Genomic DNA, 144,179 nt, shown 5'->3' with positions numbered 1-144,179 from the left:
CTTTGGATTTGGATTCTTCGCCTTAAAGTCACTGTCACATTTAAAAAAATTAAAATAAAAACCGAGTGCAAGCTCTCCTCCCCGGTGTCTGTCTGGCTGCAGCGGTGGCGTCGCTTTGACTCTGAAATCACTGTCGATGTAGATAGCATGAGCAGCTGAGCTCAGTGACTGGCTGCAGCGCTGTCGACAGGAGGTCACCGCTGCAACCAGAGAATCCTGCAGCATCGGAGACAAAGCGGGTGATCTGTAAAAGCATGAAGGGTAACAAAGGAGAAAAAAAAAAAAAAAGAGGACAAACTCTTTAAAGGGACTCTGTCACCTGAATTTGGAGGGAACAATCTTCAGCCATGGAGGCGGGGTTTTCGGGTGTTTGATTCACCCTTTCCTTACCCGCTGGCTGCAATATTGGATTGAAGTCCATTCTCTGTCCTCCGTAGTACATGCCTGCACAAGGCAAGATTGCCTGTACAACGCTATGTTTCCGCACTGTATTTTCCGCAGCATGTGCACTGCAGATTTGGTTTTCCATAGGTTTATATGGTACTGTAAACAGCATGGAAAACAGATCCGCAGCCAAATACGCAATGTGTGCACATAGCCTCAAAATGGGCTACTGTGATAAATCTAGGATTGGGTCCCAGAAGTGCATCTTTTGGCAAATGGCCTCATTGTAGGCCTAGTCCCAAAATAAGCCCACAAGTACCAAACAGAACCAAACTTAGTGGAGGCACACAGTGTCCTGCAGGGAGAAGAGGAGCGGTAGCCGGATGGCCGGGACCCAGGATACAGCAGATCATACAGAACTATGTTAGCAAGTTATGGAAATTCCTATATAACGCCCATTTACTTGTATCTTTGTTTGGCTGCAAAATCTCTTAACCCTTTAAGAATTCAGGCTTTTTTTTTTTTTTTTGTGCGTTCGCTATTTCCTTCCTAAGAGCCATAACATTTTAATTTTTCTATCAAAACAACCATATGAGGGCCTGTTTTTTTTTTTTGTTTTTTTTTTTATTGGGGGTGGGGGGGAGGGGGAGATTTATAGTCATGCTCGACACCATTCATTTTAAAGTAATGAGAAAAAAAAAATAAACATTTCAAGTGGGAAAAAAAATCCACTCTATTTACAATATTTATTATGCAGTAGAAATGACTTTGCGATATTATTCAGGTCAGTAGAATATATGGCAATATCAAACTCAGGTTCTATTTTTATATATAGATTTAAAAACCTGAACCTTGTATTGTTCTACTACTGATGGACCTGTACGGAGCCCTAGAATATAATCATACCATGTTGATGATTTTTAATGTAAGGGGGGGTTTAGATAAGTGAACAACCAAATAAAACATCAAAAATCTTTTTTCCTTCTTTTTTTCCCAGCGCTTATTAGTGCAGATCATAGAATTTCATATATTAATAGATCTGACTTTTTCAGACAAAGAAGTGGCCAAATGAGCTTATTTTTTCACATTTTAATGTTTCAGCTGAATAAAAGGAAGGGGGAAAGGTTAAACAGTATAATATATATTTTATTTATTTTTCTGCAAGTCTTCTTAGAGAACGCAGGCCTGCAGGAGTCTGCAGCTCATACTATATACTGCTATACTAGTGCAGGGTTCTCTTAGGACGGCCAGCCTCGGGATGAGCTCCACAGGACTAATAACAGCCTTCGGCTGCCCCTCCACTGCCGTAGTAACCCATCATCTCCCTGCGATCACATCACGAGGGGCCGATGAGATCCGGCGTGTCAGCACGCGGGACGCCACAGCTCGGAGACAGAATGGTGCCAAGGGTTTCTCTTATTGGGCCACTTTAGAAGCGGCTGGGAAGTAGTGGAAAGTAGAAGTTATGGATCCCACACGGGCAGCAACTGAAGCCAAAAGTTTTCAATTTATACCGTTTTGGTTTTTTCAGAAAAGTTACAAAAATTGAGACTTTGGCCCTGATTCTTGATGGTTGTTTCTGCACTTTAAGAATAAAGTGCACTTGAAAAAATTTATTATTTTATGCGTTTGCGCCACTTTTTTTTTTGTTTTTTTGTTTTTTTTTCCCTCGTGACCGAGATGTGCGAGACAGATTCATGACGTACAATTTTTACCAAATGTCCTTTTCTGGGGGGTTGGGGGGGGGCAAGTCTCGCCCCAGTTCCTCCTGAGTTTGCAGTCTGGAGGACTTTTGTGTCTTTTTAACAGGGAATCTTGTCACAGGGTTTTTGCCCCCTAATCTGAGAGCAGCACAGTGTAGGGGCGGAGACCCTGATTCTAGCCGCTTGCTGTACTTTTGAGAATACCAGAGACTAGTAATCCTCCATATTCAGGAGATCTGTATAGCCCCACTCCCATCACTGGCAGCTGTGTACACTGTGCATAGGCAGAAAGCAGCCAATCAGATGTAGGGTCGCTACAGGTGACTGTAGCAAGGAGCCCCATAGGTGACATCGCTGGAATCAGGGTCGCTGCCCCTTTATCATGATGAGCTCATGTAATGGAATCAGACACCCGGCCATGTCCTGTACCGGCCCGGATATACCGCCACCAGTGTGAACACTGCTGTATGTGACAGGATAAGCACTCCGGGGCCCTGCGGGTACAATTCACTGTGATGGTCCCCGCTGTAACCATTCCTGCCATCCGAGCAAGTCGCCAGCCCCCGCACAGGATGCCCGGACTTTCCTCTGTGCACAGGGGACCCCGTCCCGCCTCACACTGCTCTGCTCATGGCGACGGACACCCATCATATAACCAGCCGCAGACACAAGTGGAGCAACCAATCAGATCAAGTTTTCTATCAGCAAACCCGCTACGGAAATATGGAAGCCGCGACCTGATTGGTCAATACGATCAACCGCTGCAAAGTGAGCGCAGGCCGCGCATATGACGGCCTACAGTAAAGCGAGGCGTCCGGGGATTCCCGGGCTGTCCCCTCCGCCCCAGGAGCCGCGCACACAGCCGGCGATCAGCAGCTTCCCTCCCGCCGTGTCCCATCCGGCCCTCCCCACACTCTCACGTTGCTCGGCCAGGCCGCCCGGATATCTCCCTCCCACCTAAATCTCCTCTCCGTCCAGAATCCAGTCCCCTCCCGTCCGCAGCGAACATCGGAGCCCGAAACTGCAACTTACAAGTCGTTTTTTCCGGATTTTTCCCAATTCTTTATCCAATCAGCAGGTAGCACTGCCGCCGCCATCTTCCCTCTCTAGTACAGATAGCCCGGATGTTTAGCACATCAGCAGAGGTCAAAGGGGAGGTGGGAGGAGCGGTGCATGCCGGGAGGCGGCCTCCCTGCAGAGGGGCAGCCAGTACTGTGCGTGGGGACAGCACGCAATGTCGTGTCTGGGAGATATCGCGATAACGGCACTAGACGACACAGAGTAACAACAGGACGTGTGCGGGGTCTCTGCTCAGGGGCTGTTCTGCTGGGGTCAGGGAACGATATTCCATACAACTCCCAGCCCCCAGCAGTCATCGCTGGATGGTCAGTGGGGTCCTCCGCTCTGGGGTCAGTGGGGTCCTCCGCTCTGGGGTCAGTGGGGTCCTCCGCTCTGGGGTCAGTGGGGTCCTCCGACCTGCAGTCATTGGGGTCCTCCGCTCTGGGGTCAGTGGGGTCCTCCGCTCTGGGGTCAGTGGGGTCCTCCGCTCTGGGGTCAGTGGGGTCCTCCGCTCTGGGGTCAGTGGGGTCCTCCGACCTGCAGTCATTGGGGTCCTCCGCTCTGGGGTCAGTGGGGTCCTCCGCTCTGGGGTCAGTGGGGTCCTCCGTTCTGGGGTCAGTGGGGTCCTCCGACCTGCGATCATTGGGGTCCTCCGCTCTGGGGTCAGTGGGGTCCTCCGCTCTGGGGTCAGTGGGGTCCTCCGCTCTGGGGTCAGTGGGGTCCTCCGCTCTGGGGTCAGTGGGGTCCTCCGCTCTGGGGTCAGTGGGGTCCTCCGCTCTGGGGTCAGTGGGGTCCTCCGTTCTGGGGTCAGTGGGGTCCTCCGCTCTGGGGTCAGTGGGGTCCTCCGCTCTGGGGTCAGTGGGGTCCTCCGCTCGGGTCAGTGGGGTCCTCCGCTCTGGGGTCAGTGGGGTCCTCCGCTCTGGGGTCAGTGGGGTCCTCCGCTCTGGGGTCAGTGGGGGTCCTCCGCTCTGGGGTCAGTGGGGTCCTCCGTTCTGGGGTCAGTGGGGTCCTCCGCTCTGGGGTCAGTGGGGTCCTCCGACCTGCGATCATTGGTGTCCTCCGCACTGGGGTCAGTGGGGTCCTCCGCTCTGGGGTCAGTTGGGTCCTCCGCTCTGGGGTCAGTGGGGTCCTCCGCTCTGGGGTCAGTGGGGTCCTCCGCTCTGGGGTCAGTGGGGTCTTCCGCTCGGGTGTCAGTGGGGTCCTCCGCTCTGGGGTCAGTGGGGTCCTCCGTTCTGGGGTCAGTGGGGTCCTCCGTTCTGGGGTCAGTGGGGTCTTCCTCTTGGGGGATAGTAGGGTCCTCCACTCATTGGTTAGAGGATGTCATCTCAGTGGTCAGTGCGAGTTTTCCCCTCGGTTCCTGTGGGTTGATCCTCCACTCAGTGGTCACTTTTAAGCTTGGGCTACATAGCTGGTGACATTAACCCCTTCATGCCGCAGCCCATTTTCGTTTTTGCATTTGTTTTTTGCTTCCCAGAGCCATAACTTTTTTATTTTTCCATCAATATGGTCATGTGAGGGCTTGTTTTTTGCAGGATGAGTTGTACTTTTGAATTCCACCATTGGTTTTACCATATTTTGTACTGGAAAACAGGAGAAAAAAAATTCCAAGTGCGGTGAAGTTGCAAAAAAAGCACAATTCCACAACTGTTATTTTGTTATTTTTTTTACCATGTTCACAAAATGCTAAAACTGACCTATCACTATGATTCTTCAACTCATTGCAAGTTTGGAGATACCAAACATGTCTAGATTCTTTTAAGTGGTGAAAAAAAACAAAGTTAAAACAAATTGATATCATGATTAAGGGTGCTTGATCGCCAGAAACGCGTTGATATCACATTATATCCTTTGTAATCGCTGATGTTTTTATCCTCCACTGAACATATTTTCAAGTGAATAAAGAAAAAGGTTTTTTTCACTACCTCATTGAGCTGGATTCCTCATTTCTTCTTTAACCCTGCTGTTCTGTTGGTCAAAAATGACCGACTTTGAACTTCAATATTCTTTAAAATATTCAAGATGCGGCTCTGAAACCCGTGGCCGACCGACCCATCCTCATTTAAGTCAATCAACCACAAGTTTCAGAACCGCATCTTGAACACCCCAAAAAATACCAAAGTTCAAAATAGGTCTCCCCAGACCGAACAGAACAGCAGGGTTAATAATAATAATAATAATAATAATAATATTATTAGTATTATTACCTCATTGAGCTGGATTCCTCATTTCTTCTTTAAAACAAATTGTGCAATCTTCTGATACCCGTAGCGTCTCCATTTTTCGTGATCTGGGAGAGGGCTTATTTTTTTGCTTGCCAAGCTGACCTTTTTATTGATACCATTTTAGTGCAGATATGATCTTTTGATGGTCCGTTATTGCATTTAATGCAATGTTGCTGCAACCAAAAAAACATAATTCTGGCGTTTTGACTTTTGCTACGCCGTTTACCGATCAGATTAATTCTTTTTATATCTTGATAGATCGGGCAATTCTGAACTCGGCAATAACAAATATGTCTTTATTTTTGTTGTTTTATTTTGAACTAGCTGAAGAGCCCGGCGTTGCCTGGGCATAGTAAATATCTGTGGTTACTTATAGCACCTCACTTCTCTTAATTTCTGATCACGCCTCTCATTTTCCCCATCACATCTTTCATTTTCCCTCTCACACCTCTCATTTTCTCCCTCATTCCCCCCTAAGGCTGGGTTCCCATTGCGTTATGGGACCGCGTTTAACGGACAGCGTTGCACGGCGAAATTAACGCCGTGCAACGCGTCCGTTAACGCGCCCATTGAAGGCAATGGGAACGCGCTTCACTAGCGCGTGCCATGTTCGGCACGCGCTAGCGACGCGCCGGTGTTTCCTGGCGCGCCGCGGACGCTGCAAGCAGCGTCCGAGGCGCGCCCGCGGTCCGTTCCCCGCTCTCGCAGATCGGGGATCTGCGAGAGCGGGGACGTTACCGCGACCCCGACCGCAGCCCCATAGAAAACATTGCGTTAGCGCAATCCGCTAGCGCTAAACGGATTGCACTAACGCAATGTGACCCTAGCCTAACACTTGTCATTTTGACCTCACATCTGTCATTTTCCGATCACTCCACTATTTTCCCTCACTCCTCTCATTTTGCACACACACCTTTTCATTTTCACCTCACACCCCTCATTTTCACCTCAGTATATACATGTTTGTCATCTCCCTTATATATAGTATACACCTGTATGTCATCTCCTGTATATAGTATATACCTGTATGTCATCTCCTATATATAGCATATACCTGTATGTCATCTCCTCCTGTATATAGTATATACCTGTAGGTCATATGCTCCTGTATATAGTATATACCTGTGTGTCATCTCCTCCTGTATATAGTATATACCTGTGTGTCATCTCTCCTGTATATAGTATATATCTGTGTGTCATCTCCCCTGTATATAGTATATACCTGTGTGTCATCTCCTCCTGAATTAGACCTCGTTCACACGTTATTTGGTCAGTATTTTTACCTCAGTATTTGTAAGCTAAATTGGCAGCCTGATAAATCCCCAGCCAACAGGAAGCCCTCCCCCTGGCAGTATATATTAGCTCACACATACACCTAATAGACAGGTCATGTGACTGACAGCTGCCGTATTTCCTATATGGTAATTTGTTGCTCTTGTAGTTTGCTTATTAATCAGATTTTTATTTTTGAAGGATAATACCAGACTTGTGTGTGTTTTAGGGCGAGTTTCGTGTGTCAAGTTGTGTGTGCTGAGTTTTGTGTGGCGACATGCGTGTAGCAACTTTTTGTGTGTCGAGTTGCATGTGACAGGTTAGTGTAGCAAGTTTTGCGCATGGCGAGTTTTGCGTGTGGCGAGTTTTATGTGTGATGCCTTTTGAGTATGTGCAAGTTTTGTGTGAGGCAACTTTTGCATGTGTTGCAACTTTTGTGCATGTAGCAATTTTTCCGCAGGTGCAAGTTTTGCGTGTGGTGAGTTTTGCACGTGTGGCGAGTTTTGCGTGAGCCTAGTTTTGCATGTGGCGAGTTTTGCGCGTGGCGAGTTTTGAGCGGCGACTTTTGTGTTTCGACTTTTATGTGGCACGGTTGGTGTATGTGTGGTGAAATGTGTGCTGAGGGTGGTATATGTGTTCAAGCACGTGGTAGTGTGTGGCGCATTTTGTGTGCGTGTTCATATCCCCGTGTGTGGTGAGCATCCCATGTCGGGGCCCCACCTTAGCAACTGTACGGTATATACTCTTTGGCGCCATCGCTCTCATTCTTTAAGTCCCCCTTGTTCACATCTGGCAGCTGTCAATTTGCCTCCAACACTTTTCCTTTCACTTTTTTCCCCATTATGTAGGTAGGGGCAAATTTGTTTGGTGAATTGGAAAGCGTGGGGTTAAAATTTCACCTCACAACATAGCCTATGACGCTCTCGGGTCCAGACGTGTGACTGTGCAAAATTTTGTGGCTGTAGCTGCGACGCCTCCAACACTTTTCCTTTCACTTTTTCCCCATTATGTAGATAGGGGCAAAATTGTTTGGTGAATTGGAAAGCGCGGGGTTAAAATTTCACCTCACAACATAGCCTATGACGCTCTTGGGGTCCAGACGTGTGACTGTGCAAAATTTTGTGGCTGTAGCTGCGACGGTTCAGATGCCAATCCCGGACATACATACATACATACACACACACATTCAGCTTTATATATTACGGTATATGGGGGGTGATTTGAACTTTTATATATTTTTAAATATTTTTAAAAACATTTTTTTCACTAGCTTCAATATGTGTGTAGCAGAAATGCTCATTTGCTATGAGTGCCAACCGCTTCCGGCACGATCACATTAAGGCTGCTTTCACACATCAGGTTTTTTGTTTCAGGCGAATTCTGGCTCTTCCGCCAAAAAACGGAGAAACCGGATCCAGCTTTTCCCCCGTTGAATATTATTGGCGCCGGATGGCCCAGCGTTCCTTCCGGTCTGATGCCGGATCCGGCGTTGAGTTGATTCCGGCATCTGGAAAAAACGTCTACTGTAACGTTTTTTGTCTCCGCCGGAAAGGCCGGATCCGTCCTTTCCGGCTTTTTGCAACAATGCATGTCTATGGGCGCCGGATTCAGAAAAAGTCGGATCCGGCGGCCGTATCCGTCTTTTTACACTGAGCATGCTCAAAAACCTATGGTCAGCCCCCTGGACTATATATAAATAATCTTTATTTTTAATAATCTTTATTTTTATATAGCGCTAACATATTCCGCAGCGCTTTACAGTTTGCACACATTATCATCACTGTCCCCGATTGGGCTCACAATCTAGAATTCCTATCAGTATGTCTTTGGAATGTGGGAGGAAACCGGAGTGCCCGGAGGAAACCCACGCAAACACGGAGAGAACATACAAACTCTTTGCAGATGTTGTCCTGGGTGGGATTAGAACCCAGGACCCCAGCGCTGCAAGGCTGTAGTGCTAACCACTGCGCCACCGTGCTGCCCTATATAAAGCAGGGCCATGAGGCCTTCATCCATTTCCAGCCCAAAAGCAGAAGAGCCAACACCCTGCCAAGACGGAAGGAGCCAGAAACCTGCCAGAGAGCTTGTGCCAGAGAGCCAGCCACAGAGCCGAGAGCCTGCCAGGGAGCCGAGAGCCAGCCACAGAGCAGAGAGCCGAGAGCCAGCCACAGAGCCGAGAGCCTGCCACAGAGCCAAGAGCCTGCCAGAGAGCCGAGAGCCAGCCACAGAGCAGAGAGCCTGCCAGAGAGCCAGCCACAGAGCCGAGAGCCTGCCACAGAGCCGAGAGCCAGCCACAGAGCTGAGAGCCAGCCACAGAGCCGAGAGCCAAGAGCCTGCCACAGAGCCGAGAGCCTGTCAGAGAGCCAAGAGCCTGCAGCCATGTCTTCGGGGAGCCCTCCTCCTCGTCAACGCACCGAGGTAAATATGAACCTAAGGTGTGTGTGTGAGTGTATCTATAATGTATTTTTTTATCTTTCATCGTAGGAAGCTGATGAGGCTGATGCCCCAGTAGAAGAGGTGCTCCCCAAAGAAGAGGGAAGGGGTGGAGAAACACACGGAGAGGGCTCACAACTGGTATGTATCTGTCATGTATTGCGGCAACACACCCTACACTACACACAAAACATAACACTAGATCCTTACAACAAAACACATACAGTGGGGCAAAAAAGTATTTAGTCAGTCATCAATAGTGCAAGTTCCACCACTTAAAAAGATGAGAGGCGTCTGTAATTTACATCATAGGTAGACCTCAACTATGGGAGACAAACTGAGAAAAAAAAATCCAGAAAATCACATTGTCTGTTTTTTTAACATTTTATTTGCATATTATGGTGGAAAATAAGTATTTGGTCAGAAACAAACAATCAAGATTTCTGGCTCTCACAGACCTGTAACTTCTTCTTTAAGAGTCTCCTCTTTCCTCCACTCATTACCTGTAGTAATGGCACCTGTTTAAACTTGTTATCAGTATAAAAAGACACCTGTGCACACCCTCAAACAGTCTGACTCCAAACTCCACTATGGTGAAGACCAAAGAGCTGTCAAAGGACACCAGAAACAAAATTGTAGCCCTGCACCAGGCTGGGAAGACTGAATCTGCAATAGCCAACCAGCTTGGAGTGAAAAAAATCAACAGTGGGAGCAATAATTAGAAAATGGAAGACATACAAGACCACTGATAATCTCCCTCGATCTGGGGCTCCACGTAAAATCCCACCCCGTGGGGTCAGAATGATCACAAGAACGGTGATCAAAAATCCCAGAACCACGCGGGGGGACCTAGTGAATGAACTGCAGAGAGCTGGGACCAATGTAACAAGGCCTACCATAAGTAACACACTACGCCACCATGGACTCAGATCCTGCAGTGCCAGACGTGTCCCACTGCTTAAGCCAGTACATGTCCGGGCCCGTCTGAAGTTTGCTAGAGAGCATTTGGATGATCCAGAGGAGTTTTGGGAGAATGTCCTATGGTCTGATGAAACCAAACTGGAACTGTTTGGTAGAAACACAACTTGTCGTGTTTGGAGGAAAAAGAATACTGAGTTGCATCCTTCAAACACCATACCTACTGTAAAGCATGGTGGTGGAAACATCATGCTTTGGGGCTGTTTCTCTGCAAAGGGGCCAGGACGACTGATCCGGGTACATGAAAGAATGAATGGGGCCATGTATCGTGAGATTTTGAGTGCAAACCTCCTTCCATCAGCAAGGGTATTGAAGATGAAACGTGGCTGGGTCTTTCAACCTGACAATGATCCAAAGCACACCGCCAGGGCAACGAAGGAGTGGCTTCGTAAGAAGCATTTCAAGGTCCTGGAGTGGCCTAGCCAGTCTCCAGATCTCAACCCTATAGAAAACCTTTGGAGGGAGTTGAAAGTCCGTGTTGCCAAGCAAAAAGCCAAAAACATCACTGCTCTAGAGGAGATCTGCATGGAGGAATGGGCCAACATACCAACAACAGTGTGTGGCAACCTTGTGAAGACTTAGAGAAAACGTTTGACCTCTGTCATTGCCAACAAAGGATATATTGCAAAGTATTGAGATGAAATTTTGTTTCTGACCAAATACTTATTTTCCACCATAATATGCAAATAAAATGTTAAAAAAACAGACAATGTGATTTTCTGGATTTTTTTTTTCTCAGTTTGTCTACCATAGTTGAGGTCTACCTATGATGTAAATTACAGACGCCTCTCATCTTTTTAAGTGGTGGAATTTGCACTATTGCTGACTGACTAAATACTTTTTTGCCCCACTGTAGAAACTGATACTTTCAAACCTCACACAACACATACAAAACATATATATCACATGGCACACAACACATAGAATGGCTACCAACAAGCACATAATTTTTTTTTTTCATTTTTCTTCTAGAGTTCGGAATCTGGTGCCCAAGCAAGAGGTCCTTCCAGTGGCTCCCAGGGTCGTCGGCGTGATTCACGTGGCGGCCGTCGTCGTGTAGGTTTTTTGTTATTTTTTTGGTGGAGGTTAGCAATGTTTCAAATGTGGTGTTAATTTTTTTACCCCTTTTCAAACAGGTTTCACAGTGTGATCTAGATTCGGATGGTGAGGAGGTCGGCCTTGATATTGACCTCCTCATCGATCTTGTCAGAGACAGGGAGCCGTTGTGGAATATGGGTGACCACCGCCATGCTGATCTCTCAGTGACCCGTTGACTCTGGGAGCAAATCTGCTGTGAACTGATACCGAGGTTCGAGGACCTTGATGTTCAGGCCCAGATTCAAGAACGTAAGTATCCTCAGTTTAGTTTTGGTGATGCATTTAAAAATGCTGTTTCTAACCAAGTTGTCTTTCTCCTTTTTTAACAGGTGAGCGGATTGTGAAAAGGTGGCGGTCGATCAGGGATCGCTTTAAGAAGGAGTTCAACAAAGAGATGCGGGCCCCGAGTGGATCTGGAGGACGCAGGAGCACGTACAAATACGCAAGGGCCCTGTCGTTCCTCAGGTCAACGATGGTCACCCGAAGGTAAATATTACCCACCACATGCACTAATGTTTTACATGTCTAACCTCTTTTGCTCTTTCAGCCAGGGCCAGGCAATGTCAGTATATTAATTGTTTGTTTCTCTCTTTTTCCACAGTACCGTTGGAAGCACTCGGGAGCCTGCAGCACAATTGAACCCTTCTGGGGCGATCCCTCAGGAGGCCGCCACTGAGGGACATTTTGACAGTGAGGACACCTCTGCACCTTCCCACTCTGCACCTTCCCACTCTGCACCTTCCCACTCTACTGATCCCTCATCCACGAGCGCTGGAGCATCCTGGCCGGTTCCATTGCATGTAGCTGCTGGTGAGGACATAGTGTTTCCTGTACCCCACCCCTCTGCTGCAGCCACCTCTAGTACACCTGTAGCATCGGGTCGGTTTCGCCAGAGGGGTCAGGTACATAGTTATGCTCCCGAGTTCTTGCACCTGAACGCATCGTTCCAGAACTGTCTGAAAGTTTTGTCCGAGCAAATGGCTGCAGGATTCAATTTCATAAATAAAAGTATGCTCGAGATGCATACACTTCTGGTAACGATGCGTTCAGAGGCAAAACAGTCACCGAACAACACTTTTTTTCAGTCGGTGCTTGAGCAAATGGAGACACTATCTACTTCTCAGCAGATGTAAGTAATGGAATCCTGCCAGTCTACTCTATCGCTCATTGCCTCTAGAGCAGATAGTCTTTCCAACCATCCTCCAACTGCCCCCCCTTCCTCCACTGTCCATCACTACAGCCAGTACCATCCTCCTGACCCGTATCGTCAAACTGACCGTGCCCCATCCCGCCCACCTCACCATCATCCACATCGTGCCCCGTCCCAACAGCCACAACACTTTCAGCGTTCCCGTGCCCCTTCCCACCAGCCACACTACCAGCCCCGTGCCCCTTCCCACCATCCACACTACCAGCCTCCCGCACGTGACCCTTCCCACCAGCCACACTACCAGCCTCCCGCCCGTGCCCCTTCCCACCCATATGATGATCCCGACCCATACAACTTCCCATCTACTTCATCCTCGCCTCCTCTCCCTGCCCACTTCCAACAGCCTCTATCACCCTCTTCCCAAACATCTTCTACACACATCACTCCTTCTGCCTCCCAATCCTCACAAAACATTACCTACACCCCTCCATCCTACCAAATTTCTAACCCCAATCCCACTTTCTTGTCCACCCGCTCAATAGCTTTCTCCACTCCTTCACCCCTAACCATAGAACATTCTCCACCACCAACACATTCCTCTCTCCACACTCCCACTGTCGAAGTGTCCCTATCCGACAGTCCCTCCGACAGTATCTCCACCCCGACGTATGAAAACCTTTAGTTACTTTTTTGTTGTTGTTTAATTATGTTAATAAAGCTTTTTGGTTGAAAACTCTCTTGTATTTATTCATTAGGGACAAATAACACTTTTGTTAAACAAGGTTTATTGGTAACAGCAGTACTTTGGGTACAACCCAAACAGATGCACATCTTGGTTCAAAAATAAAATCAAACAGGTACCCAACATTGCTAAAAGGTAAACCCAAACAGGTACGCAACATGGGTAAAAGGTAAAAACCAAACAGGCACACAACATGGGTAAAAGGTAAAAACCAAACTGGTACACAACATGGGTAAAAGGTAAAAACCAAACAGGTACACGACATGGGTAAAAGGTAAAAACCAAACTGGTACACAGCATGGGTAAAGGTAAAAACCAAACTGGTACACAACATGTGTAAAAGGTAAAAACAACAGGTACACAACATGGGTAAAGGTTACAGTTATTACTAGGTACATACAAAATGTTTAAACTCTCTCATCCTGCCAGTGTATTCTTCCTTGGGGTGAAATAAAATATTCTGCAAAGTGATCCCGTATTCTGGAAACTGTGGCAGAACTTCTGTATGTCTGGTTGCTATAATCCGTCAAGGTGGTTTCGGCAGAGTGGTCCTCAATGGAAAGCTGTTCCTTGGATATAACATAATTGTGTAGGACAACACACGCTTTCACGACTTCATCCACAGTGTCTGTCTTCAAGTTAATGGATGTCAAGAGAACTCTCCATTTGGCGGTTAGGATCCCAAACGCACACTCCACCATTCTCCTTGCACGTGTGAGTCTGTAGTTGAAAATTCTTTTAGTATTGGTTAAACCACGGCTGGAGTAGGGTTTCAAAAGATGCTCAGAAAGCTGAAACGCTTCATCCCTAACACATACAAATGGCATTGGTGGCTCAGAGGTTTGAGGCAGTGGTCTTGGGGGGGGAATTGAAAGGTTTGTCCATATAAATGCCGCCCCATAGAAGACCGTTTGAAAACTTGCGAATTATTAGAACAGCCATACGCCCCAATGTCCACCGCTACAAATTTGTAATCCGCATCGGCGATGGCCATCAGCACGATGGAAAAGTACTTCTTGTAGTTGAAATACTGAGATTCAGAACCAGCAGGTTTCACGATATGGATGTGTTTCCTGTCCACCGCACCCAAGCAATTGGGAAACTGGCACACTTCCATGACTGCATTGTGGGATGTGGAATGTATTCTTCATGCAGAGAGTCCCACAGTGCACGGCAAGTGTGCCTCACTATTCCTGATATGGTTGAAATGCCCAGTCTGAATTAAAAATGTAGTGAAGACAGGGATTCTCCAGTTGCTAGGAATCTGTGAAGAAAAGGAAGGCAGAAATTACTGCAAATTCAAAATATCAAAGTGCCCTACAAGAGTTGATTCAAAAAGAATGCTTACCGAAGAGTGACCATCAGACGCTCAGCCGGGGTAATGGAGAATCGGCAATAGGTATCACTCCTTCTTATCAGATGTTCAACCCACTCCACCAATATATCAAAGTTCTCCGCTTTCATCCGAACATAGCTGAAAAACTTGTCAGGGTCACCTCGAAGCTCCATATACAAAGTGGAAAAGACTCCCCGGGTCATTCTCTGTGCCGTGATGGGGTGGATCCACAAACGGCGTCGTCGCAGACGCATGACACGCTGTCTCTCTTCCTCTTTCTCAATAACAATTGCTTTCAATCGATTCGCCTCTGTGATGAAATCCACGTTGTTCTGCAGAATCTTTGCAATAATGCCGTCCATCTTGCTCCTCTCCAAACCATCACAGATGTTAAGAGCTTTACTGTATATATAGTTTTCAGCCGGCCAATCACCTTTTTAGCCTTTCAGGGGCATTTTTTAAAGCCAGATCCGTAAAAAAACGGAAAGAAAACCGGATGGCAACCGGATGAACCGGATCCGGTTTTATCGCCTGATCCGGCTCATCCGGTTGTCATCCGGTTTCTTTAACCCCTTCCCGACCTTTGACGCCACGTAGGCGTCATGAAAGTCGGTGCCGATCGCGTCCCTGCAGATCGGGTGAAAGGGTTAACTCCCATTTCACCCGATCTGCAGGGACAGGGGGAGTGGTAGTTTAGCCCAGGGGTGGTGGCTTCACCCGCCCCCCCCCCCCCCCCCCCGTGGCTACGATCGCTCTGATTGGCTGTTGACAGTGAAACTGCCAATCAGCGATTTGTAATATTTCACCTTTTAAAACTGGTGAAATATTACAATCCAGCCATGGCCGATGCTGCAATATCATCAGCCATGGCTGGAAACACCAATATGCCCCCACCCCACCGATCGCCCCCCCAAGCCACCAATCTGTCCGGTACACTGCTCCGGCTCCCCTCTGTCCTGTGCTCCGCTCCCCCCGTGCTCTTGTCTGCTCCCCCCGTGCTCCAATCACCCCCCCGTGCTCTGATCCAACCCCCCGCGCTCCGATCCACCCCCGTGCTCCGATCCACCCCCAAGTGCTGCGATCCACCCCCCGTGCTCCGATCCACCCCCCGCGCTCCGATCCACCCCCCATGCTCCGATCACCCCCGTGCTCCCTCCCCCCACCCCATCATACTTACCGATCCTCCCGGGGTCTGTCCGTCTTCTCCCTGGGCGCCGCCACCTTCCAAAATGGCGGGCGCATGCGCAGTGCGCCCGCCGAATCTGCCGGACGGCAGATTCGTTCCAAAGTGCATTTTGATCACTGAGATATAACCTATCACAGTGATCAAAATAAAAAAAAATAGTAAATGACCCCCCCCCCATTTGTCACCACCATAGGTAGGGACAATAAAAAAATAAAGAATTTTTTTTTTTCCACTAAGGTTAGAATAGGGTTAGGGTTTCGATATGTGCACACGTATTCTGGTCCTCTGCGGATTTTTCCACTGTGGATTTCATAAATCCGCAGTGCTAAACCGCTGTGGATTTATGGCGGATTTACCACGGTTTTTCTGCACATTTCACTGCAGTTTTACAACTGCGATTTTCTATTGGAGCAGTTGTAAAACCGCTGCGGAATCTGCAGAAAGAAGTGACATGCTGCGGAATGTAAACCGCTGCGTTTCCGTGCAGTTTTTCTGCAGCATGTGTACAGCGATTTTTGTTTCCCATAGGTTTACATTGAACTGTAAACTCATGGGAAACTGCTGCGGATCCGCAGCGTTTTCCGCAGCGTGTGCACATACCTTTAGAATTAGGCTATGTGCACACGGTGCGGATTTGGCTGCGGATTCGCAGCAGTGTTCCATCAAGTTTACAGTACCATGTAAACCTATGGAAAACAAAATCCGCTGTGCCCATGGTGCGGAAAATACAGCGCGGAAACGCTGCGTTGTATTTTCCGCAGCATGTAAATTCTTTGTGCGGATTCCGCAGCGTTTTACACCTGTTCCTCAATAGGAATCTGCAGGTGAAATCCGCACAAAAAACACTGGAAATCCACGGTAAATCCGCAGGTAAAACGCAGTGCCTTTTACCCGCGGATTTTTCAAAAATGATGCTGAAAAATCTCACACGAATCCGCAACGTGGGCACATAGCCTTAGGGTTAGGGTTGGAATTAGGGTTGTGGTTAGGGTTAGGGGTGTGTTGGGGTTAGGGTTGTGGTTAGGGGTGTGTTGCAGTTAGGGTTGTGATTAGGGTTATGGCTACAGTTGGGATTAGAGTTAGGGGTATGTTGGGGTTAGTGTTGGAGGTAGAATTGAGGGGTTTCCACTGTTTAGGCACATCAGGGGTCTCCAAACGCAACCATTGATTCCAGCCAATCTTGTATTCAAAAAGTCAAATGGTGCTCCCTCACTTCCGAGCCCCGACGTGCGCCCAAACAGTGGTTTACCCCCACATATGGGGTACCAGCATACTCAGGACAAACTGCGCAACAATTATTGGGGTCCAATTTGTCCTGTTACCCTTGTGAAAATAAAATTTGCTTGCTAAAACATCATTTTTGAGGAAAGAAAACGTATTTATTATTTTCACGGCTCTGCATTATAAACTTCTGTGAAGCACTTGGGGGTTCAAAGTGCTCACCACACATCTAGATAAGTTCCTTTCGGGGTCTAGTTTCCAAAATGGGGTCACTTGTGGGGCGTTTCTACTGTTTAGCCGCATCAGGGGCTCTGCAAACGCAATGTGACGCCCGCAGAGCATTCCATCAAAGTCTGCATTTCAAAACATCACTACCTCACTTCCGAGCCCCGACATGTGCCCAAACAGTGGTTTACCCCCACATATGGGGTATCAGCGTACTCAGAACAAACTGGACAACAACATTTGAGGTCCAATTTCTCCTAATACCCTTGGCAAAATAGGAAATTCCAGTCTAAAAAATCATTTTTGAGGAAAGAAAAATTATTTTTTATTTTCATGGCTCTGCGTTATAAACTTCTGTGAAGCACCTGGGGGTTTAAAGTGCTCAATATGCATCTAGATAAGTTTCTTGGGGGGTCTAGTTTCCAAAATGGGGTCACTTGTGGGGGAGCTCCAATGTTTAGGCACACAGGGGCTCTCCAAACGCGACATGGTGTCCGCTAACAATTGGAGCTAATTTTCCATTCAAAAAGTCAAATGGCGCGCCTTCCCTTCCGAGCCCTGTCGCGTGCCCAAACAGTGGTTTACCCCCACATATGAGGTATCGGCGTTACTCGGGAGAAATTGCCCAACAAATTTTAGGATCTATTTTATCCTATTGCCCATGTGAAAATTAAAAAATTGAGGCGAAATGAATTTTTTTGTGAAAAAAAAGTACTTTTTCATTTTTACAGATCAATTTGTGAAGCACCTGAGGATTTAACGTGCTCATTAGGCATCTAGATAAGTTCCTTTGGGGGTCTAGTTTCCAAAATGGGGTCACTTGTGGGGGAGCTCCAATGTTTAGGCACACAGGGGCTCTCCAAACGCAACATGGTGTCCGCTAATGATGGAGATAATTTTTCATTCAAAAAGTCAAATGGCGCTCCTTCCCTTTTGAGCCTTACCATGTGCCCAAACAGTGGTTTACCCCCACATGTGAGGTATCGGTGTACTCAGGAGAAATTGCCCAACAAATTTTAGGATCCATTTTATCCTGTTGCCCATGTGAAAATGAAAAAATTGAGGCTAAAAGAATTTTTTTGTGAAAAAAAAGTACTTTTTCATTTTTACAGATCAATTTGTGAAGCAAAGCAAAAAGCAAAGCAAAGTGCTCACTATGCATCTAGATAAGTTCCTTGGGGCGTCTAGTTTCCAAAATGGGGTCACTTGGGGGGGAGCTCCAATTTTTAGGCACACGGGGGCTCTCCAAACGTGACATGGTGTCCGCTAAAGAGTGGAGCCAATTTTTCATTCAAAAAGTCAAATGGCGCTCCTTCCCTTCCAAGCCCTGCCGTGCGCCCAAACAGTGGTTTACCCCCACATATGAGGTATCAGCGTACTCAGGACAAATTGGACAACAACTTACGTGGTTCAGTTTCTCCTTTTACCATTGGGAAAATAAAAAAATTGTTGCTAAAAGATAATTTTTGTGACTAAAAAGTTAAATGTTCATTTTTTCCTTCCATGTTGCTTCTGCTGCTGTGAAGCACCTGAAGGGTTAATAAACTTCTTGAATGTGGTTTTGAGTACCTTGAGGGGTGCATTTTTTAGAATGCTGTCACTTTTGGGTATTTTCAGCCATATAGACCCCTCAAGCTGACTTGAGAAAAAGTGAGAAATCGCTGGTCAAATTTTAACCCTTATAACTTCCTAGCAAAAAAAAATTTTGTTTCCAAAATTGTGCTGATGTAAAGTATACATGTGGGAAATGTTATTTATTAACTATTTTGTGTCACATAACTCTCTGGTTTAACAGAATAAAAATTCAAAATGTGAAAATTGCGAAATTTTCAAAATTTTCGCCAAATTTCCATTTTTATCACAAATAAATGCAGAATTTATTTTACCACTAACATGAAGACCAATATGTCACGAAAAAACAATCTCAGAACCGCTAGGATCCGTTGAAGTGTTCCTGAGTTTTAACCTCATAAAGGGACACTGGTCAGAATTGCAAAAAACGGCCAGGTCATTAAGGTCAAAATAGGCTGGGTCATGAAGGGGTTAAAAAAAACAGATCCGGTGATGCGGCGCGACGCCGGTACCGGCATCCGGCGAAAAACCTGATGTGTGAAAGCAGCCTGAATGCCGCTGTCGGAGACTGACCAGCATTTAACAGGTTAACAGCCACAGGTGGATCGCGATTCCACCCGCGGCTGTTAGGGGCACATGTCATCTGTTCAAAACATCAAGTGCCGGGAAAGATGTGAGCTCAGCGCCGGAGCCCACATCAAAGGGAGAGTCACGACATGCGCCGTATATGTACGGCGCATGTCATGAAGGGTTTAAACAATTTCAACTCGGTAGGTATTTCCCAGCCATGCAATACCCTGTTCCCACAGGTGGACCGCTCTTCAGGTGCGCACTGATCTGTCACACATCGTTCAGTGCACATACACTGCCTTTATTCTCGGCAGCACAGCTCCTGCTTACAGACTCCCAAAAATGTGCAGTCCAGAAGATCGTCACCCAACAAATTGGTGTTTTCCTCATTTGTTGGGTAATTGACAACCTGTGATTACACGATTGTTGGGAAATGTGTGTTCACTGGAAGCCTTGTTTCCCGATAATCTTGCAGTGTACATGAACCATCAGAATGGCAAACTGGACGTACAAATGCTAAAAACACAGATTGCAATCAAGTATTAGTCCTAAGTGACTTGCATCAAGGTTTATGGTCGCTTGTGTCCTGTGTTTAACCCTTTAGTGACAGCCAATTTGGTACTTAATGACCGAGCCAATTTTTACAATTCTGACCACTGTCACTTTATGAGGTTATAACTCTGGAATGCTTCAAAATATTCCGCTGATTCTGAGATTGTTTTTTTCGTGACATATTGTACTTCATGTAAGTGGTGACATTTCTTTGATATTACTTGTGATTACTTCTGAAAAAAACGGAAATATGGCAAATTTTAAAAATTTGGCAATTTTCAAACTTTGAATTTTTATGCCTTTAAATCAGAGAGATATGTCACACAAAATAGTTAATAACTAACATTTCCCACATGTCTACTTTACATCAGCACAATTTTGGAAACAAATTTTTTTTTTTGTTAGGACGTTATAATGGTTAAAAGTTGACCAGCGATTTCTCATTTTTACAACAAAAAATTTAGGGACCATCTCACATTTAAAGTCACTTTGAGGGGTGTACATGACAGAAAATACCAAGACTTGACACCATTCTAAAAACTGCACCCCTCAAAGTGCTCAAAACCACATTCAAGAAGTTTATTAACCCTTGACGTGTTTCACAGCAACTGAAACAATGGGAAAAGAAAAAATTTAACTTTTTTTTGCAAACATTTTACTTCAGAACCAATTTTTTTGTTTTCACAAGTGTAAAAATAGAAAATGAACCACAACCTTTGTTGTGCAATTTCTCCTGAATACGCCGATACCCTATATGTGGGGGTAAACCACTGTTTGGGCGCACGGCAGAGCTTGGAAGAGAAGGAGCGCCGTTTGACTCTTTCAATGGAGAATTGGCTGGAATTGAGATCGGACGCCATGTTGCGTTTGGAGAGCCACTGATGTGCCTTAACAGTGGAAACCCCCCATAAGTGACACCATTTTGGAAACTAGACCCCTTAAGGAACTTATCTAGATGTGTGGTGAGCACTTTGAACCCCCAGGTGCTTCACAGAAGTTTATAACGTAGAGCCGTGAAAATAAAATCAAATTTTTTACACAAAAAAGATCTTTTCGCCCACAAATTTTTATTTTTACAAGGATAACAGGAGAAATTAGACCATGAAGGTTGTTGAGCAATTTCTCCTGAGTATGTTGATACCCCATATGTGGGGGTAAACCGCTGTCTGGGCGCACCGCAGAGCTTGGAAGAGAAGGAGTTCTGTGTGACTTTTTCAATGCAGAATTGGCTGGAATTGAGATTGGGCGCCATGTCACGTTTGGAGAACCCCTGATGTGCCTAAACAGTGGAAACCCCCCACAAGTGACCCCATTTTGGAAACTAAACCTGTTCTGTCCTCACTAGCTGAGGCAGGCTCATACATAGCTATACAGTCAGCTAAACCGCTATACCGGGGTCCAATAAGGAGACTGTGGTTGAGTCTGTGCTTTATTAAACGTAGTTGTATATTGATGCGGTGAAACTGTAAACAATGATATACATAGAATCAGTGCATGGTATAGAACAGATACATAATACACATGATATACATTATGCATAACATTTAGAAGGCTAGAAACTGAACGTGGCTGCCCATCCCGGATCACTTTATTAAATCCAGGCACACTATAGCGCAACTAAAGTATCAGATCATTGAACAGGTACCCAGACCCAGGAGAGGCGGGGATCACATCAAATTGCTCAAAATTAGGGAAACTTACTGGATCCACAAACTAGAGACGTTAGCCCCCAAGGGTCTTAATAGGGAGATCAACTGGTTGTTATAATGCCGCCCTAATCATTTCGGTTTTCTTTCCAGATCCGTTGAGTCCACACTCCACTAGGTGAGTTTCTTTTTATTACCTTCTACACACCATAGCCTCCCACCTAGATTCTCTAGCCTTCCATAACTCTGTCCCAGCCTGCCCTCCTCCGTCCTCTGCCCTATTGATATCTATATATGTCTGCTCAATTAAATTCCAGTGCCCTGTGCAAATTATCCCTGTGAGTCCCAACCCCTTCTCATATCCCACCACGGTACCATAGACCATTCTGTGCTCTCCTGTAGCGCCGCCTATTCATCTACGTGTCCTGAGAGTCCTACCCTCATTGAGCTGTGCTCTCCTCTGCGCACGCGCATACACATAGTCCTCCCCTGTTTACATTATGACAGTGTGTTTCCTGGCGCGCCGCGGACGCTGCTTGCAGCGTCCGAGGCGCGCCCGCGGTCCGTTCCCCGCTCTCGCAGATCGGGGATCTGCGAGAGCGGGGACGTTACCGCGACCCCGGGACGCGGCCACATTAAAAACATTGCGTTAGCGCAACCCGCTAGCGCTAAACAGGTTGCACTAACGCAATGTGACCCTAGCCTTAGGTTCATTCCCTTTGGTCATCCTTAGCTCAACTTTGCGGACGTTGCCGTCCTTGCTTGGGAACGTTGCGGTAACTAGACCAAGTGGCCACTGGTTCCGATGAATTTGACAGTCTTTCACAAGAACAAGGTCACCTATGTTCAGATTAGGTTTAGTAGATTGCCACTTCGTCCGTGGCTGCAGGGTAGACAAATATTGTTTGCGCCACCTGTCCCAGAAAGTATTTGCAAGACTTTGTACCTGTCTCCATTGGCGCTTGTAGAGGTCCTTCACGTCGAATCCTCCTGGAGGGGCACTGGACAGTCCTGTTTTCTGGGTAAGTAAAGTAGCTGGAGTCAATAACAAAGGCTCCTCAGGGTCGTTAGGAACTGGAACCAGGGGTCTTGCATTGATTATAGCTGCAGCTTCAGCCATGAAGGTGATTAGGCTTTCGTGGGCAAGCCTCGCTGCTCCTTTACATTTTTCCATGTCACGAGTTCTGGTGGTCCTGAATGAGCGAGCTATATGAGTCAGGCAGGTAATGGCTCGAGTAAGTGACTTCCAACTTGAGAATCTGTCGAACCTGCAATATCCAAGCTGGATAACAGAGGTCATTGTATGTAGTGTAGACACCTGAGGGCGGATTTCAGCATCTGAGTCCTCTCCTACTAGTTCAAAGGTGTCTGGAAAACATTCCTCAATGTACAATAGTTTTGGTCCAGAGAGCCACGTTGTGTTTCCTAGTCGACTTGCGTCAACTGCTCTAGTTGCAAGATCCGCGGGATTCTGATCTGTGAGTATGTAATGCCACTGCTTTGGATGAACTGATCTCCTGATTCGGAACACTCTGTTATTGACATAAACGTAGAATCGCCTGGTTTCGTTGTGGATATATCCCAGGACTACTTTGCTGTCTGAGTAGAACTTGGCCTGTGTCAGGTCGATATCCATTTCGGATGCGATGAACTCTGCTAACTCAATGGCTAAGACTGCGGCACAAAGCTCTAACCTAGGTATAGTGTGCTCTGGTTGTGGTGCGAGTTTGGCCTTTCCCATGACGAAACCAATGTGGCACTGACATTTAGAGTTTACAGTTTTGAGGTAGGCAACAGCGGCAATTGCTTTGACAGAAGCATCTGCAAATACGTACTGTGACAAAACACTCTGGGATCGCCTTTGCTGGGGTCAAAGGACACGTGGTTTGTGCATTGAATCTGAGGCGTACAGCAGGTTTCTGAGCAGGCTGACCTCAGGTCAGATTTATTAACGTGAAAGCAACACAAAAAACAAAACATAAAAATAAATCCTAGCCTGTCCGGCACTAACTAAACAAATACGTTGCTATCTCAACAACTGGGGGGCGTCTCCCACCCAGCTAACATCACACAGATCTTTGAGCAGAGCTCTTCACTCACGTTTGTCTCACACAGGCAGGCAATCTGTGTGCCCCAGGCAGACACAGGAAACACCCAGCTGGTCATCTTTTATTCCTGCAATCATTAACCCATTAGCACCCTGAAGATACTGAGTGGCCTAATTCACATAGGACAAACACCTGGGCGAGATATACCTGCCTCCATCTACCACACCAGCATGAGTCTTACATATCCCCCCCCCCCCTTGCTCAGACCACTCCGGTCGAGCAAGAACACTTTTGAAACAGTGCACTCGGGATAGGGCATCGGCGTTCCCCATCTGCACCCCAGGTCGGTGCTCCACCGTAAAAGAGTAAGCCTGCAGGGCAAGGAACCACCGGGTTACCCGACTATTACGGTCCTTGTGGAGGTGCATCCACTTGAGAGGGGCATGGTCGGTGACCAGCCTAAACTTCCTACCAGCCAGGTAATACTTGAGGGAGTCGAGAGCCCATTTAATGGCTAGGCACTCTTTTTCAACCACCGCATATCTCTGCTCATGTACATTCAGTTTCCGACTGAGATAGAGGACCGGGTGTTCGACTCCGTCCCTCACCTGGGAAAGTACAGCTCCGACACCAGTATCAGAGGCATCAGTTTGTACCACAAACTCGCTGCTGAAATCAGGAGTCACTAGTACGGGCTGAGAGCACAAAGCCCGTTTCAGGCTGTGGAAGGCCTCTTCAGCAGCTGAGGTCCATTTTACCATGACGGAACCCTTCCCCTTGGTAAGATCCGTCAAGGGAGTAGCCATGGCTGCAAAATTGGGTATGAACCGGCGATAATAGCCGGCAATCCCCAGGAAAGCCTGCACTTGTTTCTTGTTCACTGGTTGTGGCCAGCCCTGAATTGCCTGTATTTTGTCGATCTGGGGTTTAACCACTCCTCGGCCAATCACGTAGCCCAAGTATCGGGCTTCTTCAAGCCCGATGTGGCATTTCTTGGGGTTTGCCGTTAAACCTGCATCTCGCAGGTCATCAATCACCGCTTGTACCTTCTGGAGATGAGTTTCCCAGTCCATGCTGTAAATTACGATGTCATCCAGGTAGGCAGAAGCGTACTGTCTGTGAGGCCTCAAGACTCGATCCATCAATCTCTGGAACGTTGCGGGAGCTCCGTGAAGTCCAAACGGCATATAGACATACTGGAACAGACCTTCCGGTGTAGCAAATGCCGTCTTCTCTCTGGCCGCCTCGGCCAGAGGAATCTGCCAGTACCCCTTTGTTAAATCCAGGGTCGTAATGTATCGGGCTTTACCAAGCCGGTCGATCAACTCATCGACCCGGGGCATAGGGTACGCATCAAATTTAGAAACTGCATTCAGTTTCCTAAAGTCATTACAAAACCGGATGGAGCCATCCGGTTTAGGTATCAACACAATTGGACTGGACCAGGCGCTGTGTGACTCCTCAATGACTCCTAAGTCCAACATTGCCATCACTTCCCGGGAGACGGCTTCACGGCGGGCTTCCGGAATCCGGTAGGGCTTCACATGAACAGTGACGCCAGGCTCTGTGACAATCTCATGTTTCACCAACTTAGTCCGGCCAGGTTTTTCGGAGAAAAACTGTCGGTTCTGTAACAAAAATTGCTTAACCTCAGATTTTTGTCGTTCTGAGAGAGTCTCAGCAACCTGCACCTCTGGTACAGTAGGTGAACAAACCGGACGGGGCAGATCCGCCGTTAGGGCAGAGCGGTCTTTCCAGGATTTTATCAGATTCACATGATAAATCTGTTCCGGTTTTCTCTTACCCGGCTGGTACACTTTATAGTTCACTTCACCAACTCTTTCTCGGACCTCAAATGGGCCCTGCCATTTCGCCAGGAATTTACTATCCACCGTAGGGATTAGGACCAACACCCTATCGCCGGGTGCAAATGTACGGACCTTAGCGCCTCTATCATAACTTTGCCTCTGGGCTCCCTGGGCCTGTAACATATGGTCCCTAACAATGGGCATGACAGCGGCAATACGATCCTGCATTTGTGTTACATGGTCGATCACCGTTTTAAAGGGAGTGACTTGACCTTCCCAGGTTTCTTTTGCGACGTCCAGCAGTCCCCGGGGACGACGGGCGTACAACAGTTCGAAAGGCGAAAACCCTGTGGAAGACTGGGGAACTTCCCTAATGGCAAACAGCAAATAGGGTAACAAGTAATCCCAGTTCTTCCCATCTTTGTCTATCGCCTTCCGGAGCATCTGTTTTAAGGTTTTGTTGAAGCGCTCAACCAGGCCATCTGTTTGAGGGTGATAGACAGACGTACGCAACGGGTCTATTTGTAAGAGCCTGCAGAGCTCCTTCATTACCCTCGACATAAAGGGAGTCCCCTGGTCGGTGAGTATCTGTTTTGGAATTCCCACCCGACTAAACACTTGTACCAATTCCTTGGCGATCGTCTTGGTAGCTGTGTTACGCAAAGGGACGGCTTCCGGGTAACGAGTGGCATAGTCCACGATGACGAGGATATGTTGGTGCCCACGTGCGGATCGGGGAAGGGGCCCAACCAAATCCATCCCAATTCTCTCAAAAGGGACCCCGATGATAGGAAGGGGTACCAAAGGGCTACGGAACTGAGATTTAGGGGCCGCGATTTGGCACTCTGGACAGGACTCACAATAGTTACGCACATCACAATGTATTCCAGGCCACACAAAACAATGCAATATCCTTTCTGTGGTTTTCTGTACCCCCAGATGTCCCCCCATTATATGTCCGTGGGCCAAATCCAGTACCTTCCGCCGATAAGGTTTGGGTACCACTAACCGTTGCACTGTGTCTTCCCCTTTTTTTTCTACCTGGTAGAGCAAATCATTTTCAAGAACCATATATGGGTACGCTAGCCTAGTGTCAGGTTCTACGGGTACCCCATCTATCATTTTTACATTTTTCCTAGCCGGAGTCAGGGTAGGATCTTTCATTTGCTCGCTGTGGAAGTCATCCACCTGGACTCCCAAATCTGGCAGGCAGGGTGCCGGATGGCTGTCTGCCTCCGCCTCTCGCTGAAGTTCCTCAGTTTCCTCTGTTTCCCCCGCCATGACGGAGAAGGGGTACTGAAGGTTAGATTCACTAACCTCCCCAGCAACATCTTCCTGTGGGGTCTCCTCTAGGGACTCGGGACCTCCAGATGGCATGGGAGAAGATTCACGGGTACAGCTACCGTGAAGGAGCAACTGATTCTCCCACAACTGCCAGAAATAGGGAAAATCCCTGCCCAGGATTACATCATGTAACAATGCGGGAACGAGTCCCACTTTGTGCTGCACTGACCCATAGGGAGTAGAAACCCATATGACCGCTGTTAAGTACGAGCGGGTGTCACCATGCACACACGTCACAGAAAACTTGTCAGACGGACCAGACGGAAGTGCCACTAGACTAGCTTTCACCAGAGTCACCACACTTCCAGAGTCTAGTAATGCCACAACATTTTTCCCATCAACAGATAATTCACACAGGTGTTTCACTGTATCATTTTGACCCGCATTCACACTCACTAGCTGTGTAACCAAAGACATGCGTTTTCTAGAGTCTATAACGTCGCACTGCATGGGTTCAGCGGTAACAGGACAGTTCGCAGAAACATGACCCTTCTCATGGCAGCGGAAACACCTAACAGGTCCCCTACTGAGACCACCGTCCAATACTCTTGGTCTCGGAGTGCGAGCAGTCCCGGGCTCCTCCCCCACAGTTTTAAGCGATTTTCCTTCACCCGTGGTCCCTGGAACAGTCTTACCGGTTCCACGAGGAGGAGGCACAGACCGGGGTTTGGCGGTGTCGTCGGGAAGTCCTTCTGCCACGGAATAACGCTCGACCAACTCCACAAGTTGATCCGCTGTCGTGGGATTTCCTTGGCTTACCCACCTTTTCAGCGCTGGGGGTAGTACTCTCAGGTACTTGTCCAGGACAACCCGCTGGATTATTTCGGGTATTGTCAGTACCTCGGGTTGCAGCCATTTCTTTGTCAGGTAGATCAGGTCGAACATCTGAGACCGCGCTGGTTTATCTTGCTGGTATGTCCACTGATGTACCCTCTGTGCACGGACAGCCGTCGTCACACCCAGCCGGGCCAGGATCTCAGCTTTCAGTTTCTCAAAGTCCTGAGCGACCTCCGGGTCCAAATCATGGTAAGCTTTTTGGGCCTCGCCGGAGAGAAACGGGGCAATCAAATCGGCCCATCGTGCCTTCGGCCACTTCTCTCTCAATGCCGTCCGCTCAAACGTTGTCAGGTATGCCTCGACGTCATCTTCTGCAGTCAGCTTTTGCCAGTATCGACTCACATGGATCCTTCTGGACTCTGCTTCCGGGTCAGCGTCAGGCATGCTCACCAGGCGCTGCGCCACCTGTTGGAGAAGTTGGCGGTCTGCAACCGTCATGTCCACTAACTCCTTCAGCTGTGCGGCCATCAAGCGATTAGCTTCGTGCTGTGCGGCAGTGGCCTGCTGCTGTACGGCAGTGGACTGTACTAAGGCTTTCACCACGTCTTCCATGCTGTCGCCTGTGCCACGGTATGCCCGCGTTCTCCACCACAATGTGACAAAACACTCTGGGATCGCCTTTGCTGGGGTCAAAGGACACGTGGTTTGTGCATTGAATCTGAGGCGTACAGCAGGTTTCTGAGCAGGCTGACCTCAGGTCAGATTTATTAACGTGAAAGCAACACAAAAAACAAAACATAAAAATAAATCCTAGCCTGTCCGGCACTAACTAAACAAATACGTTGCTATCTCAACAACTGGGGGGCTTCTCCCACCCAGCTAACATCACACAGATCTTTGAGCAGAGCTCTTCACTCACGTTTGTCTCACACAGGCAGGCAATCTGTGTGCCCCAGGCAGACACTGGAAACACCCAGCTGGTCATCTTTTATTCCTGCAATCATTAACCCATTAGCACCCTGAAGATACTGAGTGGCCTAATTCACATAGGACAAACACCTGGGCGAGATATACCTGCCTCCATCTACCACACCAGCATGAGTCTTACAGTACAGTCTTTGGCTCTGTATCTCAGTAGATGGCACAGGGGTGTACGGTCTTGGCACATGCAGGTTGGAGAGTGCCGCTAACGAGTTCTTCCACTCTTCCCACTGGATCCTCTTATCAGATGGCAGAGGTGCATCCCAGTCAGATGTTTCCCTAGTTAAGTCTCTTAGTAGGGCCTTGCCTTGTATACAGGTCCTTCTCAAAAAATTAGCATATAGTGTTAAATTTCATTATTTACCATAATGTAATGATTACAATTAAACTTTCATATACAGGTCCTTCTCAAAAAATTAGCATATAGTGTTAAATTTCATTATTTACCATAATGTAATGATTACAATTAAACTTTCATATATTATAGATTCATTATCCACCAACTGAAATTTGTCAGGTCTTTTATTGTTTTAATACTGATGATTTTGGCATACAACTCCTGATAACCCAAAAACCTGTCTCAATAAATTAGCATATTTCACCCATCCAATCAAATAAAAGTGTTTTTTAATAACAAACAAAAAAACCAACAAATAATGATGTTCAGTTATGCACTCAATACTTGGTCGGGAATCCTTTGGCAGAAATGACTGCTTCAATGCGGCGTGGCATGGAGGCAATCAGCCTGTGACACTGCTGAGATGTTATGGAGGCCCAGGATGCTTCAATAGCGGCCTTAAGCTCATCCAGAGTGTTGGGTCTTGCGTCTCTCAACTTTCTCTTCACAATATCCCACAGATTCTCTATGGGGTTCAGGTCAGGAGAGTTGGCAGGCCAAATGAGCACAGTAATACCATGGTCAGTAAACCATTTACCAGTGGTTTTGGCACTGTGAGCAGGTGCCAGGTCGTGCTGAAAAATGAAATCTTCATCTCCATAAAGCATTTCAGCCGATGGAAGCATGAAGTGCTCCAAAATCTCCTGATAGCTAGCTGCATTGACCCTGCCCTTGATGAAACACAGTGGACCAACACCAGCAGCTGACATGGCACCCCACACCATCACTGACTGTGGGTACTTGACACTGGACTTCAGGCATTTTGGCATTTCCTTCTCCCCAGTCTTCCTCCAGACTCTGGCACCTTGATTTCCGAATGACATGCAAAATTTGCTTTCATCAGAAAAAAGTACTTGGGACCACTTAGCAACAGTCCAGTGCTGCTTCTCTGTAGCTCAAAAGTGGCTTTACCTGGGGAATGCGGCACCTGTAGCCCATTTCCTGCACACGCCTGTGCACGGTGGCTCTGGATGTTTCCACACCAGACTCAGTCCACTGCTTCCTCAGGTTCCCCAAGGTCTGGAATCGGTCCTTCTCCACAATCTTCCTCAGGGTCCGGTCTCCTCTTCTCGTTGTACAGTGTTTTCTGCCACATTGTTTCCTTCCAACAGACTTACCATTGAGGTGCCTTGATACAGCACTCTGGGAACAGCCTATTTGTTGAGAAATTTCTTTCTGGGTCTTACCCTCTTGCTTGAGGGTGTCAATGATGGCCTTCTTGACATCTGTCAGGTCGCTAGTCTTACCCATGATGGGGGTTTTGAGTAATGAACCAGGCAGGGAGTTTATAAAAGCCTCAGGTATCTTTTGCATGTGTTTAGAGTTAATTAGTTGATTCAGAAGATTAGGGTAATAGGTCGTTTAGAGAACCTTTTCTTGATATGCTAATTTATTGAGACAGGTTTTTTGGGTTATCAGGAGTTGTATGCCAAAATCATCAGTATTAAAACAATAAAAGACCTGACAAATTTCAGTTGGTGGATAATGAATCTATAATATATGAAAGTTTAATTGTAATCATTACATTATGGTAAATAATGAAATTTAACACTATATGCTAATTTTTTGAGAAGGACCTGTATTATAGATTTATTATCCACCAACTGAAATTTGTCAGGTCTTTTATTGTTTTAATACTGATGATTTTGGCATACAACTCCTGATAACCCAAAAAACCTGTCTCAATAAATTAGCATATCAAGAAAAGGTTCTCTAAACGACCTATTACCCTAATCTTCTGAATCAACTAATTAACTCTAAACACATGCAAAAGATACCTGAGGCTTTTATAAACTCCCTGCCTGGTTCATTACTCAAAACCCCCATCATGGGTAAGACTAGCGACCTGACAGATGTCAAGAAGGCCATCATTGACACCCTCAAGCAAGAGGGTAAGACCCAGAAAGAAATTTCTCAACACATAGGCTGTTCCCAGAGTGCTGTATCAAGGCACCTCAATGGTAAGTCTGTTGGAAGGAAACAATGTGGAAGAAAACGCTGTACAACGAGAAGAGGAGACCGGACCCTGAGGAAGATTGTGGAGAAGGACCGATTCCAGACCTTGGGGAACCTGAGGAAGCAGTGGACTGAGTCTGGTGTGGAAACATCCAGAGCCACCGTGCACAGGCGTGTGCAGGAAATGGGCTACAGAGAAGCAGCACTGGACTGTTGCTAAGTGGTCCCAAGTACTTTTTTCTGATGAAAGCAAATTTTGCATGTCATTCGGAAATCAAGGTGCCAGAGTCTGGAGGAAGACTGGGGAGAAGGAAATGCCAAAATGCCTGAAGTCCAGTGTCAAGTACCCACAGTCAGTGATGGTGTGGGGTGCCATGTCAGCTGCTGGTGTTGGTCCACTGTGTTTCATCAAGGGCAGGGTCAATGCAGCTAGCTATCAGGAGATTTTGGAGCACTTCATGCTTCCATCGGCTGAAATGCTTTATGGAGATGAAGATTTCATTTTTCAGCACGACCTGGCACCTGCTCACAGTGCCAAAACCACTGGTAAATGGTTTACTGACCATGGTATTACTGTGCTCAATTGGCCTGCCAACTCTCCTGACCTGAACCCCATAGAGAATCTGTGGGATATTGTGAAGAGAAAGTTGAGAGACGCAAGACCCAACACTCTGGATGAGCTTAAGGCCGCTATTGAAGCATCCTGGGCCTCCATAACATCTCAGCAGTGTCACAGGCTGATTGCCTCCATGCCACGCCGCATTGAAGCAGTCATTTCTGCCAAAGGATTCCTGACCAAGTATTGAGTGCATAACTGAACATTATTATTTGATGGTTTTTTTGTTTGTTATTAAAAAACACTTTTATTTGATTGGATGGGTGAAATATGCTAATTTATTGAGACAGGTTTTTTGGGTTATCAGGAGTTGTATGCCAAAATCATCAGTATTAAAACAATAAAAGACCTGACAAATTTCAGTTGGTGGATAATGAATCTATAATATATGAAAGTTTAATTGTAATCATTACATTATGGTAAATAATGAAATTTAACACTATATGCTAATTTTTTGAGAAGGACCTGTAGTAACAGGAGCTGCGAAACCCGAAGGGTCGTACAGACTGTTGATGGTACACAGGACGCCTCTACGTGTGAAAGGCCTTTCTTCCTGGCTGACATGAAAGGTGAAAGTGTCTGATTGTAGATTCCAGAGAAGCCCGAGGCTGCGTTGCATTGGGGCGGGGTCTGACCCCAGGTCCAGGTCTCTGAGACCATTACATAGGTCCTGAGATGGGAACGCTTGCATGAGTTCTTGGCTGTTTGAGGCTATTTTATGAAGCCTAAGGTTCGAGCAGGCAAGCATGTCCTGAGCTCTCCTGAGAAGACTGATGGCAGTCTCATTTGAAGGCATGGCTTTTAGACAGTCGTCGACATAAAAGTCCTTTTCTATGAATTGTCTGACATCTGCTCCGTATTCTGCTTCTCCTTCCTGAGCCGACCTTTTAAGTCCATAAATGGCGACTGCAGGTGAAGGACTGTTGCCAAAGATGTGCACTCTCATGCAATACTCTGTGACTTCTTTGGTAGGATCATTGTCTCTGTACCAGAAGAATCTTAGGAAGTTCCTGTCTCTCTCTCACAAGAAAACAATTGAACATTTGCTGGATGTCAGCGATAAAGGCAATGGAATCCTTACGGAAGCGCATAAGTACACCCAGTAGTTTGTTATTGAGGTCTGGTCCTGTCAGCAGAACGTCATTCAGGGAGACATCATTAAATTTAGCACTGGAATCAAACACGACTCTGATCTGGCCTGGTTTTTTAGGGTGGTATACTCCGAACATGGGTAGGAACCAGCATTCTTCAGAGTCTTTGAGAGTGGGAGCTAGTTCTGCGTGACGGTTTTCAAAAATCTTTGACATGAAGGGGAAAAGGTGATCTTTCATCTCTGGTTTCTTTTGCAGATTACGTTTGAGAGAGGAGAAACGTTGTAATGCCTGATTTCTGTTGTTCGGTAGACGTGGTCTGTGGGTTTTGAAGGGAAGAGGTGCGACCCAGCTGTTGGTCTCATCTTTAACGAGTCCCTTGTCCATTACCTCTAAGAACAACTTGTCCTCTACCGACATTGCCACTTGGTTGTCCTGCTTAGTTCTCTGGAAGACTGTGCAGCCTAACTGCTCCTCATAGCTTCCCGACACTATATTGCTGTCGTGAGTAAAGTCTATTAGATGGTTGGGCAGTTGGATGCTGTGTGGCAGTTCCCTGACATGGAACTCATTGTTACAAGGTTGAAACAGAAGGCCAGAAGATGGGCCTTGCATGCGTCCCAAACATACGTTGCCAATTATGACCCATCCTAGGTCTAGCCTTTGGGCATAGGGAGCATTGTGGAGTCCATTGATATGAAGTCTCACTTTATGAACCTGCAGGATATCTCTCCCCAACAGCAGAATTATCTGGGCCTGATGGTCGAGTTCTGGTATAAGGTGTGCTATTCGTTTTAAGTGAGCGTGATGGATTGCTACATCTGGTGTAGGGATTTCAGATCTATTGTCTGGGATCTGGTTACATTCGATGATTGTAGGTAGTGGTAGGCAGAATTGTCCGTCTAAAGACTCGATCTGGTAGTCAGTAGCTTTCCTGCCTGCTGTTGTCACAGTACCTGCACACGTCTTTAAGGAGTAGGGAGTGCTTGGCCCTTTGATGTTGAATAGGTCAAAGAACGTTGATCTAGCCAAGGATCGATTACTTTGATCATCCAAGATAGCATACAGTCTTACAGCTTGGTCTCTATGGCCCTTCGGGTATACTTTGACGAGGCATATTTTTGAACAGGACCTACTGTCTATTGTCCCTTTGCAGACCTCGGTACATTGTGAAGTGATCTCTGGCGTAGCTGTATCAGTGTTCCTTTCCTCCCCGCCATGCTCACTGTCAGCAGGCGTGTTTTGTGTACTCCATGGAGCTGGGCCAGGGTGTAGAGCGGTGTTATGGTCTGTGGTGCCACATTCTGTGCATTTTACACTGACCTTGCAGGCCTTGGCGAGATGAGCTGTGGACGAGCAGCACTTGTAGCAGATACCGTTTTCTTTCAGGAAGCTTCTGCGATCTGGCATAGATTTTCATCTGAAGGCTTTGCATTTCAGGAAAGGATGAGGCTTCTGATGAAGTGGGCACTGCTTGTCAGGGTCCTGCACCTTTGTCTCTGATTGGGAGCAGCCAGCAGACCTGTAATTAGAACCTGAAGAAGAAACATAAGTCTTGTGTACTGCCACAGATGTTCTGCGTGGATTTTCAGGTGGTGACGGTGTGGCATATGGTATTGCAAAGTCAAAGCTGGGATCGTTTCTAATTCTCGCTTGTTGGTGTATGAAGTCTACAAAAACAGAGAAGGGAGGGAATGGAACGCTGTGTTTGTATTTGTACGTGGAACCATGTGTAAGCCACCTCTCCTGTAGATTGTAGGGCAACTTCTGGACTATAGGGTTAACACCTCTGGCTGTGTCGAGAAATGCAAGTCCCTGTAGGTCGTCCTCATATTTGGCAACTTGGACTTCCTTTAGCAAGTCGCTTAGCTCTCTAAGTTTCTGGAGACCTTTGTTAGATATTTTAGGAAAGTCATCGATTCTTTTGAACAAGGCTCTTTCTATTACTTCTGCTGAGCCGTAACACTCATCCAGCCTTTTCCAGATCTCTTTGAGGCCAGTCTCAGGGCGGTTTATATTAATGTCTCTGATCCTTACTGCATGTTTGACTGACTCTTCTCCCAGGTATTTGACTAACAGGTCTATCTCTTCCCTGTGTTGTAGCCCCAAGTCTCTAATGACATTTTGGAAAGAAGCTTTCCAAGCTCTGTAGCCTTCAGCTCGGTCAGTGAATTTCATGAGTCCCTTGGCAACCAGTTCACGTCGTGTGAAGAACTTGGCAAATTCTGTCGTGAACCGGTTGTCAGCAGAGTATACTGGTGATGGGTCGCCCTGATAGTGATGTGAGGTGCGTTCATACCTGTTAGGGTGATCCACGTTGGTTACCTGATGAGGGGCAAGGTAGTCATTAGCAGAGTTGTTTTGCCTCACATTTTCAAGTTTGTTTCTGTCCTGAGCCTCGTGACGACTCTCGCTCACTTCGCTGGAGGTGTCATATTCTGGTTTTGGTACTGGTTCAGGGTTAAAGTTTGGATCAGGAAGGTCATTAACATACTGAGATGTGCGTTGTGGTGAGTCTTGCAGTGGAAACTCCAGACTCGACGTACTGCTTTGGCTATGCAGCTTGGGGTTTTGCGCGGCTTCTAGCGATTCTGCTTCGGCGAGGGCTGCGGCAGCTTCCCTTTTTGCTGCTAGGCTTTCTAAGGCGGCATCCACACGTGCCTTCTCTAACTGCGTCCTTCTCTCTTGGTCGGCTCTCTCATGATCTATGCGTGCTTTCTCTAACTGCGACCTTCTCTCTTCGTCATCTAGGCGTGCTTTTTCTAATTTAAGTTGCATCTCTTGGTCAGCAAAGCTCGCTCGTATTTTGGCGGCTTCAGCATTTGCGCGGGCAATGGCGACCGCGCTGCTGATGGATGTTGTCTTTGAGGAGACGGAAGTAACAGATCTTGTCCTATGCGATTTGTGAGACATGGTGTCTTAGGAAAGTGCTGGGTTGTGCAGAGATTACTGTAGCTGTATTTAGGCTCTGAGTAGCCGGTGACTTGAATCCCACTAGTCGGATGGCTGCCGTTTCACTGTTCTGTCCTCACTATCTGAGGCAGGCTCATACGTAGCTATACAGTCAGTTAAACCGCTGTACCGGGGTCCAATAAGGAGACTGTGGTTGAGTCTGTGCTTTATTAAACGTAGTGGTATATTGATGCGGTGAAACTGTGAACAATGATATACATAGTATCAGTGCATGGTATAGAACAGATACATAATGCACATGATATACATTATGCATAACATTTAGAAGGCTAGAAACTGAACTGGGAGTACAACTGGCTAGGCTAGGCTAATATGGAGCAGAAATATCTATAGGAAGCATAAAGACATACCGGCAATGCAATCGCAAGGGGGATGAAGTGAAGCGTCTTTCCTTGAAGGCAGACTGAGGAAAGTGAAAGGAAAAAATGGAGGCTGAGCTACCATAATGCATTGCAAAGGAGGAGGAGAATGAGACATGGATAATACAAACACAGAAGATTGAACTGCCAACATAACTCTGGCCGCTAGAGGGAGCCAAAGCATCACAAACAAATAAAGGTATGAATATCCATACTGAGAAACCTGCAATTATGCAAACAGATAATAAGGGTAACAATATTAGATGGCGGAGGCAGAACAAAACCCATTAAGGAACTTATCTAGATGTGTGGTGAGCACTTTGAACCCCCAAGTGCTTCACAGAAATTTATAATGTAGAGGTGTGAAAATTAATCCTTTTTTTTCCTCAAAAATGATTTTTTAGCTCGCAATTTTTTATTTTTTTAAGGGTAACAGGAGAAATTGGACCCCAAAATTTGTTGTCCCGTTTGTCCTGAGTACGCTGATACCCCATATGTGGGGGGGGCACTGTTTGGATACCCATCAGGGCTCGGAAGGGAAGTAGTGACGTTTTAAAATGCAGACTTTAATGGAATGGTCTGCGGGCGTCATGTTGCATTTGAAGAGCTCCTGATGTACATAAACAGTAGAAACCCCCCACAAGTGACCTCATTTTTGAAACTAGACCCCTCCCCAAGGAACTTATCTAGATGTGTGGTGAGCACTATGAACCCCCAACTACTTCACAGAAATTTACAACGTAGAGCCATGAAAAAAAAAATCGTATTTTTTCAACAAAAATGATCTCTTCTCCCCCAGATTTTTACTTTGACAAGGGTAACAGGAAAAATTGGACCCCAAAATTTATTGTGCAATTTATGCTGAGTACGCTGATGCCCCATATGTGGTGGGGGGGCACTGTTTGGGCACATGGCAGAGCTCGGAAAGGAAGGTGCCCCGTTTTGGAATGCAGACTTTGATAGAATGGTCTGCGGGCGTTATGTTGCATTTGCAAAGCCCCTGATGTACCTAAACAGTAGAAACCCCCCACAAGTGACCCCATTTTGGAAACTAGACCCCCCAAGGAACTTATCTAGATGTATGGTGAGCACTTTGATCACCCTAGTGCTTCACAGAAGTTTATAGTGCAGAGTCGTGAAAATTATTTATATTTTTTTTCCACAAAAAATGATTTTTTTAGCCCCCAATTTTTTATTTTCCCAAGGGTAACAGGAGAAATTGGACCCCAAAATTTGTTGTCCAATTTGTTCTGAGTACGCTGATGCCCCATATGTGGGGGGGGGGGGCACCACTGTTTGGGCACACATCAGGGCTCGGAAGGGAAGTAGTGACGTTTTAAAATGCAGACTTTGATGGATGGTCTGCGGGTGTTATGTTGCATTTTCAGAGCCCCTGATGTAACAGTAGAAACCCCCCACAAGTGACCCTATTTTGGAAACTAGACCCCCCAAGGAACTTATCTAGATATGTGGTGAGCATTTTGAACGCCCAAGTGCTTCACAGAAGTTTTACGCAGAGCCATGAAAATAAAAAATCATTTTTTCCACACAAAAATGATTTTTTAGCCCTCAATTTTTTTATTTTCGCAAGGGTAACAGGAGAAACTGGACCCCAAAAGTTGTCCAATCAGTCCTGAGTACGCTGATACCCCATATGTGGGGGTAAACCACTGTTTGGGCGCACGGCAGAGCTCAGAAGAGAGGGAGCACCAATTGACTTTTTGAATGCAACATTGGCTGTTGTGTTTGGAGACCCCCTCATCTACCTAAACAGTGGAAACCCCCCAATTCTATCTCCAACCGTAACCCCAACACACCCCTAACGCTAATCCCAACCCAATCCATAACCCTAATCAAAACCCTAACCCCAAAACACCCCTAATCCCAACCCTAACACCAAAACACCCCTAATCCCAAACCTAACCCTAATCAAATCCCTAAACCCAACACACCCATAATCATAATCTCAACCCTAACCTCAAACCTAACCCCAACCCTAACCTTAACCCTAATCCCAAACGTAACCCTAATGCCAACCTTAACCCTAATACCAACCCTATTCCCAACTCTAACCCTAACCTTAGCCCCAACCCTAACTTTAGCACCAACCCTAACTTTAGCCCTAACCCTAATTGGAAAATAGAAATACATTTTTTTTAATTTTATCATTTTTTCCTAACTAAGGGGAGGGGGGGTTATTTACAATTTTTTTTTTATTTCGATCACTGTGATAGGATCTCACAGTGACCAAAATAAAACAAGAGAAAGAATCTTCCTCTGCCGGCCGACACATCACGGTGGGCGCACTGCGCATGTGCCCGCCATTTTCCCGGAGAAAGAAGCCGGCGGCCAGAAGGAGACGCAGGAGGACCCATGGACACCGATAAGTAATAAGTACCCTTAACTGCCACCGTTAAAAGGCGTATCGGCGGTCGTTAAGGGGTTAAAATTCTGCCCATTTGGATTTTTTTGTACTCTGCCTTGTCACAGCATCACCTGTTGTGAGTTCTGTTGTCGGGCTCCCTCCTGTGGTCATGAATGGTACTTCGGCTGGTTCTGTCCATGGACTTTCTCTGGTGGCTGTGGGTGTTTCTGAGTTTCCTTCCTCAGGTGACGAGGTTAATTCGTTAGCTGGCTGCTCTATTTAACTCCACTTAGATCTTTGCTCCAGGCCACCTGTGTTGTGAATTCTGTGGCAGAGCTCCCTCCTGTGGTCACAAGTGGTACTTCGGCTGATTCTCTCTGTGAGCTTCTGTTGGTGGAGGGAAGTGGTACTGCGGCTTCTGAGTTTCATCCCTCAGGTGATCTGGTGAGGTCGTTAGGTGCTTCTCTACTTAACTCCACCTAATGCTTTGATCCTGGCTTCCTGTCAATGTTCCAGTGTTGGACTTGCTTTTCCCTGGATAATTCCTGTGGCCTGCTGCTCTGCATAGCTAAGTTCTTCTTTGCTATTTGTTTGCTATTTTTTCTGTCCAGCTTGTCTAATTTGTTGCTGGAAGCTCTGGGACGCAAAGGGTGTACCTCCGTGCCGTTAGTTCGGTACGGAGGGTCTTTTTGCCCCCTTTGCGTGGTTTTCTTTAGGGTTTTGTGTAGACCGCAAAGTTATCTTTCCTATCCTCGCTCTGTTAAGTTAGTCGGGCCTCACTTTGCTGAATCTATTTCATCTCTACGTTTGTCTTTTCATCTTAACTCACAGTCATTATATGTGGGGGGCTGCCTTTTCCTTTGGGGTATTTCTCTGAGGCAAGGTAGGCTTATTTTCTATCTTCAGGCTAGTTAGTTTCTCAGGCTGTGCTGAGTTGCATAGGCAGAGTTAGGCGCAATCCACGGCTGCCTCTAGTGTTGTTTGGAGAGGATTAGGGATTGCGGTCTGCAGAGTTCCCACGTCTCAGAGCTCGTTCTATGATTTTGAGTTATTGTCAGATCACTGTATGTGCTCTGACCGCTATGTCCATTGTGGTACTGAATTGCCTTTCATAACACACCTGTCAATGTTCCAGTATTGGTCTAGTTCTCTCCTGGATCGTTCTTGTGACCAGTCTTCCCAGCAGAAGCTAAGTGACTGCTTGTTTTTCTCTGGTTTGCTATTTTTCTGTCCAGCTTGCTATTTCGATTGTTCTTGCTTGCTGGAAGCTCTGGGACGCAGAGGGAGCGCCTCCGCACCGTGAGTCGGTGCGGAGGGTCTTTTTGCGCCCTCTGCGTGGTCTTTTTGTAGGTTTTTGTGCTGACCGCAAAGTAACCTTTCCTATCCTCGGTCTGTTCAGTAAGTCGGGCCTCACTTTGCTAAATCTATTTCATCTCTGTGTTTGTATTTTCATCTTTACTCACAGTCATTATATGTGGGGGGCTGCCTTTTCCTTTGGGGAATTTCTCTGAGGCAAGGTAGGCTTTATTTTTCTATCTTCAGGGCTAGCTAGTTTCTTAGGCTGTGCCGAGTTGCATAGGGAGCGTTAGGCGCAATCCACGGCTATTTCTAGTGTGGTTGATAGGATTAGGGATTGCGGTCAGCAGAGTTCCCACGTCCCAGAGCTCGTCCTATATTATCAGTAACTATCAGGTAATTCCGTGTGCTCTTATCCACCAGGTCCATTATTGTCCTGACCACCAGGTCATAACAATCACCATTATTAGAGGTTACCCGCCCAATGTTGCTGTGTAGCCCTAGATGCGGTGGTAGTTATACTCCACACTACTCATGGGGTTAAGCGTCACCTATCGGACTTGGCTGTGTCAGCCTCACTGCAGAGTGCCACTGGTGATGGCGGTACATGTACAGTACTGAGCTGGGACCATCTCCTGCCCGTGCAGTACATTGCACCATATATGTATGATACACAGTGGTAAAGTCATCTGCTCAGCTTCTGATGGAGGTTTGACTGGCACTGTGCAGAAGCTACACTGTATGGATAATAGTATTGGGACGTACTTCTTAATTGCTGAATTTCCAATTTTTACTAAGTCCCATTGCCACAAGTGTATAAAATCCAGCTCCTCGCCGCGCAGTCTGCCTTTACTAATGTTTGTGAAAGAATGGGTTACTGTACAGAGCTCACTGATGGCAGCGCTGTCCTGTTATAGGAAATCTCAATGATTCTGCAATCCATAACATTTTGGACGATTGTAGCTTCCAACTTTATTGGAACAGTGCACAAAGAAAGGTCCATAAATTCATATTTGGGGGAGTTGGGAAGAACTTGACCTCAACCGCATCCAACACCTTTTTGCAGTCTTGAATGGTACTTTTAATTTATATAATGTCCTGAAAAAAATTCTAAGTGGTGTGAAAATGGTAAAAAAAACATAATTGTCACTATTCATTTTGGATTTGTGGCAGCTCTGGCTCTGCTATAATTTAAAGGGAATCTGTCACCTACTTTTTCATATATAAGCTTCGGCCACCGCCATCAGGGGCTCATCTACAGCATCCTGTAATGCTATAGATAAGCCCCGATATAACCTGAAAGATAAGAAAAACAAGTTAGATTATACTCACCTGGGGGGTGGTCTAGTCCGATGGGCGTCGCGGTCCGGGTCCGGCGCCTCCCATCTTCATATGATGACGTCCTCTTCCTTGCTTCCTGTCGCGGCTCCTGCGCAGGTGTACTGATTTGCTCTGTTGAGGGCAGCGCAAAGTTCTGCAGTGCGCAGGCGCTGGGCTTCTCTGACCTTTCCTGGCACCTGCGCACTGCAGTACTTTACCCTGCCCTCAATAGAGCAAATGAGTACGCCAGCGCAGGAGCTGCGACAGGAAGCAAGGAAGAGGACATCATCGTATGAAGATAAGAGGCGCAGGACCGCCATGCCCATCGGACCGGACCGCCCCCCTCCCCCCCAAGGTGAGTATAATCTAACTTGTTTTTCTTATCTTTCAGGTTACATCGGGGGCTTATCTACAGCAATGCAGAATGCTGTAGATAAGCCCCTAAAGGCTGTGGCCGCAGCTTATATATGAAAAAGTAGGTGACATATTCCCTTTTAATGTAGCTTTTTTTCCTTTCAGGCCAGCAAGTGTTAATGTCAGTTTCCTTGCTGGCAGCTGCTTTGTTGCTAGTCAGCTGATGTGAGTGGCGACCACTCCCACCATCCTTTAAAAAGTCACATGACCCATCAGCTGTCTATCAGTGATATAGTAATCTATGTTGACGAAGCCTAGAGTAAAGAGCTCTGGTTGCAGTGGTGCCTCTGCTGTGTTCCTGGAGTTCCTCAGCTGTGTGGTGCTTTTCAGCGGGGTCAGTGTTATGTTCTATTTTCCCTTTTTCTGTCTGGTTGTTGTCCCTCTTCCTTTGTTCTTCACTATCTGCAGTGGTGAGGCTAGTGTCCTAGCCGGCCAGTGCACTAGCCAGGGAATAATGAGGAGGCAAACATGGTTTAGGCACGTGATTTGAGGACCCACTAAGGGCGTTAGGGAAGTTTAGGGACAGGCACAGGTTGGAGCTCAGGAGGTGCCCCATCCCTTGTTCCCTACTGTGACGGCCTTCCTCTCCCCATTCCATCCTGTTGGTGTAAGTTGATGTCCGCTGGACTTGACCGTATTGGTTTGTGACAATAATTCTGTCATTATTTGTTTTATTTTTTTACAGCTTAGATTTTGTGGTAAAAATTACCTAGAAGTATGATTCTCCAGGTCAGTTCAATTACAGTGATTTATATTACAGGAAAGAAATATATCTTGGTATCGTGTTAGCCAGTAGGTTTAAGTAGGTTGTAAGTGATTTATATTGTCCTTTTTAGATTGTAGTGGTTAAAAAAAATTAACTTGGTGAAAAAAAAAATCATTTTCTAAGACCCAGAACTTTTATTTTTCTGTCTTTTGAGAGCTTGTTTCTATGAGGAGATGCAATTTTTTGTGCCACATACAACATTTTAGTTGCTTTTTACTGTATTTTTTAGTGGTGGTAACAAAAACAATAACAATTCTAGGGTTTTGGTTTTTTTTTTATCCCTGGAAAGGGCTGAGGGTCATATGTATGACTGGGGAGGGCTGAGGGTCATATACAGTGGGGCAAAAAAGTATTTAGTCAGTCAGCAATAGTGCAAGTTCCACCACTTAAAAAGATGAGAGGCGTCTGTAATTTACATCATAGGTAGACCTCAACTATGGGAGACAAACTGAGAAAAAAAAATCCAGAAAATCACATTGTCTGTTTTTTTAACATTTTATTTGCATATTATGGTGGAAAATAAGTATTTGGTCAGAAACAAACAATCAAGATTTCTGGCTCTCACAGACCTGTAACTTCGTCTTTAAGAGTCTTCTCTTTCCTCCACTCATTACCTGTAGTAATGGCACCTGTTTAAACTTGTTATCAGTATAAAAAGACACCTGTGCACACCCTCAAACAGTCTGACTCCAAACTACTCCAAACTACTCCACTATGGTGAAGACCAAAGAGCTGTCAAAGGACACCAGAAACAAAATTGTAGCCCTGCACCAGGCTGGGAAGACTGAATCTGCAATACCCAACCAGCTTGGAGTGAAGAAATCAACAGTGGGAGCAATAATTAGAAAATGGAAGACATACAAGACCACTGATAATCTCCCTCGATCTGGGGCTCCACGCAAAATCCCACCCTGTGGGGTCAGAATGATCACAAGAACAGTGAGCAAAAATCCCAGAACCACGCGGGGGGACCTAGTGAATGAACTGCAGAGAGCTGGGACCAATGTAACAAGGCCTACCATAAGTAACACACTACGCCACCATGGACTCAGATCCTGCAGTGCCAGACGTGTCCCACTGCTTAAGCCAGTACATGTCCGGGCCTGTCTGAAGTTTGCTAGAGAGCATTTGGATGATCCAGAGGAGTTTTGGGAGAATGTCCTATGGTCTGATGAAACCAAACTGGAACTGTTTGGTAGAAACACAACTTGTCGTGTTTGGAGGAAAAAGAATACTGAGTTGCATCCATCAAACACCATACCTACTGTAAAGCATGGTGGTGGAAACATCATGCTTTGGGGCTGTTTCTCTGCAAAGGGGCCAGGACGACTGATCCGGGTACATGAAAGAATGAATGGGGCCATGTATCGTGAGATTTTGAGTGCAAACCTCCTTCCATCAGCAAGGGCATTGAAGATGAAACGTGGCTGGGTCTTTCAACATGACAATGATCCAAAGCACACCGCCAGGGCAACGAAGGAGTGGCTTCGTAAGAAGCATTTCAAGGTCCTGGAGTGGCCTAGCCAGTCTCCAGATCTCAACCCTATAGAAAACCTTTGGAGGGAGTTGAAAGTCCGTGTTGCCAAGCGAAAAGCCAAAAACATCACTGCTCTAGAGGAGATCTGCATGGAGGAATGGGCCAACATACCAACAACAGTGTGTGGCAACCTTGTGAAGACTTACAGAAAACGTTTGACCTCTGTCATTGCCAACAAAGGATATATTACAAAGTATTGAGATGAAATTTTGTTTCTGACCAAATACTTATTTTCCACCATAATATGCAAATAAAATGTTAAAAAAACAGACAAAGTGATTTTCTGGATTTTTTTTTCTCAGTTTGTCTCCCATAGTTGAGGTCTACCTATGATGTAAATTACAGACGCCTCTCATCTTTTTAAGTGGGGGAACTTGCACTATTGCTGACTGACGAAATACTTTTTTGCCCCACTGTATATCACTGAGGAGTCTGGGTGTATATACATCACTGGGGAGGAATGGAGGTCATTGTATCACTGGGGAGGTTGGCTGCAAAGACAACACTGGAGAGCCTCGGGCTCATATACAGTATATCACAAAAGTGAGTACACCCTTCACATTTTTGTAAAAAAAAAATTTATTATATCTTTTTATGGGACAACACTGAAGATATGACACTTTGATCCAATGTAGTCAGTGTACAGCTTGTATAACTAAATTTGGTGTGCCCTCTAAATAAATCACCACAAAGCCATTCATGTCTAAGGCTATGTTCACATTTGCGTTGTGCGGTGCAGCGTCGGCGACGCAACAACGCAAATGTAAACGCATGCACAACGCAGCGTTTTGTGATGCATGCGTTCACTTTTGCATGCTTTTTGGCGCAGAAAAAACTGCATCATGCAGCGTCCTCGGCGCCCTGACGCTTGCGCCACAGTGACGCATGTGTCACAAAACGCAAGAGCAACGCATGTCCATGCGCCCCCATGTTAAATATAGGGGCGCATGACGCATGCGTCGCCGCGGCTGCCCCCGACGCAACGCTAATGTGAACGTAGCCTTAACCAGTGGCAACAAAAGTGAGTACACCCCTAAGTGATAATAGCCAAATTGTGCCGAAAGTTTGAATATTTTGTGTGGCCACCATTATTTTCAAGCACTGCCTTAACTGTCTTGAACGTGGAGGTCACTAGAGCTTCAGAGATTGCTACTGGAATCCTCTTCTATGACAACATCACAGCGCTGGTAGATATTAGAGACCTAGTGCTCCTCCACCTTCCGTTTGAGGATGCCCCACAGATGTTGGGTTTAGGTCTTGAGACGAGCTTGGCCAGTCTAGCATCTTTACCTTCAATTTCTTTAGCAAGGCAGTGGTCTTTTTAGAGGTGTGATTGAGGGCGTTATCATGTTGGAATACTGCACTGAGGCCCGGTTTCCGATGGGAGGGAATCATGCTCTGCTTAAGTATGTTACAGTACATTTTGGCATTCATGGTTCCCTCCATTAACTGTAGCTCCCAACAGCCGGCAACACTCGTGCAGCCTCAAACCATGACGCTCCCACCACCATGCTTGACTGTAGGCAAGACACGCCTTTCTATTCCTCACCTGGTTGTCGCCACACACGCTTGACACCGTCTGAAACAGGACATGGTTACAGTAATCCATATCCTTAGACTGCTTGTCTTCAGCAAAGTGTTTTGGGGCTTTATTGTGCATCACCTTTAGAAGAAGCCTCCTGGGATGACAGCCACGCAGACCAATTTGATGCAGTATCCGGCTTATGGTCTAAGCACTACCAGGTTAACACACCTGCCCTTTAACCCATTCACCCCGAAGCCTGTTTTCACCTTTATGACCAGGCTAAATTTTACGATTCTGACCAGTGCTACTTTATGTGGTTTTAATTCTTGAACGCTTCAACGGATCCGACTGATTCTGTGATTATTTTTCCGTGAGATATTGTACTTCATGATAGTCGTAAAATTTGTTAGATATGACTTGCATTTATTTGTGAAAATATCGGATATTTTATTAAAATTTTGCGATTTTTCAAACATTTAATTTTTATGCACTTAAATCAGAGAGATATATCACACAAAATGGTTAATAAATAAAAGTTTCACATGTCTATTTTATATCAGCCAAAAAGAAAAAGGAAGGCAGCACTCCACAGAATTGTAGTGAAAAAATTTGGATTTTATTCAGACCCACATGGTGTGGCGACCTTTCAGCTCACACTGAGGCCTGTGCACCCACTTATTGGTATTGTGCTGTTCTATTTTTTCTTATATATACTTTATATCAGCACAATTTTTTAAACCTCTTTTACAGGTCACCACCTGACAGCGCCATGGAGGACGTCCTTCTTATCCACAGTGGGACAGGAACCACGAGAGTTTAAAAGGACCCTCCCCCTACTACCCGTCAGTGTTTTTCCTGTCCCATTGGGGATAGGAACGGCGAGAGAACAAGAAGTCTGACCGTTCTGAGCGGGGGGGTATGGATTGAGGGTGCTTGGCTCTCCCCACCGCAAGATACCCGCAGGCTAACACCCCCCCCTGAGGGTCCCTCAGCCTATCAGTGTAGCGCTGCTCCTGATGTGAGGGTTGCTTCCTCCTGTCGGGGGCTCTCGACCCTTACATCGCCCCAAGGTGTACCAGGCTCCGGACCGTCTGCTGATGCCAGCGCATCTCCACCGCGACGTTCGTCACTTCCGGGTTGCGGGCGAAAGAGGTTGGGGCAGCGTGTCCTCCACAGAGGAATACTTCTGGAGCAGGTCGGATGGTGCTGGAGTGCTGCAGCATCACAAGCAGGAGCATATAAGGAAGATAATGGGGGCTAGTGGGGACAGCCAGGTCACAGGCAATCCTCAGGATGGAGGACACCATTAAAACTGACGGGGTAGAAAAGCCAAGGTCACGTAAGTGATTCAGGGTGAGTCCCTTCTAAGCCCCACATAATACAGTCCCACAAAGCAGCTGCATTTGTATTTTGTAGGCTTCCTCCGTGCCAGAGGAGACTGTGAAGAAACTGAGCAAAAATAGGAAGTGCTCTATTTGCGCCCTAAGATTGAAGGATTCCTGGCAGAAACCCCCCTGTGAGGCATCCACCAGCCTGATTGTGGGGGAGGAGCAGGTATCTCATGTCTTAGGGTACCGTCACACACTGCCATTTCGATCGCTACGACGGTACGATTCGTGACGTTCCAGCGATATCGTTACGATATCGCTGTGTCTGACACGCAGCAGCGATCAGGGATCCTGCTGAGAATCGTACGTCGTAGCAGATCGTTTAGAACTTTCTTTCGTCGCTGGATCTCCCGCTGGCATCGCTAGATCGGTGTGTGTGACACCGATCTAGCGATGCGATCTAGCGATGCGTTCGCTTGTAACCAGGGTAAACATCGGGTTACTAAGCGCAGGGCCGCGCTTAGTAACCCGATGTTTACCCTGGTTACAAGCATAAAACTAAAAAAAAAAAACAGCACATACTTACATTCCGGTGTCCGTCAGGTCCCTTGCCGTCTGCTTCCCGCACTCAGTGACTGCCGGCCGTAAAGTGAAAGCAGAGCACAGCGGTGACGTCACCGCTGTGCTGTGCTTTCACTTTCACTTTACGGCCGGCAGTCAGTGAGTGCGGGAAGCAGACGGCAAGGGACCTGACGGACACCTGAATGTAAGTATGTGCTGTTTGTTTTTTTTTACGCTGGTAACCAGGGTAAACATCGGGTTACTAAGCGCGGTCCTGCGCTTAGTAACCCGATGTTTACCCTGGTAACCCGGGGACCTCGGCATCGTTGGTCGCTGGAGAGCTGTCTGTGTGACAGCTCTCCAGCGACCACACTACGATTTACCTACGATCACGGCCAGGTCATATCGCTGGTCGTGATCGTAGGTAAATCGTATAGTGTGACGGTACCCTAACATGAGAGCCATTATTAGAGAGGAAGTTCAGGCCTCTGTATCAGGTCTGGTATTCCCTCAGCCCACACATTCAGAGACCTAGAAATCCAGGAAAAGACCAAGGGAAGATATTTCCTCTTCGGATATGACCCCTTCCGAGTCAGAGCTGGAGGAGGAGGATGAGATAAACAGAGAGCCTCCAGAAAAAGGATGGAGATATTTTTTTTCTTCTGAGGACACAGATGAGCTCTTAGGAGCAGTAAGACAGACTATGGAAGAACCTCAGGCGATTTGTTCAGTACAAGATGAAATGTTTGGGGGGCTACGTTCTCAGACCTCAAATGTCTTCCTGGTGAACTCCCATATCCGGTCTATGATTTTAGACGAATGGGAGGAGGCGGAAAAGAGACTAACGATCCCCAGAGACTTTAGACTTCGCTTACCGTTCGACCTGGAAGAAGTCAAAGAATGGGTAGATATTCCCAGAACAGACATTCCAGTTGCTAAGGTGTCCAAGAGAAGACTCCTCTAATTTAAAGGAGCCTATGGACCGAAAGGCAGATGGGCTCTTAAAAAGAGCCTGGGAAAGTTCAGAGGCAATCATAAGTGCAAATATAGCTATGACATCGGTAGCTCGCTCTATGCATTTGTGGGTAGATGATCTTCAGGATCAACTATCAGCCAAAACTCCTAGGGAAACTATATTGAAAGCCCTTCCCCTTCTAAAATTGGCAGCTGGTTTCCTAGCAGACGCTCTGTGGAGTCGGTCAGATTTGCGGCTAGGAGTCAGTCCCTATCCAACGCAGCCAGAAGAGCAATCTGGCTTAAAAAACTGGTCAGGAGAAATGCACTCTAAAAATAAGTTTTGCTCTATTCCCTTTTCAGGAGGTAGGGTCTTTGGGCCTGTCCTTGATGATATTTTAGAGAAGGCCTCAGATGAGAAGAAGGGGTTTCAGAAGAAAAACCCAAAAGATATTAGCCTTTTCGTAGACCTTGTTATAATCAGAAAACAGATTACAGGGGCAAAGGGAAGCTGGGAAGATGGAGTTATCAGAAAGATGGGGAGATGTTATGAAAGGCAATTCAGTACTACAATGGACATAGCGGTCAGAGCACATACAGTGATCAGACAATAACCCAAAATCATAGAACGAGCTCTGAGACGTGGGAACTCTGCAGACCGCAATCCCTAATCCTCTCCAAACAACACTAGAGGCAGCCGTGGATTGCGCCTAACTCTGCCTATGCAACTCGGCACAGCCTGAGAAACTAACTAGCCTGAAGATAGAAAATAAGCCTACCTTGCCTCAGAGAAATACCCCAAAGGAAAAGGCAGCCCCCCACATATAATGACTGTGAGTTAAGATGAAAAGACAAACGTAGAGATGAAATAGATTCAGCAAAGTGAGGCCCGACTTTCTTAACAGATAGAGGATAGAAAAGGTAACTTTGCGGTCTACACAAAACCCTAAAGAAAACCACGCAAAGGGGGCAAAAATACCCTCCGTACCGAACTAACGGCACGGAGGTACACCCTTTGCGTCCCAGAGCTTCCAGCAACAAATTAGACAAGCTGGACAGAAAAAATAGCAAACAAATAGCAAAGAAGAACTTAGCTATGCAGAGCAGCAGGCCACAGGAACGATCCAGGGAAAAGCAAGTCCAACACTGGAACATTGACAGGAAGCCAGGATCAAAGCATTAGGTGGAGTTAAGTAGAGAAGCACCTAACGACCTCACCAGATCACCTGAGGGAGGAAACTCAGAAGCCGCAGTACCACTTCCCTCCACCAACAGAAGCTCACAGAGAGAATCAGCCGAAGTACCACTTGTGGCCACAGGAGGGAGCTCTGCCACAGAATTCACAACAGGGAGAGCAGAGTCAAGAACAAGGACTTTGGCTTCTCAGGCTCTGGGTCAGGTTTCCGAAGGAAATTATGCCATCAGAGTAGGGGGCCGACTAAGTGAGTTCCTGGAGGGATGGCAGGAGATCGCCACAAGTCCTTGGGTCCTACAGGTTATTTCTCAGGGATACAGAATAGAGTTCATCTCTCTTCACCAAGAAGGATTCCTAATATCCAGCTCCCGTCTAGTTTCAGCTTCCCATATGTGGTTGGATATTCAGGACCTCCTAGAGGTAGCGGCAATTGTTCCAGTACCCCCTCAAGAAGAAGGCAGGGGACATAACTCAAACCTCTTCTCGATACTAAAACCATCGGGAGAGTCCAGGACGATAATAAACCTTAGACATTTAAACAGATGGGAATCTACCACTATCAGTTTCGCTGCCTCTCCTTCTGCCTAGCATCAGCCACCAGGGTTTTTACAAAGCTAATGGTGGAAGTAGTTGCCTAAGAAATGAGAGCATTACGGTAGTCCCTTACTTAGACGATTTTTTGATAGTAGCAGACTCTATAGGTCAGCTCAGAATCAACTGTCAATCTTTGATCTCCACACTTCAGAAACTGGGATGGATTGTAAACTGGTGCAAATCAGATCTAGTACCCAAACCAAGAATAAAATTCTTGGGCGTTATGCTAGACTCAGAAGCAATAATGTCTTTCCTACCGGAAGAAAAACTAACGGGCATAGTGAAGAAAGTTTGTCAATTTGCTCGAAGCTGAGTCTCTATCAGGGACGCAATGAAGGTTTTGGGTCTAATGACGGCCTGCATTACCTGGGTGAACTGGATCCAATTTCATTCTCGGCAGTTACAACAGACGGTTATCGCATCTTGGGACAGAAAGCAAAGTTCACTAAACAGAGTATTAAAGCTGTCCCATCGATTCAGGAAATCCTTGGATTGGTGGACTCTTTCCAGAAATCTCCACGTCAGTGTGGCGTGGCTTCAATCTCTGGAAGTTTCAGTCACGACGGACGCAAATCAGCAAGTCTGGGGAGGACACGTCCAAGGAAGGTACTTCCAGGGACCGTGAAGTCAAAGGGACAGCAGAGAATTCTCAAACTACAGAGAGCTACACGCAGTTTGGAAAGTCTTAGCATCCGCCCAGTCTTTAGTGAAGAACAAACACGTGAAAGTATTCTCAGACAATATAACAGCAGTAGCCTTCCTTCGTCATCAGGGTGGCCCAAGACACAGTGCTACAAGGCCTAGCAGAACGAATCTTCAGATGGGCAGAGAAGTCAGTGCTCTCGATCTCGGCGATACATCTGGAGGGTACCAGAAATCAGGTCGCAGACTTCCTGAGCAGGAAAGAGGTGGCTCCAACAGAATGGGAATTGAACAACGAACTGTTCAACAAGCTATGCCAATGCTGGGGAAACTTGGATGTGGACCTGTTCACAGTCAGGTGGAATGCAAAAGTCAGAACTTTTTACTCCCTGAACCCTCTGGGAGGCCCAGCAGGGATCAGTGCCTTCTCACATCCTTTGAGCAAGGGGCTGCTGTACGCATTCCCTCCCCTAGCAATGATTCCAAGAACTCTCAGGAAGATTTGCGAGGATAGAGCCAGTGTCATTCTCGTGGCGCCCTTCTGGCCGAAAAGGAGTTGGTTCCCCTTACTAAGAAAGCTGTCAGAGGAAGAACCCTTTCCACTACCAAAAAGGGGAGACCTCCTCCACCAAAGTCCAGTTCTACACCAGAACCCAGAAACTCTTCAGTTATCAGCCTGGATCCTGAACGGCAGGTCCTAAGAGCAAAAGGTCTGTCAGATGACGTTATATCTACTCTACAAGCCAGTAAGAAGCCAGGGACTTCCGCAATTTATAAAAAAGATAAAATGGAAAAGATTCTGCAGTTACTGTGGGGAGACGACAGTTGATACTGACCAGCCTGATATTCCCAAGATCCTCGATTTTTATTTTTTTTGCAATCAGGTTTCAGGAAAGGCCTTAGACCTAGTACTCTGAGGGTCCAGGTGGCAGCCCTGAGTGTATTTTATGATTTTCCTTTGTCATCTCACCCTTGGATAAGTCGATTCTACAGAGCAGTTCAGAGACTAAAACCTTTAATAAGAAAATCTGTCCCGCCTTGGGACCTTTATCTAGTCCTTAATGATTTATGCAGACACCCGTATGATCTAGCAGAGGGCCTGGAAATCAGTAGGCTTTCAATTAAAACTGCATTTTTAGTGGTAATTACATCAGCAAAGAGGCTAGGAGAACTACAAGTTTTATCCATTCAGAATCTGTATTTACAGGTATTCGAGGATAGGCTGGTCTTGAGACTTGATCCAGCTTTTCTCCCGAAAGATGTCTCAGATTCAAATATGAATGGTCTTCCCTCTTTTTGCCAACTCCCTAGAAACCAGAAGGAAAGTTTTTACCATAAACAGTACTCAGATACTTAGATTTAATTAGGGCCTGGAGACAGGATAATAACCTATTTGTCCAGTTCAGAGGCCACAATAAGGGGAAACAAGCATCTAAATCGACTATTGCGAGATGGATGAGATCCATAATTAGCTTAGCCTATGAGGCACAGGGAAAAAGTCCCCCAGTTGGTATTAAAGCGCATTCATCTAGAGCCAGGGCCACGTCATGGGCAGGAAAAGGGGGGGCTTCGGCAGAACAGATCTGCAGAGCCGCATCCTGGTCCAGCCTTAGTACCTTCTCTAAACATTATAAGCTAGACGTAGTGTCAACACAGTTAGCTTTCGGCAGAAAGTTGCTTCAGGCAGTAGTCCCACCATAGTACCAACCTCCTTTTGTATTCTCCATGGTGCTGCCAGGTGGTGACCTGGAAAACGGTAATTAGACCTACCGGTAATTGTATTTCTAGGAATCCATCCTGACAGCACTATTAGTTCCCTCCCTACTGTATTATTTTTTTACTAATGTGACGTAACATTTGTATGATAAACTATTTTGATTGAATAAACCTTATTTTTGCATCCATCCAGATGTATTACTTTGAAAAGCACTGAAGGGTGGTGGTGGTGGGGGGTCCTTTTAAACTCCCGTGGGACCTGGCCCACTGTGGATAAGAAGGACGTCCTCCATGGTGCTGTCAGTATTAATTCCTGGAAATACAATTACCGGTAGGTCTAATTACCTTTTTTTTGTTGTTAGGAAGATATAAGGGTTAAAAGTTGAACATCGATTTCTGACCTACGACTTTGAGGATCCTAAATGTCAGAAAATACCCAGAAGTGACAACATTCAAAAACTGCATCCCTCAAGGAGTTTAAAACCACATTCAGGAAGTTTATTAACCCTGCAGGTGCTTCACAGGAATTAATGGAATGTTGAAGGGAAAAATGAACATTTAAGTTTTTTTGGCAAATTTTACTTTAGACCCAATTTTTTTTTATTTATGCAAGGGTAACAGGAAAAATTGGACCCCAAAATTTGTTGTGCAATTTCTCCTGAGGATGCAGATATCCCATATGTGGGGGAAAACCACTGTTATGGCTCATGGCAGAGCTTGGAAGGGAAAAAGCACCATTTTACTTTTTGAATGTAAAATTTGCTTCAATAATTAGCAGACGACATGTCGCATTTGGAGAACCTGTCACGCAGAGTGTGGGAAGACTAAGTGCAACACAAGGAGAAGGAATCCTAAACGCTAGGGGGAGTGGAGACCCTTAAGCAGATCTAATTGCACCCTGCCTCCCCTACCGCCCCTATATTGGTTCCACACCAGTCGACGAGCAGGAACCTAAGCCCTGTATATCAATAGAGCTAGGCCCTGTATAGGGAATGGGGGAGATGTGCACTGGTCAGTCCCCACTGTACACTAAAGAGAAAAAGGGAAACATACAAGGGGAAAGCAACTTAGTTTGAGCAGACTCAGAGAGGTAACACCAAACATCCTCCAACAGCACCAGAGAGGAAGTAAGTCAACTGCTATAGCTCAAGCCTTCACAAGGGAAAAATGTGAATTTTACCTGCAACTCCCTAAAGCAGACTGAGAGTCTGTAAATGCCCATGTCCAGGTGTATCAATTAGAGCCAGAGGGAGGTTGTCACTGGGTCCAAAAGTCAGAAGGATTAAGAAGGTGTCTGTAATGCCAAACAGACCTTTGGCAACCAAATGTAAAGTGACTGTAGCATCTGAGACACCCGTAATAGAGCCCTTGGTGTGCCTAAACTGTGGAAACCACCATAAGTGACCCCATTTTAGAATCTAGACCCCTCAAGGAACGTATCTAGATGTGTGGTGAGTACCCTGAACCCCCAGTTGCTTCATAGAAGTTTATAATGTTGAGCTGTGAAAATAGAAAAAATCACATTTTCCCCACAAAAATGTTTTTTAGTCCCAAATGTTTTATTTTGAAAAAGGGTAGCAGGAAAAAAATAGACCCCAAAATTTGTTGTGCAATTTCTTCTGAGTACGCAGATACCCCATATGTGGGGGGAACTACTGTTGGGCACACTCCAGAGCTCAGAAAGAATGGAGTGACATATTGGAATGCAGATTTTGATAGAATGTTCTGCAGGTGTCATGTCGCGTTTGGAAAGCCCCTGATGTGCTTGAACAGTGGATACCCCCCACAAGTGAACTCATTTTGGAACCTAGACCCCTCAAGGAACTTATCTAGATGTGTGGTGAGAACCTAGAAACCCCAGGTGCTTCACTGAAGTTAATAACGTTGAGCCATGAACAAAAAAAAAATCACAATGTTTTTCCCACAAAAATGTTTTTAGCCCCAATTTTTTTTATTTTAATGGGAAAATGGACCCCAAAATGTGTCGTGCAATTTCTCCTGCATACACCAATACCCCATATGTGGCCAAAAACTACTTTTGTGGCACAGTGCAAAGCTCCGAAGGGAAGAAGCTCCATATTGGAGTTCAGAATTTGCTGGACTGGTTTGAGGGTGCCGTGTTACAGTGGCAGAGCCCCTGAGGTGCCAGAATAGCAGAACCTCTCCATAAGTGACCCCATTTTACAAATTACACCTCTCAATGAATTCATATACAGGTGCAGTGATCATATTGATGTCATAGAATTTTATGCCATTGAGCAGTGAATAAAAAGTAAATGCAATTTTACCACCCAAATTTTGTTTTAGCCCCAGATTTTACATTTTCACACTGGGAAATGGGTAAAGATGACACCAAAAGATATCCCACAATTTCTGCTGAATGTGGAAATATCCCATGGCTTCACAGTAGTGCTTAGCCATATGGCGAGACTCATGAGGGATGGAGGGCTATATGCCTTCTGGAGCGCAAATATTGCTGGAATAGTTTGCGGACTCCATATGCAGAGCGCATAAGTGCTAGAGGAGCAGAATCCCCCCTCATATTTCCGTTAACAGCTGACAGACCTGAGTGGGGACTTTGTTTTTTTGTGGATTGACTTGAAGCTTTTATTGGGAATATTTTACATAACGTTTGGGATCATTTATCCTGCGCTCTACACTGAGCACTTACATCAGAGTTTCCATCTAAATCTCTGAGTAACATGATTCAAATGAAACACTCGAGGGATCCTTTCACTACACTGTGTGCAGAATTATTAGGCAAGTTGTATTTTGATCACGATACTTTTTATACATGTTGTCCTACTCCAAGCTGTTCAGGCTTGAGAGCCAACTACCAATTAGGTAAATCAGGTGATGTGCATCTCTGTAATGAGGAGGGGTGTTGTCTAATGACCTCAAAACCCTATATAACAGGGGTGTCAAACTGCATTCCTCCAGGGCTGCAAACAGGTAAAGTTTTCAGGATTTCCTTGTACTGCACAGGTGATAATTTAATCACCTACACACATAATGATTGCAGCACCTTGTGCAATGCTAAGGAAATCTTGAAAACACGCATGGTTTGTGGCCCTCGAGGAATGCAGTTTGACACCCCTGCTATACAAGATGTGCTTAATTATTAGGCAACTTTTTTTCCTTTGGCAAAATAGGTCAGTAGAGAGATTTGACGGGCTCTGAAAAGTTCAAAATTGTGAGATGTCTTGCAGAGGGATGCAGCAGTCTTGAAATTGCCAAACTTTTGAAGCGTGATCACCGAACAATTAAGTGTTTCATGGCAAATAGCCAACAGGGTCGCAAGAAGAATTAAAAATAACACCAGAAAATTGTACACACCCATGTAAATGGTGACTCACCAATCAATTTATAATAAGGAGGACATAGAGTCAAAAATACCAAAAAATTAAACAAAATTTTATTTAGAATTAAATACACATATAATCAATGTTAATTACATGGGTCTCATATTTAAATATGTGAATGAATCCAAAAGTGTGAATAATGACCGAGGGGAAGATTGGAAAAAAGAGAAGGGGAGAAAAACGATGAGCATCTATGATAAGCCTAACAATATTAACCACATAATGGTGTATATAATCAATAACAGTGGCAGAATATAACTGCAAGTACTCTGTTTAAGTCACAATGTCCTTAACTTAATATGCCCATCATCCCTACATTTGATACAGATAAGTAAAAGCAATAATTACCCATAAGTGTAGCCAATTCCCGTTCAGAACTCGGTCATAAACCCCGACGTGCGTTTCGCGTGCAAATAGTCTCGCTTCCTCAGGGCGCCCTGCGATTCCACAGAAATAATGAACATGCTGCGGAGTTTACCACTATGCGATTCCGCAGCGAGAAAATCCGCAGCATGGGCACAGCAAATGCGGAATCCCATAGGAATGCATGGGAATGAGGTTTTTATGCATTTCCGCTGCGGCAAAAAGCATAAAAGATGCAACGTGGGCGCACAGCAGGGGTGTCAAACTGCATTCCTCGAGGGCCGCAAACCATGCGTGTTTTCAAGATTTCCTTAGCATTGCTGCAATCATTATGTGTGTAGGTGATTAAATTATCACCTGTGCAGTACAAGGAAATCCTGAAAACATGACCTGTTTGCAGCCCTCGAGGAATGCAGTTTGACATCCCTGGCGCACAGCCTTATTCAGCAAGCTATAGTGCTTGCTGAATAAGCTGCAGAGGAAACCCGGCTTCCTGGATTGCGCTGGCTGCTCAGCTGATCGGCGCCGCAGCTGCATGTGTCGCCGCTGTGTGTTATGACACATGCATGGACAGCACAACAAACAGGTTGTCGCGATCCAGGAAGCCGGGTTCCCTCTGCAGCTTATTTGTCAAGCGCTATAGCTTGCCAAATAAGAGCACCAATCGTCGGAGTCGTTGCAGGGTGTCTGCTCTCACATAGAGCTGACACTCACACTCGATCGCGGCGTCGCTCAGCGGGAGCCCGTGTGATCACGGCGCTGTATATATACAGTGGTTTGCGGGAACGCAGCTCCCACGGCACCATGTATATACGGGCCATGTCAGGAAGGGGTTAAATAAACATCTTGTTTTGTCGCAATTTTCTCTTAAATGGAGCTGTAGGAAGGCTTGTTTTTCCAGGACATGGTGAAATTTTTATTGGTACTATTTTAAGGTACATTTAAAGATTTTCAAGAACTCAGAAGCCAGGCTGCTAGATGCAAGTTCTCTGTGTCTGGATGATAGACTGGCCCGTGGTGCAGGAGATCTTTGACTGGTGGAATTATTAGAGGACCGTCCACACACAGGCTGGTTATGGTGCTGTAGCAGTTTCTCTGTGGCCAGAGAATAACTCTGGTTGGCTCGTATCTCTTTTTTTGCAGAGTCCATGGTGAGGCCGGGATTGGAGGAAAGGAATAAGCCAGATTGAACAGCCACTGTTGAGCAAAGGCATCCATGCTCAAACATGTATGGTCTGGGTTTAGTGAGAAATAGCGCGTCACCTTTGCAATCTGGCATCCTGCAAATAGATTGACCTCTGAACATCCCCATCTCCTGGTCAACATCTCGAATACCTCCGGATTCAGACTCCACTCTTCTGGATGGATATCTCTCCTGCTTATGAAGTCAGCTCACTTGTTGGCTTTTCCCTTTATACGAAGGGCTGACATAGAAAGAAGATTCTTTTCTGCCCCAAAAAATATTCTTGCTGAGTTGCCTTTTAGATCTTCGAACTTCCCTGGTGACGGAAGTGTGCTACCATAGTGACATTGTCCGAGAGCAGAGAGTTGTGTTATCCTTATTCTCTGTGGAGGGTAGGAGGTAAATTCTATCTTCATCCCTTCCTGGATGGATTTTAGGACCCCACTGGTTGGTGCATATCTCTCGCCATTGCAGGAAGGTAATGAGAAATGCGACCTCCTACTCTCTCTTGAGCGTCATGGTTTACTCTGACGCTGACCCTGGGAGAGAAATAAATTTCTATCCTCTATCCTTCAACTCTGAGGGAGTGCTCAGCCTCTTCTCTGGAGCCTCCCATTCTTCCAGCACCCGGATATTTTTATGTATCGGGAATACCAGCTTCCTTTTTTATCTGAAACCTCCGAACATTTCCTCCTGCACTGTACGTGTACGCATGTTATTAGAGGAAAAGTAGTATTTCTTCTGTATATCAGGTCCTGGACTCAGCTCACCCTCCTCCAGGAATTCTTCCAGCATGGACTCCTGGGAATCCAAATCCTCATCCTGACAAATTTTCCTCTTTTTGGCTGCTGGAGGGATGCTGGGAGCAGGTATTGCCTGGGAGGACACTAGGGAAGATTGTATCTCCTGGCGGACTAGCTCTTTAATCTTCTCTGTAAAAGGAGGGCTGTTCCTCCTTCAGAACCTTCGTTGTACAATCCTGACATGAGGTTTTCCATTTGAAGAGACAAGCTTTTTTGCGCATATTGCACACCTATGGCCAGTGGCATTGGATTTACTCCTTGGTGCAGGTTCCTTGCCCCCCCCCTGAAAGAGAAGAGAAGGTAAAAGGACTTTTAAGTTATTTATACCTGTATCATGGAGGGGATCCAATTCATGTGTTCTTACAGGGATTGGAACAGCGCTGGGCTCCACAGATGCAGAGCGGGCAGGAGCGGACTCCATGCTACCCTCAGTTTTGTCCTACCTTACTTGATCATCTGTTCAGGGCTCCTTAAGTAAGGCTACCAGACCAGCGCCTCCCTCCAATCAGAGGGGCCCCTCCCCCACTTTCCCCAGATGATGGTATCATCAGGTGATGTCCATATGTGAACTGGGTTTGAATTTCACAGTGCGTTCCACCCTGGAATGCAAAACCAGAAGTGACGATCTCATCATGCCGACTGGCATCTGATGTCACATCCGGCCACCTGGCCTGCTTCAGGTTTTACACCAAGGGAAGCCAGAAGCTTGCTTCCCTCGCAGCGATGCGGCTCACAATGCAACAGGATCAGGGGCAAGAGATGGGACCTGGAGAACTCAGAGAGGCCTCCCGCCCGAGAACTCCCCCAGACTCTACACAGAGGCAAAGACTGGGGAAAATACCACATCCCGAGTCCAATGGAGCCAGGAACAGCATCCATAGAGGGAGGGTAAGACCGACCGATCTCCCGTTGCCTGACTATGGCAACTGGCTGATGTCTGCCGCTGGCACAGAGCACCACAGGATGACCCCTTTATCCCATTAGTGACAGGAAAAAACACTAGGGAAAGGAGGTGGGGGGCTATTTGACCTCTTTTGGGTTTCCTGTCCCTATTAGGATGAGATGACATCCTCCTGTGTGCTGTCTTGGGGGCTATTGGAGAAAAAAAAGGTTTCTCCACAAGTAGCCAGCAGATTTTTAAACTCCAGGTTGGGCTCTTTTTTGTGAAAGGTTCTCTACAAGAACTTGGGCTTATTTTAACATTGATTTTCTGAGATTATAGACTCCGTTTAGAGATTTTTTGGGGCCTCAAAGGCTTGTAACATGTTAGCAAGTTATGAGAGGTGATAACATGATGATCATTTTGATACCCACCGATCCAGAGATTGGGTCTCTGAAGTGCTCTGTTTGATTCGCCGACCATGCTTTCCGTACTCTATTCATTGCCCAGGGAGTGCTGGGGACAACAGCGAGTAACTATCTCCGGAACGTACATAGGAAGTGAATAGAGGAGTGGTACGTATGCTGAAATGCCGTTCCACTGATGTGGAGTACTACAGGGACCCAATCTTGAGAATGGCGGCAGTTCCAGTGGTAGCTTCTCCAGGGATTAGCAAGGATTTTATTTATTTTGCTATCACATTCCAAAATCTATATTTTTTGGTTGTTTATTCTTCACATAGATGTATGTTTTCTGCAGTATGGTAGAATGGGAATGCCATCGTTTGGGGCAAAATATAACTTTCAATTTATATTTCACTTCTAACACTTTTAAATACGGATAAGGTGACACTAATTTTGTATACTTTTATTTTTTTCCCACAATAAAACATACTTTTTTTTTTCTTTTACACATAGAATCAATAGCTAGTTCTTTCTGTGCATGGAAGACCTGTAGGTCAGTGATAGAAGGGGAGTTCTAATTCACTTTTAGAAAAGTAGAAAACAATTGATTCCAGTAGTGCAAGATAACAAAGTTGGATACACTCAGACCATCCTGCTACACTGCTGACTCCCTGCAACTGCGTATCTATATATATAATTGTCTAAGGGTTTTTCTGTCTGTCTATCTGTCCTGGAAATCCCGCGTCTCTGATTCCAATCAGCGACGGGCACAGCATGGCGACGATGATGTCATAAAGGTTGCCTCGACCAATCAGCGACGGGCACAGTCTGCCGCGAATTCTGGAATCATCATTGTCCATATACTACGGGGACATGCATATTCTAGAATACCCGATGCGTTAGAATCGGGCCACAATCTAGTATATATATATATATATATATATATATATATACTGTATATACACGCGCAGACAGTGGAATAGCTAGGGTTTTGGTACATGGTGTGCGAAACTTCAGGCCCCTAACCAGGTAACCTTGATTACAACTGGGTGACGCACCCCAATACTGGACTGGATGTAGGAGAACAACAGAGGACAGTGCTGTTACTAAAAAAAATCTTTATACAAAAAACAACACTGACATTACCACCATATAGTGGTAAATACCAGTCCTGCAGAACATATACGAGATAACAGTTATATACAGTAACTTTCAGATGATGTTCTTTATGGTGGAGTCATTAACTTTTCCCATCATTCTATCCGGCCCAGACTGTTATGACAACTTCTTCCAACCAGAACTCTGCTGCAGAAATTACAACAAAGACATATGGTATAATGCACTTCACATAGGCCTCTATAAAGTATAATGCTGTCATTACTCTGTTGTCGGTTATCCTGGGACCAGGGGCTCCTTCCCTGTCCCCAATGAGAGAAGTGGACTGACCATAGGCCTCAATATACACTGGTCAAAAAAAATAAATAAATAAATAAAGGGAACACTTAAACAACAGAATATAACTCCAAGTAAATCAAACTTCTGTGAAGTCAAACTGTCCACTTAGGAAGCAACACTGTTTGACAATCAATTTCACATGCTGTTGTGCAAATGGAATAGACAACAGATGGAAGTTATTGGCAATTATCAAGACACACTCAATAAAGGAGAGGTTCTGCAGGTGGGGACCACAGACCACATCTCAGTACCAATGCTTTCTGGCTGATGTTTTGGTCAGTTTTGAATGTTGGTTGTGCTTTCACACTCATGGTAGCATGAGACGGACTCTACACCCCTTACAAGTGGCTCGGGTAGTGCAGCTCATCCAGGATGGCACATCAATGCGAGCTGTGGCAAGAAGGTTTGCTGTGTCTGTCAGCGTACTGTCCAGAGGCTGGAGGCGCTACCAGGAGACAGCCCAGTACACAGGAGATGTGAAGGGGGCCGTAGGACGGCAACAACCCAGCAGCAGGACCGCTACCTCAGCCTTTGTGCAATGAGGAACAGGAGGATGACTGTCAGAGCCCGGCAAAATGACCTCCAGCAGGCCACAAATGTGCATGTGTCTGCACAAACAGTTAGAAACTGAGTCCATGAGGATGGTCTGAGTGCCCGACGTCCACAGATGGGGGTTGTGCTCACAGCCCAACACCGTGCAGGATGCTTGCCATTTGCCACAGAACATCAGGATTGGCAAATTTGCCACTAGCGCCTTGTGCTCTTCACAGGTGAAAGCAGGTTCACACTGAGCACATGTGACAGACGTGACAGAGTCTGGAGACACCATGGAGAGTGATCTGCTGCCTACAACATCCTTCAGCATGACCGGTTTGGCAGTGGGTCAGTAATGGTGTGGGGTGGCATTTCTTTGGAGGGCCGCACAGCCCTCCATGCGCTCAGCATTGAAGTTATGGACTGGCCCGCCCGTTCCCCAGACCTGAATCCGATTGAACACATCTGGGACACCATGTCTCACACCATCTTCCAACGTCACATTGCACCACAGACTGTCCAGGAGTTGGCGGATGCTTTAGTCCAGGTCTGGGAGGAGATCCCTCAGGAAACCATCCGCCGCCTCATCAGGAGTATGCCCAGGCGTTGTAGGGAGGTCATACAGGCACGTGGAGGCCACACACACTACCGAGTATCATTTCCTTGTCTTGAGGCATTTCCATTGAAGTTGGATCAGCCTGTAACTTAATTTTCCACTTTGATTTTGAACATCATTCCAACTCTAGACCTCCGTGGGATATGAGTTGTGATTTACATTGATCATTTTTAGGTTTTATTCCACTATGTAATAAATAAAGATTTACAACTGGAATATTTCATTCAGTGATATCTAGGATGTGGGACTTTAGTCTTCCCTTTATTTCTTTGAGCAGTGTAGTATTATGCAATCCCCATAGGCTTCCATATAGTATTATGTACTTCCCATAGACCTCTATATTGTATAATGCATTCCCCATAGGCCTCTATATACTATAATGGACTCCCCATAGTCCTCTATATAGTATAATGCTGTCATACATCGGTTGCCGGGTATCCTGGAACAGGGGGCTCCTTCCCTGTCCCTAACGTTAGGGGCGCCCTAGCTTGCCCTGTTCCATGGATTACTTCTGATGGTGAAGAAGCTGGGGCCACGTTCCTTGCTTTGCTCTTTAATCCACCCTCAGTTTGTACCCTTCCCCCACCCAGGGAAGAGGGGAGTAATAGTGTTCCGTAATACACCAACCAGACTAACAAGGTAACACGAACAGTGATAATGGAAAATACCAATCATACAAACATACACAACAGAGGTGAACACCGAGGGGAGGATGGTAACCAAAATAGGAGGGAGATTAGCACACACCCAAAACCTATCAAAAGTCACAGATAAATCCACCAAACACCTTTTCAAACGACCCCCACACACCACCATCTTCTAACCATGCAGCATGAAGCTAGCTCTGGCAATGAGAGCTTGCAAGGGCCCAGAATATATAGGAGGGGGTAGTGGCTAACTGGGGGTCTCGCCTGTCCCAACAACCGGGGTCCAAAACGAGCACACTAGTAGTGAGCGTGTGTGATCGCATCCTGTACACACAGCTACTGGGTACGGTGGCACCGGCTCGCTGACGGTCTGGTCACATGGTGGACTCTGGTAGGTCCCAGCGGCCAGACCTTCCTATGAATAGGTGATATGTATGGGACTGTGGAAACACTGTAAGGGCTGATGCACACTGCTCCTTCCTCCATTTTTGTCCGTTGTTTTCTGGTTGATCTGTATGGAATCTGAGAGAAAGTAATGAGCATGTGAAACAGGCGCCACAGCGGCCACACATTAGTGGGCGGAGCCTCATAAAGGGCCCCGTCACCGGGGTCTCTGACGCCCTGTCCTTCCAGTCTGCAGCCGCTAGGTGGCAGCGCGCCTTCTTCTGACGTCTGGGCTGCAGGCTGTGCTGGTGACACTCTCTCAGTGCTTCCGGGTGGCGAGGAATCGCTTCCCCAGCATACACCTGGGAAGTCCGCCTCCTCCCGGAGACTGTAAGTTTTCTGCCCGTACAATCCGTGTGTGAGGGCGACTCGTGGGATACGGAGGGCGGTCTGGGAGGACGCCGGTGCCGTGCTGCATAGTGCTGGCCGCCTCTCACACCCGAGCGCTATTCCCAGAGGAGCAGTCTGCCGCCCGCCCACATCACAGCGGCTGCACACTCCTGCCGCTAAACTAGTTACCACAGAGCCGCATAATCCCGCTGTGTCAGGGGCCCTCCCGCACTGGTCTCCTCCCTGACATGTGTCAGTGATGGCTGCAGCTTCTCCTCACCTCTGTGGCCCATGTTATAAGGGTCAGGTGTCACCCCGGGGTCAGTGATGGCTGCAGCTTCTCCTCACGTGGATAGGGGTCAGGTGTCACCCTGGGGTCAGTGATGGCTGCAGCTTCTCCTCACGTGGATAGGGGTCAGGTGTCACCCTGGGGTCAGTGATGGCTGCAGCTTCTCCTCACGTGGATAGGGGTCAGGTGTCACCCTGGGGTCAGTGATGGCTGCCGCTTCTCCTGACCTCTGTGGCCCATGTGGATAAGGGTCAGGTGTCACCCTGGGGTCAGTGATGACTGCAGCTTCTCACGTGGATAAGGGTCAGGTGTCACCCTGGGGTCAGTGATGACTGCAGCTTCTCACGTGGATAGGGGTCAGGTGTCACCCTGGGGTCAGTGATGACTGCAGCTTCTCATGTGGATAGGGGTCAGGTGTCACCCTGGGGTCAGTGATGACTGCAGCTTCTCATGTGGATAGGGGTCAGGTGTCACCCTGGGGTCAGTGATGACTGCAGCTTCTCATGTGGATAGGGGTCAGGTGTCACCCTGGGGTCAGTGATGGCTGCAGCTTCTCATGTGGATAGGGGTCAGGTGTCACCCTGGGGTCAGTGATGGCTGCAGCTTCTCCTCATGTGGATAGGGGTCAGGTGTCACCCTGGGGTCAGTGATGACTGCAGCTTCTCATGTGGATAGGGGTCAGGTGTCACCCTGGGGTCAGTGATGGCTGCAGCTTCTCATGTGGATAGGGGTCAGGTGTCACCCTGGGGTCAGTGATGGCTGCAGCTTCTCCTCATGTGGATAGGGGTCAGGTGTCACCCTGGGGTCAGTGATGGCTGCAGCTTCTCACGTGGATAGGGGTCAGGTGTCATCCTGGGGTCAGTGATGGCTGCAGCTTCTCACGTGGATAGGGGTCAGGTGTCACCCCGGGGTCAGTGATGGCTGCAGCTTCTCATGTGGATAGGGGTCAGGTGTCACCCTGGGGTCAGTGATGGCTGCAGCTTCTCATGTGGATAGGGGTCAGGTGTCATCCTGGGGTCAGTGATGGCTGCAGCCTCTCATGTGGATAGGGGTCAGGTGTCACCCTGGGGTCAGTGATGGCTGCAGCTTCTCATGTGGATAGGGGTCAGGTGTCACCCTGGGGTCAGTGATGGCTGCAGCTTCTCCTCATGTGGATAGGGGTCAGGTGTCACCCTGGGGTCAGTGATGACTGCAGCTTCTCATGTGGATAGGGGTCAGGTGTCACCCTGGGGTCAGTGATGGCTGCAGCTTCTCCTCATGTGGATAGGGGTCAGGTGTCACCCTGGGGTCAGTGATGGCTGCAGCTTCTCCTCATGTGGATAGGGGTCAGGTGTCACCCTGGGGTCAGTGATGGCTGCAGCTTCTCACGTGGATAGGGGTCAGGTGTCATCCTGGGGTCAGTGATGGCTGCAGCTTCTCACGTGGATAGGGGTCAGGTGTCACCCCGGGGTCAGTGATGGCTGCAGCTTCTCATGTGGATAGGGGTCAGGTGTCACCCTGGGGTCAGTGATGGCTGCAGCTTCTCATGTGGATAGGGGTCAGGTGTCATCCTGGGGTCAGTGATGGCTGCAGCTTCTCATGTGGATAGGGGTCAGGTGTCATCCTGGGGTCAGTGATGACTGCAGCTTCTCCTCATGTGGATAGGGGTCAGGTGTCACCCTGGGGTCAGTGATGGCTGCAGCTTCTCACGTGGATAGGGGTCAGGTGTCACCCTGGGGTCAGTGATGGCTGCAGCTTCTCACGTGGATAGGGGTCAGGTGTCACCCTGGGGTCAGTGATGGCTGCAGGAAGCCAAGTGTCCTTTCATGCCGCAGATTGTCGTGTAGGATTGGATTTGCCTTCTGCACATGGGAGGTTTCCACAGCGCAGTGCACCACAATATGCCCCAATGACTGTGTAACATAGTAACATAGTTAGTAAGGCCGAAAAAAGACATTTGTCCATCCAGTTCAGCCTATATTCCAGCATAATAAATCCCCAGATCTACGTCCTTCTACAGAACCTAATAATTGTATGATACAATATTGTTCTGCTCCAGGAAGACATCCAGGCCTCTCTTGAACCCCTCGACTGAGTTTGCCATCACCACCTCCTCAGGCAAGCAATTCCAGATTCTCACTGCCCTAACAGTAAAGAATCCTCTTCTATGTTGGTGGAAAAACCTTCTCTCCTCCAGACGCAAAGAATGCCCCCTTGTGCCCGTCACCTTCCTTGGTATAAACAGATCCTCAGCGAGATATTTGTATTGTCCCCTTATATACTTATACATGGTTATTAGATCGCCCCTCAGTCGTCTTTTTTCTAGACTAAATAATCCTAATTTCGCTAATCTATCTGGGTATTGTAGTTCTCCCATCCCCTTTATTAATTTTGTTGCCCTCCTTTGTACTCTCTCTAGTTCCATTATATCCTTCCTGAGCACCGGTGCCCAAAACTGGACACAGTACTCCATGTGCGGTCTAACTAGGGATTTGTACAGAGGCAGTATAATGCTCTCATCATGTGTATCCAGACCTCTTTTAATGCACCCCATGATCCTGTTTGCCTTGGCAGCTGCTGCCTGGCACTGGCTGCTCCAGGTAAGTTTATCATTAACTAGGATCCCCAAGTCCTTCTCCCTGTCAGATTTACCCAGTGGTTTCCCGTTCAGTGTGTAATGGTGATATTGATTCCCTCTTCCCATGTGTATAACCTTACATTTATCATTGTTAAACCTCATCTGCCACCTTTCAGCCCAAGTTTCCAACTTATCCAGATCCATCTGTAGCAGAATACTATCTTCTCTTGTATTAACTGCTTTACATAGTTTTGTATCATCTGCAAATATCGATATTTTACTGTGTAAACCTTCTACCAGATCATTAATGAATATGTTGAAGAGAACAGGTCCCAATACTGACCCTTGCGGTACCCCACTGGTCACAGCGACCCAGTTAGAGACTATACCATTTATAACCACCCTCTGCTTTCTATCACTAAGCCAGTTACTAACCCATTTACACACATTTTCCCCCAGACCAAGCATTCTCATTTTGTGTACCAACCTCTTGTGCGGCACGGTATCAAACGCTTTGGAAAAATCGAGATATACCACGTCCAATGACTCACCGTGGTCCAGCCTATAGCTTACCTCTTCATAAAAACTGATTAGATTGGTTTGACAGGAGCGATTTCTCATAAACCCATGCTGATATGGAGTTAAACAGTTATTCTCATTGAGATAATCCAGAATAACATCCCTCAGAAACCCTTCAAATATTTTACCAACAATAGAGGTTAGACTTACTGGCCTATAATTTCCAGGTTCACTTTTAGAGCCCTTTTTGAATATTGGCACCACATTTGCTATGCGCCAATCCTGCGGAACAGACCCTGTCGCTATAGAGTCCCTAAAAATAAGAAATAATGGTTTATCTATTACATTACTTAGTTCTCTTAGTACTCGTGGGTGTATGCCATCCGGACTCGGAGATTTATCTATTTTAATCTTATTTAGCCGGTTTCGCACCTCTTCTTGGGTTAGATTGGTGACCCTTAATATAGGGTTTTCATTGTTTCTTGGGATTTCACCTAGCATTTCATTTTCCACCGTGAATACCGTGGAGAAGAAGGTGTTTAATATGTTAGCTTTTTCCTCGTCATCTACAACCATTCTTTCTTCACTATTTTTTAAGGGGCCTACATTTTCAGTTTTTATTCTTTTACTATTGATATAGTTGAAGAACAGTTTGGGATTAGTTTTACTCTCCTTAGCAATGTGCTTCTCTGTTTCCTTTTTGGCAGCTTTAATTAGTTTTTTAGATAAAGTATTTTTCTCCCTATAGTTTTTTAGAGCTTCAATGGTGCCATCCTGCTTTAGTAGTGCAAATGCTTTCTTTTTACTGTTAATTGCCTGTCTTACTTCTTTGTTTAGCCACATTGGGTTTTTCCTATTTCTAGTCCTTTTATTCCCACAAGGTATAAACCGCTTACACTGCCTATTTAGGATGTTCTTAAACATTTCCCATTTATTATCTGTATTCTTATTTCTGAGGATATTGTCCCAGTCTACCAGATTAAGGGCATCTCTAAGCTGGTCAAACTTTGCCTTCCTAAAGTTCAGTGTTTTTGTGACTCCCTGACAAGTCCCCCTAGTGAAAGACAGGTGAAACTGTACAATATTGTGGTCACAGATTTGTTATTCTGTCAGGTCTATTAGATAGTATTAGGTCTAAAAGTGCTGCTCCTCTGGTTGGATTCTGCACCAATTGTGAAAGATAATTTTTCTTGGTTATTAGCAGAAACCTGTTGCCTTTATGGGTTTCACAGGTTTCTGTTTCCCAGTTAATATCCGGGTAGTTAAAGTCCCCCATAACCAGGACCTCATTATGGGTTGCAGCTTCATCTATCTGCTTTAGAAGTAGACTTTCCATGCTTTCTGTTATATTTGGGGGTTTGTAACAGACCCCAATGAGAATTTTGTTACCATTTTTCCCTCCATGAATTTCGACCCATATGGACTCGACATCCTCATTTCCTTCGCTAATATCCTCCCTTAAAGTGGACTTTAGACAAGACTTTACATAGAGACAAACCCCTCCTCCTCTCCGATTTTTACGATCCTTTCTAAACAGGCTGTAACCCTGTAAGTTAACTGCCCAGTCATAGCTTTCATCTAACCATGTCTCGGTTATTCCCACTATGTCAAAGTTACCTGTAGATATTTCTGCTTCTAGTTCTTCCATCTTGTTTGTCAGGCTTCTGGCGTTTGCGAGCATGCAGTTTAGAGGATTTTGTTTTGTTCCAATCTCCTCACTGTGGATTGTTTTAGAAATGTTCTTACCTCCCTTCTGAGTGTGTTTTCCTGGGTACTGTGCACCTTATTGTGGCGCCAACTCTTCTTCTGATGTTAACCGACTTTTTTTTTTAAATATATTTTATTCTTCAATACCTCGCTCGCAGTTTATACATTTTGCATACAGTCAGAAATGGTCTCATATTTGTATTTATCCTTTCCTGGAACTTTTTTAGCCCATGACGAATCAGACGAAAACATCTGGAATCCATAAATGACCTCCACAATGGCAAACATAAAAAAAAGCAGGCAAACCTATAGAAACCATCTACGAAAAAGGTGCAAATGAGAAACGGGCGAAAAATACCAAAACCCGGCCAAATACAGGTGCAAATGCAGTAATTCAGGCCCTCTGTGCCAGATATGGGCATTTTTTTATTTTTCTGTTCACTCAACAAAAGGCATAGCCTGAAGTAACACGTGGAGTACAGTTCAGCGCTGGCGATAGGCGAGCGTGCTAGGATAAGGTGTTATCTCAGGGCGCTAATAGAGCATCTTCGGCGTGGTTGAATACTATAGTCCCCATGACTGTTCGACACATGCAGCCGTGGGGACTAGAGTATTCAACCACGCCGAAGATGCTCTATTAGCGCCCTGAGATAACACGGCTGCCCATCACTACTAAAGGGAACCTGTCCGCAGGATTGTGCTCCGTAAACTACAGACAGTGTCAGGTTGGCGCCGTTATACTGATTACAATGCTATCTTGGTGATGAAATCTGTCTTGTGGTTTAACCTTTATTTTCAGCTTTGAGTTTTGTGGTCTGTGGGGGAGGAGGGGACTTTATATGGTGCTCTGATAGGTCACTGAGCGATCAGTATTTTACATACTGTATATCTTCCTGCCGTCAGTGGGGAGAGTCAGGGGGAGTATGGCTGGCCAGTCCTACTGACATTGGGTTCAGTTGACTCTTCATCTGATATGTTTGAGCTTCTTCAGCTGGCTGCACCACGTGTGGATATTATCGCCCATCCTGTAACTTTCGGACTGCCGTATCCCCAGCGATTCTAAGACTAGACCCATGTGAATGGAGGGGTAATCAATCATGCGCACTGCCACTCCTTTCATTCTTACAGGCCTGTAGGCGATCGGTCAACCACCGCACTCGTCTGTATCCACCGGTCTTGACCCCGGTCTGCTCCATTCACTCAGGGCTCTTTAATTTATTTCAGAAAGTTATCCCCTAGCCGGTGTAGAGTGAATACCTACCAAACATGGCACACATGGCCGTCCGAGACTTTAAGTAGTCCATAAACTATAGTATATGTGCCCTCAGAGTACCCCATTAATTTGAATGAGACATTTGAAAATGTATTTATTTTGTAGACTTTCATCTGCAATGTATAGTGAAGGGATTCACTTGCATTAATTCAATTGTCATAATTTTTCATTAAAATATTTGAGACTAAATTTGCCTCTATTTCTGTCGGTCTTCATGTTTATAGGTGGACATAATAAGGTAGCACACCATGCTATTGAGACCGGCTAGAAAGGCAAAGTCATAAACCCTTCCTCCACATGATATACTACTACGTCATGGGACGGGCTCAGGAGCTGAGCCTGATCTACACAAGGCTGATCCTGGCTGTGTAGAACAATCATTGAAGACATGATTGGTAACATAGTCTCACCAATGCAGCCGTACACATTTAAGTCCATATTGGCCAGTCAATGAAAGATCATTCTAGGAACATTATTTCAAAACATGTTTTTGAGGATGAAAGGTGTATTCTAAGAAAAATATATCTTTTGTGTCTGGCCCTACACTTACTGTAGAAATTAACAATTTTCAATTTAGTCTACTGTTTGCAGATTAAAAGGAATCTGTCAGCAGGCTATCACTCCCAAAACTATTTATATGCTCATGTAGCTTTTTCAAAGACAAGTTCAGCAATGACTTTACATGGCTTGTTCGTTCTGAGAATTCAACTTTTGAATTGGTGTAGAAATGAAGCTGAAGAGCTATGGTAGATCTGAAGCCTCTGTAACTCCAGCTCTATTCCCCACCCAGTGCTGCCACCACCTTCTTGACTGACAGCCTCTATTCTGTGTGACTTAAGGCAAAAGAGACATCATTCAAACAGGAGAAGGCAGCACTGGGTGGAGAATAGAGCTGGAGTGACGGAGGCTTCAGATCTACAAAGAGCTTTTTAGCCTCATTTGTATATCAATTCAAATGATTTCTCAGTAAGGCCAATGTCATACTTGTGCTGCCGGCACTCGGGACCGGAGTGGGCGGCTGCATGTATTTCTATGCAGCTGAACCCTCTGGTCTGTACCGCTGGTGGCAGTGCAGGGATTGATTTGAGAAACGCATGAGTTTCTCGCATTACACACAAAAGTGAGACCCCGACCTAACAGAGGAACAAACAAACAGTCTAGTTAACAGTATGGCTGGGCTTGGTTTTAAAACGGCTAAATGCACATATAAAATAGTTCTTGCATTTTCAAATTTCATGCCCAATCTGTTAATAATAAGGGGTGAAATCCTGCTAAGAGATGACCTTTTGAAGGGAATTTGTCACCAGGTGTATGATACCTATTCTGAGAGCATGATAATGTAGGAGCAGAGACCAAGATTGCAACAAAGTGTCACTTTCTGGACTGCTTAGTGGTGTTTTGATAATCTCCGGCTGATAAAACCATTATTTTTGTATCATTTTGGGAGCGGTATAACTTGACGTTTTAATGGATATAATCTAATTTTTATATATCATTTCTTAATACATGCGTTGTCTGATGACTATGCAGATTAAACATTGTAATACAAACGTCTGTTAAGAAGGCGAGTGTTGTACAATCGCATTTGCAGATGCTGCACAACAAATGAGGTCACATGACTCATTGGATCAATAGTTAAGTAAACAAGGCAGCACACTGCAGCGCTAGAACATGCAAACTTGAAAACACGAAATTTGAACTGCATTACTGCACTAGAAATATGAAAAATGAGAGCGTTTAGCGCATAAAAATGGCCAATTTTATGTGTACCTGGTAGCCCCTTTACGGCATCTCTCTTATACCAGGTCCTAAACTTGCCTTACCTCGCTGAGAATAAACGTCTCCATCTGAACGGGTACATGTGAAACCTCTTCTTAGACTAAAATTCTCTCTCTCTGTGGAGGGGTATTGGACCTGCTGTAATTAAAACACCTGAAGCTAGGAGGCGGAGTGCACGATCAGAAGGCTAGAGAATACATTTCAAAAACCTGACCTGCACATCCAAACATAGACTCAGTGTGAACAGGTGCTGAACCTAGAGTTGCCAACTCGTATATAGTTAAGTAAACAAGGCAGCACACTGCAAACTTGAAAACACGAAATTTGAACTGCATTACTGCACTAGAAATATGAAAAATGAGAGCGTTTAGCGCATAAAAATGGCCAATTTTATGTGTACCTGGTAGCCCCTGGTTTACTTAACTATATACGAGTTGGCGACTCTAGGTTCAGCACCTGTTCACACTGAGTCTATGTTTGGATGTGCAGGTCAGGTTTTTGAAATGTATTCTTTAGCCTTCTGATCGTGCACTCCGCCTTCTAGCCACAGGTGTTTTAATTACAGCAAGTTCAATACCCCTCCATAGAGAGAGAGAATTTTAGTCTAGGAAGAGGTTTCACATGTACCCGTTCAGATGGAGACGTTTATTCTCAGCGAGGTAAGGCAAGTTTAGGACCTGGTATAAGAGAGATGCCGTAAAGGGGCTACCAGGTACACATAAAATTGGCCATTTTTATGCGCTAAACGCTCTCATTTTTCATATTTCTAGTGCAGTAATGCAGTTCAAATTTCGTGTTTTCAAGTTTGCATGTTCTAGCGCTGCAGTGTGCTGCCTTATTTATTTAACTATATACGAGTTGGCGACTCTAGGTTCAGCACCTGTTCACACTTAGTCTATGTTTGGATGTGCAGGTCAGGTTTTTGAAATGTATCTTTGGATCAATAGACTGTCAGCATTTAAAGGAAATCTGCTTAATGTTAAAATAGCCCCTCACACCAACACTGTGCAATAAGCTCCTATGTTTCTGCGTAGCATCTGATGTGCAGCAGTCGCCACTGGTCGCTGTGCGGTGCAGCCCCAGCATCACTTACATCCAGTGAGTGTCTGCGATGCTTACAGCTGATCTGTGTGGTTTCCATGCGTCAGACAATCGCCAGTCTGACATTGATTTACTATCCAGGGGCAAAGTCATAAATATCATTCGTCTAGGCAACGCCCTTTAATTAACATCTCTCTTGATATGTGTTATACTGTAATTGAGCAGTCATTGTAATCGACACACCACTTAAAGGGGTTTTCCAGTTTTGGGCTACAAGTCTGCCATCACTGTATGTGACTACAGACTTGTGAATCTTCACATCGTGAGCACTGTGTGCTGTGAGGTTCCTCCCGTATCGGGAGCCGCAGATGCGTGACTGCTAGTATGTGATTTGCATACATGTGGTCACATGCCGACTAGACAGGAAAGACTAGAAGCAATGGGATGAAACTGAATGGGAGGAGACACAGATTAGATATTAGAAAAAACTTTTTGACAGTGAGGGTGATCAATGAGTGGAACAGGCTGCCACGAGAGGTGGTGAGTTCTCCTTCACTGGAAGTCTTCAAACAGAGCTGGACAGACATCTGTCTGGGATGGTTTAGTGAATCCTGCTTTGAGCAAGGGGGGTTGGACCAGATGACCCAGAAGGTCCCATCCAACTCTACCATTCTATGACTGTGCCGCCCGGCCTCTCCCGATTAAGTGTATTGAGTGAGGCCGGACACGTGTACAACCCCTGGCAAAAAGTATGGAATCACCGGCCGTGGAGGATGTTCATTCAGTTTAATTTTGAAGAAAAAAAGCAGATCACAGACATGGCACAAAACTAAAGTCATTTCAAATGGCAACTTTCTGGCTTTAAGGCTACTTTCACACTTGCGTCGTGTGACGTCCGTCGCAATGCGTCGTTTTGTAGAAAAAACGCATCCTGCAAAGTTGCCCGCAGGATGCGTTTTTTTTCTCCATAGACTTGCATTAGCGACGTGCGACGGATGCGTCGTGTTTTGTCGGAGCGTTGACACAAAAAAAGTTCAGTGTAACATTTTTTTTTGTGCGACGTGTCCGCCATTTCCGACCGCGCATGCGTGGCCGAAACTCTGCCCCCTTCTCCCCGGACATTACAACAATGAAAAACTGCATCCGCTGCCCCCGTTGTTCATTTATTTCACAACGTATGTCGGGCCGACGCATGGCGACGGCCCTGTACCAACGGAAGTGTGAAAGTAGCCTTAGAAAAACTAAAAGAAATCAAAAATAAATAATGTGGTAGTCAGTAATGGTTACTTTTTTTAACCAAGCATAAGGAAAAATTTATAGAATCATTTAATTCTGAGGAAAAAATTATGGAATCACCCTGTATATTTTCATACCCAAATATAACACCTGCATCAAATTAGATCTGCTCGTTAGTCTGCATCGAAAAATGAGTGATCACACCTTGGAGAACTGTTGCACCAAGTGGACTGACATGAATCATGGCTCCAACACGAGAGATGTCAATTCAAATAAAGGAGAGGAATATCAAACTCTTAAAAGAGGGTAAATCATCACGCAATGTTGAAAAAGATGTTGGTTGTTCACAGTCAGCTGTGTCTAAAATCTGGACCGAATACAAACAACATGTGAAGGTTGTTAAAGGCAAACATACTGGTAGACCAAGGAAGACATCAAAGCGTCAAGACCAGAAACTTAAAGCAATATGTGTCCAAAACAGGAAATGCACAACAAAACAAATGAGGAACGAATGGGTGGAAACTGGAGTCAACGTCTGTGACCAAACTGTAAGAAACCGCCTAAAGGAAATGGGATTTACGTACAAAAAAGCTAAACAAAAGCTATCATTTAACACCTAAACAGAAAAAAACAAGGTTACAATGGGCTAAGGAAAAGCAATCGTGGACTGTGGATGACTGGATGAAACTCATATTCAGTGATGAATCACGAATCTGCATTGGGCAAGGTGATGATGCTGAAATTTTTGTTTCGTGCCGTTGCAATGAGATTTATAAAGATGACTGCCTGAAGAGAACATGCAAATTTCCACAGTCATTGATGATATGGGGTTGCATGTCAGGTAAAGGCACTGGGGAGATGGCTGTCATTACATCTTCAATAAATGCACAAGTTTATGTTGATATTTTGGACACTTTTCTTATCCCATCAATTGAAAGGATGTTTGGAGATGATGAAATCATTTTTCAAGATGATAATGCATCCTGCCATAGAGCAAAAACTGTGAAAACATTCCTTGAAAAACGACACATAAGGTCAATGTCATGGCCTCCAAATAGTCGGGATCTCAATCCAATTGAATATCTTTGGTGGAAGTTGAAGAAAATGGTCCATGACCAACGTGCAAAGCTGATCTGGCAACAGCAATCAGAGAAAGTTGGAGCCAGATTGATGAAGAGTACTGTTTGACACTCATTAAGTCCATGCCTCAGAGACTGTAAGCTGTTATAAAAGCCAGAGGCGGTGCAACAAAATACTAGTGATGTTTTGGAGTGTCTTTTTGTTTGTTTTTTCATAATTCCATAATTTTTTCCTCAGAATTGAGTGATTCCATCATTTTTTTTCCCCTATGCTTGGTTGTTGATGATGTCCCACTAGGGTGAGACCCGTCTTAATTGTCTGCGGCCAAATTATATGTGAGTCGTGCACGAAGAAATACACCAGACAGCGAGTTTGTGTTTGAAATTAATTCTGTTTATTACCGGGAATACAGGGGGTTTTTATAGAGAAAAAGCAAGGTGCTTGCCAATGCATTACCTCATGGCGATATTACCCACTCGCGGATATAGGAACAATATAGAAGCATTAACTCCCGGACACAATAACGTTTTTCCTTTGTTCATCGTCTGAGGCTGGTTATGTCAACATTCACCACAGGTCAAGATATTGGCAAGCATAAAGAACAATACACCAAAAGTTACTGAGCCATAATATGTTGGCAGACATAGTTCTAAGATCCACATCCGTGTTCTACCTCTATATATATATATATATATATATATATATATATATATACACAGTGGGGCAAAAAAGTATTTAGTCAGTCAGCAATAGTGCAAGTTCCACCACTTAAAAAGATGAGAGGCGTCTGTAATTTACATCATAGGTAGACCTTAACTATGGGAGACAAACTGAGAAAAAAAAATCCAGAAAATCACATTGTCTGTTTTTTTAACATTTTATTTGCATATTATGGTGGAAAATAAGTATTTGGTCAGAAACAAAATTTCATCTCAATAATACTTTGTAATATATCCTTTGTTGGCAATGACAGAGGTCAAACGTTTTCTGTAAGTCTTCACAAGGTTGCCACACACTGTTGTTGGTATGTTGACCCATTCCTCCATGCAGATCTCCTCTAGAGCAGTGATGTTTTTGGCTTTTCGCTTGGCAACACGGACTTACAACTCCCTCCAAAGGTTTTCTATAGGGTTGAGATCTGGAGACTGGCTAGGCCACTCCAGGACCTTGAAATGCTTCTTACGAAGCCACTCCTTCGTTGCCCTGGCGGTGTGCTTTGGATCATTGTCATGTTGAAAGACCCAGCCACGTTTCATCTTCAATGCCCTTGCTGATGGAAGGAGGTTTGCACTCAAAATCTCACGATACATGGCCCCATTCATTCTTTCATGTACCCGGATCAGTCGTCCTGGCCCCTTTGCAGAGAAACAGCCCCAAAGCATGATGTTTCCACCACCATGCTTTACAGTAGGTATGGTGTTTGATGGATGCAACTCAGTATTCTTTTTCCTCCAAACACAACAAGTTGTGTTTCTACCAAACAGTTCCAGTTTGGTTTCATCAGACCATAGGACATTCTCCCAAAACTCCTCTGGATCATCCAAATGCTCTCTAGCAAACTTCAGACGGGCCCGGACATGTACTGGCTTAAGCAGTGGGACACGTCTGGCACTGCAGGATCTGAGTCCATGGTGGCGTAGTGTGTTACTTATGGTAGGCCTTGTTACATTGGTCCCAGCTCTCTGCAGTTCATTCACTAGGTCCCCCCGCGTAGTTCTGGGATTTTTGCTCACCGTTCTTGTGATCATTCTGACCCCACGGGGTGGGATTTTGCGTGGAGCCCCAGATCGAAGGAGATTATCAGTGGTCTTGTATGTCTTCCATTTTATAATTATTGCTCCCACTGTTGATTTCTTCACTCCAAGCTGGTTGGCTATTGCAGATTCAGTCTTCCCAGCCTGGTGCAGGGCTACAATTTTGTTTCTGGTGTCCTTTGACAGCTCTTTGGTCTTCACCATAGTGGAGTTTGGAGTCAGACTGTTTGAGGGTGTGCACAGGTGTTTTTTTATACTGATAACAAGTTTAAACAGGTGCCATTAGTACAGGTAATGAGTGGAGGAAAGAAGAGACTCTTAAAGAAGAAGTTACAGGTCTGTGAGAGCCAGAAATCTTGATTGTTTGTTTCTGACCAAATACTTATTTTCCACCATAATATGCAAATAAAATGTTAAAAAAACAGACAATGTGATTTTCTGGATTTTTTTTTCTCAGTTTGTCTCCCATAGTTGAGGTCTACCTATGATGTAAATTACAGACGCCTCTCATCTTTTTAAATGGTGGAACTTGCACTATTGCTGAGTGACTAAATACTTTTTTGCCCCACTGTATGTATATATATATATATATATATATATATATATATATATATATATATATATATATATATATATATATATATATATATATATATATATATAATGTAGCCCAGCCACGTAGTATATTGCCCAGCCACGTAGTATACAGCACAGACATAGTATATTGCCCAGCGACGTAGTATGCACCATATCCCTGTTAAAAAAAAGAATTAAAATAAAAAATAGTTACATACTCACCTTCCGGAGCCTCCCAATCGAAGCGGCCGGTTACCGATCGTCCTCACGCGCTCCGGTCCCAAGAGTGCATTGCGGTCTTGCGAGATGACGTAGCGGTCTCGCTCGTGAGACCGCTACGTCGTCATCTCGCGAGATCGCAGCATGGACCGGTTACCGGAGCATCGCGAGCGGGTAAGGCCTGTTGTGGATCCGAGGGGCCGACAGATGGTGAGTATATAACGATTTTTTTTTATTATTTTTAACATTAGATCTTTTTACTATTCATGCTGCATCAGCAGCATGAATAGTAAAAAGTTGGTCACACAGGGTTAATAGCAGCGTTAATCGAGTGCGTTACACCGTGGTCAATGCTGCCATTAACACTGTGTGAGCGCTGACCGGAGGGGAGTATGTGGACGACGGGCACTGACTGCGGGGAGGAAGGAGCGGCCATTTTCTTCCGAACTGTGCCTGTCGCTGATTGGTCACGGCAAAACAGTCACGACCAATCAGCGACTTGGATTTCCATGACGGAGGCCGCGAGCAATGAATATCTGTGACAGACAGACAGACGGAAGTGACCCTTAGACAATTATATAGTAGATATGCTAAGAATCGTCCATTTTGTATGTGTGTGTTCATGATTCAGGTATAGCATCTGTGCATTTATGTATATATGTATTTTGTATATCTTCATAACTAAATATGATTCCATATCCTTAACAGTCCCCCCTTTGGAGATATACGAAATCAAAAGAAACCCTAATCTCGTCGAACCTATCGATCTGTCACCCCACACCTATCTAACTAAAACAATGTTGAAACGACTAACTGAGCTAATCTTCACCGTATACAGGATTACTTATCTCTAGTAAATGGACCCTCCTTTAACGGACTTGTGCAGGGGGAAGTCAGACCCTGCTCTCTTCCTCATCGGTGTGCTTCAGTCCAGCATATTCTGGCGGGAGAGGCGGATATGGTATTTCTTCAAAGGTTTCACAGAGTAGGTCATTGACATCAGCATGTACAGCTATTGCTGTGGTCATGGTTTCCATCTTCATCATCTTAAGGCAAGGAATTATGCAGCATAGAATTAAAGGGAACCTGTCACCTGAATTTGGCGGGCCGGTTTTCGGTCATATGGGCGGAGTTTTCGGGGGTTTGATTCACCCTTTCCTCACCCGCTGGCTGCATGCTGGCCACAATATTGGATTGAAGTTCATTCTATGTCCTCTGTAGTACACGTCTGCGCAAGGCAATCTCTTTGGGCAGGCGTGTACTACGGAGGACATAGAATGAACTTCAATCCAATATTGTGGCCAGCATGCAGCCAGCGGGTGAGGAAAGGGTGAATCAAACACCCGAAAACTCCGCCCATATGACCGAAAACCGATCCTGCCAAATTCAGGTGACAGGTTCCCTTTAAGGCTAATACAATTAGAACACATAGAAAAGCTATTCCAAATTTTGTGACTGTTCTTTTCCACCCATCCCACCACCCAAACCAGGTGTCCCAGGTATCTTCTACCCCCGAGTTTCCGGCTAGTTCCTCACAGATCAGTAAGGCCTTGTAGTGCTCTAGATATGCTTCCATCTGGAGCTGTGTTGTTAGGTATATAAGTGCAACAGCTGGTACCTATCATTTTACAGACTCCACCTTTTTCTGCCAGGATCATGTCTAGGACCATCCTGTTTTGGAAAGCCATAATGGATGTGGAGCCTAGTTGCTCAGCAAGTCCCTTTACAGCAGTTCTAGTGAAGTTAGCAAACTTCTGTTGATTATAGTAAATGTAGTTTATCCATTTTACATTTTTGATTATTCCAATCATGGGAATAATTGATTCAAATCCAGCTGCCACCTCATTTCTGGCTTTGAATTCGTACAGGTACTCCCTGTGGAACCCCGAGGGAGTCTATATAGATATGAGGTAGTTGGCCTTGTTGGAGGACCTGATCCCAACTGGGCAGATCAAATATATGAAAGGGCATGATGGCTTTTACCATAGTGCACTGTCCTTTCCAAGGGATGTGCAATCTGGGCCTAATTTTCATGTCCCCACATAGCCAATACACGTCAGGCAAGTAGATTTGCCCTACCAGCAAGGAATCATTGTATGGGCTTCCTTCCTGGACCTGGATGACATAGTTACAGTAGTTAGATTGCAACTTATCAATATGACTTCCGGGGGCATCTCGTTCAAAACAAGTGTAGTTCTCTGGGTAGGGGTGATCCCGTGGGTATAAGTGGGATACAGTTTGGCATTTTTGTGAACTACCAACGTGGTTGTCTTTGTACAGTGACAGGGCGCATGTGAATCCCTCCTCATCTACCCTTGGATCTATCGGGAAGGGTACTGTGCCTAAATGACGTCGGGCAGTGGTACAGGCTATGCATGCGGAGCGGTTTGCACTAGTAGCACTGTACTTTACCCATTCAAGCCAAACGTTAGAGTCAGAGAATCCTGTCTCTATTGCGAGCTTATCCTCATAAGTCAAATCTAATAGGAATTTGGCTCCTGGTACTGGGTCATCTACAGCTTGTGTGTCCGCAATGGGCCTAGAATCAATATTCCTTAACCAAAATTTACCCATTCTGTCACCTCCCAATCTCCAAAGTTTGGTACTTCAGCCGAGTACATATAGCCCTTGATCATTCTTTGAGGGGTTATCAATGGTGAGGTACAAAACTATGCATCCCTCCTTGGGGCAGTGGGTGGCAGGGATGGGGAGATTTGATCCTGGAAAACCCCTCCGGCCTTTGAACGGGGCTTTGGTCAGGGTCATACGACTAGCTCCCCATTTGTCCCTTCGTTGCAGGGCCTGGACCTGTTGATATCCCCAGTCACTTTCACCAGTGTGCCACCCAACAAGTGACCAGTCCTCACAGTTTGAACCTTCCCCCGTATCTGCAGTGCTGACACAAATGAATTGTGTACCTAGTAGGATGTCAAACTGTGCCATAGGGCCTGGGCATTCTACTATGAGGCAATAATCAAATTGATGTTACCCTTGGGGTGGAGACATTATACCAGAAAGTTACTAGACCATCATGAGTGATTGCCCCCTGAGTACTAGCCACCCCTGGGGCTATGTAAAGGATAAGTATTAGATGGATGAAGTAGGGCAGCCACCACTTTTCTCTGGATCCGGCACCTTCTTGCAGTGGGAAGCGTGTATCCATGTGGGCTTTCCTTCAAGCTTGACTGCTGTGGCAGTGGTCAACAGGACTTGGTACGGGCCGTCGTATCTGGGCTCGAGGGTACATCTGTTAAACCTCTTGATGAGGACCCAATCACCGGGCAGGATCTGGTGAGCTTCCTCCAGGTCCTCAGATCTGGGATGGATGAGAAAACTCGAGAATGTATTTTAGTTAGATGTTTGGTTAATTCAATCACATACTTGGTCAAAGTGTCATACTGCATAGAAAACTGCTGTGGGAAGTACAGTCCTAGCCTGGGAGCACTTCCAAGCAGGATCTCATATTGGCTAAGTTTGGCTGGACCAACTGGTGTATGTCTGACACTAAATAGTGCGAGGGGAAGACTCTCATGCCATGGCTTCCCTGTCTCTTGTGCTGCTTTGAGCATTTTACTCTTTAGTGTCCCATTTGCATACAATGAGGGCAGGACATCTATCTGTCAAGACAGTTAGTAGCTTTTCCGGGCATGCAGGGTTGTTCTAGCCTACTGATCCTGTCACTAAGACTACCAGGGCTCAAACCGTAGTTTTGGCAGGAGTGGCAAAACCAGAGCTAATGAATAACTAACTGGCCTTATGATTTCTGTGCACTTCGTGTGCAACAAGCAGAGGGATACAGCAATGCCACAATTTTTTGGATTGTTTTATTTATTGCTCCATACCATGGGGTAGATGGGTGGACGTGAGCACCTGTGATATGAGTTCTTCGATCGTCTAAGACCGGAACCAGGGCAATTGCTTAATGGTAAATATAGCACCCTCTCTGTAGTGTAATGTTATAACTGCCCTTATGCAGCACAGTATATTTTATGGGTTATTGGATTATCACTAGGCACACCCTTATGTTGCTTTGGAATAGACCATACACACAGATACACAATTAAGCAATTATATATCTGACCGGTTCGTAGGCTCAGGTCATTCAATTGTGGTCAATTAATTAGTGTCCAGAGATGACAGCCGGCTGTCTCACCCAGGCCGGACGTGAAAACAGAGGTTAGGTAAGATGATATATTTTCTCACCTGTTTCAGAGCTGCAGCCTCTTTCCACTTATGACGTTCGTCCTGGGGGAGACGTGCGGCTGTGGTCGTCTGGCTGTTTGTCCTGGCCCCACGTTGGGCGCCAACTGTTGAGGATATCCTACTAGGGTGAGACCCGTCTTGTCTGCGGCCAAATTATATGTGAGTCATGCACGAAGAAATACACCAGACAGCGAGTTTGTGTCTGAAATGAATTCTGTTTTATTACCGGGAATACAGGGGGTTTTTATTGAGAAAAAGCAAGGTGCTTGCCAATGCATTACCTCATGGCGATATTACCCACTTGCGGATATAGGAACAATATAGAAGCATTAACTCCTGGACACAATAACGTTCTTCCTTTGTTCTTCAACGTCTGAGGCTGGTTATGTCAACATTCACCACAGGTCAAGATATTGGCAAGCATGAAGAACAATACACCAAAAGTTACTGAGCCATAATATGTTGGCAGACATAGTTCTAAGATCCACATCCGTGTTCTACCTCTATATCTATATATATCTATATATCTATATCTATATATATATATATATACATATATATATATATATATATATATATATATATGTTACACATACATACATACACACACACACACACACACACACACACACACACACACACACTAAGAAACGTCCATTTTGTACGTGAGTGTTCATGATTCAGGTATAGCATCTGTGCATTTATGTATATATGTATTTTGTACATCATCATAACTAAATATGATTCCATATCATTTAACATAGTAAAAAAAGTAACCATTACTGACTTGCACATTTTTTGTTCTTGATTTCTTTTAGTGTTTCTTAAAGCCAGAAAGTTGCCATTTGAAATTACTTTAGTTTTGTGCCATGTCTGTGATCTGCTTTTTTTTCTACAAAATTAAACAACTGAATGAACATCCTCCAAGGCCGGTGATTCCATAAGTTTTGCCAGGGGTTGTAGTCAGAATGTGGCCTGGAGTATGGAGATCACTTACTTGTGCTCATGACCACCCACACAGTATGCAGTGCTCATGTTGTGATGATTCACAAGTCTGTAGTCACATAGAGTGGCTGCAGAATTGTAGCCAGAGGCCAGACAACCCCTTTAAATCTGATGTGCTAAATTTCTGTTATTTTGTGACCCTATTAAAGGAACATTTGGTTTTAGTTGTATTTTTTTTTTTAGTTACGTTTGTGTTATTGTGTTTCTCCTACTGTAGATTAACCATCCTTTCCAGAGGACATGACATGTCACTGCCCTAAAGTGACAGATGGTGCACACGACATGGAAGCGGACAGTGACTTCTCTGAGGAATCCAGTCGATTGGCATCATTTGCAAATTTCCCAAGTACCTGTCCTATCTCAGCAGCCGCCCTGGCCCGTGCCGGCTTCTATTATACTGGGGTGGAAGACCGAGCCGAGTGCTTCAGCTGTAAAGCTATAGTAGAAGGCTGGCAGCATGGAGACACCGCCATTGGCAAGCATCGGAAAATCAGCCCAAACTGTAAATTTATCAACGCATTCAACGCGAGAAGCGAAAACATACAAACTCAAGCTCCAGTGAGTCAAAACTCAGGTCCTCACCTAGGAAATAACTGTACAACCTATGACTTGGGTCAGAGCTCCAACTGTGATTTTGAGACGGATTTTTTGCTGAAGACAGGAAGGGTAGTTGATGAATCCCAGCCGAATTTCCCCCAATATCTAAGTATGTGTAGCGAAGAAGCACGACTTAAGACCTTTAAGAACTGGCCTTGCTATGTGCGCCAGACCCCTAAAGAGCTGGCCAGCGCAGGTCTCTTTTACACAGGAAAGAACGACATGGTGAAATGTTTCTGTTGTGGAGGAAAGCTGATGAACTGGGAGCCCAGTGACGTGGCATGGACTGAGCATCGAAAGCATTTCCCAGACTGCTTCTTTGTTTTGGGTCGAGATGTTGGGAATGTAACTGCTGAGCTGGGTAGCAGTACAAGAAGGAATTCTGAAGTCCCAGAAAATCCCGCCATGAGTCAAGTGAAGGCTCGGATGGAGAGTTTTACCAGTTGGGCTTACGCTGTTAACAAGGAGGCGTTGGCCAAAGCCGGGTTTTATAGTACTGGTGAGATCATTACTGCTGGTCGTTAATTGAGCAGTTTTAGTTATACTTTTTATTTATATGTAATATCTGGGCTTGTAGCCTGATACGTCCCTTGCCCTAGTGAAGATCATGACTTGGTTTTCCCTGGTACAATGCCCATACATTATACATAGATCTGTTCATTGCCCTAGTGGAGATCATGTCTTCGTTTCCCTGGTACAACGCTCATACATTATACATAGATCTGTCCCTTGCCCTAGCGGAGATCATGACTTGGTTTACCTGGTACAATGCCCATACATTATACATAGATCTTTCCCTTGCCCTAGCGGAGATCATGACTTGGTTTCCCTGGTACAATGCCCATACACTATACATAGCTCTTGCCCTAGTGACGATCATGACTTGGTTTCCCTGGTACAATGCCCATACATTATACATAGATTCGTCCCTTGCCCTAGTAACATACGTAGTAACATAGTATTAAGGTTGAAGGAAGACTTGAAGTCCATCTAGTTAAACCCATAGCCTAACCTAACATGCCCTAACATGTTGATTCAGAGGAAGGCAAAAAAAACCCCATGTGGCAAATAGTAAGCTCCACTTTTGGGGAAAAAAATTCCTTCCCAACTCCACATACGGCAATCAGACTAGTTCCCTGGATCAACGCCCTATCAAGGAATCTAGTATATATATCCTGCAACATTATACTTTTCAAGAAAGGTATCCAATCCCCTCTTAAATTTAAGTAATGAATCACTCATTACAACATCATACGGCAGAGAGTTCCATAGTCTCACTGGTCTTACAGTAAAGAACCCGCGTCTGTTATTATGCCTAAACCTTCTTTCCTCCAGACGTAGAGGATGCCCCCATGTCCCTGTCTCAGGACTATGATTAAAAAGATCATCAGAAAGGTCCTTGTACTGTCCCCTCATATTTATACATCAAAATAAGATCACCCCTTAGTCTTCGTTTTTCCAAACTAAATAGCCCCCAAGTGTAATAACCTATCTTGGTATTGCAGACCCCCCCCCCCCCCCCCAGTCCTCTAATAACCTTGGTCGCTCTTCTCTGCACCCGCTCTAGTTCAGCTATGTCTTTCTTAAACACCGGAGACCAGAACTGTGCACAGTATTCTAAGTGTGGTCGAACTAGTGACTTGTATAGAGGTAAAATTATGTTCTCCTCATGTGCATCTATGCCTCTTTTAATGCATCCCATTATTTTATTTGCCTTTGTAGCAGCTGCCCGACACTGGCCACTGAACATGAGTTTGCCATCCACCCATACACCCAGATCTTTTTCATTGACTGTTTTGCCCAGAGTTTTAGAATTAAGCGCATAGTTATACATCTTATTACTTCCCCCCCCCAAGTGCATGACCTTACATTTATCCCCATTAAAGCTCATTTGCCATTTATCAGCCCAAGCTTCTAGTTTACATAAATCATCCTGCAATATAAAATTGTCCTCCTCTGTATTGATTACCCTGCAGAGTTTAGTGTCATCTGCAAATATTGAAATTCTGCTCTGAATGCCCCCTACAAGGTCATTAATAAATATGTTAAAAAGAAGAGGGCCCAATACTGACCCCTGTGGTACCCCACTGCTAACCGCGACCCAGTCCGAGTGTGCTCCATTAATAACCACCCTTTCTTTCCTATCCCTGAGCCAGCTCTTAACCCACTAACACATATTTTCCCCTATCCCCATTCTCATTTTATGTATCAACCTTTTGTGTGGCACCATATCAAAAGCTTTTGAAAAGTCCATATACACTACGTCCACTGGGTTCCCTTGGTCCAGTCCGGAACTTAACTCTTCATAGAAGCGTGGAGATCATGACTTGGTTTCCCTTGTACAATGCCCATACATTATACATAGCTCTGGCCCTTGCCCTAGTGGCGATCATGACTTGGTTTCCCTGGTACAATGCCCATACACTATACATACAGTACAGACCAAAAGTTTGGACACACCTTCTCATTTAAAGATTTTGCTGTATTTTCATGACTCTGAAAATTGTACATTCACACTGAAGGCATCAAAACTATGAATTAACACATGTGGAATTATATACTTAACAAAAAAGTGTGAAACCACAGAAATTCTGTCTTATATTCTAGGTTCTTCAAAGTAGCCACCTTTTGCTTTGATGACTGCTTTGCACACTCTTGGCATTCTCTTGATAAGCTTCAAGAGGTAGTCACTGGAAATGGTTTTCACTTTACAGTTGTGCCCTGTCAGGTTAAGTAAGTGGGATTTCTTGCCTTATAAAAGGGGTTGGGACCATCAGTTGTGTTGTGCAGAAGTCTGGTGACAGCTGATAGTCCTACTGAATAGACTGTTAGCTGCTTTTTTCTTGCCATAATACAAATTCAAAGTAAAGAAAAACGAATGGCCATCATTACTTTAGGAAATAAAGGTCAGTCAGTCCTAAAAGTTGGAAAAACTTTGAAAGTGTCCCCAAGTGCAGTAGCAAAAACACTTTTTTGTTAAGTATATAATTCCACATGTGTTAATTCATAGTTTTGATGCCTTCAGTGTGAATGTACAATTTTCATAGTCATGAAAATACAGAAAAATCTTTAAATGAGGTGTGTCCAAACTTTTGGTCTGTACTGTAGATCTGGCCATTGCCCTAGTGGCAATCATAACTTGGTTTCCCTGGTACAACGGCCATACATTATACACAGATCTGGCCCTTGCCCTAGTGGTGATCATGACTTGGTTTCCCTGGTACAATGCCCATACATTATACACAGATCTGGCCCTTGCCCTAGTGGTGATCATGACTTGGTTTCCCTGGTACAATGCCCATACATTATACATAGATCTGGCCCTTGCCCTAGTGGTGATCATGACTTGGTTTCCCTGGTACAATGCCCATACATTATACATAGATCTGGCCCTTGCCCTAGTGGTGATCATGACTTGGTTTCCCTGGTACAATGGCCATACACTCTACAGTACATTAAAGTTGGGCAAACTTGCTGACTCCCGTGAGAGAGGCTGACTGTATGATCAGGTGTATGGAGCGCCTGCACTCTTTCACACCATGTAATACCTGCATGTTAAAATTTAATGGCCAATCTGTTCACATTTGCGATAAACACCCCCTGAGAAGCGGCTAAAGCAAATGTCCAACATGTGAAACCAGAAGAAAAAAAAACTAGTAAATGGAGACCTAGACTTCTCTACAACAGGCAGAGACCAAGAGCATCTTATTGACATCAGTCTGGCCGGTGTGTGTCTTTCAGCTTGTATAGGAAAGTGTTCTTTCTCCTGCTAAAGGCCACGTCAAAAAGTATATAGTGAAATATATGTTGTAATTATACAGAGACCCTATAGTTTACAGATGCTCTGGCATCCATGAAGACTCTGGCCACTGTCAGACATGTTCTGTATGAATGTATATGAATGACAGTAGGTGCAAAAGCAACACGTATTTTGCCAAAATCCCCTCTCTTCATTAAATACACATGTATACTCCGCCGAATCAAGTGCATGTGCGGACAGACAGATGTTTACTAGGGTCAATCATAGGAAGTCAAATATCTAATAATTATTGAACTGCGGTGGCACCTGGAGTAACCCGAAAACTGAAGCCATCATCAAGAGAAGGTAGAAAGTGCGTGTGTATGTGACGGATTCAGTCCCAAGAGCCCAGTACTGTAACTTAGCTAACAACTAGTGATAAGCAAACGTTATCAGATAAGGTGTTATCCGAGCATGGTTGTGTTCTGAGAGTCTTCGGCATGCTCGTGTATTATGTTCCAGTCCCCGCGGCTGCATGTCTCACAGCTGTTGAACAGCCACGACACATGCAGCTGCGGAGCCGATCTGCCCCCGCAATCCAGGTAGCCCTCTGCAGCTAAAGGTACCGTCACATTAAGCGACGCTGCAGCGATATAGACAATGAGCCGATCGCTGCAGCGTCGCTGTTTAGGTCGCTGGGAGACGTCAAACACCGGCAACAGCAGAACGATGCAGGAGCAATCCAGTGACGTACTTATCGTTCTCGCTGGTTGTTAGCGCCATGAAAAACCATTGCAGGCATCGTTGCTTTTGCTGTCAAACATGGCGAATCACGCCGACCTGACGACCAAATAAAGTTCCGGACTTCTAGCTACGACCAGCGATGTCACAGCGGGATCCTGATCGCTGCTGCGTGTCAAACACAACCAGATCGCTATCCAGAACGCTGCAACATCACGGATCGCTGTCGTTCTCGTTGGAAAGTTGCTCAGTGTGAAGGTACCTTTATTCGGCCAGCACTATAGCTTGACGAATAAGAGGGAACTTGAGCAAATTCGCTCAACTCTAGTGTTGTCTGTTTCGTAGATTTCTACGTCAGTGATAAATCCACAAATCTTTACATATGCTAAAAGTGGTACTATCCAGGTTAAGGGAGTCTTTTCCACAGTGTTTTTTTTTTCTTTCTCGTATAGACATTCCAGGTTTGAGAAAAAGCTGTGTGGTAGGGTTTGTAATTAACCGGTTATTGTCTGTGTATCATAGGCGATCGTGACTCCGCAAGATGCTTTTACTGTGGCGGGGAACTAAAAGATTGGAAAGTAAGAGATGACCCGTGGGAATTGCACGCAAGATGGTATCCAGGGTATGATGATATGGCTAATAATAATAATAATTGTATTTCTATAGTGCCAACATATTCCGCAGCACTTTACATTTTGGAGGGGACGTGTACCGACAATAGACATTACAGCATAACAACTTACACAGATCAACAGATACCAAGAAGAATGAGGGTCCTGCTCACAAGCTTACAATCTTACAATCTATGAGGAAATAGGGGGGATACGAAAAGTGGATGCTAACAATTACTTGTAATGGGCCAGCCATCAGAAAATGACTAAAGGAATAATAAAGTTAAAATAAAGTATTCGCCAGTTATCCTCCATGTTTAGATCACATTCACTAAAGGGATAGAGAGGGGAAAAAAAAAGAAAACCTCTTTATATATCACTGAAGGGAAAGTAGGTGAGACTAAAGCCCCCATACACTTGGCCGGCAGCGATCTATCATGTTTGGGGGGGGGGGAGGTCTGTTCGATCCTGTGCTGTGTATTCCGAGCCCTGATGGCACTGTGCATGGGTCCACAAGGCTCCATAAGGCATCATATCCAACTCTAGGAGCCGTGCAGCATCTCGCAGAACTAGTGCAGTTCCTTTTTCTGTAAAATATGTACCCCCTGTGAGCTTCTGCCTATGGCCACGTTCACAGTCCGTATGTGTAAGGCTACTTCCACACTAGTCCGTCGGTACGGACCGTCGGCCCGACGTTCCTACGGACAGTGTGATTGATTAGCACAACGTGGGCAGCGGATGCAGTTTTACAACGCATCCGCTGCCAAGTGTGAGTTTCGGGGAGGAGGGGGCGGAGTTTCGGGCGCGCATGCGCGGTTGAAAATGGCGGACCCGACGCACACAAAAAACGTTACATGGAACGTTTTTTGTGCGTCGCGGCCACCAAAAACACGACGCATCCGTCGCACGATGGATGCGGCGTGTGGCAATGCGTCGCTAATGCAAGTCTATGGAGAAAAAACGCATCCTGTGGGCAACTTTGCAGGATGCGTTTTTTCTCCAAAACGACGCATTGCGACGTCCGTCACACGACGCTAGTGTGAAAGCAGCCTAAGCCAAAACCAGGAGTGGGGGATAAATACAGAAGTGGTGACGTGTTTCTATTATATTTTTCCTCTCCTTGTTCCTTTCCTGGTTTTTACGGAGGTAAAAAACTCACTAAATACCGAACGTGTGAACGTGGCCAATAACTGGAGCTACAGGACCGATCGAGCTCTGCGCTTTTGTCTGTTGTGAGAAAGGCGCAATATTAACGTTTGTTGTGTTGCCTGGTTTACTGTAGACCTTTTCATAGCTTATATTGCTGTTTTTGATTTGCCTTTAATTTAACAATTCTTCATTTTTATCCTTCTTGGGGTGAGACTGAGAAAGTAAAACACTCCCAATATTAATAACATTTTAGTACCTTTTTCTGAACAGCACGTTTCTCTGAAATAACATTAAATGTGTTCCCACCTTCTCAGATCCATAACTTTCATTTTTACATCCATTTAGCCATATGAGTGTCTTTTTTTTGTTTTTAAGGATGGGCTTTATATGTTTTGGCACCATCTTGTGATGTTTGTAATTTATTCTGGTTTGGGCAATTTTTTAAAAGGAGTAACGTTAAACAGCAACAAAATATTAGATCATGTGTGGTTTTTAGTGATGAGCGAGTGTACTCGTTGCTCGGGTGGTCTCCGAATATTTGTAACTGCTCGGATATTTAGTTTTCATTGCCTCAGCTGCATGATTTACGGCTGCTAGCAAGGCTGAGTACATGTGGGGGTTGCCTGGTTGCTAGGGAATCCGCACATGTATTCAAGATGTCTGTCAGCCACAAATCATGCAGCTGAGGCAACGAAAACTAAATCTCCGAGCAGTTAGAAATACTCGGAGACCACCTGAGCAACGAGTATACTCGCTCATCACTAGTGGTTTTATGTTTATTTTGCACCATATGCAGATACCTTGGGCAGGTGTGGTGGGCTATTGATGAGCCCCTTCTGTCATATTGACGCATCGCCTATTCTTCCTGTATGAATACGATGCAGGATGCCTATAATCAGACAAGTCACACTCCTTAGAAATGATTGAAGGAGTATCCGGTTTTGATTGATTGTCCCCACCTTGCTCACTGGCTTCCACTGTGAACCTATGTGTGGTGAAGAGCGCGGGCGAGCAAGCTTCGGCACTATCGTGGGGGAACCAGCAGACACATTTTTCAATGTTCTAATGGAAAATGGTACTGCTTTTACTATGTGAAAGGTAGAGTAGCAATGGGAAGCATTTACTCATTTATGCCCTGCTTTAGGTGGGCAGCACCTTAAAGGGGCTCTCTGCTGACAACAAGCTCTCATCTATCCACAGTATAGGTGATAACATATTGATCAGTCTGTGTCCAACCAAAGGGGCTTGCACCAGTTGTCAGAATGGGCAACCTTTCCCTGTGTTTGCATGAAGTGGGCTGCTCATGCTTGAAGGCAACTTAATTTATTCTCTATGGGACTGATGAGCGCCCTTCCTCTGATTAGCTGGGCTGGTGCGACGTTGTCTGCATCTTGCTGCAATGATGTATCACTGGTCCGGCTGGGATACAAGGAGAAGGTTTACAGGCCTCCTGTCCAGCGGTCACATTGCTGACCTGGCCGATACATCGGAGGGCGTCCTATGAATCCATTTTCCCATCTTTAGTGGTAGCTTGTTTTCACCAAATAACCCCTTTAAGATGACATTGAACCATCCACTTTCCACATGTCTCCATCGCCTTTTTTGGCGTGAATCGCTATACAGTTGGTCTTCCAGCAGTTTTTGGGATAGTACAAGTAAAGCATTGATAGATTTTCATGTTGTCACACACGAGGTTCTATAAAAGTATGTAACCGATGCTGGTGAAACGCACTACCACAGACCACGTGTCTTCTGCATTCATAGACTCCTGCATAAGCTGATTTCTCCAACGCCTCATTGGGGGGGACAGGACCATGGGTGTTATGCTGCTGCCACTAGTAGGACACTAAGTTAACAGAGAAAGATAACTCCTCCCCTGCAGTATACACCCTCTCACTGGGCAATATTCAACCAGTTCTTGCTTAGTGTCTGTAGGAGGCACTTGGGTCTGGTTTTCAGACCCCAACGTTTTAATTTTATTTTTTACTTTACTGTACATTTTTATTTTTTAATTAACGGAGTGATAGGGGCGACGGATTCCTTTTCTAGGGTCCGCTCTCCCCCGAACCATCAACAGGCGAGAACGCGGAGTATACCTCCCTGTACCCTCTCCTGCGACGACTGGGGCACGCCTGATAAGTTCTTGGGCGACGGTTCCTTTCATGGTCCCGATCTCCCCCCTGCATGATGGCGATAACATAGTCTGACTCTTATGTCCCTCTCCTGGGCCAAACTACAGTCCAAAGCCCCCATCTTATGGCGTCACCGCAGCCCCATGAGAGCTGATGAAGATGGATGGAGCTTTTTTACTCCATCCCCCGACGGGAGAAGAGACAAGGGATTCGGCTCAGGAGGCACTGCACCCTACGGTACTGCTTGCAGGCTGTGAGTATCCCCTTCTTCGCAATTCCTGCATCAGAAGGTGCGGTCCTGATCCCCGGGGAGAGTTACATTGGCCGGCTGCCAGCAGCTGTCACCCGACACCCCGTCACGGCTGCCGGCGTGCATCGCTGGCAGGCTTCAGAAATTTAGCCCACGGCTTTCAGCCGGACTAGGCTGCGATCTATTGCTCCACCCATGCCAGAGCTTCGCCCACCATCTCGGCGCTTCTCGTTTAGAACGAGAAGCACCCTGCAAATCTCGGGCGCCATCTTGCTACACTCTGCTGCGGGGAATCACGCCGCAGACGCTGACAGCCCCAGACAAGACAGGACTTCCTCTCTTCTCCTTGCTGTCCTATTCTCCCTGGGGACACGAACACAGGACTTGGTAAGCTTAACCCCTTCTCTGCAGTCTGTCCGGCCCTATAGAGCATAGCAGAGAGGCGTTCCAGCTCCATAAAACGAGATGCTTTATTAATTAATAAAATCTTTGCAACTCAGTAAATCCTTGCGTACATGCGAATGCCCAAGTGTGGAGAAATATGCGACGCGTTTCGATCGATGCCGATCTTAGTCAATTGATTGACTAAGATCGGCATCGATCGAAACGCGTCGCATATTTCTCCACACTTGGGCATTCGCATGTACGCAAGGATTTACTGAATTGCAAAGATTTTATTAATTAATAAAGCATCTCGTTTTATGGAGCTGGAACGCCTCTCTGCTATTGCTGCTATTACCACTCGTATTGGTCTCTGACGAAGTTCCGAGCACCTGCGTCTGATCGGTGAGCTGGCTGCGGTCTCACAAACCGCATATTGTTTTATTCACTGCTTATTTGCCTATAGAGCATACCCTGCCTATCTGGCCCCTTATCTCTAAGGTTATGTCTTCACCTAAAGAAGCCAAGAAGGCTAACAAAAAGCACACAGTGTTTTTCACTTCATGTGCCACTTGCAGTACTGCCTTGCCCCGAGCTCACACTACCCCGTTATGTGCGGATTGTGATCCGACCTGTGTGCAGCCGCCTCCCGCCAACGCGTCTCTGACCCTGTGAAGCCTAGTCCCCCTGAGTGGGTCGCTTCCCTCTCACGTTCTACGGATTTCCTGGCCAAGGCAATAGATTCCCTCCGGGGTCCCTCTTTAAGCAAGACTACCGCAGAGGACTCTGGTGACGGTACGGACCTGTCCACCAGCAGAGGGCGTACTGTCAGTAAAGACTAAGGGTTCCAGAAAACGGACTCATGTTGTGTCCCCTGACTACAGCCGTGCTTGTCCTTCAGCTTCCGCAAGCTCAATTTCTCGTTCCCCTTCTCCCGAGAACCCCAATGCACAGGACTCTGAATACGATTCTGATGCATCTTTAGTTCAGGACTCTTCAACTTCTCAAGAGACACTTGATTCTCTTATTGACGCGGTCAACAAGACTCTGAAAAAAGACGAGGAGTCTGTATCCACTCAAGAACACGTAGTGTCTTTTAAACGGACTAAACGTGTTCAAAAGGTGTTTTGTCACTCATCCTGAATTTAAGGACATTGTCCAAAAACATAGGGACCGGCCCGACAAACGTTTTACGGGTCGAAACCCTATTGAATCCAAATACCCTTTTGCTCAGGAACTAATCAAGGACTGGCTTCAGTCTCCTTCCGTGGATCCTGCCGTATCGCACCTTGCTTCAAAAACTCTCCTATCTTTGTCTGACGGTTCATCAGTCAAAAACCCTACTGACCGTCAAATTGACTACCTGGCTCACTTTGTCTTCGAGGCCACTGCAGCGTCACGCCTTCCATCTTTTGCCACCACTTGGGTGGCTAAGGCTATGGTCGCTTGGGCTGAGGTGCTTACCACCACCGTCCACGACAGTAGTCTTCCTCCAGAGGAGGTCAACCTGGCTAACCAGATAGCACAAGCAGGGGACTTTGTGGTTAACGCCTCAATAGATGCAGCCAATTGCGCTGCCCAGGCAGCCGCAAATACTTGCTCGATCAGAAGTGCCCTGTGGCTTAGAGATTGGCAAGCAGATTCTGCTTCCAAAAAATCATTGACATCTCTCCCCTACCAAGCTGGTCGCTTATTCGGAGAAAAGTTAGAAGAAATTATTTCTGATGCAACTGGAGGAAAAGGTAAATTTCTTCCTCAACAAAAACCTACACTGCTGTTTCGGTATCAACAACCACCTCGATTCTGGCCCTTTCGCAGCGATCCAAATTGGTCATCTACTCATCCAGGATCCGCACGAGCCTCGCGCGGAGACCGAGGTTCCCAGGTTTCGTACAGGCCTAACCGTAGCTGGAAACCCAGACCTAGGACATCTGGAACTAAGGGATCCAGATCCTCTAGATCTTCCACTCAATGACTCGTTGCAACATCCGGAGGACATCGACAAAGTAGGTGGCCGTTTGCTTTCGTTCCGCCAAGCCTGGCTCTGTCGTCCACGACGAGTGGGTCAGAGAACTGATGTCCTCGGGATACAAGATAGTTTTCTTCTCTTCCTCCGACACGTTTTTTTTCCAGTCGAGTTCTCCCACAACAAAAGAAACTGTTTTTCTTCAGGCCATAAGGGCACTACAAGGGATCGGAGTCATCATTCCGGTCCCCCAAGACCAAAGATTCAAAGGGTTTTACTCGAACCTATTCGTGGTCCGAAAAAAGGATAGATTGCTGCGACCGATACTGGACCTAAAACTTCTCAACAACTTTATCAAAATCTGACGTTTCAGAATGGAATCTCTCCATTCTGTCGTCGCATCCATGGAAAAGGAAGAGTTCCTAGCATCCATAGACATCGAGGATGCGTATCTCCACATCCCAATCTTCCTTCCTAACCAACAGTTCCTTCGCTTTTTGAGAGGAACACTTTCAGTTTGTGGCCTTACCCTTCGGCCTCACCACTGCTCCCTGAGTTTTCACCAAGGTCATGGCAGCCGTCATGGCAATCCTTCATGCTCGGGGAGTGGTGGTAGTCCCTTACCTGGACGACCTGCTGATAAAAGCTCCGTCATATCCAGCTTGCGAGGAGTCGTCGCTATCACAGTGGATACTCTTTCTCGCCTGGGTTGGAAGATAAACTTTGAAAAATCTTCTCCGATCCCGGCTCAGCGGATTTCATTTCTTGGAATGACACTGGACACTTCCCGCTGCCTGGTCATTCTCCCTCCAGACAAGTCCTTGGCCTTGCAGCAGGGAGCACGGAGTCTCTCCCGCCCAGTCTCCCAGTCCATTCGTTACAGCATGCGCATTCTCTGGAAGATGGTAGCAGCCATAGAAGCTGTTCCGTTCGCACAATTCCACCTCCATCCCTTGCAACATGCGCTGCTGTCGGCATGGAACGGGAACCCATCCTCTCTCGACCATCGTTTGTCTGTCTCCACAGGTCAGGCAGACCCTCAGGTGGTGGACGCTGAAGTCATGCCTGAACCAAGGAAAGTCCTTTCTCCCATTGCGTTGGCTGATGGTGACCACCGATGCCAGCCTCTTGGGCTGGGGTGCAGTCCACTCGGGAATCGCGTCTCCCCATCAATATCCTGGAAATACGAGCGATCAGACTAGCCTTGCTCAGTTTTCACCATCTCCTGGCAGGTCATCCCATCAGAATCCAATCTGACAACGCTACAGCGGTAGTGTACATCAACCGTCAAGGGGGAACCCGCAGCAAAGCAGCCATGCTCGAAGTGACCCACATCCTCTGTTGGGCCGAGAGCCACCATTCGCCCATATCGGCGATTCACATACCAGGTGTGGAGAATTGGGCGGCGGTCTTCCTCAGTAACCAGAGTCTCTCCTCCGGCGAGTGGTCTCGCCACCCGGAAGTTGTCCAGCAGATTTGTCTTCGCTGAGGGACTCCGGATATGGACCTCATGGCTTCAAGACTAAACAACAAGGTTCCCCCGATTAATTGCCTGGTCCCTCGATCCTCAAGCCGTTGGAGCAGACGCACTGGTCCTGCCGTGGCATCAATTCCACCTCCCGTACATTTTTCCTCTTCCCCTGCTACCGAAGGTCATCAAGAAGATTAGGGTAGAGGGAGTTCCGGTGATCCTAGTTGCACCGGGCATGGTACGCGGAACTGGTTCAGCTGGTTGCCGACACCCCCTGGCGGCTTCCAGATCGCATGGATCTTCTCTCTCAGGGCCCGATGTACCACCAGAACTCCGGGCCCTGTGTTTGACGGCGTGGCTGTTGAATCCTGGATTCTAGCCCAAGCTGGATTCTCCCCTAAGGTATCCTCCACCATGATCAGTGCTAGGAAACCCGTGTACATGCGCATTTATCACCGTACCTGGCGAAACTTCATTGGATGGTGCAATGCCCATGGGCGGTCTCCTCTGGTATTTTCCATTCCTTCCTTTTTGGAATTTCTCCAATCAGGACTAGAGTCCGGTCTCGCACTTAACTCACTTAAAGGACAAATATTAGCGTTGTCAGTTCTATTCCAGCGAAAGATTGCCACCAGATTACTGGTTAAGACGTTCATTCAGGGAGTTTCCCGTGTGGTGCCTCCCTATAAAATGCCTTTTGGATCCATGGGATCTTAATTTGGTCCTTGGAGCTCTTCAGGAGGCCCCTTTTGAGCCACTGCAGGACGTCTCTCTGGTCTTCCTTTCCTGGAAGGTAGCTTTTCTAGTGGCTATTACGTCAATCAGGCGAGTTTTGGAGTTGGCGGCTTTCTCCTGCCGACCCCCGTTTCTGATTTTTCATCCGGATATGGTGGTTTTGAGGACTTCCCCCCTCTTTTCTACCCAAGGTCGTCTCTTCTTTTCACCTCAATGAAGAGATTATTCTGCCTTCATTCTGTCCGGCACCAGTCCATCGAGTTGAGAAAGCTCTGCACACTCTTGTTGTGGTTAGGGCTCTTCGAGGGTACGTCTCACGGACTGCTCCCTTCCGCAAGTCAGATGTCCTTCCAGAGGGACAACTGAAGGGTTTTCCCGCTTCCAAGGCTACTCTAGCCAAGTGGATCCGATCGGCTATTCAGGAATCCTATCGTGTCAAGGGTGCTCCTATCCCAGCCGGGATTACGGCCCATTCTACTCGATCAGTGAGCGCCTCTTGGCCCATTCTGCACCAGGCGTCATCACAACAGGTCTGCAAAGCTGTGACTTTGTAAAAGTATGCAAGCTGGACCAAGCATTACCACATTCATTCCTTTTCTTCTGCAGACGCTGCCCTTGCAAGGCGCATTATGCAGTCGGCAATAGTACCTTAACTGTAAGCCTATGGTACATGGGGTAATAGCAGCTATGTTGCTCCCCACCCAGGGACTGCTTTAGGACGTCCCATGGTCCTGTCTCCCCCAATGAGGCGTAGGAGACATTGGGGGACACAGCACCCACCCTGTTAGCCTATTGGCTTGTTATATCTTCTTTGGTTTTGACAGTTTTATTGTCTTATATTTAATACTCCTACTGCTTTAATACCGAACTGGTTGAATATTGCCCAGTGAGAGGGTGTATACTGCAGGGGAGGAGTTATCTTTCTGTGTTAACTTAGTGTCCTCCTAGTGGCAGCAGCATAACACCCATGGTCCTGTGTCCCCAATGAATGGCTCGGAGAAAAGGATTTTACGGTGAGTACACAAAAATCCCTATTTTTTTAATTGGGAATGTAAAAAAAACCCAACTAACTGTGAACAGAGCCCAAGGCTCCATTTCTGTATCTTATTCTTTTTGATGTAAGAATCTAACATGCTTTTTCTTTTTCTGTCACTGTAGGTGCAAATTTCTAGTTGATGAAAAAGGGCAGCATTTTATCAACACTGTGCAGCTGACCAGGCCCCTGCCGAGCTGGCCGGTGAGTTCTGTTTCCTCCTGACTAAACTGGATGCCAAACAATGGAGTCACTGACTGTCTCACATGTGATCACTGTCTTTATGTAGACAGATTAATGTGCCGAACCTTAGGGTGTGCCGGCCCTGTGGGTACAACCGCTGACCTCTCTAATTTAACAGTTGAATTGGCAGATTTTCCAGTTGCCTTCCATGCAGGGATGACTGTGCCATAAAGATGCCATGCAGACAGAATTCCATCTAAGGCCGGTTTGACATTTGCAGTTGTTTCCACAGCGTTTCTGACGCATACATCCGCATGCGTCTTGATTTCCTATCTTTAACATTGTAGACACAGGTTCATGCGCTTGCATGTGTTCGCCCGCGTTTGTTTTCGCATGCGTTTTTTCACAGTGTGCAGCGGGGCGCGGCTAACGCACCATGTTGGAATTTTGAGGTGGCAAATTTCCGTGAAATATGCGCAGGCATGCTCATCCGGATGAGTGCGTTAAAAAAATGCATTACTGTCCTTGGGAAGCATGCATACGCATGTCTTTGCGTACGCATGCGTTTGATGCGTTTGCGTACCTCGTACTGCGCATGTCCAGGAACTGATTTAGACACGCCCATTGAGACACGCACTCCTGGAAATATCAAACGCATGCGCGTCAAAAGCGCAAATGCATGTAAAAATGCATGCAAACGCCGCATTTTTTCCTGTCATGCATAAGCTGATGCGGATAAAAAACGCTGCGTTTGCGTGTGGTTACGGACGATACGCAGCAGACTCAACGGCAAATGTGAACCTAGCCTAGTGTGGGTACAATTCCATGAGATCACCAGACTTCAGGTCCCAATTTTTTATTCTCATGGCAGATAATTTGCTGTCAGAGGTGTCCTTCCCCTCTACCCTTAATAACATGCCTGCTCTCATTGGCTCCAGCACACACATACGCTGGGGAAGAGTTATTTGACTAAATGCAGCAAAAATGTTTTTTTTATGACTTGCACTATACTTGTCATGTGTTTAACACACTTTCTGCGCATTGTCTAACAAAGGAGTGTGACTGCACTAGAAATGGTTGTGGCCAGACACTAGCAACCTATCACAAAAATGAGCAAAAATGTTGTCACAAACTAAGCTAACTGGTGTAAACTCGGACCAGACAGTAAAGATCATCGCCGCTGTTATAGATTTGCTGCATTTTATGATGGTTGCACTGTGTGGAAAGTCAGTGCTGATAAATGTACCGCATTGTTCTGACTCCCCCTCTGGGCACACAAACCCCATCGAAGACATTTTATCATTGGCAATAGTATCTAGAAATTAAATTTGTTCAACTGATTTTAAAAGTTAATCATGGGTATCTGTGAACGGCAATGTTATTATTCAATATTTGTGTTTTCTTCCTTTAGGAAAGTGATGTCCCTCCTGCTTTACCTGAAGGTAACAAGAACACTATTGTACATTGTTAGTGCCAAAATTGAATACAGCAGCACTCACTCGGTAAGTGCTCAGATGTATGTAAACATTAAATATATGAAATTTGTACTGCATTACTGATATATAGAATATACTTATACAATGAAAGTACGTAGTGCATAAACTGGCCAATTCATTAGAGCCCACCAGCCACGGCAAGGGGACCTTTCTTTGAGGAGTCCCTAAAACTAATATTTATCAGACATGCCTCTCCCGGCCTAAAAGTCTACAAATTGAAAGGGGCAAGTAGGTTCCAGCACTAATTAAAAACAGCCTGAAGCTGATGGGAGAAGTGCTAAGTCCGATATGGAGGCAGTCACCATCTCCAATTGTATACTACAAGAAACTGACCAAGACCGCTATTGTGCACTGTGGAAGTGGTGACGGCCTTCATATCTGGCTGGGCTCCCTCCCATTAGCCTTGGGCTATTTTTGATTAGTTCTGGATCCTACCTGCCCTCTAAACTTGTAGGCTTTTAGCCTGGGAGAGGCATGTCTGATAAATATTAGGTTTAGGGGTCCCATCAAAGAAAGGTCACCTTGCCATGGCTGGTGGGTTCTCATGAATTGGCCAATTTATGCACTAAGTACCCTCATTTATATCAGTAATGCAGTCCAAATTTCATATATTCAGTGTTTGCACACATCTTAGCAATTACAGAATGCTGCTGGTTTTTTTTTGTGTATAACATATATTATTTTATTATTATTATTTAACATACAAATATACCATGTGTGTATGTATATATTATTGTACATGTAGATTTTGTATATTATCTAAAATATAGTAATGGATACTTTTGTAATGATAGTGCTTGTTTCCTATAATGGTAATATTCAGACTACATTATTTTAGGAAAACTCAACTCCAATCCTTTCCATGCCCATTGCATCCGTGGCCCTCTGCCCCTGTAGATAATGATGGTGGCCCGGCCTGTGTGATTGATGGCCTATCAGCCAGGAGTCACATGTCAATGCCACTGTAGCGAGTGGGGTGTGACTGGAAGCAGTAAGTCCTAAAGGGCATAGTGTCCGTCCCTCACATCCTCCATCCAATCCTCCTGGTTATCCATGGGAGATGTGAGCAGATCTAAAACCATCCATTTCATTCTTTTCTCAGCAGATTAATAGATCTGTGTCTCTTTCCAGACAGTGAATTAGTGAAGACCCCTTTGGTGATTCATGCACAGCAAATGGGATTTCATTTAGAAGAAATTAAGAAACTGATGTCGAAAAGAATAAAAAACACTGGAAAAAACTACACATCTGTCGAATCCCTGGTGTCCGATTTATTAAATTCTCAGCCTGCGAATGGTAGTGCTAAACCAGCAGAAAAAGGTACGGACATATATTGGAAATTATCAATTAAAATCTTATTAGTACAAAGACCGTGTCCAGATTCTTAAAGGTCCATATGTCAGCAGAAAACAGGGCCGTCATATATTAGTAGCAGCATTAAAGAGGTTTCATGTCTTCCCACAGAGGAAAAATGTTGTTTTTTTTGTTTTTTGTTTTTTTCATTTTTCTGTATTTTTGTTTTTTCCTTCTCTTTTTTTCCAAGAGTCCTAGCATCTTTATGCTGCATTTACACAGCTGTTTGAGGGCTTGCTTGGTTTTTTGTAGGGCTCCATTCATTTTACCATATAATGTTCTGAGAACAGAGGGGGGAGGCTTCCACTAGGCAGTAAAGTGGTGGGGGAAAAACACACACTTCTGGGTTTTGTTTTGTTTTTTTATTTACTCTGTCAAAAATAACCCGGAACTATTTTCCAGATCAGTACAATTACAGCGATACCAAATTTATACACATACAACATTTTTGATCATCGTTTGTGTGGTGTGGTGTGGTGAGCAAACAAACGCATTGCTATCGCTTTGAATTTTCTCTTTATGGTATTTACCATAAGGATTGATTTTGATCGGACCTGGACGGATATGGAGATATAAAGTACGTCTTTTAAACAGGAAAATAATAGTAATTTGAATTTTTATAATTTCTTTTGTTAAACTTTTTTTTAATCCCTATTATGCTTGTACTAATCCACACCCCTTCCTCCTTTACACCATTTTTGGCTACTTGAAACTGTGACCATTTGTTTGCTTCTGTTTCTACTTCTGCATAGCAGTGTGTGGAGCAAATGATGAGGCCCAACCAAGGGGACGAAGTGGCAGCCATGATAACACATCGGAAATTGCGTTATTAGAATGCCTTGGTCGTTCAGTGACGGTGGTATTTGAATGGTTTAAAGGCATTGATTTAAAAAGTTCAGCACAGCTGTATAACAAGTGGATACTCCCAATTTTTCCCAGTTTAATTACAATCTTCTTTAGTACAGTACTTAGTCTCTCTGGCTGTTATGACCTGCTGTAACCATGATGCATAGCCAAACACCAGCTTCGGACAGTGTTCCTCTGGAATTTTAGCCCATTCTTCATGGACAATGGCCTCTAGTTCATTAATATTCTTGTATTCGCTGCTACATCAGCCTTCTTAAAATCCCACCAAAGATTTCCTATGGGGTTCAAGTCAGCAACTGTGACCGTCACTCCAGAATCTTCCAGGACTCCTGAAACCAAGCCTTAGTGGACTTCAAGTTATGGTTTGATTATTGTCCTGAGGGAAAGTTCAATGATGTCCAAGCTTCAGCTTACTCACAAAGGGAATTATGTATTTTTTGTCATTGTTTAATATGTGTTTTTATTTGAAAACTTAAAGGGAACCTGTCACCAGAAAAAGCGTTATTCATCTGCAGGTTAATAGTGATATTAACCTGCACCTGCACTTAGCCGAATGCTGCGGGGAGAAAATTAACTTTATTCCTCCCTGCAGAGTTCCGGTTTCAGTCATGGTGCGGGTTCAGAGAGTGGTGTAACCGTGCCACGGCCTTGACTGACACTGGCTCTGCATTGGGGTGCAGTCACAGCCGCCACCCTCTATACTCAGGGGTGACTGCACTGGCGCTGCCCCCGTGACCGAAACTGGAATGCTGCCGGGGGAATAAAGTTCATTTCCTCCCCGCAATGTTCAGCTACATGCAGGCAGGTCAGCAACGCTATTAACCTGCAGATTAACCCCATATCTTCAGGTTAATAATTTTTTTTTTTACAGGTTCCCTTTAAACCTCAGTTGTTGCTGTCTCACGCCTTGCGCAGTCACTCGTGGGTTTTTGACCACCTGCCTAATGGAGCTGGTGATGGCTTCATCTTTCTGTCTTGTCTCAGTAGTGTACCCGTGTTCCTATAACCTTGAATGTGTGAATTCTTCTTCCAGCTGTTTCTCTAGGAACAGTCAATGAGTTTTGCTATGTTTTTGATCTTTTTTTTTACCTTGCCCTTTTTCTAACATGCAATCATACATCAGAGTTAACAAGCACATAGCCAGTTCAGGAATTGAGTATGTTTTTCTCATAACTTGTTAGTCACTTGATTTGTTGGATCAGATGTGCTTGAGACAACACCTGATTTGCAAATGTGGGCTTGTGTGAGAGATTTTATTCAGGGGAGGTGAATAATTCTTAGGTTGCAGTAGCCATTGTTTACTATTTCAGGTGGTTCATGTTCTACTCCGCAGTGGTGTTCTAAAATGGTGATACAAAGTAGAGCAGCTGTACGCCATTATGTAGCTGCGGGAGTGGGGAGCTGGTTGTCAGACACAGCCGGGCTCCCTATAGAGAAGGCAGAGATGGTTTATTATTGCTTCTGCTTTCCCTAGCACTGTATACACAGCGCTGACAGTACTTCCTCCTCTGGACCCTGTGGTCATGGGATCGCTGGGAGTAGGGAGCAGGAGCTGCTCATTTTTAGGAGACCCAATCAGTTCTGTTATACAGAGAAAATCAGATTATTTTTTTTTTTTTATATTATTATTGTTTTGAGATGGCCCCTTTGCCCGCCCCCCCCCCCCCCCCAAAAAAAAAAAAAAAAAAATCTTGTATGTATTTATGGGGGGAACAATGTCTTAAATAAATCAATCAATAAAATCAATTTCCTGGTTTTTGCTTTTCTTATTTTCCCAACAATAACAGCTAAAAAATAAGCTATGACAATAACAAAAATTAGACCCCAACAAAAAAAAGGATGCAAAAATGATTTGAATATCTAAATGAGAAAATATTTTACAGCTCTTTGAACCACATGTCCAAAAATACCCGTGAAAATGTGCCCAGTCTTAACCCCTTCATGACCTTGGGATTTTTCGTTTTTCCGTGTTCGTTTTTCACTCCCCTCCTTCCCAGAGCCATAACTTTTTTATTTTTCCGTCAATTTGGCCATGTGAGGGCTTATTTTTTGCGGGACGAGTTGTACTTTTGAACGACATCATTGGTTTTAGCATGTCGTGTACTAGAAAACGGGGAAAAAATTCCAAGTGCGGTGAAATTGCAAAAAAAGTGCAATCCCACACTTGTTTTTTGTTTGGCTTTTTTGCTAGGTTCACTAAATGCTAAAACTGACCTGCCATTATGATTCTCCAGGTCAGTACGAGTTCATAGACACCTAACATGACTAGGTTATTTTTTTATCTAAGTGGTGAAAAAAAATTCCAAACTTTGCTAAAAAAAAAAAAAAAAATTGTGCCATTTCCGATACCCGTAGCGTCTCCATTTTTCGTGATCTGGGGTCGGTTGAGGGCTTATTTTTTGCGTGCCGAGATGACGTTTTTCATGATAGCATTTCGGTGCAGATACGTTCTTTTGATCGCCCGTTATTGCATTTTAATGCAATGTCGCGGCGACCAAAAAAACGTAATTCTGGCGTTTTGAATTTTTTTCCCGCTACGCTGTTTAGCGATCAGGTTAATGCTTGTTTTTAGTTGATAGATCGGGCGATTCTGAGCGCGGCGATACCAAATATGCGTAGATTTTATATTTTTTTATTGATTTATTTTGATTGGGGCGAAAGGGGGGTGATTTAAACTTTTATTTTTTTTTAATTTTTTAACATTTTTTTTTCAACTTTTTTTTTTTTACTTTTGCCATGCTTTAATAGCCTCCATGGGAGGCTGGAAGCAGGCACAACGCGATCGCCTCTGCTACATAGCAGCGATCTGCTGATCGCTGCTATGTAGCAGAAATGGAGGTGTGCTGTGAGCGCCGACCACAGGGTGGCGCTCACAGCCACTGGCGATCAGTAACCATAGAGGTCTCAAGGACCTCTATGGTTACAATGGAGACGCATCGCCGACCCCCGATCATGTGACGGGGGTCGGCGATGACGTCATTTCCGGCCGCCCGGCCGGATGCGGTAGTTAAATGCCGCTGTCTGCGTTTGACAGCGACATTTAACTAGTTAATAGGTGCGGGCAGATCGCGATTCTGCCCGCGCCTATTACGGGCACATGTCAGCTGTTCAAAACAGCTGACATATCCCGTCTTTGGTGCGGGCTCACCACGGAGCCCTGCATCAAAGCAGAGGATCTGACCTCGGACGTACTATCCCGTCCAAGGTCAGATAGGGGTTAAACTGGGTAGAAGTGGCATTTTGTATTGAGTTTGGAGAAACCGCTGGTTATATTCGTTGTGTTGAGCTGTTTACATTGTTCTTGTTTGCCTTTTTTATTGCAAACAGCAGAATGTTGGTACGTTTTACCAATGAACCTGATTTCCAGTGGGGGTTGAATAGTTTTCTAACTTTTACATTAATAAGCCTTTACTTTTCTAATGAAAAATTATATTTTGCAGAGAACAACATAGAAGAAAAGCTGAGGAAACTGGAGGAGGAGAAGATCTGCAAAGTGTGTATGGACAAAGCGGTGTGCATTGTGTTCATCCCTTGTGGTCACCTGGTAGTGTGCGCGGACTGTGCCGAGGTCCTGGATAAATGTCCCATATGTTGTACTATTATAGAAAGACGGCAGAGAATTTTTATGTCCTAAAAGGCAGTTGTCTTTTAAAGTAGGATTTTATTCTAGAGATTGAGTTTTCTGCTGTTTTTAACCTTTTTTTTTTTTTTTTTTTTTTTTTACAAAATATGAATATATAAATGATTATTAAGTGTCTGCACTGCATAGTGGTGAGTCCCAAAGATGTGACCTGATTTTGCACCATCTATGCAGTAACCAAGGAAAAACCTCTAGTTTCAAGATCTTCCGGAGAGAACTCATTTGAGAATACATTTTTCCAACTTTTTTTTTTTCACCATCAGTAGATTAAATATTAATTTATTTCAGCAATGTTTCAAAGGGGTTGTTCACTACCTTTATACTGATGTCCTACCCTTAGGACAGGTCATCAATATCAGGTTGTTGGGGGGTGTAACATCCGGCACCATCTCCAATTTCCTGTTCCTGGTGCTGACCGGATGTGATCAGTTGCGGAGCTGCACAACAAACAACACAGCTCCGTCAGGTGTATAGTGGCCGCACTGAGGTACTGCAGGTCTACTGTACTATTCATGTGAATAGAGAAGGATTTGCAGTACCCAGTCACGACCATTATACAGCTGACGGAGCTGTGCTGTGCAGCTCCACAACTGATCACATCTGGTCAGTAACAGAGACTGCTGATCGGCAGGGGCCCCAGTGTCGCATCCCCACTGATTTGATAGTGATGGCCTGTCCTAAGGATAGGACATCAGTATAAAGGTACTTGACAGTCCTTTTAACAAAAGCTCTGCAGAAAGTTGCATATACTAAATGTACAGATCCAATATTATATTTTGTTTTTTGATTTATCACTTTCTTGTTTTTCTTTAGTTAAAATCGTTTTATACGTATAATTGATGGCTGAATATTGTAGCTCTCACTGAAGATGTTGAGTTCACTTTTATTATTGGATCTGATGGGGAATGCTAGGAGTAAAAAAAACAAAAAAACAGATCGTTACACTACTAAAGCATTTTCTTTTACATTTTCTGTAGTTGTTTAGCATGTAGGTCTTGAAATGTACAGTTGCAAAATATGCCAGTTTATACTCACACAGTGAAAAACAGCAGGTGGTGGTCACTTTTTGGACTACATTTAGCTTACGAGCACCTCTCCTACAACATTGAGTGCTGACTGTCTCCTTTGATATACACACATAGTAACGAGAAGACTAGTGATGAGCGAGCATGCTCAGATAAGGTGTTATCCGAGCATGCTCGTGTGGTAATATGTTCGAGTCCCCGCGACTGCTGTTCGACAGCCGCAACACATGCAGGGCTTGCCAGTTTAAGCAATCCCTGCATTTGTCACAGCTGTTGAGTGGGCGTCTAGTCAAGGACGCCAAAGACAGTAACACCTTATCTGAGCACGCCCGCTCATCACTAGTGAAGACCACTAACTAGCACTATCCAGATCAAATTTTTCTTTGGTTTTTTCCTATTTTTGGTCAACTCGAAATCGTTTTTTTTTTATTAGCTTGTTCTTCTTCATTATAGCGGCAGGGCAGGATCACATTACGGATCGCATTGAACATAATTGGGTTTGTCAGGTTTTTGTCATCAGTGAGACTTTATAGGTTGCATTGGTAATCTGACCTAGAGTTAGAGAAGCCTGTTTTTTTTTTCTGTGGTTTTTCTTGGGCTTTATAGGAGACCCTGATTTTGCTTTATAATTCATATTATGGTATCGCAGTACTTAGAACAAGCAATCAGATGGTCACAGGTTCAGGTCCTGTATAAAGATTAAAAAAATAATTAAAATCAACAGACATTAAAGGGAACCTGTCACCCCCAAAATCGATGGTGAGGTAAGCTCACAGGCATCAGGGGCTTATCTACAGCATTCTGTAATGCTGTAGATAAGCCCCTAATGTACCCTGAAAGATGAGAAAAAGAGTTTAGATTATACTCACCCAGGGGCGGTCCCACTGCGGTCCGGTCCGCTGGGCATCACGATCCGGTACGGGGCCTCCTATCTTCATACGATCACGTCCTCTTCTTGTCTTCATGCTGCGGCTCCGGCGCAGGCGTACTTTGTCTTCCCTGTTGAGAGCAGCATAAAGTACTGCAGTGCGCAGGTGCTGGGCCTCTCTGACCTTTCCCGGCGCCTGCGCACTGCAGTACTTTGCTCTGCCCTCAACAGGGAAGACAAAGTACGCCTGCGCCGGAGCCACAGCGTGAAGACAAGAAGAGGACGTCAACGTAAGAAGATGGGAGGCGCCGGATCGGACCGCCCCTGGGTGAGTATAATCTAACCTCTTTTTCTCATCTTTCAGGATACATCGGGGGCTTATCCACAGCATTAGGCTGCCGTCACACTCCTCTCCTGGTTTTGGCTTACAAATACTGATGTAAAATACTGACCAAATACTGATACTGTGACGGCAGCCTTACAGAATGCTGTAGATAAGCCCCTGATGCTGGTGGGCTTAGCTCATCTTCGATTTTGGGGGTGACAGGGTTCCCTTTAAGAAATAAACATACGGGATGTTGCTACATCTGCAAAAGCCTGATCTAGCTAATTATTACATTATTTATCTAAACATTATTATCTAAACACCAGAATTGCACTTTTTGGTCATCACTTCTACACACCCCAAAATGCAATGCATGTACCTTAAGATGGTATGAATTTAAAAAAAAAAAAAAAGCAATGCCTGGCAGTTCCAAAATAGTTAAAGGTCTCAAAAAATGGTGACACAAATCACATTTTGTGCCTGTGAAAAAATCTCTTCAAGTTTTCAGATGAGACTTGCCCCCCCCCAAAAAAAAAATAAACACATCTCATGGGTATCATTTGTATTGCATCCCTTTGATTTAAAGGGAATCTGTCAGCAGGACCCACCTTCCTAAGCCGTCTATATGGACATGTAGGGCATAGGAAGCTGTATACAATGATACCTTTATATCTGCGATCCGAAGTCTTATTCCAGAGAAATCCATATTTTTCTTAATATGTAAATGATCTGTTGAGTTCTATGGGCCGGACATAGATCTCCCTGAGAACTTGTATCCAGATATTATTATAAATGAAAGGGGGCGTTACTTATTTCCTGGTTTATCATGTCTTTAAGTATATACAGTATATATTGTTGTCATTGATGCATGCAGTCTGGTTTTAGGCACAGGTGCGTCCTTTATTACCTAGGGTGTCGCTCGGGTTTGGAGTACTATGGGACTGGTCTGTACCATATTTTTTCTTTGACATCTAAGGTCCTCATGTGTCTTAAACATACTATTGGTCACCTGGTGTTACTTTTAGCCTTTTTTGCCAGTGTTCTTCTGTATTGGTTTATTAAATATGTTTTCTAATCCATTTACCGTATATTTACTCTGTTATACAAAGTGGGGATAGGGGTTTCCTTGTGTCTTCCATTAGTTATTATTGATATAATTATGAACTACGGTATCTGGCCATCTAGATTTATTTTGATGTTTTTTTAGTCTGACTTCTCCCATTACTGTTTTATATTTTTGTATATATTTATTAATAAAATGTATTCATCTATGCTGTATATACTGGTTTGCCCTTAAATTTCTCATTGATGTACACTTGTTATATTTTTCATAATTGACTATTTTTTTCCGGTCTTGCATATTTATGCTTCACGGTATTATTGTATTTTGGAGATTTTATATAGGTTAGCATGTTAACGACTGACAGCCTGCTCTCCTGATCTACAGGTCTCACACTTGTAACGTCCCCATTTATTTATAATAATCTCTGTAGACAGATTCTCATGCAGATCTAATGCGTTAGAATCGTGCCACCATCTAGTTTATTTATAATAATCTCTGAAGACAGATTCTCATGCAGATCTATGTCCGGCCCATAGATCTTAACAGCTCATTAACATATAATAAAAAAGTAGATTTCTCTGGAATAAGACAACAGATCACATATATTAAGGTATCATGTTACTCAGCTTCTTATGACCAACATTCCCTTATAGATGGTTTAGGAGGGATGATCCTACTGACAGATTCCCTTTAAGGATACATTGCCATTATTAACACAGGAAACTGTATTTGATCTGTAAAATATTGATGTATGAAAACAGATGCCGTATGGATGTCAACAAACGGACACACGGTTGGAATATGGATGAAAATCTTTTTTTCTAGTTTGCCTGTTTTTGATACCATGGCCTGAACCCGGCCCAATATACACTTGTCTCCTCACAGGGCTTCTGGGCATTTCTTTTCACCTAATCGCTCGTTCAGTGACTACTATTATCATATTTTATTGGTCTTTATTTTCATGTCCATTTTAAAATCTATTTTTATTATATTTCTATGTATTTTATTAGAATGAGGCAATATCTGTAAATTTGGTGATTATACATACTGTTGTGTTGTAATGTTAATTGTTTTTATGCCAGTAATGCTGCTAATATACATAATATACCATATATGCTTTGAGATGTCTGCAGTACAATCACTGTATAAATAAAGAATTTAATATAGCAGTTCTTGCATTCTTGCTTTTTGAAAAAAAACATCGAAATATAAATCTTGTATCTAGCACCTTTTTTTGTGTTTAGGTTCTTTTTTTAATGTTTCTAGCAATGTTACAGAGCATTGTTTCCTTTTAGTCAATGTTCGCCTTTCCCGGGTCCATCGGCGAGTTTCCTCCGCTGCTCTAGCATTGGCCACACTGATGTCACGTGGCCAGCACATCAGCCAATCATCGAGCCTAGTGGCCCTGCATATCTACATGGGCAGAGCTTACTGATTGGCTGTTGATGTGGTATTAGCGCTGCAGCCAGTGCCGTGGTATCAGCGCTGCAGCCAGTGCCGGAGCAGCAGCAGCGACTCCTCGGTGAACCCAGGGAAACTATACAGCGAGGTTTATTTTTAACAAATTGCAACTGGAATAGAACATTGTCCAATACGGAACAACCCCCTTTTGAAATAGTAACTTTTTCTTCGTAATTCATCAGCACAAGTGAAGATCAGAAACTTTGTAAGACTTCTTTTTTCTCCACTTAAAAAAAATAATTTATTTCTTTGTACTGACCATTTACACTCAAAACTGCTGAAATCTAACACCTGCCTGCAGCGAAGGGTTAAATTTTGTAAAATTTGAAAGTTGTGTTTTGTCTATACAACTATGGAGAGAAAAAAAGGAGAGGGGGGATGGGGGGGGGGGGGGCGAAAGACAGAGAAACTGCTGAGGCGGCTCCTACAGGGGGAAGCCTGCTAAAATGCAAAATACATGTCATGGCTTAGTTCCTCATTTACACAAGGCGGCTTTGTGGTCTGAAAAGTCTCTTGAATGTCCGCTTTAACCCCTTTCTGACATCCACCGCACATGTATGGCCCAGGGGGCAAGCAGTTCTGTAAAACCGCCGTACAGTGAAGTGATGGTGCCGGCTAAGAAGCAGAGAAGGCGCCACCAACAGATGGTGTCACCTGTTTACTAAAGCTAACATCCTACTGCAATGGCTGTGATCGATCCTAACACCAGCTGCAGGTGTTTCACCACAAAGATGCCGCTTCTTGGAATGACAGCAACATCTAGATCAATGTTTCTCAACTCCAGTCCTCAGGACCCACCAACAGGTCAAGTTTTCAGGATTTCCTTAGTATTGCACAGGTGATAATTTCATCACCTGCTAAAGCATTAATTCCATCACCTATGCAGTACTAACGAAATCCTGAAAACATGACCTGTTGGTGGGTCTTGAGGACTGGAGTTGAGAAACACAAATCTAGATGGTATTATAGATGGTGCCCGCTGCCTCTGATAACCATCGCCCCCCTTCTAGAGTGCCGATGGTTAGGCTACCTACAGTGGTCTAACAGCCTCTTATCAGTGTAAAATTGACAGATATATTACCCTGCAATACTTGTGTATTGCGAACAATAAAACCTAAAAATTATCAACATAAATCCAAATTAATATCCCACGGAGGTCTGGAGTTGGAATGATGCTCAAAATCAAAGTGGAAAATGAAGTTACAGGCTGATCCAACTTCAGTGGAAATGCCTCAAGACAAGGAAATGATGCTCATTAGTGTGTGTTGCCTCCATGTGCCTGCATTACCTTCCTACAATGCCTGGGCATGCTCCTGATGAGGCGGCGGATGGTCTCCTGAGGGATCTCCTCCCAGGCCTGGACTAAAGCATCCGCCAGCTCCTTTACAGTCTGTGGTGCATCGTGATGTTGGTGGATGGTGCGAGACATGATTTCCCAGATGTGTTCAATCGGATTCATCTCTAGGGAATGGGTGGGCCAGTCCATTGCTTCAATGCCTTCAACTTGCAGGAGCTGCTGACACACTCCAGCCACATGAGGTCTGGCATTCTCCTGCATTAGTAGGAACCCAGGGCCAACTGCACCAGCATATGGTCTCACAAGGGGTCTGAGGATCTCAACTCGGTACCTAATGGTAGTCAGGCTACCTCTGGCAAGCACATGGAGGGCTGTACAGCCCTCCAAAGAAATGCCACCCCACACCATTACTGACCCACTGCCAAACCGGTCATGCTGAAGGATGTTGCAGGCAGCAGATCACTCTCCACAGTGTCTCCAGACTCTTATCACGTGTGTCAAATGTGGTCAGTGTGAACCTGCTTTCCTCTGTGAAGAGCACAGGGCTCCAGTGGTGAATTTGCCAATCCTGGTGTTCTGTGGCAAATGCTAAGCGTCCTGCAGGGTATCGGGCTGTGAGTACAACCCCCATCTGTGGACATCGGGCACTCAAACCATTCTCACGGAGTCGGTTTCTAACCGTTTGTGCAGACACATGCACATTTGTGGCCTGCTGGAGGTAATTTTTCAGGGCTCTGGCAGTGCTTCTGTTCCTCCTTGCACAAAGGCTGAGGTAGCGGTCCTGCTGCTGGGTTGTTGTCCCCTCCACATCTCCTGGTGTACTGGTCTGTCTCCTGGTAGCGCCTCCATCCTCTGAACACTACGCTGACACACAGCAAACCTTCTTGCCACAGCTCGCATTGATGTGCCATCTTGGATGAGCTGCACTACCTGAGCCACTTGTGTGAGTTGTAGAGTCAGTGAAAGCACAACCAACATTCAAAAGTGACCAAAACATCAGCCAGAAAGCATTGGTACTGAGATGTGGTCTGTGGTCGCCACCTGCAGAACCACTCCTTTATTGAGTGTTATTTCATAATTGCCAATAATTTCCATCTGTTGTCTATTCCATTTGCACGACAGCATGTGAAATTGATTGTCAAACAGTGTTGCCTCCTGAGTGGACAGTTTGATTTCACAGAAGTTTGATTTACTTGGAGTTATATTCTGTTTAAGTGTTCCCTTTATTTTTTTGAGCAGTGTGTATGTGTGTGTGTATGTATATGTGTATATATATATATATATATATATATATATTTAGTAATGAAGAGGTATGAAACTGTCCATTAAACACTTATGTAAAAACATTTCTTTTAGCACTAAAACTTGCCTAAATAAAGTGAACCTGTCAGCAGGATTTTGCTAAGTAAACTACAGGCAGTGTCAGTTTGGCGCTGTTACATTGATTAAAATAATTGTGCATGGGCAGCATTTAAAGGTAATCTGTCACCTCAATTTTGCCCTATAAACTGAGGCCACCGTCATTAGAGGCTTATCTACAGCATTCTGTAATGCTGTAGATAATCCCCTGATGTAACCTGAAAAATAAGAAAAACAAGTTAGATTATATCACCCAGGGGCGGTCCGGTCCGATGGGCGTCGCGGTCTGGGTCCGGGGCCTCCCATCTTCATACGATGACGTCCCCTTCTTTGCTTCCTGCCGTTGCTCCTGCGCAGGCGTACTTTATCTGTCCTGTTGAGGGCAGCGTAAAGTACTGCAGTGTGCAGGCGCCGTGCCTCTCTTAGCTTTCCCGGCGCCTGCGCACTGCAGTACTTTGCGCTGCCCTCAACAGGGCAGAGAATTACGCTTGCGCAGGAGCCGCAGCAGGAAGCAAAGAGGATATCATCGTATGAAGATGGGAGGTGCCGTACCGCGATGCCCATCAGACGGGACCGCCCCTGGGTGAGTATAATCTAACTTGTTTTTCTTACCTTTCAGGTTACATTGGGGTCTTATCTACAGCATTACAGAATGCTGTAGATAAGCCCCTGATGGCGGTGGCCGCAGCTTATAGGCCCGAAATGGGGTGACAGATTCCCTTTAAAATAGGAGGCCGGTCACTGAAGGTTCAGGGACCTATCATTTAAGCCCACAAGGATGACTATGAGCTAAAGCACCAAACAAAGTGCCTCCCCACAGGCAGCCCCAAAGCAAGAGCATCTCATTAACTGAAAACTGCTAATATAGAGTAAACAACAATCACAAGACAGATTTCTTCAACCCAGGTATCATTTTAATAAGTGTAATAGAGCCAACCTGACAGTGTCAGTAGTTTATTTGGCAACATCCTGATGACAGGTTAGCTTTAAGTCCTTCAGTCCACAACTTAAGATTAAATCAAAATACTTTTTTTTTCATTATACTGACATGCAAAAATTATAATATGATCAAAAAATCATACATAATAAAAAATGGCATATCTGAAAACACCACCTCGTCCCATAAACAAGCCTTCATATGAATGTCAGTTAAAAGTTGAAAGTTAGTTATTAGTATATGATGATGTAACAACTTATTCTACAAAATAGTATTCACTGTGCAAAAGTATACAAAACCTACAAGAAACAAAATGAGCAAAAAACTTTCTGTAACTACATAAGAAAATGCACTTTTGCTTTTTACTTATCTAGTTACAGCAGGGTTTTTGCTCATTTTGTTTCTTGTAGGTTTAATACGCTTTATGGCCAATGTGAACATGCGTTTATGTGCTACAAGTATGGCATCACTGTAATCGTACAGATCTGAGGAATAAAGTTCTCTTAACTTTTACTGCATGGTACATGCAGTAAAAAAATAAAAACAATTTATGGATAGCTGATTTTTGTTTACCATCCAATAATCAAAAACCGTGAAAAGGGTTAATGTACAATGATATGGTACCAGTAAAAATGTTACAACATTCCACAAAAAAACATTTCCCCACACAAGTCTTTAGGTGGAAAAATAAAAAAAAAAGTTATAGCTCGCAGAATAAAGTGATGCAATAACAAATACATTTTTGTAAAAAGGTGCTTGTATGTGCAAAAATTGTGAAATATATAAACCTTGCATCACTGTAATCATATTGACCAGAAGAATAGTCTTTTTACATCAAAGTGACCTGCCTGAAAAAAAATAAAACAAATCCTGAATTGGGGTGTGTCTGTTCTGTCTCAAAAAAATCAGAATAAGAAACAATTAAAATTTTTATATAGCCCCAAATTATACCAATAAAAATCCCATAAAACACCTGCTCCTACTTCGATCTGTCTATCAGGAAAAACAGGCTTTCAATGTTCCCAGAAAAGTGATATAGCTCCTAAAAATCAATCCATTCAAGGGAACCTGTCATGTGAAAAAAATAATCTTTATTCCTCTCGGTAGCATTCGAGTGTCAGGTACGGGGGTGTCAGCGCGGGTTCAGCCACATCTGTGTATAGAGAGTGGCAGCTGTAACCACGCCCCAGCACTGACAGCAGCTCAGCAATAGGGCCAGCTGTCAGTCAGTGTGGTGGGACAAGGTTACATCCACTACTTTATATACAGCGGTGAATGAACCCGCGACGACACCCCATGACTGAAACCGAAATGCTACCGGGAGGAATAAAGTTCATTGTCTCCAGGCAGTGGGGGGTCTAAGTGCAGGTGCCAGGCAGGTTCACAGCGCTATTAACCTGCAGATTAAGGCTATGTGCCCACGTTCCATATTTTTAGCGTTTTTGCCGCGGATTTCCTCTGCTAAAATGCTTAAAAAACGCTTACATTAAGCATCCCATTATTTTAATGCATTCCACAATTTTTGTACTCCTGCTGCGTTTTTTTCCGCAAAAAACGCGTAGCGGAAAAAAACACAGCATGTTCATTAATTTTGCGGAAAATCTGCGGATTTGCCACTGTAGAATTGTATTTGGACCATAGGAAAAAAAGCTAAAAATCTGCAAAAAAAAAGCAAAAAAACGCGACAAATACGTGAAAAGGAAAAGGAATAAAAACTAAAAAAAAAGCAAGTGGATTTCCTGCGAAGAGAGTCCAGATTTCTACAGGAAAATTCTGCATACTTTCAGATACGTCAGCACATAGCCTTATAGCGTCTTTTCACATGACAGGTTCACGATAAAATTCACACTTCTACAGCTAAACACTTCCGCTGCTCTGAGCCCGACAGTGTGCCCAACACAAAGTTAATGTTAACGTGCACAGCTTTGCTCTAGCCAGGAGAACCCAATTAAAGGGGTTCTCCAGGAGTTACTGAATGATGGACTATTTGATAAATAGGTCATTAATATGACATCAGTGGGGTCTGAAAATTCATACACCCACCAATCAGATGAAAACTACTATGGCAGGTAATGTTTGAGTGGTGCTGTTATGGCATCTTGGAAGCAATGCAAATGCAACATGGTATCAAAGGTCTAGTTCAGTCAAAGGATAAAATGCACAACAAATTGTATGGAGCAATCTCTCCTGTAACCCTTATGAAAATGAAAGATATGGAGCTAAAAAAGCTTTATTTGGGAAAAATGTAATTTTTTTTCCCCACAGCTCTATGTTATTAACTTCTGTGAAGCACCTGTGGGTTCAAAGTGCTCAATACACATCTAGTTTCCAAAATAGTGTCACTTGTTGGGGGTTTCCACCATTTAGGCACATCAGGGGCTCTCCAAATGCAACATGGCAACCTCTAATTATTCCAGCATATTTTACATTCAAAAAGTCAAATGGCGCTCCTTTTCTTCCGAGCCCTGCCGTGCACCCAAACAGTAGATTTCCCCCACATATGGGCTATCGGTGTGCTCAGGATAAATTGCACAACAAATTGTATGGAGCAATTTCTCGTTACCCTTATGAAAATGCTAAATTTGGAACTAAAAAAGATTTATCTGGGAAAAATGTGAATGCAGGAGAAATTGCATAACAAACTGTATGGTCCATCTTCTCCTTTTACCCTTGTGAAAGTAAAAAAAATTAGGTCTAACGGAAAATTTTTGTGAAAGAAAAGTAAATGTTTATTTTTTTCTTCCACATTCAAAAAATTCCTGTGAAGCAACTGAAGGGTTAATAAACTTCTTGAATGTGGTTTTTAGCACCTTGAGGGGTGCACTTTTTAGAATGGTGTCACACTTGGGTATTTTCTATCATATAGACCCCTCAGCGTCACTTCAAATGTGAGGTGGTCCCTAAAAAAAAATGGTTTTGCAAATTTTGTTGTAAAAATAAGAAATCGCTGGTCAACTTTTAACCTTTATAACTTATAAAATTGTGCTGATGTAAAATAGACTGTTACGGAACTGCAACACAGAACTAGGAAAGAAGGGGGAAAACTGACCCTGCACTGAGACTAGGCTGATAGCCTACGATGCAGTGGGCGACCCATTCCTTGCAAATAGATCCACCGATGATCCTAGGTTAATCTCAAGCGAGACCTATAAATAGGGGGAAGGAGGTCCAAAAAAAAAAAAAAAATGAGTAACCAAGGATCAAAAAACCAAGAAAAAAAACAAAAGAACCTTGTATCCTATTGCATCACCTTTAAGATAAAACTTAGTATTTATTTATTCACTTAAAAAACATTATACCATGCAATCAACATGGAGACAACCATGCTAAACTGAATACTACCCCTCACACTGTTAATACTTATTGACCCTGCCTGACAGCGGAGGTTAGCACCGTACAATATTCACGAGTAGGCACCCCCGCTCCACGGCGGCTGTCCCTAAAACTCCTATCTGTCAACTCTGAATAGTGTGATACCAAATAAGCCACCATTCAGACCTGACAGGAAAATGAAAAGGACAGTGATTGCCTATTTTCAGATAAATGATAGACGGCAATCATTAGACCGTGTGAGAGGGAGTGAATGACATTGATATTGTCTGCCTGCCTAGCTGCGGGGGTTGGCACCATACTGTTCAGCGGAAGTGGTGCCCCCATTCCTCGTCGGCTCACCCTAAGAACGACCCTACGGATAAGCTAATATAAAAAAGGGTGTAACAAATTGGGCTCAAACATTGTGGCCATAGTAGCTAGTCTCGGACATGCTGAATACAATTAAAGCAAATAACTACACAGTACCGATATTTTGCATCAAAGAGACAACAGATGTAAAAAGGGGTACACATCATTTCTGATGTTTAAGAGAAAGCGCCTCAACGCGTTTCACCAATCAGTATCATCAGGAAGTCCAGATATATAAAAACAGGTCACCTCCTAATAGAAAAATACAGAGAGGGCTGCAGAAATCAAACGAAAACAGAAACTAAGGATAGCAGAACTGGGGCTCCCAGAACTGCACAATATCAAACACAGAAAGCTATCAAAGCACCTAGCCAGAACTCTAGTGGACTAACACTGTTGTCCAGCGAGGAATGGGAGGCAGGTGCTGGGTAATAATGGGTGATACAATCACCAGACCTAAGACAACCCAGCTCCAGGGAAAAAAGACCAGAAGCCAGAAACCACAACAAGATGGTGGATGGTCAAAAACAAAACAGATTCTAACATAGACATGTGGGAAATTTTATTTATTAACTATTTTGTGTGATATGACTCTGATTTAAGGGCATAATAAATAAAAGTTTGAAAATTGCGACATTTTCAAAATTTTTGCCAAATTTCCGATTTTTTAACAAATAAACGCAAGTCATATCAAAGAAATTTTACCACTATTATAAAGTAGAATATATCACAAGAAAATGTCAGAATCACCAGGATCCATTGAAGCGTTCTAGAGTTATGACCTCATAAAGTGACAGTGGTCAGAATTGTAAAAATTGGCCTGGTCAGGAAGGTGAAAACAGACTCTGGGTGAAGGGGTTAATTTTGTTTTCTGTATTTTCATTACATAATAACTTAAAGTGAATGGTATAAATAAAAAATTAAACTACTTCCTCAAAAAAAGTCCTCATGGTTATGTAGATGGAAAAAAGTCATGGCTCTTCAAACAAGGGGAGGAAAAAATGAAAGCAAACAATTGAATAGGGAAAAACTTCCCAATCTCTTTCAGAGTGTTCAGTAAATGTATGCAGTAAGGTCCCCCTAGTGTCCACTGAGAATACACCAAGGAGAAGAGAACTGTCTCTGGACTTGAGAACCAAAATTAGTGAACACTATCACCAATCTCAAGGTTACAAGTCCATTTCTAGAGATCTTCATGTTCCTTTTTCCATAGTGCACTGTAGCAAATCTCCCTGAACGTATACGGCAGAGGAAAATGGATGAAAGGTTGTAATGCAGGATAGTATGGATTGTTGAAAAGCAGCACCAATCAAGTTCCAAAGAAATTCAAGCTGTCCTGCAGGCTCAGGGTGCATCAGTGTCAGCGTGAACAATCCGTCAACATTTGAATGAAATGAAATGCTGCTGACACATAGACAAAAAAAGCTATACTGCTGTTTGCCAAAATGTACACGAGTAAGCCAAAATCCTTCTGGGGAAGTGTCTTGTGGACAGATGAGACAAGATAGAGCTTTTTGAATAAGCACATAAATCTACCATTTACCAAAAACAGAATGAGGCCTACAAAGAAAAGACACCATACCTACAGTTAAATATGGTGGAGGTACAAAGATATTTTGGGGTTGTTTTGTTGCCTCTTGCACTAGGCACCTTAACTGTATGCAAGGCATCATGAAATCTGAAGTTTACCAAAAGATTTTGGGTCACAATTTAGTGCCCAGTAACACATTTGGGTTTGCATCCTAGGTCATGGATCTTCCAGCAGAACAAGGACCCCAAACAAACTTCAAGAAGCACCCGGAAATGGATGGAAACAAAGTGCTGGAGAGTTCTGAAGTGGCAGCAATGAGTCTGGATCTAAATCCCATTTAACACATATGGAGAGATCTTAAAATTTTTGTTGGGAGAAGGCACCTTCAGATATGAGAGACCTGGAGCTGTTTGAAAATGAAGAGTGGTCCAAAATTCCAGGTGAGAGGTGTAAGACGCTTTTTGATGGTTATAGGAAGGGATTGATTGCAGTTATTTATTCCAAAGGGTCTGCAACCAAATGTTAAGTTGAGGATGCCAACACGGATCAATTTTGGGGTTTAGTGTGAAATTATGTCCAATTGGCTTTTTTTTCTCTGTTTTTTTTGTGTTGTTCCAATACACACAAAGGAAATAAATGTGTATAACAAAACGTGTAATTGCAATAATTTTGTGGGAGCAATACTCAATTTTCTGAAACTATTTCAAGGGTGTCAACACTCATCAACGACTGTGTATATACCATATTTTGTGGATTATAAGACACACCGGACCATTAGACCTACCCCAAAGTTTTGGGATGAAAATAGAAAAAAATTGTTTTAATAAATTGATTGTGCGTTTTATAGTCCGCTTTTAAGATAGCTTACTGGGGGGGCGGCTGCGTAGGAGCGGGGTCCCAGGAGGCAAAGCTGATGTGGGCACCGGGCTGTGAGGAGGGGGTGTTTGGGGGTGGGAGGCTATGTCAGATTCCGGGCTTTCAAAATAATGTCAGGATACCCCACACTTGCTATCCTTTTCACAGTGGTGAACTTTGGGAAAATGCACATGCATGTATAAATTGAGATCTCGATGGACGAGACCTTGGAGGCAGAGATCTCAATCTGCGATCTCTGGCGGCCATTTTCCCGAAGTCCACTGCAGTGGGAAAAGTGTGGGGATTCCTGACATTTCCTGAAACCCCGGAGCCCTCCTCAGCCTTGCACCGCTGAACACCCCCTTCTCCCAACCACAGCATCGCCCCACTTCAGCCGCCTCCAGCTTCCTGTAGCAGCGACCCTTTCTGTGAGGTAAAACATTTCTCTGTTTTTAAACATTTTCAGACATTCATGCACACACATTGTTTTTTTTCATCATTATTTTGTGCTTTGCATGTTTTTTTGAATATACTGTAGAGCATGTCACTTTTTTCAGCATTTTTTCACCCATTCACTTGAATTGGTGGTGAAAAAAAGCGCAGGTATTAGGTTTTCCTGCATTTTTGTGCCAAAACGTGATTGTATGGAATAGGACTTTTTTCAACACTAAACTTTATCAGCATAAACAAGAGACAAATCTAGCATGCCAAAACCCTGCAAAAAAAACGCAGTAAGAAAAACCAAGGAAAACATGCTTTTTTCTGCAGCTTCTTTCCTGCCAAAAGATCATGTTTTGCTGCTGATAAAAAAAACGCTGAAGAATGCCTAGTGTGAACTTACCCTAAAATGCAAAGTGAATGAGCAAAAGAAAAATCATAATCAACTCAATATATGGTGTGGTCTTGCCTTTGCCTTCAAATCAGCATCCATTCTTCTAGCTACACTTGCACTAATGTTGTAGGATTAGTCAGGGGTATGAGTAACTATTTATACCAAACAAGCCATTATGATCATAATTTTCTTATGTGGGTGTGCAAATAGCAAAGCAGCAATCCTAAAAGTCAATATCAACCCTTTAAATAGCCTTGCCACATGATTTTGAAGAAAGCAGGAGAACTAGTTTGGCTGGGTGAGAGGCCCCTGACTGGAGATTTCAGGGGTAAAGTTTTTCCCAGTGGAGAGTGCCAAGTTAAGGAAGACTTATAGGCCATACAATATGTCTGGATGTGCAAATAGTATTAAGGTTTAACAGCTGCAAAACAAGATGAATAGATGGACTAGGGATGATGGCACATGGAAAAGCGAGGACTTGAATAATGGACTATGCTGGATGGCAAGCAAACCAGCCAGTAGTGTAGAGGAACACAGGAGAGCAGATGAAGAGTTAAATGGCAAGTTTCTACTAGGATGGAGATGCAGTATGAAGAAATCACAGAAGATTACAGATATGACTTCAGTGTAATATGAACAATCTCTAAATAATTCATAATTCTTACAGCAGATGGTAAAAATTCTCACGGTGATCTGCTTTGAAGACACTGAGCTTGAACTGCGGTGACCTCATCACTGACTTTTTCCCACGTATTGAAGTGAAGGACAGCATCCAATCCAGGTGAAGAGAAGAAACACTTTATTGTGCCATAGGTGACTTTTTCCCACGGTCCTGAGGTCACCGCAGTTCAGACCGGCTGGGAACGCAGCCTCAGTGACATTACTGAGGCTGCGCTCGCAGCATCTCATTCGCCAGTGGTTCCGAGCCTGGACAGTGACATCTTGGCACCGTCCAGGTTGAAAACGAATTATCCCCCAGACATGGATTACGGTGTGGGACAGAAAGATGGACAGGTATGGTATATTGTTTTTTTATTTTATTTTTATTCCTTGAGATCGAGGGCTTCGATGGAATTAGGCGAGGTCGTAAGTATGGTTTAATTAAGAATATTAAAGGAGTATGTGTCATTTTTTCAATTAAATGATTTTATTCTGGCTGTGTCTTTTTTTAACATATAACTCTGTGTCTGTACTGTATTGTTACATACTTAGGCAGTTAACTGGTTCATGCAGCTTTACATGAACACCTGAGCCTTACACTATGGCTGGTCTGAATAACTAAAGCAATTGTTACCATCCACCTCTTATGTCTCCCTTTTTCCTCATAGTTTGTAAGCTTGCGAGCAGGGCCCCCATTCCTCTTGGTATCTATTTTGAACTGTGATTTCTGTTATGCTGTAATGTCTATTGTCTGTACAAGTCCTCTCTATAATTTGTAAAGCGCTGCGGAATATGTTGGCGCTAGATAAATAAAATTATTATTATTATTATAATATGATTAGTAATGGATAGGTGTCTTATAGACGCTTCTCCATTACTAAGCCGTGGGCTTGATGTCACCTGACAATACAAAGTTGACATCAACTCCACAAATATTAACCCCACGTGCCACCACTACAGGGCAAGTGGGAAGAGCCAGACAAAGCGCCAGAATCTTATAGATGCGCCTTTTTTGGGCAGCTGCGGGTTGCTGTTTTTAGTCTGGGGAGGCCTATATCCATGGCCCTTACCAGCCTGAGAATACCAGCCCCCAGCTGTGAGGTTTAGCAAGGCTGGTTGTCAAAAATGGAGGGGACCCTATGCCGTTTTTAAAATTATTTAAATAATTTAAAAAAACAACGTGGGGACCCCTCCATTCTTGATAACCAGCCTTGCTGAAGTTGACAGCTGAGGGTTGCAGCCCCAGATGTAAGTTTTACCTGGTTGGTTCAAGAAAAGAGGGGGGAACCTATGCTGGGTTTTTCATTCATTTATTTTGTTATATAGCAGGCGACGACTGAGGAATACCCCGATCATTCGCTCCTGCTGTCACTTATTAGCAGGTGTCGGATGATGGGAGTAAGAGTCCCAAAAGCCCCAACCTGCTGCAATCATTCACACTTTAATATAACTCTCATCATTCTCCTCTGCTTGTGCCGATCACAGGCAGAGTGGGGGAGAATGATGAGAGCCATCTTCAGCACCTGCCGCCGGGGAACAGCGCTTACTGTAGCAGTCTTCCTCGATGCGTGTCACATCAATGGACATCAATGTGTGGTCTCATTGTGCACGTGTGCGGGATGTCCGTGCTGACGGTAAAAAACGGACATGTCTATGTATGGGGCACACGGTCTGTGGAAACACACTGACATGTGCACAGACCTATTCATTTGAATGGGTCTACGTGTGTATGTGTCTCCGGTAGGTGTGATAACTCACCACACGTACCGGAAACACAAACATGTGAAAGAGGCTGTGAAGGATTACCCCTTCCTACCACGTCACCAATCCGTGACGTCACTACAGAGGCCCAGCTCTCCGGCGCCCCCTTTGTCTCTCAGGTCAGTAAAGGAACTGCACCTAGAGCAAATGGCCGCCGGGGAGACTGCCCTGTTACCCACACTGGGTATTCTAAGATTCGCAATCAGAGTAAAAGGATCAGCCCAAAATTAATTTATGATTTAATTGCCTTAAGGGCGCACTAGATAATTACAAGAAATATACAGTCACAATATATCAAGAGTTACAGTCAGAGTACAATATAGCAACAATAATACAAGGCTTAAAGGTATAAAGCTGGAGGTCAATTTACCAGGTTGAAGGTCGCTTGTGGAAGCCGGGGGGGCATAGCATTCCGCAGGTCCAAAAACTTAGTTGCCGGGCAGCCCCCAGAAAGCATGTGCTTGCTCCCCCCTCTGGCTGGCATACCCTGTTCCTTAAGAAATCATCATAGTCTTCTTCTGTGGAGTGAGACCCTCCCAGTGACCTCAGCTTCTTCTTATACCTGGCTGAGCCCCCCTGCCTGCAGCTGGGTGGGCTTCGCAATCTCCACCCCCTCTGTCTCCCTGCAAGATTTATTCCAATTTCTAATAAATGGGATAACTTCCCTCACGATGATCGGATCAGCACACGGGCAGTACCAGCGCCTGTGGTTTGTTCTGCCGGTCGTACTGGGATCAAACCTGGACCCATTCGGTCCCTGTGGGAGGCTGATCCCTATATCTCGGGTTTCAGACCTTCCACCGTCACGGGAGTCACACTGTTGGATGCACAATTTCTTTAGGGTAAGGAGAATATTTTTTATGAGCCTGTACCTCGGACGATGCGTCCATAATTCACAATTCCATGTTGGAGACGGTTTGGCTGGGCTGCCATAATAGATGTGTATCCAGTGGCCACTTGGCATGCGTGTTTTAATTAAGTCCCCAAGCATTTCCAAGCCCCCTGCTGGCGTGGTTTCCTCACAGCTTTGAAATACCATCTACAGTTTACACTGAGCTCAGCCCGTTAGCATACTAATAGGAACTCTATTCATTAGCAAAGGTGGGGGCCAGGAGCACTCCTGTGACCAGGAGACAAAATGGAGTCACGCCAATCTGATAGCATGCCTGTTCCAAGATGGCGGCTGTTCCCTCATCACACCTCCCTGCTTTAGAGGGCGCTAGGGGGCATCACATTCCTGTGTTCCCCCATGCGCCCTTCCACACCTTCTCCTTGCCGGGACAACCCATCAGCATTACCATGGTCTCTGCCACTTCTGTGGCGAATGCTGAAGTGATACTGCTGGAGAGCCAGGCTCCAGCGTAGCAACCTCCCATTCGTCCCAGAGACCAAGTGTAACCAGCTGAGGGGGTTGTGGTCTGTTTCCACGGTGAAGTGGCGTCCGTACAAGTATGGCTGCAGACGTTGCAGGGCCCATACAATTGCCAGACATTCCTTCTCCATCGTGGAATAGGCCACTTCCCTCGGCAGGAGCTTCCGGCTCAGGTACAAAACGGGGTGTTCATGTCCCGTAGTGTCGACCTGGCTGAGCACAGCACCGAGGCCAAAGTCACTGGCGTCGGTCTGTACTACGAACGGCCGCGTGAAGTCGGCTGCCTGTAGTACAGGAGAGCTAGACAAGGCAGTTTTGAGCGCCTGGAAAGCTGTCTCGCAGGCGACTGTCCAGTCGACTGCGACGGGCAGCTTCTTCTTGGTGAGGTCCGTCAGAGGCTTGGCCAGGGTGCTATAGTGTGGAACAAACCTCCTATAGTACCCAGCCGTCCCCAAGAAGGACATCACCTGCTTCTTGGTCCTGGGGGAGGGCCAGGAGGTGATGGCATCCACCTTCCCTGGCTCTGGCTTCAGAACTCCCCCACCTACCCGGTGTCCCAGGTACTGGACCTCACTCATACCCAGCTGGCACTTTTCCGGCTTAATGGTCAACCCTGCCCTCTGGATCCTCCCCAACACCTGCGCCAGGTGCTGTAGGTGATCTTCCCAGGTGGGACTGAAGATGGCAATGTCATCCAGGTACGCAGTCGCATACCCTTCCAGTCCCCTGAGCAGCGTGTTGACCATCCGCTGAAAAGTGGCAGGGGCATTCTTCATGCCGAAGGGCATCACCGTGGACTCATACAGTCCAAATGGGGTGATAAAGGCAGAGCGTTCCCGTGCCTTAGGGGTCAGGGGAATCTGCCAATATCCCCTGCTCAGATCCATGATGGTCAGGTACTTGGCCCCGGCCAGCTGATCGAGCAGGTCATCGATGCGCGGCATTGGGTACGCATTGGTGACCGTCACAGCGTTAAGCCCCCGGTAGTCCACGCAGAACCGTGTAGTCCGGTCCTTTTTAGGGACGAGGACTACCGGCGAAGCCCATGCGCTGTTGGATGCTTGGATCACCCCCAGCTTCAGCATCTCGTCTATCTCTTGGCGCATGTGCTGCTGCACCTCGAGAGAGACCCGATATGCTGAACGCCGGATCGGGGGGTGATTGCCGGTGTCCACATCGTGGACGGCTGCCTCAGTCCTTCCGGGCAGGCTGCTAAACAGCTCCCAAAAGGGGTGTAGGGTGACCCCCAGCTGGGAACGTTGGTCCTCCGAAAGCTGGTGGCCAACCTCCACATCCTCGATGGATCCACCCGCCTTGACTTGGGTAAGCAGATCCAGGAGGGTTTCTACCTCCCCTTCCTCCGGGAGGTTGCACACTGGGTGGGCACAAGCCTCCCGCTCATGATGTGCTTTCATCATGTTCACGTGGAAGGCCTTCCTCCTTCCACGGGCGTGGTCCAGGGTAACCAGATAGGTGACGGCGTTGAGCTGCTGGTGCACGAGGTATCGACCCTCCCAGGCTGCCTGAAGCTTGTTTTGTGGGACGGGGACCAGTACCCACACCTTTTGACCCACCTGGTAGGTCCTCTCACAAGCATTCTTGTCGTACCACCGCTTCTGGTCAGCTTGGGCCTGGGCCATATTGTCATGCACCAGCCGCGTCAAGGCCGTCATTCTGTCCCGGAAGCGCACAACATACTCAATGGCCGACACTCCAGGGGTGGCCAAATCTCCTTCCCACGCTTCCTTCACTAGAGCAAGGGGCCCCCGTACACGTCGCCCATACAGGAGCTCAAAGGGGGAGAACCCCGTTGAGGCCTGTGGAACCTCCCGGTAGGCAAATAGAAGGTGTGGGAGATACCGCTCCCAATCTCTCCCGTGGGAGTCGACCAACATCTTAAGCATCTGCTTTAAGGTGCCGTTGAACGGCTCACACAGGCCATTGGTCTGTGGGTGATACGGGCTGGCTACCAGATGTTGCACCTGGATCTGCTTACAGAGAGACTCCATCAGCTGGGACATGAACTGGGTCCCTCGGTCGGTGAGCATTTCCTGGGGAAACCCCACTCTGGAGAAGATCTCCAGTAAGGCAGTGGCCACTTTCTCAGCCCGAATGGATGACAAAGCGACCGCCTCCGGGTACCGAGTGGCATAGTCCACTACCGTTAATATGAAGCATTTCCCGGAGCGACTGGGAGTGGACAGAGGCCCAATGAGATCCACACCCACCCTCGAGAAAGGCTCTTCAATGATGGGCAGAGTTACCAGTGGGGCTTTGGGGCGCCGCCCCGCCTTCCCCACCCTCTGACAGGTGTCACATGAACGGCAGTAGGCAATTACCTCGGTCCTCATTCCAGGCCAGTAGAAATGCTGCGCTAGCCTGGCCCTGGTCTTAGCGATCCCTAGGTGTCCGGCCATGGGAATCTCGTGGGCTATCCGCAATCATTCCGCCCTGAACGGATAGGGTACCACTAACTGTCGGTCCCTGGGCCACGCCTCCGGTGAACCCTGCTGGACCGATACCCGGTACAGCCGTCCCTGGTCCCAGACCACCCGCTCGCGGTCTGACTCCCCAGGAGGCTGTGCTGCCTGCTCCTTGAGAGCTTTCAAGCTAGCGTCGGCTTCCAACGCTGCCTGAAATCCCTGACTCGATGTGGCGAGAATGGACGACACCGCCACATCCGCTGTCAGCTCCCCGGGATCTGTCTCCTGGCCGCTGTCTGACTCGGCAGCCACTTGGTCAGAGAGGGGGAAGCCGTTGGACCTCTGCAAGGCTCCTTGGGCTCCGGCGCTCCCACTCCTGGTGACAGCGGCCACGACCGCTGTGCCCACGGGTAGCGCCTGCTTCCCCCCGGCTCCTGACCAAGTCGCCGGGTCAGGCAGACTTACCTGCCCTCCTGACATCCCGGGTGTGGGGAACTCCTGCCCTGGGGTCTTACCTGGTGGCTCCTCTCCCGGGACGCCTCCTCCCCCCATGGCCTGTTCCTCTTCCTGCAGGGGCCCTAGACTCAGCAGGCTGGATTCACTTAGGGGCCCTACACTGCCCATAGCAGCCCCTCCCTCCACCTCTGATCTCTCCCCTACAGTCTCCTCACCTGTCCTCACTGTGAGCCCTGCGTGTGTGGTGTCAGTGTATGGAGTACCCTCAGGTTTCACTCCCTCCCCCACCGTTGGAGGCACATTCAACACATCAACATTCACAGTAGAGTCATGACATTCTTGGGGAGCCGAACTTGGGGGTTCAGTGGCCACATACTGAGACACTAGCCGCCCCAAATCGGTCCCAAGTAATACATTAGCAGGAATATTTGACGTTACTCCCACCTCCCGCATTCCCCTCCCGGCGCCCCAGTCCAAAAACAATTTTGCAACAGGCAGCGCCGGTTCCACGCCTCCAATTCCGGAGACGGAAAGGGTTTTCCCCGGTACCAAGTCTTGAGGGGACACCACCTCAGGACGTACCAGGGTTCGTTCAGCACCTGTGTCCCGCAGTCCCATGACCGCTGAGCGGCCGATAGTGACAGGTTGGTAATTGTCCAGGGACCTTCCACCACCCCCTCCCACACACAAAACAGTGGACAGTTTCGGGGACAGGGATGGGGCCTTAAGACGCTGAGGACATGCTGTCTTGAAGTGTCCCAGCTGGTTGCAGTGATGACAACGTCTGGGTTCTGCGCCTGGCCTGGAGAGGGCAGCAGGGGGGTACACCCCTTGCACTCTGGGGGCTGGGGAAACAGGGGCGGGATTGGGCTTACCCCCTCTCAAGGTGCTGCTGGCAGGCTTCTTCGGCTCAGGCGCCTTGTTATTGGCATACTCATCTGCCAGGGCGGCTGTAGCAGAAGCCCCCTTCGGTTTCCGGTCACGGAGGAACTGCTGGAGGTCCTCTGGGCAGTTCCACAAGAACTGCTCCATGACGAACAGTTCCTGGACCTCCTGGCGGGTGGTGAGCGCTAGACCCGAAGTCCAGTGCTCTGCAGCTCTCAGCAGCGCCCGCATGTGGTCGGTCCAGGTGTCCTTTGGGCCCCGCTGCAGGCTCCGGAACTTCTTGCGGTAAGACTCTGGGGTGAGGTTGTAGTGTTGGATCAGGGCCCGCTTGACGCTGCTGTAGTCCTGCTCCGCCCTGGCAGGTAAGTCCCCCAAAACCTCCAGGGACTTACCCCTCAAACGGGGGGTCAGGTATCTTGCCCACTGATCCGGGGCCAGATGGTGTTGAAGGCAGGTCCTTTCAAAGGCCAGCAAGAAGGAATCCAGGTCTCCATCCTTCTCAAGCAGAGGGAAGTCCTCGGCCCGGACTTTGGAAGCCCTGGACTCTGGTGGTGCTGGGGCGCCCAGCGGGAGCCCGCGTTGAGCCATCTCCAGTCGGTGCTGGCGCTCCGCTGCCCGCTCAGCAGCTCTCTCTGCCCGCTCCTCTGCTTCGCGGCGTTCTGCCCGCTCCTCTGCTTCACGGCGTTCTGCACGCTCGGCCTCAGCTGCTTTCTCTGCAGCTGCCATGAGTCTCATATAGGCGTCTTCATTACCCGCCTCGAGACGTGCCACTGCCGCTGCAACAAGGGCCGCTGATGTGGACAGGCTGGGGCGGGTAGGTGGTGGGTAGTCCCTTGCCGGACTAAGCACGGGTGGCTGGTTCCTTGGGGAGTCTGGGCTGAGCTCCCCCTCGCCTGGAACAGTACCGTCCACCACCACCTCCTCATAGGCCATAGCACTGGCCTGCGCCCTCACTGCACTCCTGGTGCCATCCGCCATCTTTGGAACCTCTGGTTACTGACACAGCTGTAACCCTGACCTTGCACACAACTTATTATATCTACACTCTGACCGTCTAGTGCTGGGCTGACCTTAAGACCCCAGCAGTGAAAGTTACCACTGGTAGTCTTTAGTGTCTGGGAGTAGGGGTCCCACGCACACTATTACTCTGATCCCACGTACGCTGCCACCACTGTGATGGATTACCCCTTCCTACCACGTCACCAATCCGTGACGTCACTACAGAGGCCCAGCTCTCCGGCGCCCCCTTTGTCTCTCAGGTCAGTAAAGGAACTGCACCTAGAGCAAATGGCCGCCGGGGAGACTGCCCTGTTACCCACACTGGGTATTCTAAGATTCGCAATCAGAGTAAAAGGATCAGCCCAAAATTAATTTATGATTTAATTGCCTTAAGGGCGCACTAGATAATTACAAGAAATATACAGTCACAATATATCAAGAGTTACAGTCAGAGTACAATATAACAACAATAATACAAGGCTTATAGGTATAAAGCTTGAGGTCAATTTACCAGGTTGAAGGTTGCTTGTGGAAGTCGGGGGGGCATAGCATTCCGCAGGTCCAAAAACTTAGTTGCCGGGCAGCCCCCAGAAAGCATGTGCTTGCTCCCCCCTCTGGCTGGCATACCCTGTTCCTTAAGAAATCATCATAGTCTTCTTCTGTGGAGTGAGACCCTCCCAGTGACCTCAGCTTCTTCTTATACCTGGCTGAGCCCCCCTGCCTGCAGCTGGGTGGGCTTAGCAATCTCCACCCCCTCTGTCTCACTGCAAGATTTATTCCAATTTCTAATAAATGGGATAACTTCCCTCACGATGATCGGATCAGCACACGGGCAGTACCAGCGCCTGTGGTTTGTTCTGCCGGTCGTACTGGGATCAAACCTGGACCCATTCGGTCCCTGTGGGAGGCTGATCCCTATATCTCGGGTTTCAGACCTTCCACCGTCACGGGAGTCACACTGTTGGATGCACAATTTCTTTAGGGTAAGGAGAATATTTTTTATGAGCCTGTACCTCGGACGATGCGTCCATAATTCACAATTCCATGTTGGAGACGGTTTGGCTGGGCTGCCATAATAGATGTGTATCCAGTGGCCACTTAGCATGCGTGTTTTAATTAAGTCCCCAAGCATTTCCAAGCCCCCTGCTGGCGTGGTTTCCTCACAGCTTTGAAATACCATCTACAGTTTACACTGAGCTCAGCCCGTTAGCATACTAATAGGAACTCTATTCATTAGCAAAGGTGGGGGCCAGGAGCACTCCTGTGACCAGGAGACAAAATGGAGTCACGCCAATCTGATAGCATGCCTGTTCCAAGATGGCGGCTGTTCCCTCATCACAGAGGCCTAAGGCTAAGTTCACATATGCATTCGGGGGCTTTGCGGAGGGCTGTGTACTTCACCTGTTAAGCTCCGCCTACTTCCGCATACTTCTGCATGTGTCCTGCGTACCTATCTTTAAAATTGGGTACGCAGGACAAGCAGATGTATGCGGATGCGTTGTTTTGACGTGCCCACCAACCGTACGGGAACGCAACAAGTTGTGTCTTGTGCAGACGGCGGGCGCATCAAAACAACACATCCGCATCTCCTGCATACCCAATGTTAAAGATAGGTATGCAGGACGCATGCAGAAGTAGGCGGAGCTTAATAGAGGAAGTATGCAGCCCTTCGCAAGCCCCCGAACGCAAATTTGAAACCTGCCTAAGGCTGATTGATAGTCTCAGTTGGATTTGATAAGTTGAGAAGTCTAAGGAGATTTTCAAAATCTTGCAGAGTGCCCTCCAGAACCTGGAAACAAATTGCCCACCATGGTCAGAGACTATGCAAACTTAGGCTACGTTCACATTTGCGTTGCGTCGGGCGCAGGTTCGGCGACGCATAGCGACGCATGCGTCATGCGCCCCTATATTTAACATGGGGGCGCATGGACATGCATTGTCTTGCGTTTTGTGACGCATGCGTCATTTTTGGCGCAAGCGTCAGGGCGCAGAGGACGCAGCAAGTTGCATGCCAAAAAAGGACGCATACGTCACAAAACAATGCGTTTTGCATGCGTTCTTGTTTGGATTGTGCGTTGCGTCGCCAACGCAGCACCGCACAACGCAAATGTGAACGTGGCCTTAGAGATTGTGGAAATGGAAGAGGCTGAAGAGTACCAAGAGGTGCTTGATGTGAGAATTTGAACTGCACCCACTGAGAGCAAATGATACGAATTCCTTGACCTCTTGTTCATTTTTTGGCCATCAGTAGAAAAAAGAAATAAGTTCAGCTGTTTGATTAACTCCTGAAAGACCAGAGAGAAAAGAGTAAGACTTTTCTGATTAAAAGCTTTTGAGACTAGAGAAGAAATGTTATTAGAAAGGATATGTTCAGGTTCAATCACATATTAGGGCACATCTTGGCGATAATAATTTGCAAAGCCGAGTAGTCTTTGGAGGGCCATTAAGACTATATGGCAGTGGCAATTCCAAAATAGCAAAAACTTTCTTTTCACTTTCATATGCAGATCTTTGGATAAAATGGTATATCAGAGAAATGGCAGTTCATGACGCTCAAAGGCATGGGAAAGGCATTCCTAGCCATTCATAGCGACCATAACGGGTGTTGAACATCGTCTTCCATTCATGGCCCTGTTTAATGCAGATTAGGTTATTAGCTCCATGAAGGTCTAATTTGGTGATGATTGTAGTGCATTTAACCCTGAGAATAAGTCAGAGATGATGCGCAATAGATAATGGTCTTTTAGCATGATTTTATTCAGACCCTGATGGTCTATGCATGGTCTCAGAGATACATCTATCTTTTTTATGAAGAACAAGGCTGCATAGACTGGAAATGAAGATTTTCAAATAAACATATTTGTCTGTTTCATGTGTCACGACTCTGTTGTTGAGTGTCCCGGGACCAAGGGCTCCTTCCCTGTCCCTTATGCTAGGTGTGCCCTAGCTCGCCCTGTTCGGATTACTACTGACAGTAAAGATGGTGGGGCCAAGTACCTTGCCTTAGCTCCTGAATCCACCCTCAGTCTGTACTCTTCCCCCACCCAGAGAAGAGGGGAGTAGTAATGTACTGAAATACACCAACCAGACTAACAAGGTACTACAAACAGGGATAAAGGAAAATACCAATCATACAAATATATTCACACATACAACAGAGGAATGCATCGGGGAGTGGAGGATGGGGTAAAACCAAAGTAGGAGAAGAAAGGGAATTATCACACACTCAAGACCTACAAACAGTCACAGATAAATCCACCAAATGCCTTCTCCAATAAAAACCAACAACTTTCAGCCATGCAGCATAAGCTAACTCTAACAATTAGTGCTAGTCAGGGCCCATATTATATAAGAGATGGGAGTGGCTAACAGTGCACAGCTGAGAACCTTAAGGAAGGAAAGCTTCCAGGAGCTTTCACCTGAGCAGATTAACCACTGCACTGCCCAAAGAAATTTATACCTTTTAATACGAAAGTGAAGTGCTTCTAACCAGTGCAGGAGTAGAAGAAATCAGACACTGCGGTCTTCTGGCTCCTCTCTGTCATGGTAAACCCTTGACAGTGAGCAGTCATCGCCTCAGTCTAAGGGAGAAACAAAGGATAAATGCTCATTCTGGGTGGTTCAGAAGGTGAATGACATCCTCAAATGGCTGATGAGGAGGTAGTGTTTCAGCCCACGGCTTATAAAAGACATCTGTGAAGTCCTGGTAAGCAGCAGGCAATGGAAGAAGTGCATAGTTTCAGAGAAGGTGGTTGAGGTAGAGATTTGAGGCAATTACGAAAGCAATATATGATTCCTACAGGGTGATCTGGTTGGATGACAAATTAATGATCAGAGAATGCACCTTTAGTTACAGAAGTACCAAAAGCATTGTGGCATCAGAAATTAGCAAAATTAAAAAGAAATATCCTCAATGAGTAGTGCTCTATTCAGAAGAGTTATCTTCTCAATCTAGAATTGTATGTGATCACTGAGACTTGCAGAACCATTTGCTGAAGGTAGCTTCAGAGGGGTCTGCAAAGAAACAAAAAGAATCTTCTGCTTTTTGGCTAAAAAAAAGTCAATAAAAGTCTCTGCAGCTACGGAATCGATGGAAGCTTGTCCTATGAACACATAAATTCAAAGGAATAGCCATAGGTACAAACAGTTTGTCTTTGGTGGAGGATAGAGTTAACCCTAAGGTGAGGAGTCAGAGGTGTAACCACAGGAGTTTGATGTTGAGAGGTCACGCTTAGCCTGGACATCCTTCACAGGCTCACAAAAAGTTGCTCAACTAATCCAAATAAATCCTTTGTATCCAACGGTGTTGATACTGCTGCACCCATGGAGTATAAATTCTGAGGATTCTGATAATGATCCCCTGTTGAGGTGGATTGACTAGGTACCGTCACACTCAGCAACTTTACAACGAGAACGACAATGATCGTGACGTTGCAGCGTCCTGGATAGCGATCTTGTTGTGTTTGACACGCAGCAGCGATCTGGATCCCGCTGTGTTATCGCTGGTCGGAGCTAGAAGTCCAGAACTTTATTTCGTTGTCAGGTCGGCGTGTATCGTCATGTTTGACATCAAAATCAACGATGCCAGCAATGTTTTACATGGAGTTAACAACCAGCGAGAACGATAAGTGAGTCGCCGTTACGTCACTGGATCGCTCCTGCATCGTTCTGGAGTTACTGTATTTGACGTCTCTACAGCGACCTAAAGAGCGACGCTCCAGCGATTGGCACGTTGTCTATATCGCTGCAGCGTCGCTGAGTGTGACGGTATGTGTGACGGTACCTTAAGCCACAAGTCAGAGTGAATAGTGTTGTGAATTCTGTGGTCACAAGTGGTATTGCAGTCTCTGGGCGTCCTCCCTCAGGTGTTTTGGTGAGCTCGTTGGCTGCCTTGCTATTTAGCTCCACCTGAGTCTGTCTTCCTTGCTCCTTGTCAATGTTCCAGTGTTGGATCTGAGCTACTGCATCTTTCCTTGGGCCTGCTGCTCTGCTAGATAAGTGCTTCTAGTTTGTTTTCTGTTTTTTCTGTCCAGCTTGTTATTATCTTTTGCTGGAAGCTCTGAGAAGCAAAGGGGTGCACCGCCGTGCTGTTAGTTCGGCACGGTGGGTCTTTTTGCCCCTTTGCGTGGTTTTCGTTTTAGGGTTTTTTGTAGACTGCATAGTTCTCTTTGCTATCCTCGCTCTGTCTAGAATATCGGGCCTCACTTTGCTGAATCTATTTCATTCCTACGTTTGTCTTTTCATCTTGCTAACAGTCATTATATGTGGGGGCTGCCTATTCCTTTGGGGTATTTCTCTGAGGTAAGTCAGGCTTGTATTTCTATCTTCAGGCTAGTCAGCTCCTCAGGCAGTGCCGAGTTGCATAGGTAGTGATAGGCGCAATCCACTGCTGCTTCCAGTTGTGTGAGGACAGTTCAGGTACTGCAGTCTACAGAGATTCCACGTCTCAGAGCTCGTCCTATTGTTTTGGGTTTTTGCCAGATCTCTGTATGTGCGCCGATTACTGCACGCTGTGTTGCCTGATTGCCAGCCATAACAGTACAAGGAGCCAATTCAATGATTTCCAATAGAGGGAAAAAAGAAATCCTGACATCATTTTTTTTTTCTTAGCTCTGTCTTCAGTCTTTTTTTTCCCCTAGACATTAGAGTGCTTCAGGACACAGCTGTGGACATGGATATTCAGGCTCTGTGCTCCTCAATGGATAATCTCGTTGTAAATGTACAAAAGATTCAAGATACTATTGATCAGAAATCGATGCTAGAACCAAGAATTCCGATTCCTGATTTGTTTTTTGGTGACAGAACTAAGTTCCTGAGCTTCAGAAATAATTGTAAGCTATTTTTGGCCTTGAAACCTCATTCTTCTGGTAATCCTATTCAACAGGTTTTGATTATTATTTCTTTTTTGCGCGGCGACCCACAGGACTGGGCGTTTTCTCTTGCACCAGGAGATTCTGCATTGAGTAATATTGATGCATTTTTCCAGGCGCTGGGATTGCTTTACGATGAGCCTAATTCAGTGGATCAAGCTGAGAAAAATCTGCTGGCTTTATGCCAGGGTCAGGATGATGTAGAACTATATTGTCAGAAATTTAGAAAATGGTCAGTACTCACTCTGTGGAATGAATCTGCACTAGCGGCTTTGTTCAGAAAGGGTCTCTCTGAAGCTCTTAAGGATGTAATGGTGGGATTTCCTATGCCTGCTGGTTTGAATGAGTCTATGTCCTTGGCCATTCAGATCGGTCGTCGCTTGCGCGAGCGTAAATCTGTGCACCATCTGGCGGTATTGTCTGAGAGTAAGCCTGAGCCTATGCAGTGCAACAGGACTATGACTAAAGTAGAACGGCACGAACACAGACGTCTGAACAGACTGTGTTTCTATTGTGGTGATTCTACTCATGCTATTTCTAATTGTCCTAAACGCACTAGGCGGTTCGATAGCTCTGCCGTTATTGGTACTGTACAGTCCAAATTCCTTTTGTCCATTACCTTAATGTGCTCTTTGTCATCATATTCTGTCATGGCGTTTGTGGATTCAGGCGCTGCCCTGAATCTGATGGATTTGGATTATGCTAAACGTTGTGGATTTTTCTTGGAGCCTTTGCGGTGTCCTATTCCGTTGAGAGGAATTGATGCTACACCTCTGGCCAAGAATAAGCCTCAGTACTGGGCCCAGCTGACCATGTGCATGGCTCCTGCACATCAGGAAGTTATTCGCTTTTTGGTACTGCATAATTTGCATGATGTGGTCGTGTTGGGGTTGCCATGGCTACAAACCCATAATCCAGTATTGGATTGGAACTCTATGTCGGTAACCAGCTGGGGTTGTCAGGGAGTACATGGTGATGTTCCATTTTTGTCTATTTCGTCATCCATTCCTTCTGACATCCCAGAGTTCTTGTCGGACTTTCAGGATGTATTTGAAGAGTCCAAGTCTGATGCCCTTCCTCCGCATAGGAATTGTGATTGTGCTATCGATTTGATTCCTGGTAGTAAATTCCCTAAGGGTCGTTTATTTAATTTGTCCGTACCTGAACACACCGCTATGCGCAGTTATGTGAAGGAGTCCCTGGAGAAGGGACATATTCGCCCATCGTCGTCACCATTGGGAGCAGGGTTCTTTTTTGTAGCCAAGAAGGATGGTTCGCTAAGACCGTGTATTGATTACCGCCTTCTTAATAAGATCACTGTTAAGTTTCAGTATCCCTTGCCATTGATTTCTGACTTGTTTGCTCGGATTAAGGGGGCTAGTTGGTTTACTAAGATTGATCTTCGTGGTGCGTATAATCTGGTGAGAATCAGGCAGGGAGATGAATGGAAAACGGCATTTAATACGCCCGAGGGTCATTTTGAGTATCTGGTGATGCCGTTCGGACTTGCCAATGCTCCATCTGTTTTTCAGTCTTTTATGCATGACATTTTTCGTGAGTATCTGGATAAATTCTTGATTGTTTACTTGGATGACATTTTGATCTTCTCAGATGATTGGGAGTCTCATGTAAAGCAAGTCAGAATGGTTTTCCAGGTACTGCGTGCTAATTCCTTGTTTGTGAAGGGATCAAAGTGTCTCTTCGGTGTGCAGAAAGTTTCATTTTTGGGGTTCATCTTTTCCCCTTCTACTATCGAGATGGATCCGGTTAAGGTTCAGGCCATCCAGGATTGGACTCAGCCGACATCTCTAAAAAGTTTGCAGAAATTCCTGGGCTTTGCTAATTTTTATCGTCGCTTCATCTGTAATTTTTCTAGCATTGCCAGACCATTGACCGATTTGACCAAGAAGGGTGCTGATTTGGTTAATTGGTCTTCTGCTGCCGTGGAAGCTTTTCAGGAGTTGAAGCGTCGTTTTTGCTGTGCCCCTGTGTTGTGTCAACCTGATGTTTCTCTTCCGTTCCAGGTCGAGGTTGATGCTTCTGAGATTGGTGCAGGGGCGGTTTTGTCACAGAGAGGTTCTGGTTGCTCAGTGTTCAAACCATGTGCTTTCTTTTCCAGGAAATTTTCTGCTGCTGAGCGTAATTATGATGTGGGCAACCGAGAGTTGCTGGCCATGAAGTGGGCATTCGAGGAGTGGCGTCATTGGCTTGAGGGTGCTAAGCATCGCGTGGTGGTTTTGACTGATCATAAGAACCTTACTTATCTTGAGTCTGCCAAGCGCTTGAATCCTAGACAGGCCCGTTGGTCGTTATTTTTTGCTCGTTTTGATTTTGTGATTTCATACCTTCCGGGCTCTAAAAATGTGAAGGCGGATGCTCTGTCTAGGAGTTTTGTGCCCGACTCTCCGGGGTTATCTGAGCCGGCGAGTATCCTCAAGGAAGGAGTCATTGTGTCTGCCATCTCCCCTGATTTGCGGAGAGTGTTGCAGAAATTTCAGGCTAATAAACCTGATCGTTGTCCGGCCGAGAAACTGTTCGTCCCTGATAGGTGGACTAGTAAAGTTATCTCTGAACTTCATTGTTCGGTGCTGGCCGGTCATCCAGGAATCTTTGGTACCAGGGAGTTGGTTGCTAGATCCTTTTGGTGGCCGTCTCTGTCGCGGGATGTGCGTGCTTTTGTGCAGTCCTGTGGAATTTGTGCTAGGGCTAAGCCCTGCTGTTCACGTGCCAGTGGGTTGCTTTTGCCCTTGCCGGTCCCGAAGAGGCCTTGGACACATATTTCGATGGATTTCATTTCTGACCTTCCCGTTTCTCAAAAGATGTCTGTCATTTGGGTGGTCTGTGATCGCTTTTCTAAAATGGTCCATCTGGTGCCCTTGGTTAAATTGCCTTCCTCCTCTGATTTGGTGCCTTTGTTCTTCCAGCATGTGGTTCGTTTACATGGCATTCCTGAGAATATTGTTTCTGACAGAGGTTCCCAGTTTGTCTCAAGGTTCTGGCGAGCCTTTTGTGGTAGGATGGGCATTGACCTATCTTTTTCCTCGGCCTTCCATCCTCAGACTAATGGCCAGACCGAACGAACCAATCAGACCTTGGAAACATATCTGAGATGTTTTGTTTCCGCTGACCAGGATGATTGGGTGTCATTTTTGCCGTTGGCTGAGTTCGCCCTTAATAATCGGGCCAGCTCGGCTACCTTGGTCTCTCCATTTTTCTGCAATTCTGGGTTCCATCCTCGTTTCTCTTCAGGACAGGTTGAGTCTTCGGACTGTCCTGGTGTGGATTATGTGGTGGACAGGTTGCAGCAGATCTGGACTCAGGTAGTGGACAATTTGACCTTGTCCCAGGAGAAGGCTCAGCTTTTCGCTAATCGCAGACGCCGTGTGGGACCCCGACTTCGTGTTGGGGATCTGGTTTGGTTATCTTCTCGTCATATACCTATGAAGGTTTCCTCTCCTAAATTTAAACCTCGTTTTATTGGTCCGTATAGGATTTCTGAGATTCTCAATCCGGTGTCTTTTCGTCTGACCCTCCCAGACTCCTTTTCCATACATAATGTATTCCATAGGTCGTTGTTGAGGAGATACGTGGCACCTATGGTTCCATCTGTGGAGCCTCCTGCCCCTGTTTTGGTGGAGGGGGAATTGGAGTATATTGTGGAGAAGATTTTGGATTCTCGTGTCTCTAGACGGAAACTCCAGTATCTGGTCAAATGGAAGGGTTATGCTCAGGAAGATAATTCCTGGGTTTTTGCCTCTGATGTCCATGCCCCAGATCTTGTTCGTGCCTTTCATGTGGCTCATCCTGGTCGGCCTGGGGGTTCTGGTGAGGGTTCGGTGACCCCTCCTCAAGGGGGGGGTACTGTTGTGAATTCTGTGGTCACAAGTGGTATTGCAGTCTCTGGGCGTCCTCCCTCAGGTGTTTTGGTGAGCTCGTTGGCTGCCTTGCTATTTAGCTCCACCTGAGTCTGTCTTCCTTGCTCCTTGTCAATGTTCCAGTGTTGGATCTGAGCTACTGCATCTTTCCTTGGGCCTGCTGCTCTGCTAGATAAGTGCTTCTAGTTTGTTTTCTGTTTTTTCTGTCCAGCTTGTTATTATCTTTTGCTGGAAGCTCTGAGAAGCAAAGGGGTGCACCGCCGTGCTGTTAGTTCGGCACGGTGGGTCTTTTTGCCCCTTTGCGTGGTTTTCGTTTTAGGGTTTTTTGTAGACTGCATAGTTCTCTTTGCTATCCTCGCTCTGTCTAGAATATCGGGCCTCACTTTGCTGAATCTATTTCATTCCTACGTTTGTCTTTTCATCTTGCTAACAGTCATTATATGTGGGGGCTGCCTATTCCTTTGGGGTATTTCTCTGAGGTAAGTCAGGCTTGTATTTCTATCTTCAGGCTAGTCAGCTCCTCAGGCAGTGCCGAGTTGCATAGGTAGTGATAGGCGCAATCCACTGCTGCTTCCAGTTGTGTGAGGACAGTTCAGGTACTGCAGTCTACAGAGATTCCACGTCTCAGAGCTCGTCCTATTGTTTTGGGTTTTTGCCAGATCTCTGTATGTGCGCCGATTACTGCACGCTGTGTTGCCTGATTGCCAGCCATAACAGAATAGGTACCAAAAGCAGTGGCATGTAAAATAGCAAGCACTTGTAAAATGTGAAATACTGTATGGCAAGCAAATGAGCAGAACAGGACAAAGTGGAAGTGACAGAATAACCAAATGAGAGTAGAAAATAGGTTAAATGGCCTATCTGAATCAGGATGTAGATGCAGGTTGAAGAAAGCCCAGAAGTTTGCATTAATAATTGCAGCAACATATGAACAAGTCTCTAAATAACAGTTTGAAATACTTGCATCAGAAGATGGGTTATTCAACAGGTGTGAGGAGCAGTAGATGTAGAGGTGTGTCAGAATCAGCCTTAAAAAGCTGCGAGTGATGATGTCACTGGAGTATGTGAGACAACTTGTGAAACCTGATGTGGAACATAGCAGAGGTAGGTGGCCACAGAGTATGGAAGAAGATTCCCTGAAGCTGAAATAGGTGCATAACAAATAGCCTTTTCAGACATGAAGAGGGCATCATGAACTCTAGTACCATCTACCAGATGTCGTATTCTTAAAATTCAGTATTGACTCTTTAGAGAGCCATGCCACATGACATAGGACTGAAACGAACTGCAGCTAGGAAAACTGGGTGAAGGACAGCTAAATTTCACTATAAAAGTGAGGCTGTGGAAGACAGTTGCTTAGCACAGCAAGACACAAGGTAGTTATACTGCATCAGTAAGGTCTCTCCCGGGTGAAGAATTCAAAGCAGACATTGGTTTTAAGATCAAGCTGATTTGAAAAAGCACCAAAAAATGTGCAACATTGAGAATCATCAATGCAGTGGTCAGCCAAGGAAACTTAGTGCAGTAGGTGAGACACATTATGCTTACTTCCCTTCAAAATTGGAAGATGTCCAGCAGTGCTATTAGCTCAGAACTGGCAGCAACTATTGGGAGCCAACTACTCTATTGAGAATTATTGGACAGAACTGATCTTCATGGCACAACAGTGTACAAAAAATCCATACCTTTGACATGGAAACAAGGCCAAAGGGGCTTAACTATGTGCAGAAACATATGAATTGGAATGCAGAAAAATGACAGCTGGTGCTCTGGGCTGATAAGTCAAAACATGAAGTATTTGGCCTTAAAAAGGTAGTGTGCGAAAGAGATGGAGAGCAGTACAATAATGAGTGTCGGCAGGCAATTGTCAAGCATTGTGGACAGTCCTTAAGTTTTGATTTGAATTTCATCAAATGGAGTTGGAAATTTGGTCAGGGCTAATGGTGTCCTAAATGCTGAGAAACACAGGCAGTATCTTATCCATCATGCAATACCATCAGGAAGGCATTTGAGTGTATTCAAATTTATTCTGCAGCAGGACATCAACTGTGAAAAAAAGAACAAGAAGTCCTGGAAGCAGGGCCGCCATCAGGGTATTACTGCCCTGACTGGCGTATGGGGCCAGGTGGGCAGAGGAGGCCCGCATCGGGCCCCATCTCATCTGCTCACCGGGCCCCCCTACAGGCGCTGCGGCAGTTTAACGTTATTGACCTGCGGTTGCCAGGGTGTTAACAGCCAATTGGAGGCTGGCAGCTGACTTCAGCCGCAGCGTGCCGTTCGCCGGCGTCTGACATAATTGTCAGCCGCCGGCGAATGCGCGCTTCAGCTGCATGGACTCGAGATCTTTGCCCGCCGCAGGAGCGCGGCCAGGTAAGAACACCTCGTGTTTTTTTTTTTTTTAATGCGGCGATCCAGGGGACCCCAGGGCAGCTGGAGACACGGGGGAGGGGCGGAAGAGGAAGAAAGCTGGAGACACGGGGGGGGGGGGGAGGGGGTTTGGAGGAGAGAGGAAGAATGCTGGAGACACGCGGGGGAGAGGAAGAATGCTGGAGACACGGGGGGAGGGAGAGGAAGAATGCTGGAGACACGGGGGAGGGAGAGGAAGAATGCTGGAAATACGGGGGGGGGGGGGGGGAGAGGAAGAATGCTTGAGACACCGGGGGAGAGGAAGAATGCTGGAGACACGGGGGTATGATGAGGAAGAATGCTGGAGACACTGGGGGCAGTGGTAGGAAGAATGCTTGAGACAAGGGGGGTGTAACGGGGTCTAACAAGCTGGGGTACCTCTATCAGTACCACCCCGTGTTTCAGGAGGTCCACTCTGCTTTTGCTGGATTCTGAATGAAGGACGCTGGCTGGAATTCCTTGGTTACGTGAGAGCATATAAAAGCTGACTGCTACCCCACGTATTTCCAGTCTAAAAGAACTCCCTTTATTTACAGCACACAGAATTTATAACACAGATACACAGGGCAGGCCAATAGAAAACGCAGGCCAGACATACATTACAATAGCCGCATGGGGCCGGAGCCTGCTGATATTTACTGGGGGAATTACAAAGGTGGGGGAGGACAGAAGGGGAATATCGTGTCCCCTCTGCCCAGGGGCGCAGTGTTGTGAATTCTGTGGCAGAGCTCCCTCTTGTGGTCACAAGTGGTACTTCGGCTGATTCTCTCTGTGATCTTCCGTTGGTGGAGAAAAGTGGTACTGCGGCTTCTGAGTTTCCTTCCTCAGGTGATATGGTGAAGTCGTTAGGTGCTACCCTATTTAACTCCACCTGGTGCTTGGATCCTTGCTTCCAGTCAATGTTCTAGTGTTGGACCTGTTTCCTCCTGGAGTGTTCCTGTGGCCTGCTTATCTGCATAGCTAAGTTCCTCTTTGCTTTTTGTTTGCTGTTTTTTCTATTCCAGCTTGTCAATTTGTTTTTTCTGCTAGCTGGAAGCTCTGGGACGCAGAGGGTGTACCTCCGTGCCGTTAGTTCGGTATGGAGGGTCTTTTTGCCCCCTTTGCGTGGATTTTGTAGGGTTTTGTGTTGACCGCAAAGTTGCCTTTTCTATCCTCGCTCTGTTCAGGAAGTTGGGCCTCACTTTGCTAAATCTATTTCATCTCTACGTTTGTCTTTTCATCTTAACTCACAGTCATTATATGTGGGGGCTGCCTTTTCCTTTGGGGTATTTCTCTGAGGCAAGGTAGGCTTATTTTTCATCTTCAGGCTAGCTAGTTTCTCAGGCCGTGCCGAGTTGCATAGGTAGCGTTAGGCGCAATCCACGGCTGCCTCTAGTTGTGTTGGAGAGGATTAGGGATTGCGGTCAACAGAGTTCCCACGTCTCAGAGCTCATTCTTATTTTTTGGGTTATTGCCAGGTCACTGTATGTGCACTGACCTCTATGTCCATTGTGGTTCTGAATTACCAGCCACAACAGCGCAGCCTGCGGACTGATGCATTTCACATGGAACCTATTATACATAATATATACTGCATAACATATTCTTGGTGCTGGGGGTTCTGTAACAGGGGGGTGCTAGGAAGAATGCTGGAGGCACTGAGGAGGGAGAGGAAGAATGCTGGAGACACAGGGGGGAGAAGAATGCTGGAGACATGGGGGAGAGGAAGAATGCTGGAGACACGGGGGTATGAGGAAGAATGCTGGAGACACGGGGAGAGGGAGAGGAAGAATGCTGGAGACACATTGGGAGGGAGAGGAAGAATGCTGGAGACACGGGGAGAGGAAGAATGCTGGAAACATGGGGGAGGGAGAGGAAGAATGCTGGAGACACGGGGAGAGGAAGAATGCTGGAGACACGGGGGTATGAGGAAGAATGCTGGAGACATGGGGGGAGGGAGAGGAAGAATACTGGAGACATGGGGGGAGGGAGAGGAAGAATGCTGGAGACACGAGGGGAGAGGAAGAATGCTGGAAACACGGGGAGAGAGGAAGAATGCTGGAGACACGGGGGGTATGAGGAAGAAAGCTGGAGGCACAGAGGAGGGAGAGGAAGAATGCTGGAGACATGGGGGGAGAGGAAGAATGCTGGAAACACGGGGGAGGGAGAGGAAGAATGCTGGAGATACAGGGGGAGAGGAAGAATGCTGGAGACACGGGAGGAGAGGAAGAATGCTGGAGACACGGGGGTATGAGGAAGAATGCTGGAGACATGGGGGGAGGGAGAGGAAGAATGCTGGAGACATGGGGGGAGGGAGAGGAAGAATGCTGGAGACACGAGGGGAGAGGAAGAATGCTGGAAACACGGGGGGAGAGGAAGAATGCTGGAGACACGGGGGGGTATGAGGAAGAAAGCTGGAGGCACGGAGGAGGGAGAGGAAGAATGCTGGAGACATGGGGGAGAGGAAGAATGCTGGAGACACGAGGGAAAAGGAAGAATGCTGGAGACACGGGGGTATGATGAAGAATGCTGGAGACACGGGGGGAGAGGAAGAATGCTGGAGATACGGGGGGTATGAGGAAGAATGCTGGAGACATGGGGGTATGAGGAAGAATGCTGGAGACATGGGGGGTATGAGGAAGAATGCTGGAGACACGGGGGGTATGAGGAAGAATGCTGGAGACACGGGGGTATGAGGAAGAATGCTGGAGACACGGGGGGTTTGAGGAAGAATGCTGGAGACACGAGGGGGGTGTGAGGAAGAATGCTGGAGACACGGAGGGGGAGGAAGAATGCTGGAGACGCTGGGGGCAGAATCCTTGAGACGCTGGGGGCAGAATGCTGGAGACTCTGGGGGTAGAATGCTGGAGACACTAGGGGCAGAATGCTGGAGACACTGGGGGCAAAATCCTGGAGACACTGGGGGCAGAATACTGGGGGCAGAATTCTGGAGATGCTGGGGGCAGAATACTGGGGGCAGAATCCTGGAGACACTGGGGGCAGAATCCTGGAGTCACTGGGGGCAGAATCCTGGAGACACTGGGGGCAGAATCCTGGAGACACTGGGGGCAGAATGCTGGAGACACTGGGGACAGAATGCTGGTGGCGGAATGCTGGAGTCACTGAGGGTAGAATGCTGGAGACACTGGGGGCAGAATGGAGATAAGGGCATGATTTGAGATACGGGGCAGAATGGAGATACGGGGCAGGATGAAAGACATGGGGGCATGATTGGAGACACTGGGGGCAGGATTGGAGACAGATCGTGCAGGATCATGGGGCAGGATGGATCCAATAGAGACAGATGGGGCAGGATGGGGAGATCATATGGGGCAGGATGGATACTCATGAGGGTAGGATGTGAGAACATATGGCTGGAGCCAGAAATGAGACACATGGGGGCCAGGATGGGGAATATTGTTACCATAGGGGCTAATTAAAGGGATATTATTACTGCAGGAACGTATTTATTTTATTTTTTGAGGATACTGTTTTAAATGGGGGGGGGGGCGATCCTGTTACTGTGTAGGGTGATACTATGTCGCTTTTTTTCTTCATGTGGTGTAATGTAGAAGTTGGGAAAAATTAAGTAATGTGTTCTGCAAGCGGAGCTCAAGATAACTGTTTTATTTCCTGCAGAGACGAGTCCTGGCTGCATGAAGTGATGGCGGTCTGTGCTGGATGAAAGTTGAAAGATGAAGGACATCACCTAGAGACGTCACTGGTGAGTCAGTGTGTTACCTA

General features: G+C 45.9%; 2 protein-coding genes and 1 long non-coding RNA gene across 3 annotated transcripts in view; 2 read left to right on the top strand and 1 right to left on the bottom strand.

Annotated features, from left to right (window-relative positions):
* THOC2 (THO complex subunit 2) overlaps positions 1–3,232 on the bottom strand; it is a 166,844-nt gene extending 163,612 nt beyond the window's left edge. The window contains exon 1 of the mRNA XM_069747183.1: positions 3,120–3,232. Coding sequence (XP_069603284.1) covers positions 3,120–3,184 — 65 coding nt within the window. The 5' untranslated portion in view covers positions 3,185–3,232. The remainder of the gene's footprint in view (positions 1–3,119) is intronic.
* A 5,570-nt stretch (positions 3,233–8,802) lies between these two features.
* Positions 8,803–12,979, top strand: LOC138667228 (uncharacterized). Its single transcript, XR_011318660.1, has 5 exons — positions 8,803–9,214; positions 11,024–11,107; positions 11,188–11,398; positions 11,479–11,635; positions 11,751–12,979. It is a non-coding gene; the product is annotated as an uncharacterized lncRNA (long non-coding RNA).
* A 49,849-nt stretch (positions 12,980–62,828) lies between these two features.
* On the top strand, positions 62,829–104,594 carry XIAP (X-linked inhibitor of apoptosis). Its single transcript, XM_069747181.1, has 7 exons — positions 62,829–62,933; positions 82,389–83,267; positions 87,771–87,870; positions 97,102–97,180; positions 98,571–98,601; positions 99,787–99,975; positions 104,316–104,594. The coding sequence occupies exons 2-7, from the start codon at positions 82,412–82,414 to the stop codon at positions 104,507–104,509; spliced, it is 1,449 nt and encodes a 482-aa protein (XP_069603282.1). The 5' UTR covers positions 62,829–62,933; positions 82,389–82,411; the 3' UTR covers positions 104,510–104,594.
* Positions 104,595–144,179: the final 39,585 nt, after the last annotated feature.

The sequence above is a fragment of the Ranitomeya imitator genome, chromosome 2 (genome assembly GCF_032444005.1).
Source record: "Ranitomeya imitator isolate aRanImi1 chromosome 2, aRanImi1.pri, whole genome shotgun sequence".
In the NCBI taxonomy this organism is placed as follows: domain Eukaryota; kingdom Metazoa; phylum Chordata; class Amphibia; order Anura; family Dendrobatidae; genus Ranitomeya; species Ranitomeya imitator.
Note: the sequence above shows the minus strand (reverse complement) of the source record. Positions and strands in the feature narration are given on the sequence as shown.

Excerpts from the sequence above, each read along its gene's own strand:
- XIAP (XM_069747181.1), top strand. The coding sequence starts at position 82,412 with ATGACATGTCACTGCCCTAAAGTGACAGATGGTGCACACGACATGGAA. Across the intron at positions 83,268-87,770 it reads AGCCGGGTTTTATAGTACTG|GCGATCGTGACTCCGCAAGA; the intron begins GTGAGATCATTA and ends TGTGTATCATAG. Across the intron at positions 97,181-98,570 it reads GGCCCCTGCCGAGCTGGCCG|GAAAGTGATGTCCCTCCTGC; the intron begins GTGAGTTCTGTT and ends TTCTTCCTTTAG.